Genomic DNA, 144,179 nt, shown 5'->3' on the forward strand with positions numbered 1-144,179 from the left:
CGGGGCCTAGGGTGGGGGGTCCAGGCCACTTAACTGTGGTCTACCCCTCCCCCGACTTTGCGCCGCCCACAATTTTAACTACACTTAGTCACGCAGGGTCTTGAGGGGATCAGCTGGCTTTCGGGGTTCTGCCGCTGGGCAGCGGTAGAACGCCCGGGCCCCCGCTACCCCTCAATTTTAAACCGCACCCTAGACACACACATTGCACCACCTCTTCAAAACACAAATACACACATCCACATGCACCCAACACCCCACAGGGTGGAGGGGGGGGTGGGGGCTCCCCCCAGCACCTCCCGCTGTGGTCCCGCCGTGTTCCGGGGCGGGTGCGGCTGGAGTGCGGGGGGCACGCTAGCTCGGGCGTGGCACCTCCGGGGGGGCTGGGTAGTGGTCCTCCCTCCCTATTCACAGTTGGACTGGTGGAGGACGAGATCCCGTAGTGGCCTGGTGGGGGCCTGGCTGGCGGCCTGGGGAGTGGGGGGCACCCCCCTCCCAACCATATAAATGTATGTACGTATGTCTGTATATATGTAGATATGTATGTCTGTGTGTGTATGTGTATGCTTGGTGTGTGTATCTGTGTGGGTGTGTATGTATGTCTGTGTGTGTGTATGCGTATGCTTGGGTGTGAGTGTGTGGGTGGGCTGGGATTAGGTGATGGGGTGGGGGGGGGGTGGCTGTCCTCCGGCCGGGCCTGGCTGGGCCTTCGCTCTTCCTGGTCTGGGGGGGGGGCTGGTCTGGGGCTCGGCGGCTGGGGCCTTCTCTGTCCCGCCGGGGGTTGGGGGGGTGGTGGGGGGATGGCCCCCGGGGGTGCGGCGGGCTCCGCTGTCGGGGCCGGGGGGGCTCCCTGCCCGCGTGGCCTGGGGGCGCTGCGCTGGCCGGTCCCGGCTTGGCGGCTCGGTCGGGGCCCGAGGCTCTGCGCCCTTTATCCTTCTCCTGTGGGCCCCTCTGGCCTGGGGGGGGTCCTCTCTCCGCGCTCCATCTGGTGCCTTCCGGGTTGGGGCGTGGCTCTCCGGGGGGGGTTGTCGGGGCCTCCCTGGATCCGGTGGGTCGCTGGGTGCCGGAGTGGCAGCGTCCGGCCCTGGTGGCCTTGGGCTCCGGGGTGGTGCTGCGGCCCCCCCACAACAGTTTCATTCACATCCAGAGGACAAACCACACACACACACACACACACACACACACACACACACACACTCCCACTCCTCATTGACGAGATTGTTCTGTTAATTATCAAAACCAAGTTGTTGTCTGCTTTTGTTGTTGTTGTGTTTGTTTGTTTGTTTTATTTATTTATTTATTTATTTTTGTTCTATGTCCTTTTGCTTTTTGCTTTTGTTATAATTGTTGTCATTATTTAAGTCTTTTGCTCTGTTGTTGCTCAGGCTGGTCTTAATCTCATGGCAGTTGGAAAATATTTAGATCACTGTGGTTAATGTATTATCAAAAAAAAACAAAAAAACAATTGTATGTAGCACTAACAAGGGTATTGTATGTATTTTGTATTTTGTATTTTTTGTATTTATTTTGTTTCACCAAGCCTTTCTCTGTCTCTCCTCTCCTCTCCTCTATCCTCTCACCCCAACCGGTCCGCAGAATGCCGCCACCTCTGAGTCTGGTTTCTGCAAAGGTTTCTCCTTGTTGAGGGAGTTTTTCCTTTCCACAGTCGCAAACACACCTGCTTGCTCATGTGGATATGTTGGGCTTTTCTAAAGAAAAAGAAAAAAGAAAAAAGAAAAAAAAAAAAAAAAAAAAAATTTAAAAAAAAAAAAAAAAAAAAAAAAAAGTAAAATATTGGTCAAATCAAAAACTACGAAAAATAAAACATTTTTTTGCTCAAAAAAAAAAAAATAAATAAATAAAAAAAAAATAAATAAAAATGTGCTTTTATTTTAGGAGCTCAGTTGTATCTTTTTGCCCTTGCATGAATGTACAAAACTATGCATGAAAAACAGTATTTGCTTTTATAACTAATGGCAAAAGTGATTCTGTCATATACAAAATATTCCCCAAAACAAACTGTGATTATGGCTTATACTAACTCTGTGATGCACCGCAATATATCTTCTGAAAAATGAAGCTACAACACAATGCTCTGGACAATATAAACAGTGGAATTAATTTGAAACCTCTCTGAATTTAAAACCTCTTTTTTTTTATTCCAAAAAAATGCACAAGAAGCAGATCAAGAGAAACAGAAGTTCTAAAGGAAGTGGAATATATAAATGGAGAGGAGTATAGTAAATGAGAGAAAACTGGGTGTAAAGAATGTTGGGAAAACGCTACAACTCCAGGTCTCGTATAGCCAAACCCAAATCTGAAGAAAGCCTTCCAGAGTTTAAAAAACACCTGCAGATGTTGATAGAACTACGAGGCTACCTAAATATATCCCTCCCTCCATCTTCTATATCTCTTCAGCTACTTCAGCTACTTCAGTACTATAGAGAAGGGCAGAATACACCCTGGGTAAGTCTCCAGTCTATCACAGGACAAACACAGAGACAAACAACCACACACACTCACATTCACACCTCGGGGCAATTTAGTGTCACCAGTTAACCTCACAAGCATGTTTTGGGACTGTGGGAGGAAACTGAGTAAATATATACCCCACTAAATGGTTGTTGAGACATTGTGATCTTCCGGACCTTTGCTTCGAGACAGTTTGTCAAATTGGATCTCTGAACATTTTATTTGAATACCTTTGATTTAAAGGTTCACCGATTTGTTTGGTTTGGGTCTTGAACAGCTGAGGAGATGTGAATTCCAAATGGCTCTGCAAGCAAGCGAACTCATAAGAAACAACAGAACTAGTAGATCTAGACATTTCACAGTGATATGTCTGGTTGTGGTACTACAAAAGCAATTCAAGTGTATAGACTTTCTCTTTTCTCCTTATAATTGGTAGTCATGTTATTAGAGAATAGAAGGGGGATATAAACTGGCACGTCGGCTAAAAAGAGGAAGAGAGTTTGCCTCTGGAGGAGAATGGGATGGATAGATGGGTTATATTAGTGCTACACAGCCCTTTACCTGGAGCCTTCCATTATTCCTTTCAAAAAGGCAGTAGACTGCCAGATTTACAACAACAGAATCATTTTCAATATATATATCACTGACTCTCTCAAATGTATAAAACCAAGAGTATTCAAAGTGAAAGCACTGAGGGCTTTCCCCAAGTGTACTGTAAATTCAATAAATTATTTTTCATCATTTTATTTGACATCTCGATGAGATCTTCTTCATCAAAGCTGAAAAGAACAACCTCCCAGACCCAATGGTCCCAGACCTAGTAGTCCCAGATCCAATGGTTAAAGACCCAATGGTGCTCGAGCCACTGGGCTTTGAACCAATGGTACAAAAACTGATGGTCACTTTCCCAATAGTTCAGAATCCAATCGTCCTTGACAGAATGTTGGGAGCCACTATTGTAAGTTACTGCTGTCCAACTTGTTATAAAGGTAATTTGTTTTCACTTTTGTCCAATCTTCTTTTCAGATGTGTTCGGGTCCTTCAATTGAAATGATTGACTCTCATTCATGACTCATGGGTTTGAGTCCAGTGAAGAAACAGAAACAGACTTGTGTTCAAGTAAGAATTGTGAGCCCACGTACAGTATAAAACCTCATTATTTATCTTTATGAATGGTGAATTGGCCCATAACATATCCATGGTCTGGTTTATTAAAAAAAAAAAGGTTTGATATACTCTACGAACATACTTATTTCAACTAATATATCATTAGGTCCTGGACAATGTGTGCACATGGAAATATATCATTGTCAGGTGTAAATAATCATACTTAGAATTTTATAAAGGACTGACTTATGACCTTATCATGACAGTAGTTCATATATTTTAAGGTCTTCAAAGAAAAACTAAATCCTTGAAGACAAAACAGGCCAATGGAAACTACAGCCGAGCAATACGGATTAAGATGCAGACATTTCAAGAGAAAGTGTAAAAAGTGACACTCCTGCTGAACTCGCACGTAGTTTCCAACACTATAAGGAATAAAATCCAACTCTAATTCAGAATGAACCTAAAACATGACCTGGACTCGCTGGAAAGTAAAAAACAAGCCGGTATTTGTAAGGATTTCTCAGAAGCAACAAAAATCTCAGTGGCCCACAAGAACACGAGTGTGAGTTGCCCTGAGCAGACTGCTGCTGCTAATCAGCAGAAGAGTCAAACGGTGAAGGAGGACAAATCAATACTGATTCCCTCCGACGAGCTGCCATCGCTGACCAAGACCAAAATAGAAACGCAGCTCGGGCATTATCATTTTTTCCCCCCGCTTGCGCCTACCCTCTTCTTACGGTTGTAAATGTATTCACAAATAGATGGATCAGAATATTTACGCGAGCTTGAGAGTGACTGAAGAGTGCAGCTGACGCTTGGAAAGTAAAGCTTTAAAAGTTGCCCACCAGAGCTTTGAGTTTCAGGTTCAATATCTGGTTCGGTAGTTCTTACATTGCATGCTGGGATAAGACGGGCGTTTTCACTTTAAAATTTAGGTGAGCCATTAAAAAAAGAAAAAAAAAAAGCTTTTGATAACCTGCTAAAAAAAACAAACTAAAAGGCTTTAGTAGTGGAAAAGACCTGATTTAATTCAGTTCAAATCTGGGATATTTTAATGATTTTTGTAATATGACTGTAATCAGAAAGAGTCTGACTACATGGAAACAAAGATGTAAATGGACCTAGAATGTGTTGAGGGATATGTGGGAACTGAATTCAGGTAGTGTTCAGGGGCAGATGGTGAATGAATTGAGAGTTTTTATTGGATACAAGATTTATAATGTCATGGTCTGCTCAACTCTTTCCTTGGAGAACACTTGAGAAGCAGCTAGTAAACCTAGAAATAAGACGATTGAGGCTTTCAGGGACAAAAGCAGAAATAAAAGAGGCTTTTAAATGGAAATCTGACAGGTTTTTTTTGGATATAGGCTTAAACTTCTGTCTAGGCCTGTCATGATAACAAATTTTGCTGGACGATAAATTGTCGATTGATGATAAATACAACATGCATGCCAAAGGTACATAGCTCTCACCCTTCATTCCACTGTGACACCCTATATGCTGGAGACGTTTGACTCTCTCCTTTATCGATTACTGGGTGGATCCAAGGGCACGCTTTGCTCTCTGCACTCAACTCTTGTTAGACACGACATTCCCCGTGTTTGCATTTTTCCACTCACTTTGAGTGCTACTGTAAGTAAGTGGATGGTTAATAACAGGCTCACAAGCTTGATCAATAAACATGTATAATAAATAAAGAAGTCTTTGTCTTTTACCCTCGAGAAGGTGTTTTACTTGCTCTGGAGGCAATGCGCTCTGGCATCTATTCCGGCTTGAAGGGGGTAGAATGAGGGATGCGGGAAGTGGCCAGTAAAAATTGTTGACGATTACATTTATTTATTTATTTTTAAAATTTGCATTTTAAAAGCTGTTCAGTTTTTCCCATTCCCGTTTTTATTCCTCAGTCCTTCATTATTACATGTGTGTGGCTGCTTTTGTATCAAAGATGACCCACGAACATGGGAAGTACCAACTTTGCCACGTGCGTCTCTTATCAGTCTAAAGTGCTGGATGTTTTGGTCTTCCTCTCCCAGCGTCCCTTTCATTCTGTTCCCTCAATATGAATATGACAAGGATGGAGGGAAGCGATAGGAGGTGAGTCGGGCAGCTTCAAATGTTAACTCCACTGTTTGGCTCCAACAATGACGAACCAACTGGGGGAGAACCAATCTTATCGCTGCCCCAAATGTTTACTCTCCATTGTGAATTGCCAGACTGTGGCTTGTGGCGATAAGTTCTGGAAAGAAAAACACCATTTGGCTGCGATTTTCTTAGTTGAATTGAAAATGAAGAAAAAGGAAAATAGTGGAAGTGGGGAGGAAGAGGGATGGCTTGAGGGCAGGGCACAAACCCGTCTCGACATTGTGAAACTGTTACTGTGCAGTCGTTGTGTTCAGAAGAGCTGCAGGGGTTTTGTGGGGATGCACTGCAATCGACAGGACTCCAACAATGACAGATAGCTGTCTCAGCAAAGGCCGTTTCCGACTGGAGGGTCAAAGTAGTTTGTGGATGTGGAAGATACAGGGGAAGCTCACTTACAGGTAGAGTTATGGTCAATTGAGATTTTAGAGGTGAGTAGGAAAATATAGCTTGTGTGCAATCTATAGATCACAACCCGGAGCCATTGATGCTACTTATTAATTGCCAGTCGTGATTGCTAAGTCATGAGTTCATAATACAAAGCCATATGTTAACTTGATTTGCACTGGGCATTCTGGGGTAATTTGGTGGTGATTGGTTCAATATGATGGATAATTGCAGGCATTTTGTCATTCTTCACACCAGTACTATCAATTTGAATATTGAGATTACACTTTCTCTTCCTCAAGTGGAGCATTTTCTTTTTCAGAATTTGTCAAAAATAAGGTGTTATCACACTTATGGGTGCGCATCAGGGTGTGCATTTGGTACAACTCAAAATGTCGATTTGATGGCACTTTTTACATGCAGATCTGCATGATAGCTGGTACAGGACATCATGTTTCTTGCCAAATAAGATTTGACAATGTGAGAAGCACCATGTTTACTTGGCTACTGACAAGAATAAGGACAAATTGGTTGAAGTTACAACAGAGAGAGTTATCCACCAGTTTGCAGCAGCAGTGGTCCCCATGTTCCTTGTGTATTTCAGTTTGAAAATGAAGTGTGGCTGTGGTTTGAGAAAAATACATTTGGACACTGCGGACACCGAATGCTGATTTTAACACAGATTTGTCATATTTGTACTGTCCTAGGATAGCACAGTAACAGCAAAAACATCCGAGGCCTGGTCTTTAGATAAAGTTTTATCATGATACTCTGGAGGCCGCCATTGTTATTGTCCATCTATTAACTATTTACCACGGCAATGCTGGGCACACTATCTTTTAATCCGAATAGTTTCCATTGGGACTTTTGTTTGGTTTAAGAGATACTACAGAACATGTCAGCGCAGTCGTGAATAAAGTAAGGTTGTTTGGAAGTTTTTTTTTTTTCACCGTCACTCAGAGCACATTTTACAATTAAAATTGAATTTACATGAAGAAATATGATGAAAATATTGGCGATTTGAAGTTTGGGAAGGATATGGTGGAGTGAAAACTTTAATGTCCGTACACACACACACACACACACACACACACACACACACACACACACACACACACACACACACACACACACACTTAACCTTTCCATCAGTTTTGCTTTTTTACAATTTATTTTCTTGCCTGAAACTTTGTAATCTTTCACCATGTTGCTATGGGTGCTGACTGAAAAATGGATGCAAATCAGAAACAAGTAATAATATGGAACAACCCGAGATGAAGGAAACTGGCCTAAAGAAACTTCTTTGAGCTCGTTTTTCTTAACTTAGTTCTGGACTGTTGAATGCAAATTGTTTGCTGAAATGATCCTTCATCTTATCCACATGGGTACTTCTTTTTAATATCAGCCGTTTATCATCCAGCACACGTATGTGTGGACCGACGACAATGTTGAACTGCTGTTAGGGTCACTCAACTATAAAACTACCAAGTCCCAGGACAATATGATAGTGGGGGGACATGAAACTCTGGAAGCAAACATTGTTGTTATTGTCCGTCTACTGAACATGTGCAGAAGAACTATTTACTACGACCCTGGTGTGCATGTGCAGGAGCAGCGTTTTAGAAAGGATGCATTTATTGTTTGATGAAAACAAAACATCAGTGCAGTTCTTGTCAGTTTATGCCTTTGTTCTGTAGCAGTCATGCGAGTTGAACCTATGTGAGTGTTGCACTCTGATTAAATTCCATTTAATCAAACCCAGAACCAGCGATGTATGAACTACCTACCCGAAGGTCATGACAGATGTTTTAAGTGCTCTCTCATCTCGGCTGGTATTGATATGCGCAATCTGCGAGTTTCTGTTGTTTGACTTCTTTATTGCTAAAAAGCTTTATTGTGCATTCGACAAACCGTCTAACTCCACAGAAGTGTGAACAAAGCCTGAGAATAAAATAGTGATATTGATTGGACGTTGCTGTTTTTCAGTTTATTCATGGGGAAACTAATTGTAGCTCAATCTTTAACATAACAATGCCTGCAAGTGTGAAGAAAACTTCCTCTAATATCAGAAAGCAAAATTGGATTTCCCCAACAAAGCGTGCAGCTTAAAGTCTGGCGCAGCAATCGTCTCAAAACCCAAAGAGGAGGAGTTCTTGTGAGGACTGTTTTGCTCGACGGGTTAAAGAAGTCTCTGTTGGAACGTCGTGTGCTAGAAAAACTCCAAAAGCACCACTGGAAAGCAGGATGAATCACTGTCTGCCACACATGGATCATCACATTACGTTTCGCTCTCATCTCGGTGCTCATCCATCCTTGCTCCTGCGTTGGGGTAAACTCAGCAGGGCAACAGCTTGGATGTTTAAATATGTAGAGGACAACTTTCAACGCGCCTCCAGAGCTACAGCTTGGAAGTGTGCTTTTCCACACCTGAGATCTTCAAATATTCAGGCTGAAGTGGTGCATTAGCGCACGTCGCAGACGAGGCCCAGTGTTTATCGAATGTTTGAGACTCTGGAGCGACAGTGCAGTCCAGAGTGGCTCTTGCTGTCACAGTGCAGCAAATGTGATGGTCTAACAGAGCCTCACCAGTGATACAAAATGTGTTGGAGTGCCTCGTGAGGAATACTCCAGCGCTGCTCTTTTGTTGCCAGTCTCACATCTCTCGCGTCTCTTTTCCTTTGAAGCATTAAACAAAGCTCTTGAGTCTGGTATGTGTTTGAGTAGACGGTAATGAGCTAATGTCATTACAAGATTTTTGACACATTTTTCAGATGCATTTACACAGTTTATTAACTTTCACAAAGTTCTGCTAGTTTGATTGTGTTTTACATATCCCAAAAGCCCTTGTATTTGCACCTTTTGTATCGTTTATGGATCACGAACAAATCATGAATTGGTGCATTGCCAGCGGCAGCTGTCTTCCAAAATGACTGAAATGTCGGTATTATAGGACTTGTAAGGTAATTTGACAAAATCCTTGAGAATGTGCTGTTATCCTTTCATCACATCGCTGCCACGGAAAACACTGAAACGCTGAAAACATTATAATTAGCAAGACGGGGCACAAGTTGGTGTGCTTTGTTTTTGTAATGGAATCACACACACGTGCATGCAGAGAACAATACGTTGTTGACATTAACAACGGCAGGCACGCAGACATTTCTATGAACAGGTGAAAAAAAAATGTTGGATTGCAGTGTTTCACAAAAGTTGTTTTTTCCTCCGTTTTCATGGCGATAAAGTCTGAGTGTTTTCAGGAAGTTAGGTTTTCAGTGGCTCAGGGCACCGCTGTTGTCTAAACGGAGACCCCAAAGGCTATGACAGTTTTCCGTTTTCACTTGAAAACATTGTATAAAAGGAGCCCTTGTGTTGGCTAGTCAGTCATCAAAGTCCAGCTGATAGATCAATGCCCAACGCTGATGATTTTGCTGTATGTTTCACCCATCTCCACAAGGAAGCTGTTTTTGTTTTTTGTTTTCTTCCGTTAGTATCTCTGCCATATCTCTGAGAAATTCCAAATTTCCCAACAGTGACTGAGGCGATGCTCACTTTTGTCTTTCTCCATAGTTTTGGGTTAACACAGCTATTCAAAAAACAGTGTTTTTCTCATCTTGACCAAACATTCAAAATGTTGTACGATGGTACAAAAAAAAAAGTGGGAATGTATTTACACAGTCTGGCAGCATGTGACATTTCAGCTCAAAGGTCAACAAAGTGGTAACACAAATAACCACAGGGACACACTGGGCAGTCAGATGGATTTTGGTAGATTCACATATGATAAACAAATAAACAAATAAAAAAATTAATAAATGCAGCACAGTGACACGTTGGCATTCAGAGTAACATTTAATTTCTGTTTTGGGGAGAAAAGTATTCAAATATTCTTGGTTGAAATGCTTTAAATTTTCATTCACTATTACTTGAACAAAACATCTTTTCATTGGCATGAGATTACGATGAAATTACTACTGTGGTTTGATTTCCATATCTTGCCACCACTAAATACTGGTTCTGCTTTAAGATGAGACTGTCTTTCTGGAAGCTTAATTAGTCTAATGTTTTCAAAACAATGGTCTTTTGTGAGCTGCTCAAGATATCATTAACTTAAAATATACCACAAATGATTTCCATGTCCTTGTCAAACGAATCAGAAAGGGTTTTCTTTCTGGACAAAGGGTGCACTTTGTGTCAAATAAAGGCTCTAATATTGGTGCTCAAACATTTTCATATTTAACATTAATAATTGGACTTTTGATTGTCTGTAAAAATAAGTTTAAAACTTTATGTTTACTGATGCAAATCTCTAATAAAAGCCGCGGAGGTCAGATCTTCTGTTCACCGGTGCAAACAATTATATTTCATTTGCTATTCATTCTTCCCCTTCAGACAGACACTCGCCTGCAGGCAGACCTGAACAGATAGAGCGCCGGGTAATTACATTTTGAATAGCTGAAGAACACGAGGCGTACTTTATTTATCTGATCTCAGACGGGCTCAGTGGATGTTTTACAGAGGGGGAAAAAAAAAGAAAAGGATTCCCACTTTCCACACTACAGCTGGCGACACGCCCAACACGATTGGCCTTTGTTCGAAATGTCTCATGGCAGTTTTCACAGGGAAATTGTCATGCACAGTTAGAATTCACGATGACGTGTAGAGAATCAATGTGCGTGAGTTTCCATCCACATTTCTCTTTGTCACACTGTGTGACGCTTGTGCTTTTGGACCAACCTCCTCAGTTGGTTATCCTGAGTTTAAAGGTGGCTTTGATTCTCATACAATTTTTTAAGAGTTTTCTCGCCTTTATATCGAGTCTTTTGGGCTTGATGATGTGAACCTTATCTGAGGCCCTATTTACACAACAGTGAAGTGAAAATGGAAAACTCCCATTTACATGACAACAACGGTGCTCAGGGCCACTGAAAACACAACTTTTTAGAAAAGTCCACCCAAGGTGGACATTTTTGGAAACATTCAGACCCTGTCTCTGTGTTAAGGGGCGGAAAACAAAACTTTTCTGCATGAGTCAAAGGACTCCCCCCGCCCACACACACACACACACACACACACACACACACACACACACACACTGGGACATTTGAGCTCCCCCACAGCCATGAACATGCCACAATTGCACAAATGAACTACTTTCTTATAGTACCTTGTGGCCATTGCCGCATTGGCTTTTAAATTTCTATTTTTACATTTGCATTTCTGTGTTTTCTGCTTTTTCTTTGTGGTTCCTCTCTTCGCAGGGACATTTCTGGACTTCTCGTACCCCGCCATGATAAAATTGTCAATTTTTCCTCAGGGTTGCCCTCTTTACTTCATTCTCAGTTCAGTCACTATTCCCTGCTCTACCTTTACACCGCTCAAAAGAAAACAGAAAGGTCCGGGTATAGGAGACCTTATCTTACAAATGAAGTGCCTACAACTGTTCAGTTCTGAGTGAAGATAAATCTGAGCCATTTCTTTGACTGCTCCTCACTCTAATTCAGACAGATACTGCTCAGCCTGCCTTGAGAACTGGGACAGATTGCAACTAATCACCTGTCGAACAGTTCAAAAATAAAAGGGAATGGCTTGTCGGTCAAGCATCAAACGAACAATATTTCCATATTTGATGCTATTTTTTGGTCTGGTGATAAATTGATCTTATATCTTATTCATTTATGGTACGATATGAAGCTGGTAAGAAACCTTGTCTAGACTGAAATACAAGATGGAAACCAATTTGCGTTGGATATCTAAATGAAAGTTGAAGAGAATAGAATGAAACTGTTGAGGACTGTGATCTTGAAATACTTTTTCCTTATCTGCCTTCGCTTTTCTTTTCTTTTTTAAGTTGGTACATTGGCCCAATTACCCAAGAGGGATCATTAATTTTTTATTTCATCTAATCTAAGAACCATGTAAACTGGATTTGAAATTTTTTTGGGAAGCTCACCCCAAATCTCGAACGGAATAAACTGAAAATTATTCTCGGTGTTCATGTCATGTATATTTTGACTGAACCAGTTGTATGAAGGGACACTTGTCCATTTTATTCCCCATTTTTAGTGTTTATATTGTAGTGTTGTCTGCATCCAGTTGTGAGTGAATTCAATACAAAGACAACACACAGCACCAACTACATCGTTTTCAGCATTTCTGTATAAATGGAGATCGTTTTGCAAACATGACCGTGTGTTCGCCAAACATCTCTGAAATGAAAATGCAAATTTGATGCATTTTCACTCTGGAACGTTGTGATGTGCACCAGGCCTTAGTCACTGTCCCTCATATTAAAGAATTGCTTCAGAGATGAGCTCACCAACACTCCTGTCCCACGATAATGGTCAATTATTGAAATGTAGTACCCAGTTTCTCCTCTCATTGACCTTGCAGAGACATCACTTGTCTGAAATGTGCAGTCTGAAGTGTCTATCATCATCAGAGAAGATTTATGTGTGGATCCAATCACTTTGAGGTATTGCGTCCAGAGGACATTGTTTCCCTGCACATAAGGTTTATACTAGATTCCAGTTTTGAGCCATATGGCATGGTGCTGTAGTGGTTCACACTAAGACCCCGTTTACACGACACGCAAGTGAAAATGCCTCGATTTAGAAAGAAATTGGGGTTTACACAACAACATTTTGAAAAAGATTTCCATTTACACATTTCCTTGTGGAATTTGCATGTTCTCCCCATATGTGTGTCTGTTTCCCTCGGGTATCATAAATGCACACAAACAGCAGCAATGAATGCTTTTTGTTGAGTTACTTATCTATATTAGACATGAAAAAAAAGATTAAAGATGTTAAGAATTCAAACTTACTCAAAGGAGTCTTGTTATTCTCTCAGCTCTGCATACAGAAGCTGCAGCAGAGGTGGCTTTAAATAGCAGGCAGTCACACTCTCCTCAAACAAAAGTGCTGTGACAGGCCTCAGTAAAGCAGCCAGAGAATTCAAAGGAAACCATCTTTTGGAGGAAAAATACGCTGGCTGGAAAGTGGTTAGCCATCGAGTTGAAGTGACCTTGACAGGTGATGCTGTGTAATGCACATCTCGGTGTCTCGCATCTCTCTGCTGGTTTAATTTCAATGGTTGGTGGCTTGAGGTGAAAGCGTCGAAGTAAAGAAAGCAACAGGCCGCTTTCATATCAGACATGCAGTGCGTGAGCATATACAGGGTTTGTGAATGAAATAAGCACTAATGTGATCTCTATAGCTTTGTTGTTACACATTAATCAGGTTGATAATGGGAATGGATGACTAAGCTCTGCTAACCAATTCCTCCCCAAAATTCTGCTGCATCTCAAGCTTTTGATCTCTCTCTCTTTCTCTGTGGTTGGAAACAGTCATGAATGCTTACCAAAGCCATTCATCTCTCTGATCTGGCCTCACCTCAAACCAGCAGGTGTCTGACCGTGCTCTTTGATGCATTTCAGCAGCAGAAGCCTCTCTGTGCAGTTGTTAATTCAGTAGACAAAGACCAGCTTAGCGATGAGATTGCCTTTTAAAGGCAGGGGGTTCCTTGGTGTTTATGTTGTCTGTGAGAACCACAATCACAACAGTTGGCTGACTCAGTCACATATAGGCAGGTGTCACAAACATGAAATCACATCCCAGCCCAATGTCACGCTCAATCTAACAGTAATACATAATTTCCGTGTTACTGCAAACTCTGGAGGGATTCTACTGCCGAGATGCTAAAAGTGCTGTTTTGAATAAAGCATGAGCACCATGATCCTCCTCGATTACAGTGGGCCCTGAATACAATGGAAAACTTCAGTCTTTATCAACAGGAAGACGCTTATTAATGTTTGAATACGAGATGTACCAATTCAGTACTGATACCAATACTGATACTGGTCAGTATTGGATCAGATTCTGCATAGCGTGCTTGTACTTGTAAAAGCTCCATGATACTTTGCATGTCGTTTGCAAATGGGAGTATAAATTAGGCTTCATGGTATTTAATATGCAATTGTATCGGTATTCTCTAACAGCGAGTAGCGAAAAGTTAGTACTCGTACTTGTCTTTAAAAAGAAAAAGTGGTGCGTCCCCAGTTTGAATGGGTAATGCAAAAGTGTATTCCTTCACTTGCATCGTGAGGAGAGAAAAAGACGAGTCCTCTTCATGTGCTCTCACACTGGGCAACCGAGGAAGTAGCAGTCTAAAGATGTCGCTAATCAAAAGCTTAGTCAGGCTTTGCTGGATCCGTGTTGCTTGGAATCAGACAGGATGGTGGGAGAAGTGAAATAGCCAATCTCACCGTGTTCTGGTCTCTCAGCAGCACTAACATTGTGCTTACGATATTTAGGACAGTGACAATGAAAAGCTCGGGCTTAAGTGCAAAATCCAGTCCGAATTTTATGTTGGTGAAGACGCTCACCCAGTACACAAGTTTTACATTTCAATGATACGCACGTTAAGCACAACTCATTGTATAAATTAGGCAGAAGGGCATTTTTAACATCCATTAGTGGAACGGACTAAACAAACAAAACCTCATGCAGTTTGAACACAGTATTTTCATTGCTCGGTGTTGTAGGACACTGTGGCACATACTTGAAATGTAGGATTCCCCAGTACTTGGGTGGACCTCAAAATTTAACAGTGGAAATTTTATTTTGAGAGTTGTCTCCTTTCTTAATTTCAATTCTGAAGGTGTTCAAACTGCTAAAACTGCGGTTCTCTGTGGCGACAAAAGCATTAAGTCTTTATAGACAAAGCTCGGTTGTTTCTTTTACATAGTAAGACATTAAGAATCTCTTGAGCAATCCTGTTTGATGACTGAGCAGGTTACGATAGCGTGGTGGTGCTTAAAAGTACTGGTATGTCAGATTGCCAGAAATTTATTCAGAACTTTCTGAACCAGTGTCTTCACATCAATAGATTCATTCATCTAACCCAGGGGTCAGCAACCTTTAATGCTCAAAGAGCCAGTAGGTCCCATTTCCCACTGAACACAACACCCAGAGAGCCACACACCTCCCATGCACACTACTGTGATATTATGGTGAGGAATGTCCAAGAAGCACGCTAGAGAAGCTTATACTTTACAACATATGTGCACATTAGTCTTTTACTTTTACACTTCCACAGGCAGACCATGCCAGGAGGACACTACACACAAAACCTTCTTCACTGCTGGTTGCCAACTTACAACTAATAAACTAAACTACATGAACTACGCAACAAAAACACAACACAATCATTACCAACACTACAAACCTAATATAACCCCCAATAATTACATTTAAAACACGACAAACAGAAACTCCCATAATGCATTGCAGCTATCAGCTCCTTTATTGCTACACATTATTAAAATGGAAGATATATGTGGGAGATCTGGGATTTTTAGAACCATGAGTGTGAGTGGTGTGGCTTTCAATGTCCTTTAGTTGTTGTTTAATTCACAATAATTTGCCGTCACTCTCAACAAGTCTGCAATGAACCCTCCCGGAACTGTCGGCACTCTACAGCACAGCGGTTTTCCTGTCAAAGATACAGGAACCAGTTGAGCCGTGGAGGCCGGAGCTGCAGCTCCGGCTGTCATGACTTGCAGCCACAATTCTACATTCTTCGTGCCATTATTGTTGCGTAATGACGTAACATCGCTGTGTCGTTCACGACCCGCCTACATTTTACCTCACTCTTTGTAGCGGGACTGCACAACGCAATTGGCTCTGGCTGCGCTCTGCGTTACCTCCCATACCAACCCCGCTCCGGAATGAACTGCAGTGGGACAGAGGCTCAAGGAGCCGCAGTGGAGGGACCCCTGGTCTAACCTCGATGCACATTTACTCGAAGATGTGCCGGTCACTTGAGATTCACATATATAGTGCAAACATCTAATGTTAATTTGAGCAGATTATATTTAGGTAAGGTGGGACAAGCACTTTTGTGTGTGTGTGTTTTTTTTTGTGTGCATACATTGATACATATAATGCAATACAAAATGTATAGGTACACGTGGCTGTATTTTTGCTGTGAAAAGTTAAATAATGTAGAAAAAAGTGTCATCATTCCATGCTCATATTGAATATTTAAATGATAACGTTTTGAAGTGAAATTAGAGAACTTTTTTTGTCTGTTTATATGACAACGGTGCTCTGAAATCTTTTCATAGCAGCTTCCAAGTGGGAATTTTTCGACAACGTTCCGACTCTCGGTAGATGTGGGGGAAGACGTACATTTCTCTGAAGCATTGTTACTGGATATGCACACTACAGCCTTGGTGAATAGTTCTTCTGCAGTTCTTCACACAGGGTTGCTCCAGTTGCTTTTAGTGGGACCTTTCAAATCTGACAAGGCGCTGCACTACAAAGAACATCGCCGTAAGGTTCGCCGGCTCACTTGCCCGGTTCACAAACCTATTGACCATCCTGGGAATGAGGTAGAAAGAGTTGATTGCAGCATAGCAATTTTCAGCAATCATTTCACATGAGATAACACTCGTGCACAATGCAACAAGCACCTCATAGAAACACGTTGGGACCGATTTCATGGAGCACAATGGCGGTGAAATGTGGCAAATAAACTGGTAATGTGGGATGAGTGAATTTGAAGCCACTCTCCAGTGCTCATCTTTGTCGCAGACCCTGTTTTAGCCCCATTCAGGCATTGGAGTGGTGAACGACAGGATCCAGTGAGAGAGGAGGAGGAGACCAGAGAGTGAGGGATGCTGTGTGTACCAAGCGGCTGACGGTGATGTGGGAAATGAGGCTGAGAGAATTTTAACAAAGGAAGTTGCGATAGTGGATGATTGACAGAAATGACAGATGGTGATGGATGGTTTGATGGAGGGAGAGGGGAAGAGACTCAAGTGAATATGTGCATAGTACATGTTCAAGTGCCTTTGTGGGGACCAGCGGTAATTTCAGTGCGTACATTTTTCAGAATAGAAACACTTTTGAAAAAGGTTAGGAATTATGACTAGTCTTTAGTTCATCGCACTCCTTTAAGGCTTTTGTTGAGCTGTTTCTGAAAATAATGTGTAGTATTTACAAATTAATTTTTGCGATTACACACTTTAAATTAACCTGATGGATGGTGGATGTCAAAACAAGGTGATTACATTTTAATTGGGTCTAATTGTTTTTATGTTATGGTATGGTACATATTGTCTAATTGAATTGGACGATACATCATGTCACCATTGAGCATTTTGTTTCTCACAACTGTCCGAAGGATTCTTTCAGCCTGAACATCTATGACTGGGACCATGATAATTTATTTGTCTTGAATGTGATGGTTAAGATTTTGTTAAGGGGCCAAACAATGTATTATTTCAAAGAGTGAACCCCATGAACCACGTAGTGCATATGTGCTATACTTGTTCTATTGCTGTTGTCGTGACCAATTTATCTCATCCATCTTCTATATGACTTTATCCGGTGCAGGTTCATTTTTGCCCTGAAGCCAATCCAAGCTCACTGTGGGCGAGGGTATCAAACTACCTGGACAGGTTACAGGGCATAACACAGAGAGACAGACAACCACACACACGCAGTCCCCTTGGGGCGGTTCAGTCACCAATCAACCTCGTGTGCATGTTTTTGGACTGTGGGAGGAAACTGGAGTGGTCATCCAGTATTGGAACCAACTACCTTCTCACTGTGAGGTGTTTAGATAAAAACATGACATTTTGACTTACTTACACCCCTTTATCTGCTTCATATTAGTCTTAATTCTGATTACAGTTGGGACAAAAGGCCAAGCTGGTGGCCCCCGAATTAGTGTTTTAGAAGGATCTGTGTTTGTCCAGTGTTTGTTCAAATGTCTTGGGTTTAATCAATCTGAACAAATTTAGGGCTCTCAATAACGTTAAGACAGCTTGACAACGGGAAAATTGTTACGACTGCTTCCATATTTATTACATATCTTTAAAGAGATTATGACACCATAATCCATGTTGATTTAATTATTTTCCCTGTAAAATAAATAACAGTCAAAGGTGTATTTGCCTTCATTGGATGCCCCCCCCCCCCCCCCTGGAATTTACACATATGCTCTACACATAGAGTGAAGGACCGAGTAGCATATGTCTACGCTGTAGGCGCGTTGTACCAGATATTGAATACACAGGACAGATTGACGGCAGAGTTAATTTATTATTAGTCCCTCATTTGTCCTCCGACGGGAAATTTCATTACCAAACGGACAGTCTTCAGCAGCCACACAGCATGGCGCCCGGGAGGAGGTGATGGAGACCGGGGGTGTGGCTCACGGAGTCACAGTGCAGTATGACAAAAACATTTTTATCATAAAAATACTTTTATTTTTTATTGCTTTTTTCAAAAATGTTTTGGTGTCATACGGTCTATTTGGGGCTATTACCAGCTTTGTGTTGGGTTTAGAGTTGAGGGCATTTCGGGATCTTTTTTGTGGCTCGGTCAAACTATTTCTTTGGAAAATGCATTATGAATAATGGATGATGACCTTTGGAGACCATTGGAAATTTAGACGAAAATTTAAGAAATTTAGACAAAGAGAGTACATACACTTGACTGGAAAGCCTGTACCAGATTTAGCTGTGGCAAGTTTCGATCTGCAGTCCCTGGAGGAAAATCCGGCACAATGGTCAGCTGAGGAGTGGGGCACGTGTGTGTGTGTGTGTGTGTGTGTGTGTGTGTGTGTGTGTGTGTGTGTGTGTGTGTGTGTGTGTGTGTGTGTGTGTGTGTGTGTGTGTGTGTGTGTGTGTGTGTGTGTGTGTGTGTGTGTGTGTGTGAGTCCATCAGTAGTTAAAGTGCTTCCATGACAGGAGGCAGTTTGAGGCTTAGTGGCAGTTTTACTGAGGCAGACGGCAATTAGGGTTATTAACCCTGCAAGTGAATGCATTTGAGTATGTGCAATTGTGTTTGAGTGAATGAGGCTGGAGCTCCGACTGGGCAGTTAAAATTATCTTATAAGATCTTGAGCATTGACTTTGTGCATGGGCAGGCTGGTGTTTTTGTGTGCATGTGAGAGAAAGAGAGACTATTTATCGCTGGACATATTGACAGTTATTGTATTTGTCAAGGTAACAAATGTTGAATGGCAGCTTTGCTCCTGTGCACTGCAGCCTGTCAGTTTATAGTGTTTGTGTGTGTTTGTGTGTGTGTGTGTGTGTGTGTGTGTGTGTGCGTGTGTGTGTGTACTTAAAATATGAATAACATATTGTCTCCAGGTTCCCCTGTGCTGCCATGCTATTTACAGTCCCCCACTGTGTGGTAAATACAGTGACTCAGCAATTCCAGTGACCTCAGATGATCAATGCCACTAATTTCTGTTACAAAACCGCAATGAATCTATTTTTTCTTTAAAGCCTCCCTTGAAGCTGTCTGGGTTTTGTCTTTCCCATTGTTTCGTCTTGGGTTTGAAACGTGTAGGAGCCATGCGTTTATTCCAGCTACTTGTCAAATGTGAGCGCCGAGTGTTTATCAGACCAAACCGCTCTCCTGTCATTTACTTAAAAGCCAAATCCATCATCCAAAAATAAGCTGAAGTCTGTCCTCCACTGGGAACTGACACACGAAAATGAAAACTGCTTTTTATAGTGAAATTATCCAACGGAGCTGTCGATCAAGACGGGCGATGATGTGCAAGAACTCCAAGCATTCGTTGGGCCTTCACTTGATAAAAGCAGAAACATGGGCGTTTAGAAATATTATGAGAGGTCTTTAAAGCGGGGTTGCACAGCTTTTCTTATGTATTTTGTAATCATTGTTCAATGAGACTCTAGAAACTCTCATTTATCGGTGTTCTTAGCCATGGCCCTCGATGCCTCTGCCCTGTAGATTTGAAATGCCACGCCACTATATTCACTAATATGTGTCTCAGTTGGAGAACTTCTGGAAGATAATACACAATCACAGCCTACTGAAACACTGTTATACTCTTCCAGGCTCAAGGATCCTTCCGAATCTGACAATAAATTAAAAGAGCATTTCTGAGAAACCCTCAGCCTCTTTCAAGTGCCCGCAATTCTATGCATGCATACAAGGCCAGGACCTTTTCAACTACTGCACACAGAGAACATAAGGATACTCTTTCCACCACAGCAGCAGCTGCTCCTCCTGGAAATATTTTGTTGTAATTTTAAAAATAAAGGCAATAAAAGAAAATATAGTTAGTTCTACATTGTTGCAAGATTTACACAGTGATAATGTTAGACCCGTTTACGTGGCGTTTTTGTTTCAGAAAGGATTCATTTTTACAAGGCAACGTGAAAACTGTCCGTTTCCACATAAATGACAGAAATGTCTTTTAAAAAATTGTTGAGTCCATTGGTGATTTTTTTTCTCCAGGTTTGATTTTTATAAACCTAAGAAAATGGAGGAAAGAGGTAGCTCGGTATGCTTAGCTTAAGCGTTGTTTAATTTAATTTAATTTAATTTAATTAAAAAAATGTTGATTCCCAAAAGACAAACAGGTAAAGTGTAAAGGCATCACTGTTCTTTGAGGTGGAGCTGGTGTTTGGGAGATGGTTTATTAAACGTATGATTTTTCTGTCATTTTCCAAGCTGTGACCCAAATCAGCTCAGCACTGAATAAACCACTGCTTTGATAAACCCAAAATAATGCCTCCTTTCTGCTGCTTTCCTCCAGTTTGTGAATCAAGCCAACTGCTTTAAAGGTTTGGACCACTGCTGCGGCAGCAATGCTCCACATGGCGTTTGCTCTTTCTGCTTTTTGCTCACATTTTTTGCTCCCATTACCGGAGCTGAGAATCGAGCAATGGTCCTTTTCACAATGGGGCTGCCACTGTGAAGCTTTGACACACACATGGTTCCCTGTCATGCAGCACATTCACACTTTCACAGTCTCCATGTTAAACCCCTGCAGAGACTGAGATAGATGCGGTTGCTACACAAGAGATGGAGGCCCAGGACAGTTTGGCGTCCCCCCAGAAAAGCTGGAGGAAGTTGCGGGGGACAGGGATACCTGGGTTTCTCTGGTCTCTATACTGCCACCGCGACACCAAACAGACTAAGCGGTAAAGAAGTTTGGTGGATGGATGAATGGATAGAAGAAGAAGTAGAGGATTGACTTAGAGCACCAATTGTCATATCACAAGAAAGAGAAAAACCCAACAGTCTTCTACTAGGAAGCACAGGCTATAGTGCTTATCATGATAATACTCTCCTTAAACAAGCAGACACCCTTCAGAATTGCATTGAGACATGGAGACAATGTGTGGACCGGTTGGGTTTCAGATGTAGTGGATAGGGAAAGTAATTGGATGGAGAAGAGCAAGCAATTCAGATGACGGCAACATAACCATCCTGTTATTTACTGATGGTGTTAGGAACCCCATATCTATGACTTTAGTCAGTCTTGGGTAGAGGCAAGGACAACCATGTCATCTTTGGGACCTTCCAAAAGGTTCTAGCACCTTGGTTCAAAACAACAGCCATGAGTTGTTTGTTCTCTTTAAATTCTAATGATCATTGTGAAGAAAGGTCCTTCCATTCTGAAACTCTGCAGTGTCACACCAAGACACTAAGAAAAACCAGTTCAAAACTGAGACTACGGCCCACTTATAGCTAAGTTCTTACCATTTTCCTTTGGTCTTTGTCTCAGCAACAAGCAGAGAAATTGCTCCACCCACTGAAGTTTAACTCAATGAGCTTATCTCTGTTTCCAGACGAGCCTCAAATGTGTGTTTTCAGACTCTGGTGCGAGGCATATGTGTGGGCACCCATATATACAGAACCGCTTTTTCGTGATTGCAGATTATTTGGCTGCCGAACCAGCCTTTGTTTTCGCTGAAACCCACAGTCGCCTATCTCCTGGAAGAGGTTTTATCATAGCTGCTGGCAGTGAGCACACTGGCACCATTTAGAAAGTGGAATTCCACAACATCTCATTCCGCCAGGAGCCAATGGGTGATTTTAGCATTGGGGAAAGGAGTCTAAGCAGAAATGCTGTGGTAATTATCCTTGACAAGAGGGATCTGTTTGGTAAGTTGGGCTTATATAAAATCTGTATAAAACGTCTAATCTGAAGCAAATTAGTGGCTGTACATTCTGTCTTTTCACACCATGGTTACACAGCGAGTCAGACTTCAAACACAACGTCACCGTCTTCACCTCCGTTTCCCATGAACTGCTAAAAAAATTAAAGGTGTTAATTTCTTACTGCAGATTTTACTCACCAGTTGACAGCAGCATTCTGTTCTGCCTGCTTCTTATAAAGAGCAAGCATTTTTTTTTAAACCGTACAATATCTTAACGCAATATTTGTGTCACCTTAAATGGCAGAACTAATGGTAAAAAGCTTGACTTGATCAAAATGACCATATCACAGATCTTTGTTGTTATCTCTGAATAGGATAGCAAAATGTACATTGTTGTTATTGATGATGATTGTTGTTGTTTTAACATTTTTGTTAAAAAAAAAACCCATTATTATTAGTACTAACATTGTTTTATCATTGTCTTTATTTGTCAAAACATTCCAAATAAAGATATACCAAAAACAATACTCAAAAATTTAACATGTCAGGCTTTCAAGAATCTACACCGGCTGCAACATATGGTATATGTACTATGTGCAGTCTTGTTCGACTGTCATTTTTGACATTTTGAGTCAACCTTTAAAATGTGTTTTTGCTATTTGAATGTGTCTTGAAACACCGTCACATAAACAGGTCCTTAGATTTTCAAGTGAAAACGATTTTTGTGTTTTCTTTTGAAGAAAGTTTTGCGTTTACATGAAAAACAATGTCTGCCTACATGGACGGTGCAGTTGGCATGCCAGGTCGGGAGTTGGTGCTGTTATGCTTGTAATGAACCCACACAGACATGCACACAGAGAACAATACGCTATAAACATTAACAGTGGGGGTACGTGGATATTCTTGTGGACAAACAACAAAGTTGGATTGCTATTACAGTGACTCAACTGTAAAACTACCAAGTCCCAGGAAAATATGACACTCTGGAGGCAAACATTATTGTTGTTGTCCATCTACTTGCACATGTGCTGAAGAACTATTTTCTACAGCCGTGGTGTATATGCACAGTGGTTGGAGCATTTTTCTAAAAGTTGTTTCCCTACACAGACATAGACACCACTTCAGTGGCTTCGAATACCATTGTCAAGTGAACGGACACTCAAAAGGCAACAAAGCTTTTTTGGTTTCACATCAAAATGAGCCCTTAGACCAATTATATCAATTGCTGCCACAATGTATCATCTTCTTGTGCCCTCTGTCTCTTGTGTCTTCCTTTGTCTCACTGATCTCATGCATGTCCTTGTCCATAAATGCCCTCACTGGCCTTCCTCACCTTCTCTTCTGTTGCAGCTCCATCTAAAGCATTCCATTCTTCTCTTTATAAACCATCATTTTTCCTGACCAGTCATGAAAAAAAAATCTTTGCAACCCTGTCTCTCTCTCCCTTTCCCTCCAAACTTCAAAGTGAGCCGTCCCTCCAAAGTACTCATTCTGAATTCTGTCCATTGTTCGTATTCTCATGACACATCACAATGTCTTTTGCAAACATCTTGATCTCTGGAGACTCCGGTGTTCTGAATGTTTGAACTTAAATCATTTTAGTCTTATCTTGTCCCTGCTGACAAGATTTAGCTATCTCTACATTTCATCACCATAACTCCCAAACCATTTATGATGTCCAGAAAGTTTAAAACCCATTGCAAAGTGGAGAAATAGAGCATTGTGCCCATAGATGACTCTTTACCATGGGACAATCACATATGTGTTTATCAGTACAGTCAGACAAAGAAAGTTTAATATATCTTGGAGGAAAGTGCAAAAGTATACTCATTGTGCAAATAAGAGGATGTCAAGTTGATTGTTTTATTTTCTTTTATTGTTTTATTGTTGCACTTTCACCGATGTGCCAGTCTTATACAGCCAAAATCCTCAAATACCAATCATAAAATCATTTTTTCCAGGCACTCGTTGTCCAATATCTCTCTGGTTGATTGATGTTTCATTGATGCCTAACCCTGCCATACACCAAAAAATAGTTTTTGCAGGTGTCCAGTCTGCAGCCATTTCGGTGACGAAGATCTTGCATTTCCTGTAACTGCATCTCAATTAAATTGACTCCATGTTTCGGCAAAAACTCAACAGAATTGCCATGGTCTTATCCTGAAATCACACAGACTATGTTAATGTATAGGTATCATTTTGAGGTAATTACATAATAATTTGTCGTCTCATAGAATTTTTGATGTTATTACTAGTGTTGTGGTCAAGATCTCCTCTCTTGAGACCAAGTCAATACCAAAACCAGAGCATCCAAAGACCAAGATTTAAACCAGGGGTCATTGGCAGTCTTTTTTTTGTTTGTTTTTTATTTACATTTTTGATTTTACATTTATATCTGACTTTAAAAACTGTTTGCCCTGCCTTGCTTGGCTTAGTCCCGGGGTCAGCAACTTTCAACACTCAGAGTAATTTAACAACCCCCACCCCCACCTCCCGGACCAGTTGAACTCTGTAAAAGACTTCTTCCTAGTGAAAAACTAAAATTTAGTTCTTGCACATTCTCAGAATTAGATGAATTTGTTTGGTCAAAGAGCTGGTGTGTTTTGCCCAAGGCCTGTTTTGACATCCGTTTTAAAGAGATTTGTGAGAATCTGGGGAATGTTTCAGGGTCGGGCAGATAAAACTGGCTACCCTCGGTTTTTCAGATCTGTCATTTTGCAATCTTCTTGGTATTACACAGGCAGAAACTGCTTCTCTCTCCTTTTTATCACGTTTTTAATACATGTCAATGTTAGTACTGCTTGTTTCGGGGGGTTCAGAGAAGGTTCACAGCAATAAAATTGTTTTCACGTGAACATGTTTTTTTTCTTCTTTTTTTTGAAAGTAAAAATATGGTAAAAAAAGCTGTATTTTGCCAATTTAGAATTGACACGGTGAGATGATGTGAAGCTACATATAATTTTCCATCCAGAACCCCATCAGTGGTTCAACAGGACTTTCCATTTCCAGTCCTCCCCTTATGTTCCGCTCATTAATGCCATGCTGTCCAGCTCAGGTGGACCCCAGACACTTTAACCACCAACAAGAATAATTGGAAATGTCTGCACGTCTGACAGACCGGTGGCCTGTCTAAAATTCCCTCTCCACCAAATAGCCTGTGAACCTTTAAGACAAGAAGAAAGCTGGAAGAGAAAGTGAATAAATGAAGGCAGATGTTCTGAGAGGTTTTCCCCGGTCAGAATCGAGCGACGGCAGCCGGTTGTTTGAGCGCGTCTCTGTCCGAGGTACTGAAAGCGGTCAGGGACAGATGAGCTCGGCATCTGTCTGTGGTGCTGAAATCCAGCAAAGTGCTCTCGGCGCCCAGAAATGCAGTGCAGATGTGGCCAGTTGGAGTGTGAATCGGATGGAAGGAGTGAAAATGTGAGAAGGCTGCTGTTTTCAGACTTTCAGCTTTTTCGCACGCATGTGGACTCAGTTTGCAGATTAGTGTGCTTTATAGAGGAGGGCTGGTTTTAGAGGCCAACATTTGTCAGTGTTTTGGTTTTTTTTTCTCCCTTTTTTGTTTCAAACAACTTCAGAAACGTAGTAATTTCAAGATTCTACTTACAGTATTAATTTTCCATTTGAATGACATGTTACATACATATCAAGGAGTTTCTTCATTTTCCAATACAAGTTTGCTCAAATAGCATGGTTTTAGGCAGCATTTTATCAATTGATACCATGTGATATATAACGTTTTGAAAGGTGGCTTCTGATTGGTTTGTAATTTTCTGACTCATACTGATGCGTTCAAATGCTGGGGCACAGGGAAGGAATTTGGACAAATTTTCTTTCCAAAATGATGAGGAATTATATCTGCAGAATCCACACTGGAGGGAGTAATTCTATGGACTTATGATTAATTAAAATTTTAATTTCCAAAAAGTTGACACATGTTTGGATAACTGCACATCATTCCTGCTTTTCATTGATAAATAAAATTTTCTTTACTGTAAAAATGCTGAACTTGATCTCACCAATGAAAAGAAGCTAATACTTAAAAAAAAAAAAAAAAAAACTTTTTTAACAAAGCCAGAAAGTATATTAGATAAATCAGCAGAAATGTCAAGGAGAAAAGGAAATATATTAAAGCAAAATGTACATGTCACAATGTAGTGTTTAGTAGTCCAGAATGCATTAGAATGCACCATTTATGGTCTGTCTTTATCTATTTTTTTTAAAATAGCAATCCTGACATTCTCAAAATGTGACAAATAGCATGTTAAAAAAACATTTTTGCCTGAACAAAAGAAAAGAAAATATTTCTATACAAACTAACGACATAATGAACCTAATTGAATGACACAAAGAACAAATTTAACGCAAAATATCTTGATACATTATACGTTTCTGACGCTCAGTGTCATGCGGAAGTAATTGTGCAATCTAATTATTGCAAATAAACTCTACAATCACTCCCTTTTTGGCCCATTTCTATTATATTAAGCATTCTTATCACAACCTTTTCAGAAGTTCGTAGTATAGTGGGTGGATGCAATTTTCCCTTGTATCCAGCGCTCATTAGCTTTATTCCTTGTGGAGCATGAAATGCAACTGCACCAACTAAACTATGTGACTGAAATGCTGGGTGTAATTTATTCCAGAGATCTAAACTAAGGTGAATTCAGTTTAAAAAAAAATAAAGTGTCTGGCAAGGTTGCCATTTCTTTAGTCATGAAGAGTGAAAACCTTGAGTTCATGATCTTCCATTCCAATACAGATAGAGGCAACACACTCAACATTATGGAAATTCCAGGTTAAAAGGAGAATAGGGCATCCACAAAAATATAACGGCGTCAACTCTTTTGCGTAAAATTGCTTTTAGATGAACTAACTCTCTAATGTCAGACCTGCGGACTTCAGTTTGGCCCTCTTAATTGTTTGTCTTTGTGCCTGCTCTTCGCAGCATCAGTATCAGAAGTGTTTTACACTGTTAAGTACATTCTTAAATAGTGTGAAGCTGTGGTGGAGCTTCAGTGGAAACCTTATTTTTTTTGAGTTTTTTTTTTTCTCTCATAGGATTACAAGGCCATGACGTCAATGATCTTGGATGATCCTCTTTTACAAATGTTACACTTTGAAAAAAATATTAAAAGCATGAACACACGAGTGATTTGTCTAACTGTTGTACAAGGTGAAGGTGTGTAGTCTTCCTCACAACACTCTTTTTCACAATTGAATTAGATTGTCTAACAGTACTGAGAACAGTTTTCAGTAATCATGTGGCTATTTTATAATAAGGTGTCCGTGGAGCTACCAATACAACTTCCTATGCTTTTCAACAGCTTGACATCTGATATGTTGAAATAGAATCTAAGCCATGAGAAGACAATCATAGAGTGGACAGACACTTGTTATTGGGGCTGCTTTCTAGATTTCAATTAAATGTAACTTCTGTAGCGTCAAATACAAAACAGTCATTTCAAGGGACCTTTGCAAAGAAAAGCCCAACAATTCCACATGAACAAGCAGAGGAGACAGTGGAAATGAAAAACTCTGTTTTAACAGGAAGACACCTGCAGAACCAGACTCGGAGGTAGAGATTTTGTGCTGTTTCACTTGGGATACGCTACAGACATTTCTCTCCACTTCCAGGTTAAAGGGTTCTTCCTTCTTCTCGCTCTCTCAGCTCCTGTCAGCCCATAATCCAGCTCCTCAAATATTCAATCTTTCTGTAGTCCACCTGAAAGCGCACCCTCTACATTTGTAGCTGCGGAATCAACAGGAGAGACAATGGCTGTGATGTCTGTGCAGATTACTTTCTTTTAGTTGTTTTAAGGTTCCAGTTGTGTGTGTATATGTAGTGTGCATCTGCATGTTGGAGTACAGTCTGTATGTAAACCTTTGCCAAGTCGCAGATATAAATAAACCATAGCCACAGTGGATACTGTGGCGGAGGCACGCCGCAGGCTCTGGTGGATGGAGCTGACAGCTGAAGTGTGACTCTCTTTGAATCTGTGTGTGTGTGTGTGTGTGTGTGTGTGTGTGTGTGTGTGTGTGTGTGTGTGTGTGTGCGTGTGCGTGTGCGCGCGCACGCGCTGTAGGAGAAGGGTAAAGCCACTATAGCTTCATGCATACAGCCATTTGCTGAAGTGTGTGTCTGCACGTGTGTGTGTCTTCACCCTTGTTAATGCATCAGTTCTGTCAGAATAGTTGGGTGATGTAACAGTCGTTGGTCTTCTCGCTCGTGTGTGTAGTTGTTTCAATGCATCTTTGCTGTAGGAGGAGTTGGGTGGCGCTGCTATGAGTGTTAAAGAGAGATGGACGAGGCCGCTTGAAGGCACTTTACTTTAAATTCAGCGTTTTAATGCAGCTGAGCTTCAACCTCAAGGAACACACACACATAAATAACATTCAAAGTACTGACATTCTTTCCCAAGACTGCAAGATGGCAACTTTGTTGCTACCAAATTCATATTCAGCAGGAGCGCGTGCTCAGCAGTGTGCAGCTTGCTGAATATTCAGTGTTAAACACTTTATTATTGGCCTGCTAACACATCTGTACCTGCTGAATACGTACACAGGCAAGTCTGCAGAGCGGAGTGAGGCTTTAGGCTTCGCTGAAGTAGCACTCTGCATTTTTAAAGGAAAAACATCTTTCCTTCAAAGCATCCCGATGACATGACTGCTGTTGAGGGTTCACGGTCTCGGTGGAGGATTGTTTCATATTTAATGTGTCCTTTTTTCAATCAGTGCGCTGCAGCCAAGAGCAGGATTTCCCTCTAGTGTCGTCTTCCAGGTAAGGCTGGGTGGAGTTTTAGGATCAGTGATTGCTTCAGTGGGGGTAAATCTCTCGGCTCTTGCACGGATTGACGATGTGACCTTTTACTTTCAGTCAAACTTTGATCCAGGTGAAGTGAACAAACTTTTCATTTCAACTCCAGGAGATCTCTGATGGGAAAATGTTTGGAAAATAATCCTACAGAGTGTGCACCTGGTGGATTATTTGTATTATGTCTGGAAGAATATCCAAAGTGTGACTTGAGTATTTGTTGCAGAGTGCTGTAAGGTAAAAGTCATTGTGATAAGGAGTGGAGGAGTTTTACCTTGACCTGTTTCTATTGGTGTGTTTGACCTATTTTATCTGCTGGATGCTCACTGCCCAAGTGATGCAGCTGCCCCATCACATTCTGTCTGTCATATAAGGATAAGGCCCCACTGGAGCCACGGGAAATGCACCTTTTTGAAAATGGCCCAAGAGGTGGAGGTTTTCAAAAGCACATCCGTGTAAATGGGTAAAAATGCTAATTTTTTAAATGCCCCAACTGAGCAAAATGGCCATAGTAAACAGTTTTTCTCGACTTGCACAAGATGGACAGTAACAACAGTGGTGGCTTCCATAGTGGAATGATTTCCAGTCCATATTCTTGGTAGTTTTTAGGAAGTAAGTAGCTTCATGGTTACTATATGAAAATAAAATGACATTCTGTTTGGCAGCATCTCTCGTAGCAGCAGCGCAGTCACAGAAGAATATATTATAAAGTTAAAATAGGTAAAAGGATACATAAATAAAAGTACTCTCATTAGAACCATGATTCCTGCATCGGTCTCTTCATTAATAGTTGAATCACTGTAATAGGAATCCAACTTGGTCGCCTGTCCACACGAACGTGAATGTGTACTTGCCATTGTTAATGTTTAGTGTTTTATTCTCTTTTTGAAGTTTCTTTCAAACAATTCTAAAATATTTTGAAAGATGAATTGATGTGTTGTTTGAAAATATACCTGATATACCTTTTGTTTTCCCTAAACTGACACTGTCATTTGAAGTTAACCATTTCCTAAATGGAAGTAATTAAATATCTACTTGTATTTGTTTACAAGTATGTTAATAAAATTATCTTAATAAATGCTCTCTATTCACTAGTTGTTTAAAAGAACTATAATGTTTCATTACTGGGGGCCTCTCTGTCTTAAACAGGCAAGATTGTTGTAATGTGGTTAATAAAGGGACTGTATTTAAATTAAGTTAACATTGGCTGAAATCTAATGAAGAGCCCCACCTAAGACATTTATCACCAGCCACCACTGACGAGTTTATTCAGATTAGTTAATGTACAATCCACATTGTGTTTCACTACATCTCAATACATTTGCCGTGTATGTTTTCGGCTGTTTTTACCCTGTTTAAACTGGTGGGGCAAACCAGCTTAGTATTCACGAGAAGTCAGCTCTTATTGTGGTGAGAGGCATCTCTTCACCTGGTCTTTTGTTTGCAGATTTCATTGACAGATACTGTATATGTGTGGGAGTGAGTGAATGGAACACACCACGTAAAAACACTATAGGACCATTTATCTTTAAATAGACCAAACACGGATGATGACCTGCTTCAGAAGCATTCAGTGGTTTCAGTAGTGCCAAAAAAACCTTTAATTTCAAGGCAACCCAACGATTCCACATAGAACTCCCCTTTAACAGGAAGAAATCGTTGCAGAACCAGACTCAGAGGTGAAGACTTCCTGCCATTCTGGTTTGGGTGAAGGGATAGAAGGAGAGGAAATGATAGGCCTGAGACAGAGAGCAAAAAGCAACAAATAGATTGTCATGAAGCCACTTGCTGCAGACTCGATGGGGGGAAGAGGATCAGATCACGAACTACCCATTCCACTCTCAGAGATCCTGAGGGAGCGGGAAAGAGCACACATTGCAGGAGATACAGAATGTTAGTGAATTATCTGCCTTGTTGGTGATTTTTTGCTGATAAAAATATCACCTGAAATAGCTCCACAGTGCACTGCTTTGCATTCAGTTCATCAGTATGTCTTTTATTTCTAGCACTATTCATCTGGACTCAGCTTCGCCATTGTTTCCATTACAATATAGTGCATCCTCGGCGTGGGTGGAGTCATCACAGCTTTTGCCGACTCTGCCTCGCTGTCCAGTGCGATCAGTGGGTGGCCACCAGCTCTGAGACCACCTACCATTTCTCATAGCGTGTCACTGCATCGAGCTCCTGCTCAATCCTCTCGTTGGCCACCAGACAAAGAAATGTCTGCAACTCGTTGTTGCTCCATGGGGTTGAATTCTGTGCATCCATCTCTTTTCTGTTTGTCTTATTGCGATTGGGTTTTAAAAATAGCAGGGTTAACTCTATGACCAAGCCGCTCTCCATACTCGGCGAGTGACGTCAGGCATGGGCCAATCAATGGCCTGCCATCTGCTGGCGTCACATTTTTGGCTCAACTTGGCTTGCTTGGAAAAGCATAATGCAAAAGCCAAAAAGCAGAGCTGAATTGATGTACCTGTACAATGACAATAAACTATTCTATTCTATTGTAGTGGAAAAGCCCCATTAGAAATGATAGACAAGGCGAGGTGGAATTGATCCATGAACCGTGGGATCACGAGGGCAAACCACAAATGCAAACACCGAAGGACCTCAGATTAATAGTGGAATACCTGGTTTGTTCACAGCCAGTTGCTTGTCTGTTTTACTCCTCGCTTGCCTGTTTGGCTCTACGGCATTGAAGCTTTGTGTGGTTAGAACAGCTGTTGGAAGTGAAATGGCTTGAAGCTGCACGATTAATTCCCAATGGAATTTGCTGGTATTTTCACTCCCAAGGAGTAATTTAATGAAATGATTATCACATACAACACAACGAAATGCAGCTTTAGATAACTGGAAATATAGATTTGGTCTTTTTGTAGGGCGAAAAAAAGAGTTGCTGTGTTCCGGTCTCGAGTCTCACACTGTATTTTTCCTTTTTCAGTGGTTTCCACTCCTTTGTCTTTCTTTTTCATCTTCCTTACCTCTTTCCTTCTTGGAAAGCAGTGCCAGCTGTTATCTGACATTTATCCACTTTTAACAGTGACGACACCTAAGCGCGCACACACGCACACTTAGGGAGGGACACAACAACGGCACCACCCAACACACAGAGCTGTCACAGTCTTATCTCAGCTGTATAATTGATAGAGACAAAATTCCCGAGCCTTAGATGGACACTGTTAGTGACACCAACACCAGTGAGCACACTGAATACAGAGTAGGTTTCACCTCGGTGTGAGTGTGCGTAGGCATTTTCTGACATTCTGCATTAAGCATGAGGCTAGGTCCTGGACACACAGGGAGGTGTGAGTCACACTGATTAGTGAGTCCTGTGAAAGCAACCCAGCCATCGCCTGATTCATACGCCTGATTTGTGTGTGTGTCTGTGTGTGTGTGTGTGTGTGTGTGTGTGCCAGGTAGGGTATTAGACTGCAAGGACCTAGGTCCTTGTTAGCAGACATCTGGCAGGTAGGTAGATCTAGAGTGACAGAAAGGTTCACGGCATTACACACAAAGCCACACACACACACAAAGCTAACAAACTGTCAGCTGGACAGGTGTGAGTTTATTCAGGGATATGGATAACAATTCCTGTCCTCGTATTTGCAGGTATTTCATTGTACATTTCTGAGTATGTTTCTCTGCCTTGGTTTGCATGTTGCCTGTGGCATTTTATGTCTTTAGAATTCTCCTCTGCATTTATGTTTGACATATTTCTTTAATTATACATTGAAAAAAATCTATCTTTTTAGCATGTTAAAAGCTAAAAGCAACCAGAGAATGAATGATTGACTCGATAAGGACATTAAATGTGATAAAGTTTTTATTTTTGGTAGATTATCTCCTTGTTTTAACAATGTTTCTTGGCAATAAATGTCATACTACATCAAATTCCCTTTTTAAATGGTGCTACATTTGTATGGAACATGCATTTGGCAGATGAATAGGAGAGCTGAGTATGTGGGTTGCATCCATAAACATATTGCCAAACCAGTGCAGATGACGATTTGATAGCTGATTCAAGTATGAAGAATCAAGGCATGTTGGTACTTGTGTCTTCACACTGTAGGAGGAGGCGGTTCCTCCTGTATTTGCCAACCAATGTGGTTGTGATGGTCACAGAAGCTGAAAATTAGCCAGGACAACAGTCAAGAAATTGTGATTGGCATTGGGAAAGTTTTTTTTTTTTTTTAGGACTTTATTCTAAGACATAGAAACATATAAATTACTGTAATTGTAACTTCATTCATTCATTCGACTTCTTTCATCAAGTACATTCTGACAAATTATATTTTTAATACTCATGCAGATTTGCTGCCTGAAGTCCGAAAGTTTTAACAATGTTTAATCAACATACAATAATAAATATGGAATTTCTACTATTTAACTTGCTTTTTCTCTGACTTGCGTGCATCATTGTATAGTTATTTTAGTAGACATATAGTTCAAAATCAATTATGCAACCTGCAGCATTTTGGAGCACCTCTGTGTTCCACTTACCAAATTAGTATTTAGGGTATTTGACACATACGTGAAGCTTCAAATAAGCTCGAGATGTTGATTTATTTAAGTGCATTTACTTGTCGAATCAAAGCTTCATTGCCAGCATAATATATTCATCTCAGTCACAGATGTTGGCTCTATAGTTAGTTATGTAATTAGCCTTTTCTTCTTGAAATATTGCATTGCATTGAGCTTCTACCTCTCTTGAGGTATTCATCATGTGCCATAGGTTTGCTTTGATACAAACAACTGTGCAACTCTGATTTCAAGGTCTAATTATGAAAGAGAGTCCCAGAATAGAGTCGGGTCGTTTCGTCTGCACAATATTAGCATTTGCGTTGTCATGCGATGGTGCACTGTTGACTTTTGCCTTTGAAGGCATGTAACTGTGGAACCGAGTATTCACACTTTACTTGGCTCATGACACCACGCCATCTGTGCCCATTAGAAGCTGTGACATTCCTCCCAGAGGCCTCGCAGGAATAGTGGTGGAGGGAAAGCGGCAGAGGGGAGGAGGGGGTGACCCAGCCAAGTTCTGTCCGAGTGTGAAGCCTTTCCCCTGGGGTTCAGTCTGACTGCCAGTCCCCTGTCTGGCTTCCAGGTCTCTGATGCCTCTGAAATGAGGAAGACAGTGAGGAATCCAGGCAGTCGTGAAGTGAGAATTTTTTACAGTTTGGTAAACTTATTTGACTTCTACATTCAAACCAATTGCCTTAGTAAAAAAGAGTGTAGTCAAGATCATTAAGTGGTTTCATCTTTAGAGTCTTTGTATATAATGTTTCACTGTATTGAGTTACAGCATATTCCATCATTCAGAATAAATATTTACAATGTAATTTCTCATAGAAATGGGTTACTTGCATCTCAGATGTACTTAATATTCATCACGGTATCGAGTAAGCTTGTGTAGTTAACAGGCAGAAGTCTTAATGCCTTTTTTACTCTAGAATGTTTCACTCTATGCACTAAGAAAAAAAAGTCCTTTTTTTCTCAGTTCTTTGTGATTTAACATATTTGTCTTTTAAAATTCTCGCCTTTTGAATTTGTGGCTTGCTAAGTGCATGGGTGCATAATTACTCTTGTGCATATGTTATTTTGTCCATATTGATATTGCAATAATGATAAATTTGCTTTTTTTTTCTCACACTCAACAATCACAATGCTTTTATGGGACTTTTATGTTTTGGAACCATTTTTAACCACAAAATCTCCATGAATAATGATGCCAAGTTGAAGATCAGGTTATAGTACTAGTCTAGCTAACTATTGAGGTGCTTGTTGGGGAAAAGCTAGCAGAAAATATGATCAAGCCCAGTTCAGATGACTTTGTTAGATATAAGAATTAACAGACAAATAGGTGGATAGAATGTCACTAATACAACAGTTCATTTGGTGATACAGACCTAAGCACTTTCATTGTGCCCCGTTTCATGCATACTGCTTTAGATACTGATGTCCTTAGTTTCTATTCAGCCTGCAGGTATTTCTTTTATTAATACTTTTCTTGAAGATTTTTTTTTTTTTTTCCGGTTTTGTTCAGTTGTACAGGCACTAATAGAATTTTAATGTGTGACCACAGAGGAAATGTGAACTCCTCACCCAGCCGGTGTTTGAGTCATGCTCCATCCATTAATCTACACCAAGAATAAAGACCCTGATCCCTGCTGCCTCGTGCGCTGCAGTGCAGGTCAACAGGTACACTTGGTGCTGCTTTTACTGGCACCCGGCTGATCAGGTTGGGCTTGCTGAAATGTAGCTTGGTCATTTATTCAGTGTCAGTCAACGGAGGCTGTGCAGGGTCAGCATTTTTAAAAGGTTGTTAAGGTAGGTTTAGTTTAATGTTTTTCCCTCTGTAACAGGTGAGAAGGAGAAAGTAATGGATTGCGACAAGCCTTAAAGGTGATGCACCTGCCCAAGCATCTTTTACACCTGCTTTATCCGGGAGAGGGTTGTGGGAGTCGGTGAAAGTCCCAGCTGGTCAGGGTACACACTGAACAGGTCCATCATGGTGTTGCAGCAGAACTACATCGTTTTCAGTGTTTCTGCCGTTTCCATGTGAACTGACATCATTTTCAAAATGTTGCTGTGTGAACATGAACATTTTCTGAAGCAAAATTGCAAAAAATAGGCATTTCCACTTGAAACGCTGTCATGTTAAATGGGGCCTCAGATGACAGAAGAAGACCATGCAAACTCCACAGGTTTAGATTTGAACTTTAGATATTCTTCCAGTGACATAAAATGGCTAGCCACCACAACATGTTTTTGCAAAACATGGATCTATATATGTGACCCGCCTCGGGACTACAGATGTAAATGAGCACTTTTGCTATAATCTGGCACATTTACAATTTGTGTATAAATTGTATATGATTGTTCGTTAATGTCCGTTGTCCTCGTCAAATAAATAATACAATAAATAAATTGAAAAAGCTATATACATAAACAAGAAGCAAAATGCCACAAATATCACCTTTGTGAGCTAATGCCAGTATGAGCAAAGTTCTTTTTAAATGTCACAAAGGTACATGGGCAGTGTGTTTTACTGTGTTTTATTCAACCATACAAGTATTCATAATGTTAGGACCCCCTTATACAGTTGTGTGCATGCAGATCTGTGTGCATGCTCACGCGGAGCAGCATGTGGTGGCATTTGGAATGGTAAACAAAGTGGTTGGTTGATTTCTCTCCTTGACTGAGCTGCTGAAAGAACACAACTTTGGCATATTGTGTTTCCCCCACCAGGGAAGCACTTTTTTTTTCTTTCTTTCTTTTTTTTTTACTGCTTCAGAGCCCATCAACACCTACGCCAGTTCTTTGGAGTTATTATCCAAATTGCTCAAGGCTACACTGGAGATGGGTTCAGGTCATTCAAGTCTGTGGAGTAAGAGGTCTAAGTTGATCTCACAGTTGTGATGAAAGAGCTTAGAAAGGCATGGAGATGTTGAAAATGCTCTCTACAAGATTGGGTGCTGTGCAGAACAGGTCTGATCCGTTGTTGATCCGTGGTTACAGGGAGCCTTTGTATGCTCAAATTCAATTAGTTACTAAACAAAGTGACAAGCTGGATTAAATTGCGTTTTCACTTAAAAATGGAGTTAAAGTCCTATTAAGAATATAAAATGAACTTTTTTTTTTGCTTTTTAAATACAGACAGAACCATAAAAAGGCATCTTATTCCTAAATTTCCTGAAAGCTCACTTAAGCTCTTGATATACATGAAAACAGTTCTAATGGCATAAACATCTTTATATTTACATCCATCCAACCCATTAAAATGAGTTTTTGATCCACCAGAGGGCATAGCTTTAAATCAATATAATGGCAAAATGTCACAATAACAATGGAGTTCTTTATTAATGAGAACAGGGAAGTCGATGTTTATTATGATGGCAGGAGGTAGCACAATTGTTAATATTAAGAAAGAGACAGAATTGTTGTCTTTCACAGTGCTGCTCTTCATACTTGACTGTCATTTGTTATTTGCTTCTAATCGCAACACTGCCCCCATGTACATTGGTGGTACTGCAACCTTTGCTACATATCTGTGAGCTTCCAGGCGATGGACAAAATATGGACCAAACGCATCATAAACATTGTATGTCATGACTTTAATAAACCTTAGGAGTCACTACAAAAATCTGACATCACTGAACACACAGACTGATGAGTATTATTTTCTAGAAACTATACTGAATGCAGTGAATACAGATGTCGGAATTTTCATTTATACAATGATGTGAGACACCTTCACCTTGCTTTTAAAACATCCTTGTACTCTATTATTGCTTTTTAAAATACAGTTTTAAAATGACGCTAGCAGAAAAATGTAATTGAATGTCAGCGTCCATCCATTCATCCATGATTCTAGCCACGTTGGAAAGAGGTCTCGGTTAAGCCTGTCATAAGAAAATCACATACAGGTCACATATAGACAAAAAACCCTGGATTTAAGTCACTTTTTTATGCAATGGGAAGATTGGATTGCTCATGTGTCTCTCTGGGTCTAGCTGTTTAATAATGGACTGGGATTATTGAGAATAATGGTGAACATTAATCACTACTAAGTGTTAACATGCTAAAAAAGGCTGCACTATTAAGTAATGCATGATGCACAATCTCCAGGACTTATGGGTATTTTAGCAGCATTAGCACAGCTTAATCATCGTTACTTTGAATACATGGTGCACAGGTCAGGCAGGATATCCACTAATTGCTCGATTGGCGGTTTGATCCCCAATTTTTCCCATTCCACGTATCTTCGAGCCAGACTTTCACTTCCAAATCCATCCCAATGGTAAGGGGATTGCTATGCAGGGGAACAACTGTGCACCATTTGGAAAAGATATAATTACAGATCAAGCAATAAATGGGGTGAAAGGTAATTGAAACAAACTCATTGAATTAAACAGAGGAAACAATATAATGGCCAGACTATCTGCTTCTTTACACGTGGCATTAACACGTGTTTCAAGTGATCAGATTACATGTAATAAGTCCCGTCGCGGACTGTTTACACTTGTCCGTATTGTGCGTTTTGCGATAACCACAAGAGTGTGGATTCTGTTACCTCTATTTCACTTCCATTAAATGGCCATGTTGCGATATAAGTGATCAAGTTTTCTGCTTTTTAAGGGGTTGCCACGTATGATCAGATTACACAAAATGCCTGTTAATCCCAGGTCTGAACAGGCCCTAAATCACCAAGAATGGAAGAAACTGCTTACCATCCACATCTGTTATGCTTCAGTCTCCAGAAGACTTTTCTTTTTTTTAACTATCTTTGAGAGACTTCAGCTCTTTGAAGTACAGTATGGTCGAGACATATAAATTATAGACTTTCTCCAAGAGAATCCTTGTAGATAATAAAAAAGCTATCTTAAAATGTCATAGTAGCCAATATTAATAGGCTCCAGAAATTAAGGTGAGAAAAGAATTGGAAAAATTTGCCGATTGAACCTCAAACAATCTGAGGGTGACTCACAAAAATGGAATTTAAACTACAACAAAATCACAAACAACTTATTGCATTTTATATTTGCCATCCAATACTTTTCTCCAGTATTAGGTTGGAAAGGTTCAAGGCCCTGGCGACTTCATCTTCTTGATGGAGGATGATGTCATAGGGGGTCACCTGTTGTTGGATGGAGTAATTGATCAACAACCCCATTGGGACTCGACAGACCATGGCTATTTGATGCAACAACTCGTATTTCTCTGTTTTTAAATATCTTTCCTAGAATGATAAATCCTCAATTCCACACACCATGTAGTTGACAAACTATTCTCTCTCACATGTTGGTATCACTGGCAGGCCTTGCCTTTGTTTCATATAGATGTGTTGCAACATGCAACTTCATTTTGTTTATTTAACCTCCTCACGGAGGCACAGACCTGTCTTTCCAACATTTGCAGTGTTGAAGTGATTCCCTTCTTATCACAGGAACTGAAAAATACCAGGTTTCATGGTTTGAGGAGAGCGTAGGTTTTGTTGGAGGACATATTGTAGTGTAATATATACAATCCCTGGGCTAAAAGAACAGGATGTAACACCTCCCCTACCTAATGTTCGACTATTTGAGCTTGCTTTAGCTTGACATGAGGGTAATGTATAATGTTGGCGAGACACCATGGTACACTGTCCCTGGTTCCAATTTGTGTGTGCTGTTCAATTATTGCTTCTCATTTTCCTGAGTGAGGGGAAAACACAAGTACTCTCATTTTGAATCTTTCATTTCTCAGACAAGTTTTGTTGACAAGGGAAGCTTAGCTTTGGGTGAGAAGTAGACAGATTGTAGTTATGTACAGGTCTTCAATTAAACTAAAGTTGTCTTTTTTTAAGATTTCAATTTTACTTTTACATGATGAAACCAATGTCATTTTCATGTTGGGTCACTTGTGGTCTTGGTTGTTCTTTTTCATGAAACCACACACACATGCACGTTCAAAATAATATGCCATAAACTTTAACAATAGCGAGTACACATATTCATATAGACAGACAATGCAATCAGATTGCTATTCTGGGTGACCGTCAACTATAAAACTATCAAGTCCCAGGAAAATATGGACTGGGGCTCATGACACTCTGGAGGAAAACATTGTTATTGTCCATCTACTGGTGCATGTACAGAGGAACAATATATTACTCTTGCCAGTTTGAAGAAAATACATTAGCTTATATATCATTTGGTCTATCAATATATTTGATTTTGAGTTGAAATGTGAATTTCAAGTTCAAGTATAGATCCAAGCATTAGCATAAGTAAGACTTATTATATTGGAGAATATACATGTAAAAAAAACAAAAAACTTAGGGCCCTTTCTTATAATAAAATGGGTGTAGGCAGGCTACACTATGACTGTGACACTATGACGCGCAGCAGCAGCGTTTCCGCTGTCTACACAGAGACAGATCCAAAATGTTCTGAAAAAGTTGCATTTTTGAAAAGTTCCACCTCAGGAAGAGTTGCGTGAATGGATGTGCGTGTGTTTATTGGGGGAAAAAAATTGAGGGTTCACCTTAGGTGGGATTCAGTATGAATGCAAAAGTGAAGCGAATGTGACATTTTATCATTGTGTGTGTGTTTATGACTGCAAGGGTAGAGAGCACAAACCCCATTAACAGTATACATTTCTGGACTAATTTATTTTTTAAAGCTCTGTATTGAATAGCACCGTACAATTACCAGCTTCCTACAAAACATTCCTCTCTATCTGCCCCCATCTCTCCTCCCTTGTCCAGCATACCACTCTCTTTACCTCCTTCTATGCTCCCCTGTGATTCAAAAGCAGACTTCCTCTCATCTTTGTCAAGTCATCAGTCTATCTTTTCCCTGTGTTGCTGTACTTCCCTCTCCTCCCTTCATTGCTCCTGCTCGCCACTTAAGACTTCTTTTTTTTTTTACATCTGGCATTGGCCTTAATTTCATTTTCTGCATCATTAATACTAAACTAAAGCCTTATCAGCCTGATTTAAAAAGCAGGCGAGGTTCATTGTGGGGAACCTAAATCAAAATGGTGGCCCACCCAGCTGACGGAGGAAGAAAGTGAGGGATGGTGCCAGAGACAAAAAAAAAAAGAAAAACATTTGATATATAAGCTTGGCCCGAAGGAGAAGACAGATGTATTTGCATGCAGACTCACACACATGAATTAATGCTTGCCAAGTGAGGTTCTGGCTGAAGAATGAGCCAATAATTGACAGTTTAGGGTGCACGCTTCATCCTTCCATGAACTCCCAGCTACAGTCTGTCTTGAACATCTCCCTGACTGCGATACTGCCTCAGCACTGCTGCTTTATAACAGGTTTTATATGAACACAACACAGAGCGGCTGCTAATAAAAGTCCACATGGTGAGTCTTTATAGACTTTGAAATTCTGAATCAGCACATTTTACAAAGTTGTGCCCACCTGCCTTTCTTGTGAAAGGCCTGGAACAAGTTTAGTCATTGATTTCTCAAAGAAAACATTGAAGATTAAGCATTTCATTGTATTTTAAATCAAACTGGGGCCCTGTTTACACAACAGTGTCTTCAAGTGAAAACTCAAACCTTCATTGCATTTTGGGCGAGTTGTTAACGCAACAATGGTGCTTTTTCAAAATGCACGGTCTCCATCCCGTGTGGACAGAGGAAATGCTGCTTTTGCACATGCACACCACGCCCATAGTAAACAATTCTTCTGCACATGTGCGAGTATGGACGACAACAACAATGCCTGGATACAGAGTGTCATGATTCTCAGTTCATATTCTACTGGGTAGTTTTATACTTGAGAGTCACCCACAATAGCAAACTAACTTGGTCATCTATCCATGCAAATGTCTGTAAACATGTGTGTATGTGGGCTCATTATGAAATCAATAAACAGTATGCACTAATTGCCTGGCAGGCTAACTATCACATTTTAAATGTTTCTGCCTATTTCTTGCGATTGGACATCGTTTTTAAAACATTACCACCTAAACGCGAGGCTATAAGCTCCTTGCAATGATTTTGCAAAAGAAAATTGTCATAATAAAAAAGATAACAAAAAAAAAATCAAATTTTTTCAGACTTTAAAGCTAGGTTGTACTTTCCGCCATTTTAAGCTGAAGTCGATAGCAGATTAAACAACGATACCAAACGGGAAACTAACAGCCACTTTAGTGTGAAACTGCCATCATTTGCTACTTAATTGATGCTCTTTTAGCAACAGGTTTGTGGTAAATGGCTGTAATGTTTGCAATACTTCTGAAAATGCTGTGTATGAAACTGACATATGGGGTTACATTTTGGCTCAAAAATCATCGTTTGCACTTGGGAAGACTTGGTCACAGTTTCTCAGAATTGTCCAGACAAACCTACAAATGTAGACAAACACTGTACAGCAAAGCTTATACAGATAAGCTCACTGGTAACATTATTAATTACAACTTGCCAGCACTGGGTTGGACCCCTTCTTGCCTTCAGAACTGCCCTTCATGCTTGAATTTATAGGTTAATTAAAGTGATGGCAAGATTCCTCCACTTTGAAATGAGAGCCTCAAGTGGCTGGTCTGTTGTCTGTACATCCGAATACCACGTTACACCACATCACCAAAGGTGCTCATTGGATTAAGATCTGGTGATGGTGGAGGCCTTTGGAGTCAAGTGAACCTGTTGCCATTTTCAAGAAATCAGTTTGAGATGATTTGGGCTTTGTTTCATATTACGACCAAAGTAACTCGTAATTGTGACTGTTACTAGTTTCAATTAAGTTATGAGTCGTTGTCACAACACTGTCAATAGTAGAGATTTTAGACAAAATAATTTAAAAAGCATTTTTGTCTTTGGTGATATACCCAAAATCAGCCCGACTCATAGAGTAGAAGCATCACAGTGCGCAGCGTTTTAATGTTGTATGTTTTCTTTAATTGAGACTAACACTCACTGGCAGAGTGACATGGGATCTTTGGGATTGGTTGCTTTTGTTAGCCGATGCTCTTTGATGCTGTGCTGTCGATGTGGTGCTGCTCGCGTCGCAGAGGCTCCGGCCCACAGCGGCGGTCGTGCCCTTTGTCGCATGTTTTGCCTGCGAGGCATTTGGAGGCTCTGACAGAAAAATCGAAATTGAGTCTACGCTTTAACATCATCAGCAATAAATTATGAGGTGAACCCCGTGACACAATCATACATAACTGTCCAGCGAGGGCTTAATAATGAATGAACACTGAAGTAACACATGTGAATGTACATTATGAACACAGTCACGCATTTTCAAACAGTAAACACCCACTGGGAGGATTTTTTTCCCCACTTTTTTTTGAAGGCGTGGGATGATGTGTAACACAGGGCTCAGCAGGCAACTCCAGACAAGAGGCACTACACTGATTTGATCACAGGCCAGCAGGCTACATGTTGCTTCACTTCACTACAGAGTTATTTCTCACCTACCAGATGCCACTATAAATACAGAATAAACTGAAAAAAAAAAGAAGATAATTCTTTCAGCTTTGTATCTGGATAGAGGACAGACAGAAAACCTGCTGGATGTAATGTTTCAACTGAGTTGTAATTTCTACCATTTGATTTCTCTTGTGTTTGTTATGGCTCCCCTTCTGGTATCCATTAGGGCTTCCGCAATCACCAATCTCAAAGACCCGCACACACACAAACACAATCGCTCTGAAGTACACACCCTGTTTCCTCTACAGGCATCTCCTCTTGTGCCTCATCTACTATTTACCCACAGCAAATCCTCACGCCTCCCCTCCCTCCATCCCTCCATCCCTCCATCCCTCCTCTGGCCCGGGAATAATTGATGTGCTCTTGCCGACCTGCTTATTAAATAAACAACACATTGCTGGAGATGGTCTGCCTCAGCCACTCCCGTTGAGTTTGAACACATGTGTTCTGACACCTTCAAGGTTCCATTAGCAGTCAGATGTAATTTGTTTAGCTTGTCTAAGTGGACAGCGAGTGAGCAGGAGATGCTGTGATGTGCTATCCCCAGGTAATGAAGTTCATTTGTCCTGTTTGTCGAGGTTTTATTTACACCACACTGAAGGTGCGTGATGTTGATATTGTTTTATTGACTGGATGGACCAGATGTTAATGAACTCTTCTCAATGCACCAGTTCATTTCGATGGATACAGTGTTTTGGAGGGGTTGAACTGAATTTAACATGCCATCTGTGAGGAGAGTTGTCGGACTGATCGCCCAGGAGAGGCACAGTCTTTTCTACCTGTCTGTTTTTCTTAATATCCAGTCTTGCCTTAACTACAAATTAGTGCTAAGCTGAGTTTGACAGCAGAGCATTGAGCCAGGTGTTGTTTTCCATTGTGGCTTCATCCAGGGAATGAGCATGTGATCCTGCTTAGATTTATCCTCATCTAACTTCACCCAAATCCATATGTGGATCTCGAACCAGCTGCAGTCTTTCACTTTTACCTCCCTAGCAATAAGTCCAGGATATATGCCTTCTTTAAAGCTATGATTTTAACTGCCTGAAGTAATTCTCTTTTTGAGAAGCAATGGAATCTCGAGCACTAATTAGTTTTTATATACAGTAATTTTTTCCTCCCAGTTGTGATGGTAGCTAATGCGGAAAGTGAATCCAGCTTTGAACTGAACCAAAGTGATTCGTACTTTACAAAGGGTCACAGCTGTTGGCTGATTGGACCCCTCTTTGTAAAGTTCTGATGTTCTCCCTGGGACTTCATGTGTTTTTCTCTGGCTTCTGACCAAAAAACATGCAGTCAGTGATGCCCACGAAAGCTTTCAGGTATGTAGGGCAGCAACAATGGAACACCAGTAGGGATTCTCCAAGATACCACTATGGGGTCTGATACTGCAAGGAGTTCGATTACTATCGGTCATCTTCCAGCATTCCGAGACAAGCAGCAGGATGGACAGCATGCAGCTCTGGTACAGTTTTAGTTTGATCTTGGCGCTGCACTTTGTGCAGTGATTATAGTTTGGAAGTCATCAAACATGTGTTAGATTAATTTGTTCATTTAAATTGGTTAATCTGAGGGCGAAGTAAAACACATGGTTCAAAATGTTGCATAACTGAGTTTTGGGAGTTAAAATTAACCACAAAAAACACAATCCTTTATTCCCTTTGAAAGCCAGCCACATTCACACTTTGGAACATAGTTTACAGAAGCTATAGCCTGAAAAAGAAGGCTTTTCTGTGGAAGAAATGGATCTACTATTCACAGAATGGCAGTGACAGCTGTGATGGACCTCAGGTCTCAGAAAGGCCGCATGGTGGTAAATAGGCTGACTTTGTGACAGCTCTACTCTCGACAAAAGAGAAAAATACACAATATCATCTATTGTTGACCTTCACCCATTCTTTTCGCATTTCTTGAATAGTTGCTGCTGTTGAATCTTTTGAGAAAATGTGCACAATCATTTCACTTTGAGGATACCAATATATATAAAGTAGCTCATGTTATGCTGCATTTCTCTAATTATAATGCCAGAAGGTCACTTACACATTAAACATCGGCACTGAACAGTAAGATGACAACTGGATGAGTGTGAAATTGCCTTAATTTGATACCTAAGTGTTTTGTTTAACAACACGTTTGTGAGACATGGCCCAAATAATTGCAATACATCTGAACATTTGCCTCTATTTGCATTGTCGTAGTGTTTGAAACAGGTAAATGGGTCACAGTTTGGCTTGATTTAAGAACAAGTAGGATGCTGTATCGGTAATTTAACAAATATGTGTGCACCTCAAGACACATTACATATCGAAGATATGTGATGGACATTGATTTTTCTTTCTTCATATGAAGACATTGGAGGATTCCTTTGAGCAGTTAGCCACTCTAAAACTGAGGCAAGTTTTTGTCAGACCACATTTTCCACTCTTTGACCCCGAATGGATGTGTAAGCAATGGAGAGTCAGGTGATATTAAAAATCACTTTTTAATAAACATGTGTCATTAGCTCCCACTATAGAAGAAATCACAAAATGGGTGAAGGTATCAGTTTGTAAAGTTCCTAAAGGGAGACTGTTTATTTCAGGAATATACTAAACCAAGAAGAAATCACTAAACAAGACACAGATTGAGTATATCTACATTTTGACTGCAAATGTTTTGCACTGCCACACCAGTTAAAACCCAAACCTAATGTTTCATGAACTCAGCCAGTCTGTTATCAGAGGTCATTAAATGACAGCACAGTGGTGCGTGGCTGCCATTTCAGCTAATTAGCTGAACATAATTGTACTCGGCGAGTCGTATAGTTGTCAGATGTCTGTCGGCGTCTCGTCTCGACGCCAAGGAGGAGCCGAGTGGATTGCAGCGAGGACAGGATGACGGAGTGAAGGGAACAAGGTCGAAAACAAAGGAGGAGACAAGAGATGGACAAGGTGAGGTGGGAGGAAGGGTGAGTAGGAGGAGGCCAGCAGTGACATAGACTGAATGGAAGACGATGACTGACGGAGCGGAGGAAGTGAAGGGACACTGATCCAGCCGTGAAACTACACACAAACACAGAATTCACGATTCAACATTTATAACATGCACTCACTCACTCACTCACTCACTCACTCACTCACACACACACACACACACACACACACACACACACACACACACACACACACACACACACACACACACACACACACACACACACACACACACAAAGACCTTCATAATTACTCCAACATCTCACTGTCCCGACTGGTGTATTAAATATGATTCCAAACTAAATAATGTAGCAGCACCATCTGGTTACCCTGTGTTTCTTGGTTTGGAAAAATGTCCGTTTAGCAACATGGTGTGTGGGTGTCTGTTTGGTGATGTGCCCGCAGACCTCAGGTTTGAGAGATATAGTAAATTGTTTTAAGCATGTTTTTACAAGAAAAAGCAGTCTTTTACTTTCTGTAATGCAGTGCGGCGCACTCCAGCCACGTCCATAAAACTTTTGAAACCCTTCTATTCAGAGTACACCCATACTGCTGCTTTCTGGCCATTATTAATTTTCTGGTTGCATTTTATGCTTGTTTTGTAATTTTCCCCCTGACTGGATTCTCGTTTGTTGACCACGTCCATTCCCAACCCGTCATATTTAATGTTTTGTTGTTTTCTTTCTAAAGGTCAAGTTTTATATATCTGAGGTGTTAATTGTTGCAGTGCTTTTTGTAAAGACGGGTATTTTAGAAGTAGATTGATGAGAGTTTTGTCTTTTCTCAAAGTCCCAGTGCAATAACGTATTTAATTAGCTTCTACACCACATTGTCAGAATTATGAATATGGAAGAAGATTGGAGATTACCCTCCCTGTGGTGCAATCTACAGTAATATGTACATAAGGGGTGTAATTAGACTTTAAGCGATAGTGTAGTTCCCCATTTATGCAAATATTGGAAAAAAAGGCACTGAAATGAGTAATCACAAGCAACTCTGATTTAAAAGTCCAAAAAACTATGCAGGGCACCTGGGGGGCCGTCCACACGAAAACACCGGTTCACGTAAGTTTTTTTTTTTTTTTTTATGAGAACCACGGGGAGAAAAATGATCGTTTTGGCTCGTGTGGATGTGGCCTGAAACGCAACAGAAGTTTTGCATTTTCACTTGAAGACATTGTATGTAATCTATTCAATGGAATAACTACAGCACGGACACTACCTCTCTCAACAAGGTGGTGTGCATTTAGATAAGTAGCAGCAGTAATTTATGAAGTAAATAATCCCTCACCATTGAACAGAAGACATTGTGTGCTTTTGCACAATTCAGCCATGTGAGCTGTCACACAGAAACATTTTATGTTATACAGTAATACTCACCTGGTTATTCGACTGTATGAGAGTTGGGTTTCTGTACTTTTCAATAAACATTACCGAACAGTTGAAAAGAAAATATGGACAAATATGGAGGGGATCCTCATTCACATATTGCCATTCATTTGGTCCACATACAACCGAGTGCCGGGGCCCTTCCTGTGGCTCTTAATTCTGTTTCCAGGCATGTCAAGATTAATAGTTCATTGTGGGTTTAATGCTGTCCTACGGGGTTCATTACCTTCCTGTGGTGGTATGGTGTGTGTGTCTAGGAATCCTAGATCTATGTTGCCTAGAGTATTTTATTCATGCCAAACAGGTTGAAAGATTGAGACCTGACAAAGAGTGATCCTCTGGACCCCCAGGTTGGGCAGTGGGTTAATGACCGTCTCCCGTAAATCCTGCATGTTACAGAAACCATTGTGCTGCATGTGCACCCTACTGTGGGGAAATGGGTACAAAATGTAAATGCCTGGTTTGATCAAGGTGCAAAGGCACAGAATGACACTCAAACCGCTGAAGGATTTGCTACTGCCTAAAGCAGATGTGAACATCAGACAGTGGAATGTGGGTTTTGTGACTAATATTGGCTCTACTTTGGCCCTCTGGTGTGAGAAGGCAAATGTACTGCATTTTTTGAATTAAGCTGGTAATAGATGCCAGACCTTGGATTGTGAAGGTCTTTCAGCCAGTACTTAAACTTCAGAAGTAACCTGCTGGAATAGCCACAACTGAGGCAGTGTATTCAACATTTAAACTACTGATAGTATTATAATAAACCATAAACGAATAGGAACCTGACTGTTTGTAGTTAGAAATCTTTCATTTGAATATGACCGTTTCCTTTTCAGTTAGTCAGATGGGCGGGATGGTTCATCCACCAATCACAAGGTCAGCATGTGGACAAGAGAAACCGGGGATTGAATCACTAAAGTGTCCTTGTGTGTGAGAATTAGGTGCAAGTGGTTCCTAATGGAGGGTGAGCACCTTGCATGGCAGCTCGGTTGAGAAAATAAAACTGGAAGTATAAAATGCTTTGAAGGTGAAAATGCACCTTTTTTTTGCTTTTTGTATTTTGTATATTTGTGTATTAAACTTACATGCATTAGAACTAGAAAACTACCTTAGTAGGTATTAACACATCATATAGGTGTTGTCTGAGATGTACAATGCTAAATGTCTTGCCTGGTGGTTGCATTTTATTTTTAGCTAATTAGTCTTCTTTGGACGTCCATTATGTCACCATCTGGTTACCCCCCAAGGGGATTTGCGATATTGCCTCTAAACCACTTAACAAATGTTATTTCTATTAAAGGCTCCGTGCCAATTATGCCATTAAAAGAAGATATTAGTGTGATTAAACAAAAAGACAAGTGGATCGGTTGACGGGGGTGGAGTCCAGAGAGAGATCAGACCGGGGGAGAGAGGAGAGGAGAGGAGGAGAATTGAGTAGTGAGATAAATCCTGTTGAGGTGGTATTAATGTTCTTAAGCACACTGTGTGTGTGTGTGTGTGTGTGTGTGTGTGTGTGTGTGTGTGTGTGTGTGTGTGTGTGTGTGTGTGTGTGTGGGTGTGTGGGTGTGTGTGTGTGTGTGTGTGTGTGTGTGTGTGTGTGTGTGTGCGCATGTGCGAATGAGAGGCAGTGCTATAGGCTCATTAGGCTACAGGGGAGAATAGCTAAAAGGATTAGACCGACATGGATTATTCACGCATGAAATACTGGAAACCAGTGAGGTAGAGAGAGAGACACAGAATGGAAAGTGGCTGAATATGTAAAAGAAGTTCAGAGTATAAATATGTATGTCTCGGAATATATGTGGTAGAGAGATGAGAAGAGAAAAATGTACGGACTGAAGATGAGGAAGGGCGGCTTGGAAAGAGGGAGCGAGAGAGAGAGAGAAAGGAAGGGGGCGGACGACGTGGAGAAGATGAGGTCGCAGATTTAAGATAGAGCTGGAGATTGAGAAATGTGCCCGGGTGTAACGGAATGAGGAAGTGGAGATGGAGAGAGATAGAAAAGTGTGAGAGGGTGTAGAGGATGACAGATTGGGATATAAATGCAAACAGAAGAGATGAGTTGAGTGATGGGAGTCGAGCAACCCAAGTGAAAACGGGAGCAAAGTGACGGGAGAAGTGTGAGTGGTTTAATGCCAGACTTCCTAATGTTTTTGACAAGGCACGTTATTATTGATAACAGGTGTTGGCATTCCAAAATAATGTAACATAATGTAGATTCTACTACGAGGGGCGGCTGTGGCTCGGTTGGTAGAGTCTCTCAATCGGAAAGGCTGCAGGTTTGATTCCCCATCCCTTTGTTTATACATGTCAAAGTGTCCTTGACCAAGAACCTCAACCCCAAATCGCTCCCAATAGATGTGTTGGCGCTTTGCATGGCAGCTGCATCCATTGGTGTGTGAGTGTATGTTTGAATCGGTGAAGATGATTAATTGAGCAAAGTCCTTTTGGAGCTGCGGATTCAGTGGAAATAGACTAAATAAGTAAAATCAATTTACCATTTCATATGATCTGCAACTGTCATAATTGTTACACCTATACTGCACGTACAATACATACAAAATATTCAGTTCTACAGTGTGCGTTTGAATAAAATAATCCGTTTTTCACCTTCGCAAAACTAAAGAAGCAGAAATATGCTCTGAAAAAGCAGTTTTGTGGTCTTTACTTTTTCTGATCGAGCCTTTAGCACAATCTCTCAAATTAGAGACTTCAAAGAGCTGCCCTTAAACCAAAACAATGACCTATTATTTTCCTTTCACCAAGCATTTGTGTAACCCTCAAATCGTAGAATAGAAGTGTGTATTCTCGTGTAGTTAAAGTAGTGAACATCTGGTCATGTGGGACACAACCCCAACAACTGTCTGGTTTCTGCCCTCCAGGAGGAAGGTCGAGTGGTGAGAATAACCGTGTCACATCACGATGCTTGTCAAAACAGGGAAAGGGGTGAATTGGAAGAGAGGTGGAGAAAAAGTAGAACAAAAGATGAAGAGAGCCGAGGAGAGGCAGCCAAAATCGGTAATTTCAATAAATAAAGTAAATGACGGCAAATAATAGTTTAGGAGGGTAAACTGTGAAACACACGTAAAGAATATGCGTGGTGACGCGGTGACATATTTGGGTAGAACTGCTGGCGTGACTTCAGTGTGTGAACACCACACAGGGACATACAATTGCAGGACTGAGGTGTATACGTGGACTCCTCTGTGTGTTTTTCTGTATGTGTGTGGACATTAGCATGTTTGCAGAGAGTGGCAGCTAATCTGTTTATGCAGTCAAAGCTCATCCGGCTCCAAAGCCCACAAATAAATATTTAAGTCCGCCTGGCTTCTGCTGCTTTTCATCACTCATAGTTTAAAAAAGCCGTTTTCTCTTTTGGTGCTTTCTCTTTGTGCTCTCTTTGTGTACAGACCTGTGTGCGTGTGCGTGTGCGTGTGTGTGTGTGTGTGTGTGTGTGTGCGTGTGTGTGAAACACAAGCAGGCATATAAAGACATGGGACACATTATGCCCCAAACAGTAAAAAAAAAAAAAAAAAAAACACAGGAAACAAAAACAAACAATCTCCCATTACACCAGGATAAAAGAAAGCCTGTCAATTTCAGTAATACAACATTTTCAAGTAAAAACTGAGAACTTTTGTAGTATTTTGGGTGTCACTTCACATGACAACGGTACTTCTCCCAAGCTGAAACTTTTTTAATATGTTTTGGAATATGTTTGAATATTGTTTGAATATGTTGGACCCTTGAGGCCCTCGAAGCCTGGAATTAAGGAACCCTGCTATAGGGTATTTTTCTCTACGAGCCTGTTTACCATTTCATTACGAAAACAAACAGCACCCACTTTAGCCGCACATGACAACTATATTGTTTTTGGTGTGTCTGCGATTTCTGTGTAATCGGGTGACTTTTTCAAAATGTGTAAATGTGAAACTTTTCTGAAATGAAAACGCATGAACATTTTCCCTTGAAACTTGTAAATGGGCCCTTCATGAGGAGTCTCATTTTGAAGTATGAGAAATCAGAGGAAGGAGTGTCCGAAGGTTTTAAGAATTAGGGATGAACCAGTGTGACATTACTAAATAAGGTCAAAGTACCATCTGCAGTGGTAATGTCATGGTTGATTATTTATGTCCAGCTCTTCAAACTTCACTCTGACTGTTGCCACCTCATGAGAGAACTAATCAAATAATCTTTGTCACTAGAACATGAGTTAAGTTTGCAAAATTGAGCTGCTTGATTGAGGGTAATATGTATGTACATCCACTTCCTACCTGGGTCCATCTCTTTGTATGAGCATGCATATACCTTGTTTACAATCATTTTTGAATTCATCGATTTACATTTTGCCCTCGTCCTGTTCAGCAGCTCCGGGAAACAATATTATGTTATTGAGAGCCTTCTGATGTCAGAACAGTTTTTGAGACTTGGAATCCCCTCCTGTTGCGGTTTTTATTGGAATGAACTGACATGGCTGCTGACATTTCTCAGACAGGGCAGTGTGCTCGCCATCGTTAATATTTAGAGCATATGGTTCCTTGTGCACATGTGTGGTTTCATTACAAAAACAAACAACAGCATCCACCTGTGGCATAACAAAAAATGACAATCTTTTAGCATATCTGCCACTTTTGTCTAAACAAACGGCATTTTCACTTGAAACATCATGTTAACAGTGTCTTCATAGCGTCAGACCAAGAAAAGATGACCAAGTAACCTTTTGACAACTAGTGACAACTGCCATTTTAAAAAATGTGAATATGACATGGCAGGATTTCTGCAGCCTCTGGCATACATTTTTTTAATAACACCTAGTGCTACACAGCATATTGAGCTTCAGATGAGGTGCAGATGCTCCTCCCCATAACAAGAGAAGAAGAAATTCAGCGGGAGCTGGACGGTGCAGTTCAGAATGGGAAAGATTGACTGAGAAATGCGAAGGTGTTCCAATCTGTGTCACAGAGAATGGAGGCTCGGGATTTGCCTGGACACCCGAGGAGTGCCACAACAAACGTATTCTATACTGGTCTCACATTTACTGTTGCATAATGACGTCACATACCTGCATCGTTATGCTGCTGTTCACAACCCCACCTACATTTTAACCGTACTCTGTGCTGGAACCACGCAACACATTTGGGTCTGGGTGCACTTTGCCTTACCGTACCACGCTGGACTGTGCAGTTCAAACAAGGCTATACATTTATCGTATGAGCCTCTACCCTGTAGTCATGTTGTTCCTGACCTCATTTTTCTCCCCCTGCTTCTGTGTGGTCTTCCTGAGGTTAATCATCCTCATCAAACAAAGAAACACAGAATCTTTACATTTACGTGCTGTTAGGGTCAGTGTTTCAATTTCCTCCCCAATTGGAGAGTTCAGGATAACATGGTGTGAAAGTGATTCCACATCAGACCTGGTGGCGGTGGTGGATGGTCAGTTTCACGAACATCAAAGTAACCTCACAACCCTCCTCAGGTGCATTTAGCTCTTCATCTCCCTGGATGATGTGTTGTCCGTCATGTGTACTTCTGATGTTTTGGACAAGCATGAAGATGAATCCCTAACAGGGAAAATGGGTTAACATGGTACATAACACAGTTTTGACTGTTCAGATGGTTCTATAACCACAAAGAAACAAGATGTAGTGAATTTCAGCCTGTTGTTGGAGTTGTATTTTTTTTCTCTGAATTAAAAGCAGCGGCTGGAAACATAATTTTGTAAAAGGAATTATTTGCAACTCATGTCCTTGTCAGTCTTTCAACCATTATTTACGCATTTATTTAAATGGGCAAAGACACATTTTTAGTTTTCATTCATTTGCACTTCCATTTTATTTAAATATTGCAAATGAATGAAATTATTGAAAACAAAATACTTTCTTTCATTGGGCTCTTTACTCAGCTGTTGTTGATGGTGAAATGTCTCAACGTTTCAAACAACGCTAAATGATCATTTCAGATAGCAATTTGATCTATTTGTTCCAGTGACATTGTAATTGATAGTCTAGATCAGAGCTGTCAAAAATAAAATAAACAAGCCAAAACTGGCCTGCCAACAGGTCTATTTTGATGATTATGTAACAGGTTTTGTTTTTCCTAACTGAAGATTGAAGTTTTTAACAAAACAAAAGATGGGAGACCCAAGCACAGTTCCTAGAGATGTGTTGATTAAATCATCTTAAACCCGAACGGTTTCGAGTGAAATAAAAAAAACAACAACTTTTGTTGCGTTTTGGGAGTCTGATTACACAGCAATGGTGCTCGCAGTCACTAAAAATGAAATGTTTTAAAAGCTTTCAAAGTGGAAATTTAGAAAACTCTCTGTCAGTGTGGGAGCAGGGAAAAGACAACTTTTCTGAAAGGCTCCTCTGATTTGATGGTTCATTTGATGTTGGAAATGTTATTACAATGATGGACAGCATGAAGTACACAAATGCTTCAGCTCTGCTAATAGCAGCTAAGGTAATGAAACAGAGTTCAGTGAAGAAAGAATGCAATACTTCAGTTAGCAAAAGGATGAAGGTTGGCGACTGGTAGTAATATTCGAGGACAAGTAGCATCTCCAAATGAGAACAAGGCCAAACACTTCAAATGGATTGAATCTTAAAAGCTTTCAGAGTGGTTGAGATTTTTTAATTTGCTGATAAAAACAAGCTATACACATTTGGCAGCGTGAGAATAGTTTATCAAAGGAGAAGGATGAAAGAGAGATTTGCGCCAGATTATTACATCTTAATTCAGCCCAAAAGATGACAAGTGCTGATTTTTCAGAGCCATCGATTGGCCATTCATGGGAATGGTTGAGAGGTTAGTGTTTGCTTTTGTTAAAGCAGAAAAGGGACATGAACAGTTTTCATACAATGGGACATTGGCCTTATTTTAACTCTATCACTGAGACTCAAGAAGAGTTGCCAACATGGAAATCACAGCCATGAAATCAGAAGTTGTTTTACCAACCGTCATGAAATAGGACCTAAATAACATGGTGACTCCAACAAATGCATTTTCATGTAAACATAAGTACAAGAGAAATTTCATTAACAATATTAAATATTTCTCAACAAAGAATCTCATAAAAAGGGGATATTGGATATTAGAAATAATATCTTAGTATCAATCTGCTTATCAATAAACCTCAAAATCTAAGCATCTCCATTGGTGGTTTGAGCATTCAACTTTATTTTAAGCACTAGTGGATCAGACTCTAAACAATACATGAGTTGCTCTTTGGGACACTTCACGCCACTTGGCGTAAATTAACATGTTATTTCAAGACGTTTTAAGTGGTCAGAATTGGCAGTTGAGCCGATTGTGGATTCCTCTGCCACCGAGAGGCAGAAAGTGACGCCACATTGCATCTGGGCAAACAGTCTGCTCAGGCTCCTTCTCGACGCCTGCAGTGGGTTATAAACTGTCTGTTCCCAAATCAAAACACTCTTAGCTTCTCACGGGATCCCATTTAGTTTGAAATGCCTCTAAATACTCTTCAGACAGCCACCCTCATCAATCTGATGCCATAATCCATCATTATGAATGCAGAGTGGGAGGCTTTGGTTCAGGGAAATAGCTTCTTTTGTTTTTCTGATGAAAAATAACTCAACGGCTGTGACTTACAGCGCATGAATGATGGTTTCTATCTGAGAACAAAGCGCCTCAAAAAATATTGCTCACTTTTCCGACTTGTAGGTTTGAGAGAAGGAATGTACTGTTTTAAATGTGGGCAGCCACTTTGCTTTGTCATGGCTTCACAGTTTGTAGCTGGTCTCGGCCACATCTCTTTGCCAGTACCTCTTTAACTATTTAATGGAACAGAGTAAGTCTATTCCCACCCCAGCTGACGCAAACATTTCTTTTTATAAATCAAAGTGGGGTAAAAACATTTTTAATTTAACTATTTATATATTTCACCAGTATTTTTTTCTGGCTATTGAGGAAGAAGGTGAAAAGCACTTTACTGTGTAAGTCATATAACCAAATGCATGTCTTTGTTTTAATATGCAATACACCACCCCAGGGTGCAACTTTAGAAAACCAGACTAAAAGCCTGTATCCAAAAGCTTTCGCTTATCCTCGGAGCATTTAACTGACTCGTGTTTACAAATTGTTATTTTATGTTTGACGGATAACAATCAAGACTTTTTGTACTATCTGTGTTCTGTGTATTAATATCACACTAACCTAAGTGGTCTTTAATGTGTAGGAACGGTATCATCCTCTCTGCTTAACACCAGAGTCTGTTATTTTGTAGTAGCCTCAGGTGATTTTTCATGCTTCCTGAGATTGGAAAGTTTCTTTTTTTATTCACAAAACTGGGCCATGAATATTGAAGAATAGATGTCTATTTGCTTAGCTGTACTTGGTTGATTTCCCAGTAAGAATGGAATAATATGGTCTGATCTCTTGCGTCCACCGTCATGCTGATGAAATCTACAAGATAAAGAATGTTAAACTCATAGATTTCAAAATCTAAATAAAGCAAGGCTGTCACTTCCCACACATGAAGAGTGAAAAGTGAAAAGTGATTAAGTCTAAACTTCACTCGCTGCAGATGGCTGTGTCACACTCGGAGGTTGTGCTAACACAACGTTTTCCATAAATTTTTCCTTACAGAGGATTGATCTTTTGTCTGTTCTTTCCATCAGTCAAAATGACAGACAACAAGAGAGTTCAACACACCGAGTAGTGAGTTTTGGTTGACAGCCAGACTTCCTTGCTGGAAGTCTTATCGAGATGAAGCGTTTGAGTGAGTGTGTGAACAGCTGATCCACTGGCAATTGGAGGTGCTTGTTAAAGGCTGTCTTTCTTTGAAATGACTGCTCTGGTCAGTACATACACACAGCTTGAACTGCATCATGACCTTGCTACACCAATTATACAACTCCCACCCTTTTACATTATAAACTCCCCTCCCAGTTCTTTCACCACAAACCCCACCATATGTTTATCTAGGGTTATGCTTAGTGTCATATCGTCTTTCTCCTTAATCTCAGTCTCCACCTTTTATTTGTTACATAAACTCACTATCAAGGACTCAGTTCCCTTGTGGTTTATCTGAAATCTACTCCTTCTCGAGAGTACTTATCTATCACAACCTTCAGCTTTAATCAGTCTGTCGTGACTGAAACTATCCCAGAGGAGAGTTAAATGCACCACCTCAGTCCAGAACACTGGTCACTGATAACTGATAGTAAAGAAACTTTTAAAAGCTCCCAGTCTCTGTATGACACATGGATAGTTTAATTTTATCCCTGTGCACGGTTAGATTTTGATTCCTCACTGCTGGCTATTTCATAAAGTCACAAAATATGAATTTAAGGTTTTTCATCAATCCTTCATAAAATGCTTCGAGACATTTTTGTCTCCAAAAATTATACAAAGCGTCTGTTCTCATGACTCAAATCTAGAATGACTGAAACTTGTATTTAGTGGACCAAAAATATTCTTGCTACAGTAGTGTGACATTAGTTTTTGTCGACATGGATGTTGAACCTTTGACAGTGATGGGGTCTGATGGTGATCAGTTATCATCAAGATCATAACTTGGTATGGTTGCTAATTGATTTCAGCATGAGGTTTCAATAACACAATGTTTTCAAGTGAAAAAGGCAAGCTTTCATTTCTTTTTGGATGTCCCTTTACACGTCAATGGTGCCGAGAGCCACTGAAAATGGAGCTTTTTGAAAATGGCTCCCAAGGTGGAACTTTTTCAATATGCCCTGCTCCCTGTGTAAACTGAGGAAAACTTTTCTGAGTCAATCCCAGCTAACTTTTGGTGAGGGGCAGTGTGCACACTGGACAGGTTTTAAAATTGAACATTTATATACAGTCTAGATTTACCCCGATCAGGTCATTATATCTAGAAGTTTTTACCTCAGCGAGGGATGTCATAGCTCCACACTCTTCAGATGCTGCATACTCAAAGGTACTTTATAAAACTTTCCACAAACTGAGACTCTTTTATTGCCATGGACGGGTTTGAGTTAATTGACAGCTGTTTGTTTTCTCACTGTTGTGGGGGAGGCACATTGGTACATTTTGTTGACTTCACTTCATTAACAGCAACAGCATAACCCACCGCAGCTTTGAGTCTGAGCTGAGGCCTCATCAGCCAGAGGAGATAAAAATACTTCCATGAGCATGCAGAACAGAGATAAGTGTGAAACATTTGATGTGCACATGTTCTGTTTGCATTGGCTTTCTAACAGTCTTTATATTAGTGGATTTCAGTCATTCTGTTCTGCACCATAGTTGATGAGAAAGAAATATCAAATGGCCTGACGACAGCAGCTATCCAGAAACACAGGTTAGAAACAGACGATATTAAGTTTGATAATGTTTTCCTTCTTTTGCCCTCCACAAGATGCCCTTTATTTATGTTTGAGTTTAAGGAATTCTAAAATATGTAGCTGTTGAAATAATTGCATTTAGTCTAAAATGCAGTTCAATAAGCCAACCTTGACCATTGATGTGCACATGAAAGTAAGTAAGTAAATGGTTTATAATGTAAGGATTTGTCCATTCGATAGAGAAGCACATCCATGAAAGGATTTGCAGCTTAATACCTCTCAGCAACAAATTTTGGTTTTCTTGATGTGTTTTAAAGAAGAAGCAGACGCTAAAAAAGAAGGCATTACTGCCTGAAAACTTTTAAAGAACCAACAGCTTTGAGCAAAACATCAAGCAAATTGACTTTCCCACACTAAATGTTTCACTGTTTGATGGAGTTCTCTGACATTTATGTAGCTTCTTGGAGATTAAGCTTGACTTTGCTGTGAAAAAAAGACAAATTGAAATTGAGACTGAACAAATTGAAGAAACTGAAAACTCACCATCTAAAGTACATAATATATTTGAAAAAAGAGACTGATTTCAGCTTCTATTTTGTATTTTAGAAAATCGCAGACTGAAATAACCAGTCAAACATACAAAACACAGATAGATCTTAGACTCGAGAGATATTTACATAAAAACCAGTTTGGTTTAACTCAAAATCACAGTCACAGATGCTAAGAGAGCAAGACATGGAGACAGGAAAATGTTCACCAGGTAAGGCACCTCTTGCTTTGTTAAAGCTGGCCTTGATGACTTCACAGGCACCATTGCCACAACTTGTACGTTTTCCAAGGTGTGTATGTGAAATGTTCAATATACTTCAGTTTCTCTCCATCGATTTTGATTGGAGGTACTGTTGGGTGATAAGAGACATACATCACCTGAGTCTTGTTCTGAATCTTTTTTCTTGAAGCTAACCCAGATTACTTCAAAGAAAGGCTGCAGACCACTTTTCACCTCTCAGACTTGCCAAAACATTAAGTAAAAAAAGGAGGCATGGGGATGAAATGGTTAGCACTATTGCAAGTCCAACAATTTCAACTTGGCGATAGTGTTTATTTCCCTGGTTTGATTTCAGTCTTATTGAGGCATATATAAAGGTGTCAATCCACTGGTGACGAGTGTGTTATTGCCTCTTTTTGGTTACCCTGTGGACTAGACTTTCACCCATTTTGCTGATAATAGAGGATACATTGATTACAGGGAACATACACAAGGAGGAGTCTTCAAAATGCAATGGGGACTTTCCCAAGTTGGCTCCACATTGTTGGAACATATTGATTTTTCTTGACAACATCAGAGCGGGCAACACCTTGGGCTCCGTCTGTGATCTCTCATGCCTGGTAAGAAGTGTCCTATCAACCCTGGTGTCTTGGGTTGCAATATATAAATAGATAATAACAGTGTAAGTTCACAATTCACAATGTGCACACCACATTAATCACGCAGACAGTCACTTGTCAAGTGGTAATCAACAGACCATTAACTGTTGAAGGAGATAAAAAGGAAACAAATACTGCACTTGAATGCCTGACTGGGAGTCCGGCAGATTATAGCAGGTTAACCTTGAGAGACTAAAGAGATTCTCGTGGTAGCATGATCACTTGTATCAGTATGCGAAGACACGCGGTTATAATTATCCAATCAAGTGTCCTCTCATCTGGCTAGCATCCTCAACAAGCTCTCTCCATTGCTAATCAGCTAATTAAGACACAATTATAATCAGACTGACTCTGGCTTATTGTAGATGAGAAGCAAGATTAACACAGTAAACAAAATAATGCAAATATGGAAGGAGGAGGACATCAGAGAGTTTAAGGGAGTGGAAGAGGAGAGTAACAGAAACTTGCTTTTGGAGGCAATTTTAATCAAATTAAGAACTAAAAAAGATGAGTCCCTGTATTCCTGGTGGGAAGGATGTCAAATAAAGATTGATTTACTCACCTTTTTAGTCTGTGGAAGTTTGCAAATTTAGCATGTGGTCATTTTTTGTAATTTCATGTAGTGTCCTTGGCAACGTTGAGTCTGCCGTCTCTCTCTATGGTGTTCTATCGATTTACGTATCTTCTACAGCCACTTCATGAAACTGAGAACCTGTTTACGCAATATTTTTAAATGTCTTGGACTGTTTACGTGACAACAGTGCTCAGAGTCACTAAAAATTTTAAAAATGTATCAGAAAGTGGAACCCACTTGTATTCTCTTTTAGTGAAGAAAGTTAGTATATTTTTCCAATCTTGCCAGAAGTTTTCTCCTACAAGTGTGGCCAAAATTCACACATGGCTGTATTCCAGTAGCAGTCAAAAACATCTCTGTTGCTGTTAAGATTTTTTTTTTTTTTTTTTTTTTTTTTTTTTTAACGGATTACAAAGCAAGCTAACATGTACAATTTAGACCTACAATTTTTCTTAAACTGACTCAGTTTTGTGGCATTAACATTTTTCTTTCCATCTCAGCTTTGAAACTCAAATATTTCTGTTCACTCCCCCAGTAGTTGTTGATTGCACTTGTTAGATACTGTTGTGCATTGGGTGCACTCTTGAATTTTGCCTTTGTCTATTTTGTGAAAATCCGTAGTATTTGCACATTGTCACACAACTTTAGTGTCATTTATCAGTTATCAATTGGTTCGTCAGCCCTCATGCTGTAGGATAATAAAAAAAAAGACGAACACAAATAAAATCAGTGACTGCAGCGAGTACTAACGAATGAGAGGAAGAGCAGGATGGGTAAAATGCTGTAGGCCAGGGGTCGTCAACCAACGGCTACTTAACCGCATGCAGCTCTTTTGTCCCTCTGCTGTGGCTCCTTGTGCCTTGGTCTTCCTGCAGTACGTGCTGGAGCGGGGCGGGCCGGGACGATACAGTAAGGCAAAGCGCACCCAGACCCAACGACGCATAACGTCATTACGCAACAGCAGTAACGAGACCAATACTGAAGTTGCGGCCGCAGCTCTCCGAGAGAAGCCGTGTAAAACGTTCTAATTCCGAACAGCAGTGTCCAGCTTCTGCTGACTCTCCTCCTCTATGGAGAGTAGCTTCTGCAGCGCTGTGGATGGGCACTGTGTAGTGCGTCCACATTTCAATAAACCAAGTCAACAAAACAACCGATGTGTGCAGAGCGGTATATATAAACAATAACAGGAGGGTTTACGACGGATGAGATATTGTAGAATTGCTATTTTGCTGTTTGTTGAGAGTGACAATCATTACTACCAAATCAGCAGATGTGTGGAGGAACATGCTGACGAAAGTCCTTTCCTTCTTCACCTCACTGCCATAGACGGTGGCAATTATTCAATTAACGTCAAATAATCAGGATTTAAACAACAACTGATTGTCATTGAAAGTCACACCACTCACACTCATAGTTCTAAAATCCATGAAATCACAAATCTATCTCTTTTGTTCAGTGGGAGCCACCTCCAAATGTCTCTTTGATTGTTGAGGGTTGCCGACCCCTAGTGTTGGCAATACTGACTGGAAAAGAGAGATGCCTCAGTTAAACCCACAAGAGGAATGAAAATGGGGGTAAGTTGATACAATTGGCAATTCTGAAGTGTCATTTGTGAATGACAAATTTAGAAATTGTCATTTCTGGGAAAGGTGGCCTGCAGCTTTTCTTTCACTGAGTTGTCATGCACCACAGACGTCCTACCTCAGTGGACTTTTGTTCTGTCATGATGTTAACATCAGGTCTCTGTGGGAGCACATTACACTCAGTGTAGGACTCCTTGTTCTTCCTGTTGATGAAGACGGTATATTATGACAGTTTATTGTGTTTGGGGTCATTGCCATGCTGCAGATTGAATTTGGGAGCAATCAGAAGCGCCCCCGCGGGCAAGGAACTTTCTCCCAGTGGACTTTTGACTTTGAAAATAATCTCTCAAGATCTTTGCTGATAGGTGGCAACGAGACAACAGTTCAAATATCAACAATTTGCACATTTAAATTGCATCAGGGCATTTATCCTCGCTTATCTTGCTATGTCACACCAAATGCTATGCTCTGAAAAGGAATATTGCATATGGACACATCTCAAAGATGCTAAAGTTGCTGAATACAAAACAGCCACAGTTTAAAAAAAAAAAAAAAATCTACTGTTGAGCACATTTTGAGACTGTTAAAGTTTCCATGTTCCATGTTCTTCAGTTACTGAACTGCATCCATACTATTCTTAATTTCCTGACCAATAGTTACCTAACTAATGATTTTGTCTGCATCACTGGGTAAAACAACATCCTCAAACACACATTTCTCCCTCGGACCTGCTGTCCTCTCTGTTAGTGATGACAGGTATATAGTGATACAGGACAGAGTTGAAAAAAGCCTCCGAATTACACATATTTTTCTTTTACGATATCTGGTCAACCTAGCTAAGTAAACTGGACACCTCTTCGTTGCCGAATGATGCACCTTTCACAAGAATAATCCCATCATTGATCCTCTTTGTTTGTCCCTTCAGCTTTGGCTGTCCCTCGCTTTGCTCTGCCCTCCTCCCCTTTCTATCACGCCACTTTTCGCTTATTGCTTTGTTTTCCACCCTCCTGTTCTCGCATTTTCCATCTCTGGCAGGCTCCATCAATTTTTAATATAGCTGCCAGCACCAAATGTGTCATCAGCCAGGCGGTTGCCTCAGTGTTTGGTCCTGTTGTGAAATCCTGTAGTGTTTGCAGTTTTTTTTTTTCTCCTATGAGGGGCTCAAAAGCCATATGTTGAGGAAAGTCGTGACACTGAGGAAAGTGTTTTTTTAAGGCTCTCGTGATTGTCTGAGATATTTCTCACTAATGCCTCTGAACAGAGCTTGTTGCTAAGCATTAGAAGTCCCTCTGTTTCCTGACTGGAGTTAATCCAATGGCTTGTGACATTAGATTAAAGAGCATTAAGCGCCCCCTTGCGCAGCAATGATTTCAAGTGAAAAGTCGAAGCTTTCATTGTATTTGCGGGCATTTTTGGAAATGCTCAGGCGCCATCCTGGTCAGTGCAAGAAATTCTGCTCCGACGCATGTGCACGGCAGTTGTTGTGAATAGTTTTTGCTGCACATGTGCAAATAGGTGGACAATAACAACAATGGCGGCTTCCAGAGTGTCATGGCCTCCAGTGCATATTCACCTGGGACTTGATAGTTTTACAGTTGAGAGTCACTGTAATACCAATCCATCTTGGTCCAAACAAATGTCTCTGTACTTTATTAAGGTTTTTAAGGTATTATTTAAAGGTTTTTAAGGTATTTATTATCTGCATTGTGTGTGAGGTTTGATTACAAAAACAACCAGAAGAGCCATGTTGTGGCCTAAGATGGAAACTATATCATTTTCAGTGTTCTTGCTGTTGCCATGGAGACGGAGGTTGCCAAATATATGTGAACATTTTCTGGAAAAAAACAAACAGATAAACAATGCATTTCTACTTGAAACGTCGTCGTGTAAATGGGAAAGAAGTTGAACCGTGTTGAGGAAATCTTTTGTGAAAAAGAGGTACCGTATTCTCCAGACTATAAGTCACACTATTTTCACGGTTTGGTCCTGCAACTTCAGTCTGGAGCGACTTGTATATCAAAACATATAACATCTATAACAGCATCTGTTCTGTTCTGTCCAGAGCACTTTAATGTCTTGTCCACCGACATGATCGAGTTTGAAGCCAACATCATCAGCTGTCACCAAATTCGCTCCTTGCCCTGCACCTTGCCGTGGGGAACACACACCCTCACCGGTAAGGACCGACCATGTTATCAATCAGCTGGTTGCTTTAGCAACCTCCCATTTTGACATTCCCACAGGCCAAAGTGTTGCAAAGAAAGGGCAGAAAAGTGTGAACTGGTCATGAGAAATCACACTTCAGAGTAGTGCTGGCATATTGTGGAGATGAATCAAACTTGTCACTGATGGTCATTTTCCCACTGAAAACCACCATAGCATAACACTGAATAACTTCCCAGATTAAATGTCTGTTCTTGGTGTAGGAGTTTGTGAAATTAATTTCCAAATAAATTCCCGATGTTTTTTTCTTTCAAACACATTATTTGACCTGTATGATGTATTCCCGGGGGGGACTTATATTCTGGAAAATACAGTGTCTGCTTTTACACACCACAAACACATTTTGAATGATAAAATATAAATGAAAACAACTTCAAGAATATTCTTGGATTCTAATATATAGTTTTAGCTTAGCTTCTGTTGGGCTATTTACCAAGACATCCCATTTCTGGTGCTTCGAAAATGTTTTTATCTTGGCGACCTAAGCTAATAAGGATTTTTTTTATCATTAGGTTTTAGCACCTATATCAGGACATTCGTTTATGCAGGAACATAAATTTCCCCCTCTAAACATAAATACTTTCATGGAGTTGATCGAGGCCTCACAAAAAATGACTGGTGCTTTGTGAAAGTGTTCTCTTTGGCATTGCTCTTTCTCCTCCTGCAGGGTGACTTCCTAGAGTCACTGTAAACTCAATGCAACATGGTCATCTGTCCATACGGATGTCCATGGACTCACTATTGCGTATTGTTGCATACTCACTAGTGGTTCAACATGGAAGCCAAATCGTTTCTTCCATTTCCATGTAAACAGGCATTATTTTCAAAATGTTGTAGTATAAATGATAAACTCTGCTAAAATGATTTGTTTTTATTTGAAATGTCATGTCAACAGAGTCTTAGATCAACTCTTCTAAATTTCCTTCTGTTCATTCAATTCAAGATGCAAACCTCAGGACCCATTTTTTTTAGTTTCACATGAGCAGTGTTGCCGGAGTTCTTGATGGTTGACTGCAGGATCCCATTAGCATCTGAATCACTTTATTGTGACGGAGAGTTCTCTCATCAGTGAGTCTTCAAGTTGAGTAAGCATGCTGATTTTACAAACAGAATAATTCCATCTGATTATCTGAGGTTAATAAGGTTTGCTGATTCTGATAACTCTAACAGATCTAACTGCTAATGACATGAACAAAATCACTCCATTTGATAATAATCCATTTACAATTAGTAGCTGATGCAAAACCTTTTCACTGAGCAAATATTTCACTTTTTTTTATCTACACAAATGTATTTTATTTGTTTTTATTATGTACCATACAAAGGTTGTCTGCTCATTTACACCTAAATTAACCTGCTCCTAGTAAACAATTACAAGCTGTATTTTGGAAAACATGACATAATGTAACTTTCCTGACCCCTCCAAGCTTGTTTTAAAGCTGTTGTGAGCTGGAGGCTGAAACGTGCCAATGTTGACCATATTGCCCATCAGTCTAGCCGGTCACAGTGTGTTGACTCATTGGCTGCGGCCTTCTGCCATGTTTGTCATGCCAGGACCGAGAAGACAAACAGTCTGTCGTTGGCGGATAGTTGCAGTTCCTGGCCAAGTCCTTTTAGTTTACCCAAGGGGCAGTGGACTGTTGGCAGTGAAGGAGAGTATGGATAGACTGTTGTCATTAAAGTACACCACTGTCTATATAATTTTTAAATATATAAAAACACAAAACCACTTGAAATGACAAAATAAAAGAAAAGGTTTGTGGGCTAACACAAAAAAACCCCTCAAAAGAGATGACTCCAGTTGGAGAAATTGCACTTTTAACCATGAATCTCCATTTTGTATGAATTACAATCAAAGTGGTGCACAATCCACTTGTCCACATTACTATTCCAAGGCTCGCTTATTCCATTGAAAGAGAAATGATACAAACACTGAAATAGATGCATATAATTTATTTTTTAGATTATTATGAGAATGAGGTGTGGTGGAGAGAAAACTTACTTTAAAGGAAAGCTGAGGGTAAGCAGCTCATTCTGCAGTGATCAGTTTACACCAGGTAATGTTACCATATTTGATTATGTTCCTTTTGTAATCAGCTGTTGTTGCATCATTATGGATGTAAATACAATTTACTGAAACTCAGTGTGATGATGTTACACATACTGAAGGTTGACTTTTTACTTTTTCAGCTCAGATTTGCATCTTTTGATGGTGGACACACCCACAATATGAGGCAAATATGAAAATACTACCTTAGGAATTTATGATGCAATGTTTTTAATTTGGAAAATGTTTTTAATCATTGAACATTCCTTGAGTGGTGAAAAAACACCTGGGTGTGAGAGCCTGAACACACACATTCATCACTGCCTACCACTGGGAGCAATACATTCAGCAAAGTACTTGAAAAATAATGATGTATCCCAGAAATATTTGCAGAAAAACACTGGCTGTTTTGAGGTTTTTATTACTTCCTACTTGCACTCATTGTACTGCAAATTATGTGGGTTCTTTCATGAAATTTCTCATAAAGGTTCATGGGAATAGCCCCATCTGATCTACGTATCCCTCTTCTGCTGTATTGATTTTGTGGCTGAGTTGTATTAAATTTACAACCCCACCATATTGATCAATGCTCCTTTACCAATACACTGTAAGAAACCTGAACTGAAAAAAGAAAATGCTTGTACCAACTTAACTATGCTTCAATTGGTAACGCCTAACTGAATCAAGTTCTTTGAACTTACAATAATTCATTAACTTAAGTTTGAAGAGCTAGATTAATTTAGGTTACAAATTGAAGCAATTAGTCAAGTTGGTCCAAGTATTTTATGTTTTCAGTGTGTGAGGATTACCTTTTAACATACTCATGGAGTGCACAATTAACCTATTTGGTAAGTAGTACATTTTACTCTAACACTAACATTCATGCACTGCTGCACTCATGATATTTGTGCCTTAACCATTATCCATTGCCACCTGATTACCTATATGTAACCTGACATACTGTATGTTGTGCTTCTGCATTCCCTTGAAAGTCCCACATATATACAAGTACATACAAAGGCAAGCGGGGCATTTGCTGACACTATTCCCTTGGGCCATGAATGAACTGTGCACATGTAAACAGACATAAATTCATATATCACATTTGCATTTAGCTGATGCTTTACTTTGGGTTGACTTACAATGACTACCCAGCAACAAAGACCTGCTCAGAAGACAAATGGCCCCAAGGTGGTCCTGCTTTTCCCCTGACGCCATCCCCTGTCCCCAAGTGGCTTCAGAGAGTATGAGTGTGTTTTTGTGATTTATGGAGAGATAAAACATGACGTCATTTAAGAATGTGTGTGACGAGGGCGAGAATACTGTGGTTTGGAGTGTTATACAAGAATAGAACTGTTGGTCTGCTGATCCTTTGTTATTTTGGGTGCTTTCATGGTACTATTTATGTGACAGTCAAAGGCGGTTCTCTCAGTTTCAGTGCACAATCTGGTGGCCCCCATTTTCTTGAAGCGCGATGCAGTGCGGCAGGAAAGTTTCAAACGTGGAAAAGTGATTCAGCGTTTACTGTCATTCCTTTGTCTCGGAGTAAGTTGTTTGCTCCGGAGTAAACGTTGGAGCCCGTGGCGCGTGGTGTGTCAGGCGGTGTTTACCCAGCACGTCATCAAGGACTCTGGAGAGCGACAGGAGCGCATTGTGATGTAATGTTGTCAGCTGCAATGCCACAGCTGCAGGAGAGACAGCTAGCAGGTGCTGCGGTGACGCGTCAGTAATAAATACATACAGTAGTTTTGAGGTACGGCATATGTGAACAATCTAAATTGACAAATAAATGTTGTGGATGAGTAAAGTACTTCTTTTTTTATTGGGAAGACAAGGCAACATTTTGAAAACGGTTTCCATCCACACAGCAATGACAGAAACACTGAAAACATGTTAGGCCACTAGTGGGTGCTGTTGTTTCTTTTTGTAATGGAATCAGACACACAAGCCCTGAGAAAACAATACAATATGAACATTAACGATGGCAAATACAGATATTCACATTGAAAAATGACAAAGTTGGATTGTTGTTCCAGGTGACTCTCAACTTTAAAACTACAAAGTCTCAATGGAATAGGGACTGGGAGTCATGACACTCAATTGTTGTTGTTGTCCATCTACTCACACATGTCCAGAACTATTTACCACAGTGGCACTCATGCCCAATAGCACTGTTTCTGCCATCTATAAGGAGACGGGCATAATCTTGTGGCGATGGAGCCCAAGTGTTTTCAACTAGTTTCACTTTGGAAGCCATTTCCAAAAAGTTGGTCTGAGCACGGTTGTCCTTTAAACAAACACCGACAATTTTTGTGTTTTCACTTGAAATTGTTGCCATGTAAACCTTCCCTGTGTTTTCCCTGTAAAATACTGGCTACCTGTTTTAGCTTGTATCCACTGATTTGTCCAAAGTCAACTTGCATTGTCTCTAAACCCCAGAGATAAAGCAAATAAAGTTGCATAAAGCAGTACAGAAGACGGATGGATGGTTGGGGAGGATAGTGGTAGTACAGAGTCCACAACTATCACACTCGTCTGAAGTTCATTATCAAGTTCACCTCATTTAAAAATCATCTCCCAATTTAATAGCTCTTGGAAGTTATTGGCCCTTTAATTAAGGATCAGGCTGAGCAAAGTGCACCCACTGGTACGCCAGAAAGTTGCACCAATTAAAAACCTTCACAGGTCACAGTAATTAAAGGTGCCATGTCAGAAGATAGATAAAGAGTTGATAGTCCACATGGGTACTTTCTCCCAGCAAGCTTGTGTTGGAGTCTCTTGTCAATAGAAAAACTCAAAACGTTGTGATTTTAATGCCTTTGCCTGCCAACATACACTGTATTGCCAAAAGTATTTGCTCGCCTGTCTTCACACGCATATGAACTTGAGTAACATCCCATTCCTAAACTATGTGCTTTAATATGAGGTCAGTGCACCCTTCACAGCTATAACAGCTTCAACATTTCTCAAAAGGCCTTCCACAAGGTTTAGGAGTGTGTTTATGGTCATTTTCGACCATTGTTCCAGAAGGGTATTTGTAAGCACTGACCCTGCTGTTATTTATTTCATGGCTTACCACGTCCTGCCTAGCTTGCTGTTGTTCCCAGTCATTTCCACTTTGGTATAGTAGTGCTATAGTTGATTAGAATATTTAGTAGAGAGGAAATTTCCCTGCCAGACTTACTGCACAGGTGGCATCCCAGTACTGTACGATGCTGGAATTCACTGAGCTTCTTAGAACGACCCAGTCTTTCACTGAGGTTTGTAGAAATAACCTGCATGCCTGATTCAGCTGTGGCCATGAGAGTGATTATAAGACCTGGACCAATCTTGTCACATAAACATAGAAAACTTGGCTAGAGTATATATGTAATTTATATAGAAGTTTATTTTTAGCTAATATTCAAAATCCTAAATATTTTTTTTCATGCTTTTAGTAAGTAAGTAAGTAAGTAAGTAAATTGTATTTATACAGCGCCTGTCACAGACCAAGGTCACAAAGCGCTTCACAGTTTCAGTAAAAACATAAACAGGAATAAAATGCAAATACAGATTTAAAAGGCCAAGACGCAGAGAGAGCGGGAGATTGTTCCAAAGCTTGGGAGCAACAGCCTGGAAGGACCTGTCTCCTCTGGTCTTGAACCGAGTACGTGGAACCATCAGGAGGTTCTGATCCACAAACCTCAGAGCCCTGGCTGGGGCGTAAGGCTGGATCAGGTCTCTGATATAAGATGGAGCCTGACCGTGCAAAGCTCTGAAGGTTAAAACCAGAATTTTGAAATTGATCCTGTAGGACACCGGCAGCCAATGGAGAGCTTTAAGGACAGGGGTGATGTGCGTCCTCCTGTTTGTGCGGGTCAGGATTCTCGCTGCAGGCGAGACAACTCCTTCTTGTTTAGACATGAAAACAAACTGTTACAATAGTCTAAACGCGAAGACACAAAAGCATGAATAATCACCTCCAAATCATTTTGCGAAACCATTTTCCTGACTTTGGAGATTCTCCTCAGCGGGAAAAAGCAGTTCCTGGTCAGCTGTTTACAGTGTTGCACCAGCGACATGTCTTTGTCAAGAATAACACCCAGTCACCTTTAGCTTTCTCTTTGCTCTTGTTCAACATGTATTGCCAAGCTGAAGTTTGTTGATGTAAAGCACTTTGAATACCCTTGTAGTTGAAATACGCTATACCAATAAAGATTCCCTGCCTTGCAAGCACTGGAAAACCCAATTAACAGTATACAACTCCTGACGACTGTAAGACGGCTCAGTGCAACAAAAGAACAAGCACATAAACAGGCAGAGCAACAAGAAATGACATAACCCAAAGCTCATCTATAATACATACAGTGCTGTTGCAAATGGGCTTCCTAATCCTGCTCTGTGATCCCTTGACACTAAAGGTATGCTGTATATAAATACTGTGTACAATAACTACATTACAACATTTCTTTGTTACTTCTAACTAAAAATAAAAGTGAAATAGGATCACCAAATGTTAATGCAATGGAGGTTTACATTGAAAATAACCAATATGATTCCGGATATACGTTATTATCTCCAAGCGTAATTAAAAGGAAATGTATTGCCATGGCTGTGATACAGTACAGTATCAAATCAATGACTTTGAAAGACAGAAGTAGGAGGGCAAGCTTACCTACTCTGAAAGATATAGTTGGTTTTTTTTTCAGATACATGCACTCCATATCTGTCCCAGAAGATACCTGCAGACTCTGCTCTCCCTGCCAAATACATGTTGGTGAATTCACCGTGAACTATAATCTGTCAGCTACGTGGTTGTCCTAAGAGGCCCAGTGGATTAAGGTCCTTTATGATAACGCGGCTTCAATTTCACCCCTCACAAAACTTTTCCACCAATCCCCCAAACTCGCTCAAATCCAGTTTACTGATGCATTTAAAACTGCAAAAGGAGGTTTTTGGGATACTTTTAAGGATACTATCTGGCCTCATGGACTCTATCATTATATCAATATATATACATATATTTGTTAAAACAGCTTGAGATGGGGAAAATTAAATCTTTCCTCAGTCTAATCCAAGAGAGTTTAATTTAAACTTTGCCAGGTGCAACTTAGGTTCTATTTAATTCACTGCTTGATGGGATACAGCTGGCAAAAGACGTTGGAGCTGTGAGTTTTGATTTAATTTCATTGTATGCAGAAGTGATTTGACTGTCCTTTGTAGGCTGCCAGAGTTCCTTCGATACACAGGGAGCTGTTTTGAGCTGACTTTGAAGACATGCTATTCGAAATAATGATTTACCCTCTCCATCGGGACCCCTGTGAGAAAGTTTACCTTCTGGACATGAAATCTTTTAGAACGTTTATACGTGGCATCTTCTACACCCTCTACACTTGGCATCTAGGAGAGACCTTCTAGATGTGGCATCTTATAGACTCTCATATCATCCACTGGACCAGGGGTCTGTAACCTGCGTCTCTGGAACCACATGGTTCTTTGGCGCATTGAAGTGGATCCCTGAAGCGTTCAATAAAGTATACCGGAACAGACATTTTATTTTATCGTATTTTTATTTTGTTTAAACACCAGAGCATTTTCGAAGGGACTTAAAAAAAAAACCAAGCAAAACTGCTTCAAAGTGCAATGATAAAAATGTTAAAATGGTTCAAACCTTCCTTTCTGTGGCCATGAGACTCTAAAACTCCTGTATATAGGGTTTGTTGTGTTTTGGTTAATATTACCATCTACATTAAGCATTGTACATAATATCTAAAATGAAAAAAAAAAAAAACCTGACATAAAGAGATAAATATTAAGAGATGCACAAACTACAATCTCACGAGGATACAAATGTGTCCGGCTGAAACCACATCACGCTCTCCACCTTGCCGATACCGAGCCTTCACATTGAGCGATGATGGCTCAAATGATTGCAACACACCTTCCATATGTCACCGGTTAGTGAAACTGACTCGCGATCACTCCGTGCTGATGGATAACTGGCATGGGCCGTTGTTGCGAGAAGCGAAGCGTATCATTGGGTGGGCCAATCCCATTAAGCACAGGTCATCCGAATGAATGATTAAACAGGCGGCCAATCGTTGAACAATCAGCCCCTTTTTAAATGAACATTATGCAAATGTGGCATCACGAATGCATCAAAACAACACCATGAAGAGGATGCCTGGGGTAATGGCAGGTAGATATAAGTGAGTGTAGTATATATCATCGCACATGGTGGAATAAAGGAAATGGAAATGATGGCTATTTAATTCCAATCCCAGGTGTTGTGGATTATTGTGTGCCACACAATAGGCTCTGAGAGCGGGTGAAACAGGCCAAATGTGTTCAACAAAGAGTATGGCAGATGATGTAAACGTCACAGGCACTGTTACATATGCATTTGCTTTGTGGCAAACCTGAGGGTCCTTTTTAATTGGACTGCCTGAAGGGGAATATGATTTTAATTTCAAATGAGTGAAAGGGTCTTCAGCCAATTCATGTCTTTTTGACTAAAGCAGCAAAATGTTAGCTTGCATTCATCAGCATTCCAGGCACAGCATAGTGGTAAACTAGTATACGCTCATTCATAAAATGAAAATTAAGTTAGCAGTCAGGTAGATAACTTATCCAGATAGCAATTTCGCCTCTACAGCAACTTACCGGTCCAAATGTTTTGCCTTTCAGCCCCTGTTCAATTTTGTTTGTTATTGTGCATGTTCAGAAGAACTATTTACTATGGCTGTGGTGTGCATACACAGTAGCAGCATTTCAGAAAAGTTGCGTTTCCCCCCGTTTGGATTACCTACCTTTTAACCGAACCTGATGGGTTATGTTTATGGTTTGTAGGTGGTTGAAAGCATTTAATTTAGTGTAAAAGGCTCATCCTCCCACGCTACTCTGGATGAACTGACAGAAGTTTTTCAATGACGAAAATCTGAAACATTCTGATTGGACCATTCTTTGGTAACATTATGAAGGATTGCTATGTAGACATAAAAGTTCAATATTTTTACTTCGATTGCCATTGTTTGAGAAGAAAACCCCAAAGTGGGTCTTTGGACTTAGTTTTCCTCCAGAGTCTTCTGCCATGTGCCCCCTCACTCTCACACCACAGGGCCTCCCATATGCCTTTTCAGAATCTATTTAGGTTTATGTTGTTGTTGTTGTTGCTTTACGCCCACCACATCCTGCCCCCCCACTGACACCTTGGCCTGTTGCGTGGGGTTTCCATGCCAACTCCCGCCCCATGCAGTCGCCCTAATTGGACAGCAAGCATATCGTTGTGATTTATGACAAGAAAAAAATAAATTAGAACTGCCCAAGTCTAAGAAAGAAAGGGGGAGTCATTTATCCATATTTTAGGTTAATTAATGAAGACAACCAACAAATGCTGTGTACACATAAAAAAATGACTTTTAATGGTCATTTGCTGGGGCCCATTTTACCCTATTGTTCTCCTGTTATATCAATGGATCCCATTTGGCTCATTCTTCATTAATCCCTGCTTTGTGTCTTAACCCTTTTATATGAAAGTTTGTGTGTTTTTGTGCAAATTGAGAGCAAGTGCAATGTCACATACAAAAGCTTAATTGGCATGTCACTTTGAAGCGAGTTCCTTGCTGTGGTATTTTTAACATAGTGAATGTGCACAAAAATAACCTTGATGATATCAGTGACAAAACAAAGTCGAATCCAGTCGCCTCAAGCAGTGTCTAATTTAGTGCATTTATGAGAGTTAATGAAACTAAGTAAATTTTGTGGAATACTTTTCAGCTTTCCTCTGCATCCGATCGTTCCCCGGCAGCCAGATGCAGAGTACATACTTATTATGCTTGCTTGGCACGCCTCTAGGGTATGAATATTGTTGAGTCCGTGCTTGTGTGTACAAGTATGCAGAGTTTCCTTGAAGACTCTGAAGGTTACTAGCATACACTCTGATGTCTGGGAGCCAAGAAGAGTAATAGATAGGAATAGTCATGCCTACATCCACTAAGATGTCAGGCGACCATGTTAAATGTGGCCAAAGTGTCAAATGATAGTGTTAAAATAACTCCAGACTTCAACATTTCGCAGGTTTTCATATATGCTTGTTTGTTCTCTGCAACTGTGTAGAGGCCGGTGTCCAATTACAAGTTCTTAATCCCATCAACCCCATAAGTCTTCCCTTTAAATGATTGGGGTTGTGGTTCACCCTAACCTCATCATTGATAGAAGTTTGTGCTGGGGGGCCAGGGCCTCATTTCACCTCTTCATGTCTCCATAGAACACAATAGCATTCTTAGTATTCGGCTGTTATCACGTAATTGTTAATGATCCCTCCCGATTTTATTCGGAGAAGAAAGCATCATTCAGAGGATCCTGTTTGTGTATCCTGAAAGAAGCCATGATTCTCTGTCTACATACAAAGAGAGACATTTTTCACTGATTAGAATAAGCCAATAAAGGCTATTGAACTCAGCCACAGGGAGTTATATTAACTTGTTCGGGGTGTACCCTGCTTCCGTCCATAATTAGCTGGAATTGGCTCCAGAGCCCTGCAACTACAGAAAAGATAGAGTCCATTTTAGCAAAGACGGCTCTTCCTGTCATTGTGAAGCAGTATTCAACAAGCGTTGTATTGTTCACCCACTAATAGGGAATGTGAGCTGGGTTTAGACTGTTGTGAGACAAGTACATTTTACCCAACTGATGATGTGGTGTTACAAATGTACATGCGTGCATTAATACCTATCGCTAAATTAGAGACACTGTGTACTATATGTGACTGTGTGTACTATATATATATATAACAAGTACATTACTACATCTATTTCAATATAACAGCAAATATATTCATCCATATACTGTATATTCTGAAGCGTATTTCATACATTACATCTATATATTGTAATATAAAAGTAAATATATTGTAATATTTTTCAATATATGAAAAGCAACAATTCCTTATGTATTTTTCAGTATATTACAATATTTTGATATATCAGTCCATATAAGCACTTTTTTTTTTAGAAGCAGGCTTTTTTAAAAATATGTATTTATCTTTATTGTTTTGGTGAGTTGTGATTCAGAATCAGGTTGTAATATCAAGACAGACATTAGCTTTATGAAATCTTTTCAATTAACCAATAAATCAGAATACTAAATATTTCAATATATTGAAATTCAATATATTTCACAAAATATTTTCTTTGTGTAAGGGCAGCCTCGGACCCACATCACTCTTAGTTTGATAAAGTGACATAAAAGATGGATATCTTCATGAATGGGTAGTTGGAAATTACCTTTTTAATTAAGACAAAGAAGAATGATACTCGTAATGCTATTACATTACAAATGATCCTTACTTTAAGAGTAATTTACCTAGGGGGATTTAGCTTGAAATTTAATTGAATCCTCTTCAAGCAAGTAAAAGAAAACAAATTTGAAACAAATTGGAAAGAAGACATTGGATTATTATTGGAGGTGCTCGAGAGACAAAAGCTAGATAACATGTTCGATCAGACATGAGACCCTTGAACCAAAACCAGCCCACAAGAGGCTTCAGTCCAGCCAGCCAAACCACCAAGCAAATGGTCAAAAGAAAAACTAAATAAGAGCAAAATAAGAATAGATTTTTTTAGCCTTTAGTAGGGGACATAAATCAACACTGGGACTGGAGCTGAGATATCAGTGAAGCTACCATGAAAGCAAGCAATATTGTTAATGATGAAATTGGAGATGTATCTGGCCCATGAACTACAATTAGTTTTATATATATATTAGTTGTATCTTGAACTGTAGAAAAAAGTTGGGGAACATGAACTATAGGGATTCTGTCAATAGGATGTTTTCACTGTGGGGTTCTGCATTAGGAGCAATAGATTGTACCATATTAGTACAGATCACAGGGGTCAGAAAACTTGGTCCCACCTGGGAGCAATCTTCCAGATACGATTGACATTACCTTCTATAGTTTGGACACATAGTTGAATGTCAAATGGTAACTCCAAAAACTATAGAAGGACCTTTTCTGTAATAAACACTTAATGTCCAGATCTGTAATAAATGCATCAACTGCCTTTCTTATTTCTTAATTGATCAATTACTCTACAGTTCACTTACTTAAAGATTAAAAAAAAACCTGAACATCCACATATTATATCTTTTTTACCCAAGCGACACACAGTATACTGGTGTAATTGGAGAATCCACACAAGAACAATTGTTATTTGTCACTATCATATTGATCCTATCCATAGATTAACTATACTGCAACGTCAAGACCAATGAAAGGAGAGTCACATTTTCCTTCTCATAATGATCAGTGGGCGCATTGATCACTATGATCTCTGTTTCTCAATATAGTTTATAATCAAGATAGATGTAAAAGTCTGTGTGGAAAACAAATTAAATGAATTGTTAAAACTTTTGAGTGAACAAAAACTTTCCAGAAAGGAATCCTCTTAAAAAAAGGATCAGAAAATGCTTATGCGTGACCAAACCAGCTCAGACTGAAATGCCTATTTGGTCCACTTGCTTTCCTCCCACTTTACATCTCTGCTCAATGTTAGGTGTGTGTCGGCTGCATTAAATCTTCCTTTTTATCCTGTTGACTCATCTGTTTTGATGCACTCCGAAACAACATGTGCTTTCTCTTCACTGCCACTCTTCTCTGCCTCTGTTTCTCCTCCGTCTTTTTACTCTTCCCCAAATCATCATTCTGCCCTCCCTCCATCACCATCAATCCATGCCTCGAGAGGCAGAGTCCAGGATTATGAGGCAGAGCTAAATAGTCAGACGTGGCGTGGTGGTAAATAGTATTGGAAACGAGATGGGTTGTAGCAGGAGGATAGGAGAAATTAGTATGTAAGAGATAGGTTTGTATTTGGGATCACCTAATTAAAAATTGGGTGTAGTCATTATCGTCGCGTCCATGTTTACTGTGCATGCATTCGTTTAAAACTCTCCAGTTTGGGCTACAGTGGAAGAAACTGGATATCATTTAGATTATTCAAAGCTTGTAAACGTTGCATTAAAGCACACGCTTCAATGCACGGCATGTAAACAAGTTAGATAAAGGATGGTTATCAAACACAGAAACATCTTCGGTTTTCAAGTCACGGCTGAATGAAATTAGATCAGTTGGAATAATTGGTAATAGTTAAGTGAATGCAGCTGAAGCTGAACATGCCATTCTATTTGTGTGCAAACTCAGATGAACACATTTTAGTTGAGGGACCATTGACCAGTAAAATTCTGCCATAAGAACCTTTAAATTTGAACTTTAAGGTTTCTCTTTGTTGTGGCGCAGATTATACGTGATGCTTTTGTCTATATTTTTGTAAAATCAAACAAATGCAAAGAAAAATGGCTCAAATTTAATTAGAAATCCAATTGTAGTGAGATCTTAAAGTGCAAAATACAGTGAAATGTTCAGAAAGCTTATCATATAACTGGCATGATAGATGTTATCACAGCATGGCTTTGAGACGGGTTTCATAGCAACAAGGTTGCCATCCTTGATGGTAGCATCACTGCTATCTCAGCTTGGGTCTCTGTTATGTTATATAGACAACTCTTAAGAAATATATTTACAAAAATCAGTATTTCCTTGGAAATTTGTATCATTTGGTTTGTGGTTTGTTGAGTGGGAATGGAGCCTCTTGCACGCCAGTTTTGGCCCACAGACCTTATTTGTCACTCCCATTCTAGGGTTTCTTCTGAAGTTTAAGGAAGCAGAATAATATCTGCTTAAAAAAAAAAGGAAAAAAAAAACTCATGATAAAGCTTAGGTTTCTAAGTTTGCCTGACAGAAAGTGCTCAATTATTGGTCCTTTTGCTGTACAAGCGCACCACAAAGAGTGTTCAGCGGTGTGCCTGCAATTCATATTTAAATTTACCATAACCTCCAGCTGGTCAAAAGTATTAACGGCGGGAGTAGGTGAAGGACAAAGGTGGTGCAGAGAGGAGATTGAGGTTGGATGGATCAAACACAGGACTCTCATCCAAGAGTGTTTGTGTTCAAGCCCATTTTATTTTTCGCCTGTCGACTTAAGTCATTATGGGGCAAGTGATTATACTCTCTTTTTCCCTCATTACCAAACATGATAAACTCATGACAATTATGAAATATGTGAGAAATATTGTGCTCAGTATTAAAGTTGGTGCTGTTTGTACCACATACCAGACAGATGGGTTTCCATGATGCATTCAACTAAAATACAAACACATGGTTGAAAACACAAGCGCTTATCTTTATTATAATTTAAGCGGTCCAAGACAATTTAGTTTAAATAACAGTTGACACCAAAAGTAAGGGCATTTATGCTTGATAGATTGTTGCTTTGTTGTAACAATGTTTCTTGGCATCAAGTGTTACAATTTAAGTGCCTGTTTGTTTCCCTTTTAAATGAGACATTTATGAGGAACATACATTTATGGGATGAGCATCAGAACTGAATATATTTGCCAAGTCTGCAAATGCTATACAGCTTTTCTTTGCTGCTGCCATTGACTGCTTTGTTTATTTCAATATATTGTGTTATTTTTGCCATAGAAAATATGAATAAAAGTTTTAAATTCAAATGGACTATTTCTTCACATTGTGTTCTCATTAAAATATCTGCGGCATCTCTATGAAAGTCTCATGTTGCAGCTTCCAGACCCCAAGTGATCAAATCTTAATCAGGGCTTACCACAACACACCTTTAAAGACATTGCAGAGATAATACATTGATCTCCTGTTTGGGCAGCAACATTTCGGACAGGTAGTAATAATCTAATGGCTAATGAGATTGCAAGATTTCAAAATTAATAGTAAATAGCAAATTATAGCGCAAATGGATAATGTTTTGTGATGTTCTCTTCTTGTAACAAAATGTACTGCTCATCTGGTGAACAGACTATTTTATTTTTTAGTCATTATCTTCAGTCATGTTCTTTTGTAATCTCCGGAGATGTGCTGCTGGAAGGATCGCTGTATTTTATTTGATATGTTTTGGCCAGAAGGACACTTCTGTAGCTGAGGTTTTGCTTCTGCTGTGAATTTGAGGTTGGGCCTTCATTGGTTCAGGGATGGCCTTTGATGCACGCTTACTCATTCACAAGTGGCAGATGAATATTTGCTCTGGGGCTGTTAGCCAGATTAAGTGCCATGTCAAAGAAGAACATTTGTAATAAACTCCTCCCAAGCCAACAGTCCAAGATTTGGGCATGAGGGAAATGAGGAGGTCGGCATTGCCATTGTGTATTATTTTGTTGTGTCTGTTAATTGGCATGTGGGTGTGATCCATCTTCCCACTGACAAACTTAGCTGTTCGCCAGCTGGGATTGAGTGGTTGTCTGTGGTTAGCGGCAGATGCAAGTGGTTGCTGTGTGTGCGCGACGGTCATCTGAACGTCACCCCACACTCCCACTCAGACAAAGACAGCAGGAGATTGAACGCTAGAAGTAGCAAGCGAGAGGGGAACAGCAAAGATAGGACGAAGAGGAGAAAATAACAAAAACATTGGGAGCTGTGAAGAAATGATCATTAGGAAGGATAAAGTCATGCAACTGCAAAGAAATGATAGGAATGGCGAGATTGTCTACTGCTGAGGCACAGATAAAAGAGAGATAAAAAAACAGTGAGCCTATTGAAGAGATATAATTTGGTTGTGTTGCAGTAAGAAAAAAGAGAAACAAGCCAGGAAGAAGTTAAAGAGTAAGTGTAATTTTGCCAAAGACAGAAGAATAACGGAAAACTCAACTTGCTTGACTGCCCTTAACTCTTTGTGGCTCTGTGGTTGATCCTCCCATCACCTTAACATCCTACCCCTTGTCTTCCACTTCAGAGCGTCTTCTGCAATGTTCTCTCTCACAAACTGCATTTAAATGGAAGCGCCTGCTGCACACGGGATCGTGACAGCCATTCTTCCTCTGCATTTCCTTTCCAAGACCACCCACCTCCTTCACTGACTGGCAAGCATTTAACCCATCAGATGTTTCTGACTTTCTATTTTCATCCTTGGTTTACAGGATAATTCATGTTCACTTTAGCCTATGTCTTATGGTATTTGTAGTTCTGGCCAACAGTTCTGCTTGGCAATATTTAACTCTGAGAGGCTGAGATCAGCAGGAAAGTGCTGGCAGGGAACTGCGGCTTGCTGGGATGAAGCAGTCATTTGTTGGGTGGGGGGGGGGGCATGCTGCACCTGCATTTTGCTCCTCTAACGACAACAAGGTAGTTAACTTCTTTGATTTGACAAACCGAGAATTAGGTAGGGGTGATAAAAGGTCAACCTTCTCTGCTCTCATAACTCAAGGCCTTGTTTTTTCATCTTGACTTGCCAAATGGAGTGTGGGTGTGTTTGCTTCTTTCAGACAGATGCAGTTGTCGTTTCCCCAAACCCATGCTGTTCAAATAGTAGATGCGCATCTGTGACCAACGTTTTACTGCAACTCTGGCTCTGAGCTGGCTCCAGTACGTGCAGAAATCAGCTGCCAGGATTCTTACCCTCTCCAAGCTCTGGCAGCATACAATCCCCACCCTCATTTAACATCAGTGCCTCCCAATTACATCTGGCATCCCGTAGAAGAGATTTCCCCCATTTATAAATCCTTTTCAGCCCCCGACCTTAGTTCAGAGCTTTTTTCTCACCCTACAACCCATCCTCAGGATCTCAGGTAGCATCGACACAACGTTTTCAAGTGAAAATGGTGCTTGGAGCCACTGAAAACGCAACCTTTTCAACACGCTCGGGTCCTGTTTGTGTGTACATAGTGGAAACGCATGCACACCATGGCCATGGTGAATATTTCTATTGCATGCACGAGTTGATCGACAATAGTAACAATGACGGCCTCCAGACCGTCATGACTCATAGTTGAAATTCTCCTGGGACTTGGTAGTTTTAGAGTTAAGAATCACATTTAATAGCAATCCAACTAAGAACATACGAATGTATGTGTACCGGCCATTGTTAATATTTATAGCGTATTATTCTCTGCCAAACACACCCAACAATGCCAACCCGTGGCTTGGCATGATAACTACATTGTTTTCATTGTTACTGCTATTTCTGTGTAATCGGACATATTTTTTGTTTCCTCAAACATTAATGCAGAAACATAACTTTTCACCGGAAATGTTGTGGTGTAAACAGGGCCTTAGTGCAAAGTCAGACCCAGTCCAGTTGTTCTGTGAACCGGCTGTTTGACACTGGTGCCATAAACTAACCCTCACGGTGACATAACCAAATTAATTGGAGAGCAATGAAGTCCACCAAAACCCGTTCTAAAGACGAACTCTATATAAACATACAGCTCACAAGTCTGTTCTGCATATTTACAGTTTCTGTTCTGCATTGTAAATGCAATTGCGAAACATTAATACTCTCCAAGCATTATTATGACACACAGAAGATGAAGTCAGGATAAGGTTTTCTTATTAGATTGTTTGTGAGCTCATATGCCTACTTTAAAGTCATGAAATAATCTGCCTTCATCTACATAATAATCCTACACACACACACACACACACACACCTACACAGTTTTGATTCTGAGTTCATAAAATGACCGAAAGCAAATGAGTTTTTACAGAAGAGGGTGTGGATGAGTTTATTGTTCATTGTGCTTACTTAATTAAAGAAAGAGGAAGAATTAAACAAATGAGAAACGGTAGATAGGCCAGCAATTCCATTATCGCCGTCACGTAGGGATACGGCTGAAAGATGGCCATGATGCACCGTCCGCTCCTCATACTGATGACCCTCAATAGTTCATTCAGCAAATTGTTGTTGTGGGTGTAATAGAGTGTGTCTGGAATAAAATGTAACACAGAGTGTTGCCAAGTTCAGAGTAATTACGGAGAAAATAGCAAAGTCTCGAAAAGTTATTATAGAGCCCTTTCTGTCGCACCTTATTGTGTAGCAGAGGCACTGCTTGGGTTTTATGATGGTCACATACAGGCTGTCTTTGGAAACATTGGCCCGAGCCTGTTTTTACCGCATCGCTGAAGGCCCATTGGTAGAATATAATGCCAGTGGGAAAAAAACAACATGCACGTGTCCTTCAAAATGATTCAAAGCACAGTTTTTATATGCACACTGTCATGGAAAATAGATGTTTTATTCTATCATTACCGTTTGGATCAAGGTTAACATTGATTGCCTCCAGATTATTTTCAACATCCAAAGGCACTTGCAATGAGGGAATTCAAGCGAGTTGTCATAGCAGCATATAACACCAACATCCAAATACATTCTTGTTGGGTTAATTGGTGATTCAAAACTTGCATGAGTAAGTGCAAAAAGTTATTGTTAATGCCTCGATAAAACTAAGATCCTGATTATGGATACAACTGGACTATCTACTGCCGTACTGCCTTTTTAATTTTCAGAGTGCTTCTTGCTGCTACTTTGAGTAGTTAATGCCATTATACAGGCCTCACTGCTGAGAAAATCTCAGAAAATAATTGCAAAGGTGGTTTACACATGGATCAGGTCGGCATATGGAGAAATTCTCATACCTAACAATTGTGATGTTGAAACTATATCAGGCAGCCTCGCGCCTATTCTTTTCACTGAAATCCAAAGCAACTCCAAGAATCCTCAAGTTGATTCTTGGTTCCTTAAAAGACCGCTGGAGAACAATATAGAGAGTAGCAGGGAATTTTAACACAACACATCTGAGCAACAGAGTAGCATAAATGTTAATATTATTGCACTGAGATTTTGATTGTCTGTGTCTTTGGGAATCCATCTTCATATCAATCCATTTTAGAATTCTCCAACTTCTCATTCATCCATTTATTCTAGTTACCGTTCCCTATTAATCATATTTTCCATGTTCTCTTTGTAACACTCTGTTTCCTCATGGATTCTGCTGAAAATCACTGCAACTGCAACAGATAAACATAATTTTCCCCCATTTATTTTCGGATCAACACCCTCTAGGCCTGGGTTTCCATCACATTCCCTTTACTACCTTCCTCCCCTCACTCATTACCATCGTGTTTTAATTTGCTTTCCGTGTATTGCACTTTCTCTGGAGCATGGGCCTTGATGAGACTTTGCTTGTATGATTTCATAAAGCTCCTTATTCATGATTTTCACTTGTACCTCACACCTCACACAATTTTCCCTCTTTGGTGCTTCTTCACTGGCTTGTTCTCACCTCCTCCTTCTCATGCCCTTTATCACCTTCAAATCTGTTTTCTGCCACCTCCGTATATTCCAAAGACCACCACCTTCTGTGGGTTATAGTCGGTAATTTATCCATTCTGACATTTAACTATTTGTTAAATAGGCCTAGATTTTCTCACTCATCCCCTCCTTTCTTTATTTTTGCTTTACTTAAAGCTGGAGGATTAACATGCAGATGTAAAATAACATATGCGGCTTTAGTCTCCACTGAAGTCACTTATGGCCGGTGCAATTCCACATCCTTTCTAAATATCCAGTCAGCACTGACTCACTCTGACATTAAACTAGGCCAGCTGTGTGCGCAACAAGAGGGGAATTAAACTGAAAATCAGGGGTTTCAATGGTTGCACTTGGTGTCAATGGATCTGATTCTATCTATTTTCTGGAGCGTCCATGTTCCATAATGTAGCCATCTAAATGTTATTGTCCTTAGTTCAGCAGCCTTCATGAAACACTGCCCCAATGTGAACAAGAAATGCACCAGCACAGCCTGTGGTATTACCATGGAGGTTTGTGTCTCTCCTGCTATGCAATGAGTCCAGTAGAAAGCTTGAATATTTAGTCATCAGCATCCATCAATAGCAGTAAGCCATTTCTCCACAATGTTTGTTCCATTTCCATGGTGAGACTGGATGATGTGGAATGAAGCCTTGGGCCTGACATTTTGTTGTATTTGCCACACCAGACAGGATATTTAATGGGGACAGCTGTGGCTCTGTCTGGTTGTTCAATCCCCATCCCCATCTGTTCATGACCCAAAGGGGCAAGGCGCCATGCCGTAAACCAGTGCAAATGCATGGAAGCTTTGTCAATAGTGTGTGTGTGTGTATGTGTGTGTGTATGTGTGTGTGTGTATGTGTGTTTGTTTGTTTGTTTGTTTGTTTGTTTGTTTGTTTGTTTGTTTGTTTGTTTGTTTGTTTGTTTGTGTGTGTGTGTGTGTGTGTGTGTGTGTGTGTGTGTGTGTGTGTGTGTGTGTGTGTGTGTGTGTGTGTGTGTGTGTGTGTGTGTGTGTGTGTGTGTGTGTGTGTGTGTGTGTGTGTGTGTGTGTGTGTGTGTGTGTGTGTGTGTGACTACTGAAAGAGTTTTAAGGGTTTCCGTTTTCCATTCAACCCTTATATCCCTGGTCTGTTCTGTTGCCATTGGCATGATTTGTCAAGTATATAACTCATGATCACAACACCCAGACTCTTTATGACATTTAGACTTTTCAGAAACTACCAGAAAGAAAAATAATTGAGATTAGACCATTGCGAGTCAGGTTAATTTTACCCTAATGATGAGGTGTTCCAACAATAATCCTGCTACACACTTTGGTTTGTCTGCTGTGTGGAAGTCCTTGGCATTGATATTCAACAATGAGTAACATATTCTTCTCAGGGCCATTGAAAACACAGTGAATTTGAAGAACTTGCGGCTATTTAAAGTTGAAATTAAATTGGGTTTGAAAATTTTCTGAAATGAAGACACAAAAATGATATCCTTTCACTTGAAACATCGTGTAAATGAGGTTTTGATACTTTCACAGTAATTATGTAACACCAAAACCAGCTTGATAACTTCATGTTGATAGTATTGCACCTTTCAAGTAGCAGTTACCAACTTGGGGCTTCATGACTCCTTCAGTGTGGATGCCAACTTCTTTGCCTGTTTTGACAACATCTCAAGTGAAAATTGATTGTTTTGGTGTTTTTGTTTCAGAAAGGTTTTGTGTTGAGATGGCAATGTTTTGAAAACGATGTCTGTTTCTGCCTAAGTGATAGAAATGCTGAAAACAATGTAGTTTCCTGTGGGGTTACTTGTGGGTGCTATTTTTATGTAGTAAAAACGCCCACAAATGTACGCAGCAAACAGTATTATTTAAACAAAAAAGTACCTTTAAACTGTATTTCCTCCATCTTTTGGTCTCACTTGTTTGTAAGAAATAAAAGGTGTCTCCACATGTGATCCAAATGATGCTTTAAATATACACTTTTTTGGAGAGATGGTGTTAATTTTGAGAGTGATGAGCAGTAGTAAATGTTGTCGCCTAAGAGGGGAGAAGAAAACATCTTTTGGATCCTCTGCCTTAAATTAGTTGTAAATGCCTTATTAATTCATTTGGATGTACAATTTCAAATTGAATACCAAAGATTAGATCTATCATAGAGGAAATTATAAGCTTTTTTGAGCAATAAAACAACTGCTTTGATTTGAGTTTTTTGATCCGTGTAATCTTGAGCACTTCAAACTTTGGTACCTATCTGGTTGTTTTTCTTCATACTAAAAATGTATACACAAGGTATTAGCAAATTTTAAACCTCCTCTAAAAACCCCAGCTCTGAAACAAAAGCCATATTTGGTGGATATCAGTTTTACATTTAACTATTATTTCTGGGAACTCACATGTGAGAATGATTGTCTTAATTGGAAAACCCGTTTGTTGACATAATTTGTCTTCTTTACAAATATCTAAAGCAACATCACATCTCAGAAGTCGAGTTGTTGCTCAAATTGTGGAGGCTATGAGCTTATCTCAGCAGTAATGCTGCTAGAAAGCAACTCCCTGCAACTATAATCAAACACAATCTCGTCCTAATCTTGTATGGAATTTGATAATGACTATTAGGGACTGTTTGACCAAACACAATTTTTCTATTAAAGGAAGATCCCTTAGTATGCATACCTAATCAAGACTGTCTTGTTAATTTTACCTTTGCATTGATTTGATTTTTTATCTCCCTCTCTCCTGTCTCTGACTTAAAAGTAATTAAGAGTTGTATTAACATTTCTCCTCCCTCTCTTCTCTTCTATTTCAGTTCTGAGACTTCTTGTTTTGGTCTGTGGAGAAAGAGTGACAACACCTTCCCGCTCCCCGCCTGTGCGGACGTGGGGATCAGATCCAGTTGAACTGTGAAACCGCGGAGTCTATCCACTGTGGTGAAGGCTACAATGTCAAAATCTTCAGGGAAAATATAGCTGAATGCTCATCGTTTAAAAGGACGTACCATAGAGAGACTGATCGAACACCTTCACCACTTGGAACCCCCCCACCACGACCACCACCTCCACCAAGTCACTGCTGAGGCTGCAGCAGCTGGCGTCCTCCGGTGGGCAGGACTCCTCTTCTGTTTGTTGAAGTTCACTTAATCCACTGAAAGTGAGTGACTCACCATCATGAAAACACCCTCACATTCTCATAACGATCAGCTGTCATTCTGACTCCTATTGAGTTCTAGTGAGACATGGAGTTTCTAATAAGTCCGGTGCTCTGGGCTGAGGTTTGACAGGGCAGGCAGTGTTAGCTGAGGGCTCACCCACTGAAGCTCTTTTCAGCCAGAACACTTGACAGTATCCAGTGGCATTTCACCGTGAAAAGCAACAGTATGTGGATATTTTTTTCTCCCTTAAACGATACAACCAATTCTGGCCAAACTTGCCTGGCCGGTGAAAGCAGGACGTCTGTTGCCATAGCAGCAGGTGGTAATGCATATGCATGACCGGAATGAGCTTTTTGGGGAGGTGTGTTGAGCCCTTCTGAAGAGAGAGAGGGCTGTATAAGCCTCTCAGGGTTTAATATATTCTCCAAATATGTCATCTCAGTAGAAAAGGATCTGGGAGGCTTTGGTTCAGTGTCAAGGTTAAGTTGAAGGTGTTGTGATGCACGCTGATGACATCTGCTGTCATTCAACTGAAAACTGAAACGAAGTCTGAATCATGTATGGCGCTAAAGCCCATGGATTGTGGGAGATTTAGCCCACTTTTGCTACCGTGCACAGTTCAACTGAAGAAAACCCCATTGCCAATCTAGGTGTTGTATTCAGTGTTGAATGTGGAGCCAGGGATGGCTTTTCCCTCATAATTTTTCAAGGGTATATCAATCAAAAGTCTGCACAGTGTTTTCTTGGTTTACCATCTTACCAAATTGCGAATAGACCATCATAAGATTCTAAGCCAGGGTTTTATTTGGTGGACTTGAGGAACATTGTCATTTGGCCTTGGTGTTTAACAGGGTGTCCCAAAAACGAAACTGATTGCTTATAATTATATTTTAGCTAACCCTAACTTGCTTTAAAGGTCTCCAGTAGATTTCCCGCACCAGAACTAGGCAAATCTACTATTTACTTTCATAAAACTTCCCTCAGCTTCAGAAACATCCACACTCATATTCATTTCAAACACTTCCAAAAATGTATGAATGCGTCAACTTCTTTTCACGTATATAAAGTTTACGCTCATGTTGTTTTGATTCATGTTGAAGCATTGTCTCGTACACAGTTGAGGGTTTTGGATAATTACACCCAACAGTTGTTCTGGTGTGCTGTGTGGAGTTTGAGTGTGAAAGTAAAACGGGCTATTGGCATTTGAAATTGCTCACCTTTAGATGAATAAATGGCAGTAAAAGTTATGCTCATGTAATCTATCTACACATATTAAGGGTTAATACGGCCACAATTTGGAGATATATTTGAACTTTAAAGTCCAATGGTCCAAAACAGTCAACTCTGGGAACAAAAATAGACGAGCAGAGTAATGTAAGTGCACAGTCATTTTCACTTTGATCTTCTGATGTTACCGGAAATTGGAGGGTCGCAGCCCAATATTGTCATTTGTGACTTCATTAATAGTTTAAAGCCATTGGGCCAAATCAAATTGTATAAGTATTATGTGCAATTTTCAAAAACCTCAGGCTAAGGGCTTAGCAGCTTGAGTTTATTAACAGTTCTGAGAATTGCTCTCCTCCTTTGCAGACATTGGAGACTTGAAGTCGCTTCCTAAAACCTGGTGGAGCCACTTTCTCAGCAGTATGGGGTGTCTCAGGAGCAATTATTTAAATTCCCACAGGGGCTACTGTTGTTTTCACTTTCCACATCTTTTCTAGCTTATAATTTAAACTTCTGTTCTACTTCCTTGTGTATCTGTGCAGCTTTGTATTGCTATATTTAGCCCCCAACCCCAATGTATAACACTGATTATACCACCATATTAGGAAACCCTTGCGTGTCATGACTTTTACTCTACTTTTCTTTTGTGAACTGTCTTCCCTTAAGGTATTTTTGGTTGACTTCGGGATTTATGAAGTCAGAAATCTAACACAGCTGCTTTGCTTCAAATTCAGGTGTGGTGATTGTGGAGCCTCAGGTCCACTTTACATTTCAGAATCAGAATTCCAGTGAAAACATTGTTTCAGAAAAGATTTATGTTTACATTGCAATATTTTGAAAATGATGTTCGTTCTAACAGAAACTGTAGTTGTTTTTGTTTTTGTGATGAAACCACACATACATTCATACATATACAGAACAATACCAATGGTGTGGACAGATAATCAAATTAAATTTCAGGTGACACTCAATTCTAAATCTACAAAGCCCCAGGAAAATATGGACTGGGAATCATGACCCTGCAGATGCCGTCACTGTTTTCATTGTCTATCAACCCTAATCTGTTTCTTGTATAATTTGTAAAGCACATGTGAAACGGCAACTTCCATACAGCATTAACTCCATGATCTTTGAGTAGACTCACAGACTTTCATCTTCTTAAATGTTGTGTCTTTACTTCTCTGAAAAAGTTATTTTGCTAAGCCTTTTCAGTTACTCAGCTAATTTATGAACTCCATAAATCAAGTTTAATACCTAAGTAAGCCAATAACACTGGAATAAAGCCTCCTCTCAAAAACACTCTTAGTTGTAGCATTTTGAACACAATATCAAGATACCATTGCTCTTCATTGTGGGGGAAAAAAGGTTTTTGATTTTTAATCAAAATAACGCCAAGACCCAACGAGGCCTTCCCTGCCATGTTCAACAGTTCACTGGCAGCATATTTCTCTTAGATCCAACTGATGGTGGGATTGGTGGTAATGGGCTGCAATGGCTTGGGACCATTCGGCTTTGAACTGCTTTTCAAATCTCCTCAAAGCGGACACTGGAGAGGTACGCATAGTAGTAGTGTAATGAGGGGTCTATACCTGATCAAATGTATCTCTAAGCTCATCTGGCATTCACGTTGGAAGCAGCCTAACTACCCGCTGTGATTAAATGTTCCTTCACACCAATAAAACCAGCAGGCTCACTTTCTTAATCTCTTTATGCCAATCACCTGTTTGTGCTTCAAAAAGAAACATGGCAATGTTTTTCACGTTGATACAGTTCCCAACAGCAATATGGTTGATTTAATTCCATGGTCATAAATAATAGATGTGATGTCGAGTGATGGCCGCATGTTTAAAAAAAGGACAAAGCTATGTTTAAAACATTTTTTATCCTAATGAACGTGCACACATGCACGAAGATTTGTGTCGATAGACGATACAGTTGGATTGTTACTATGGTGACTCTGAGGCAAACGTTATTGTCCATCTGCTCCCACATGTGTACAAGAATTGTGTGCACCTGCAGTAGCAGTGTTTCCAAAAATATGCACTTCCCCTTGTTTCCATGGAGGAAGAGTTGGAGTGTTTTCCACAAGTTCCACCTTTGGGGATGTTTTCAAAAGGTTGCACGTCGTGTAAAAACACAACAAAGTTTTTTTCTGTTTTTACTTGAAAACTTTGTCTCGTTAATGAGGCACAAGTGTGCACTAAGCACTAAACATGGTCATAATAGTTACTATTAATTATTTATATGTTCCCTTTATCCATAACTTGGTCATTTGACACTTATTTTTGCTAGTAGCCACTAATCCCAAATGTGTACTTTACCAGATGTGTACAAGAGGAATTGGGCCACTTTCACTCATTTGGTGGCAGTTTCATGCCAATTCATTTGATTCTTTGAGCCTGGCAACCTCTGTCGTATGATAATGTTATTTCTGGCTGTTGGTTGAACAGGTCTTCTTCCATTCCCAAGGCTGGCTGTACAATCGTAGATCTCTCCCGAGTTATGCGAAAATTTTACCACAGATGTCTAAGCTACCTGCATGTCATCCTTTGACATTGGTGTGTGAGTGTGTGCATGATCGTGCTAATGGGGGAATGTGACTGATTATGTAAAGTGCTGGAAAACTGCAGCCATTTTACTTATTAGGGAATGACTAAATATTGAGCAGAGTACACAAACATTATGTACCCTCCGGTTTTGTGCAGTGTTGGGTTTTCAGGAGGTGGACGCTACTTGGAATCTTTCAAATACTAGTGTTCACAGTCGAAATTTCTCCTGATGTTTCTTTTTCTTTTTACAACCAGAGCCCAGTCCCACCCTCATTATTGCGTCCTCTGAGGGTAGATTGTGTTTTTCTCCAGAAGTGAAGTCACAGCACATCTCTCAGGTAGCGAGTGTAATGAAGCCAGTGGTGAAGCCCCGTACAAGCTGACTTGGAAGCATATGAATCTATTTTATGTGTTTAAACTGCTGCATAATTTGGTTCATGCAGCTTACATACCATTTCTATTGCAACTGCAATTTACCTTTACTGCTCCCTGCATTTTCCTAAATGTAATGGGAAATGTAAAAAAAAGATGAGCTATATTTCCAAAATGGTTTGTTTTGACTCGTTTGACTTGCTTTATGATGCATTTTTTCAAATAATAAACAAATGTCATATGGCTTCACATACTCTAATTGATTTTCCGGGATTCTTGGCTTCTGGGTATCATTATTGAAGGTAGATTGATGTGAGTGTTGTTTTGGATACAAGATAAGAATTATTTTGGTATTTTATCATAGAAATATAACTACAGTGTGCACGTTATGTTGGTCATTGTTATGATTTAGAGACTCATTAAAATGAATGGGAGGACTTTATGTTCATAACATCTGGTTTCAGAAATAAATTCATTCAGACTGAAGAGATTCACACATCAATCCTTCAATGTTTTTACAGCAGTGGAGAATAGACATGGACTGTACATCTTTCTCTTTTGTCGAGATTTTTTTTTTTTTTTAGCAAGGCTTTGACAGTAAAAACTCTTCCAGATGTAAAAGAGGGTCCTGGATTTATACAAAACAGTCACATTTGTGTTGTCATTGACTTATTGAAAAACCAATGGTGCATTATTTATTATTTCAGAAGGAAGTGAGACATCGACTTTTTCTCTGGGTGGTCTATAGCATTCTACCAACAGTCCATTCCCATATGTTACTGGTCACTGGTTTCTAAATACCCCATGTCTTCAAGGTCCCGTTTACATTTTAAGCGAAAATGCATTGTTTTTGTGTTTTCGTTTCAGAAACACTTTGCATTTAAATGGTAACATTTTGAAAACGACGTCCATTTACACTGACACAGTTGAAACACTGAAAACAACATAGTTTTCATGTTGGTCCACTAGTGGATGCTGTTGGTTGTTTGTAGAATGAAACCACACACATGCAACAGAGACCAGACTTAAAACAGGATAGTGAGTTTGCCTGTCTGAGCTCCTCCAGTGGTGAGTTCGAGAGCTGAGGGGCCTGTATAGCAAAGGCTCTGCCGCTCTTGTTTCCCTTGGTAATTAACAATGGGTAGTCAACAGACATTCGAATGGACCGATTGTGACGTTGGATTACTATTACAGGTGACGCTTAACTACAAAACTATGAGTCCCAGGAGAATATTGACACCGGAGCATTGTTAACGTTATTGTCCATTCACTTGTGGATGTATCGAAGAAATATTGACTACAGTAGTGGTGCACATGAGCAGTAGCAGTGTTTCAGAAAAGTCGTGTTTTCCTCAGTTTACTGCCCATTTCAATGGAGACGTAGTCCGACCATCTTCGAATGTGTTCCAGCTTTTAAAAAAGTTGTGTTTTCAGTGGCTCCGAACATGCAAAATGTAGCAAAACTTTTGTATTTGCACAATGCTTTTATATTTTCTGAGTTTGCACTGTGATGAACTGATGAACTGCTCAGATCAGCTACAGGCAATTCAACTGTAAGAGGGAACTGGCTTACTTTGAGAAACTCATGCACACTCCACACAGAAATGCTTTCAACCAGATGATATTCTTGTTGTGAAGCGGGAAAAATTGTAGAATATGGTTTTCTTCTTTTCTTTCTTTCTTCTTCATGAAGTTCACAACCCCAAACATTCAGGTGAGAGGAAGCTTGAACACTTTGAAAAAAAGCATTATGGCCAAAGCTGATGTTGTGGAAACGTATCTTTTAACAAAAATAGCGAAATCGAATACTGGTTTTCTTTTGAGGGTTTTATTATCTTGGCGGTCAAAGGAGCAAACTCACACAGTCAGAGAGAGAGTTGTATTTATAATGGAAAAAATGGGCAAGCAACGAAGCTCACCAGATAGAACTCATTTTGTAAGGATTCAGTGGTTGACATCAGAAATGAGCGACACAGGTATGGACAAATAGTAGAGATATACCAATACCAGTATAGAGTATCGGGTCCAATATTACACAGGGTACTCATACTCTAAATATAAAATATTCCCAATACCGCCTGGTGACTACTACATGACGTCATCCGTCAGTAGTGTTGAGGAAATGCACTGTTGCCCATCTATCCAGCCTATTTACATTGTTTCACAGCAATACCTTTTCAATACACCGACCCACAAGACACAACACATGAGCTTCTTGCTGTAATCTTAAATGACACATTTCTCAGACAGATATGTTAAATATAAAAAATAGTCGGGAGTTTCTTGTCAAATCAGTTTTCTCTGTGTGCGTTGCAGGGTCTGATCTTCTCATCTCTTTAGTATGCACTGTGCCAACATGATCTTGACGTGACTTGATTAAATATTTTTTTTCCTCCAAAAGCAAGCGGTTAGTTGACTCTGTGTTCACCTTGAGCAGCACACAACACATCACCACTTATCAATAGGAGTGAGCGTGCATAGCTGGTAGATTCTGGAGATGAAGTACGTCAGCATGAATGCATGGCGGACCACTGAGCGTGTGCAGAAATATCAATACAGTTTTTTGGGGGGAGAAATATTGCCCTTGAAGTGTTCAGTGTATGTGGGTATTCATGTAAATCTGTGTTTACAGTTGTCTTTATGTGTCCTGTGTTTGACTATCTCTGGGTGAGGAATCTTTGGGATCACATTGAGGGAAAGCATTTTGATTATAGCACTACTGTGTGAATGAAACAAAAAGTGTGGCTGGGTATATTTTGTGCTTGTGAAGTCAAGATCACCTCTCAAAGCCTCGCTGTTCACTTCACATCTCCCTGATCACCATGGTGATAGCTCTGACAGCACAGCAGCATTTGGGGAGGAATAACTGGAGTTGTTGATAAGGATTTCGATGTGTGCGTTCCAGTCAAGGAGAAGACAAATGGAAAATATGTTCCCCACTTCTTTGTTCTCTTAATCCGCTCCGTTCTCTTCAGTCTTGACTTTTGTTTCTATCCTCCACTCTTTTTGAGACTTCCAGTTCCCAAATGGTAGCTTTTGGATGTTTTGAGTGATGTAACATCCATGAACGATGGCTGCAAACAGATGAGTCATATATCTTTAGGTTGAATAAGCGTCTCTGAGTTGGTTGGGTAATGCATCTTCAGTGCGCTGATAGATTAACAAATCAGTTAATTTGACTGAGAAAGCCATCAGAGCAGTGGAAGGCTGTATCCATTTCACTGGAAGACACTTTAGACCTTGACACAATTTAAGGCCACAGACAATAGAGGTAATGATGCTGTTCAGAAATGTCTTTGTTAGTCTTTTTCTGCTTGTGTGTGTGTTTGTATGTGAGTCTGTCTCACAAAAAGTTTGACTCCTGTATTAATCATCAGCAGCATCTAATGTATAATTTTTAGGCATATTTACTGCTGCTCGATTTTCTGGACGCTAAATTTGAGCAACCACTGACGGTATAACCACTAATTTCATGCCCTGTTGGAGCTTTAAAAGCCGACATTTGTGGAAATTCATTTAAAGCTTTAACTGGTCTGGCTCAACAATAAATCCCTGGGAGGTTGCACTAATCTGTTTCACCACTTCTTCATCCCTCCATCTCTTGGTCGCGCCAATTCCTCTTCCCTACCTGTCCGATGGTCCAGGCTGCCAGGTTCTACCACTTGCTTTCCCAATGCAGGAAGAATCAGTGAAGGGTTGCCAAATACTTCCCCCTCACAGTTTTTCCCTGCACATAGAAATCCTCATTACATTCCAAATTTCATCAGGACGCTTCGTTCACTTGGCAAGCACCCTGTTTCACCTGACACCTTCCCATCTCCTCTGGGTTCCCTTGTAGAGAGTCGAGGTAGAACCAACAGGGCTTTTCTAGTTCAGCCAATCTGCAATCAAGCCACAGTTCCTGCGTACTCTCCCACCTGTTGAGAGAGAGAGAGAGAGAGAGAGAGAGAGAGAGAGAGAGAGAGAGAGAGAGAGAGAGAGAGAGAGAGAGAGAGATGCATTAGCCATGCTAATCTCATTAGTGCAGCCATGATTGAATCCTGTAGGAATCTGCCACCACTGCCAGGAGAGATGGAGGAGCTTGTGTATTATTAAAAGCTTTGCTCTGTTGTATGGGGAGTGAAAAGATTGTGAGATCGAAAGGAATAGATAGAAAGCAGACTGTGATGGAAGGAAGGGCAGGTGCAAAAGAGATGGAAAATGAGCAGGAGTGCAGAGAAGAAAATATTTATAATCAGAGATGTGAGAAACAGAGATATGTAACACTACTTCATGGAAACTAACTATTGTGAAAGACATGCACTGGAGAGTGAGGCTGCAGTGAGAAATGTACCTGTAAAATTGGATAAAAGACATTATCTGTAATTGCTCAATTACAGCAGGAACAAATAACACTGCTACCTTCGCAAGAGTAACAAACATGCCAGAGCCAAATTAAACTGAGTAAAACTGCAAATTAAAACACTATCAGGACAGAAAGGAGGAATTTCTTGATTAGGCTCCAAGCTAACTGCAGATTTTTAAATGAATTGCAGGAAATTGTGAATGTGAAAAAAAGCCCAATGCTCTGCACTGAGGTGAAACTGCAACCGTGGCACAAACACTTGATGCTTAGTCATTTTGCTAGCACAAGGATGCAGAACACAAGAGAGCAATGGCCTTCAAACAAAAGGACAGTGACGAATAATTGACACGAAAATGTGACATACACAGCTGTGAATGTTTGTCAGTGATTCAGTTTGATATAAGGTACAAATAGATTGGCTGGCTGCTCATTCCTGTGAAGAAAACAACAGATCCAGGTTCATCTAGTTCAGATTATTAAGGAGATTTAAGACAGTCATTTTGAGTCACTTTTACAAAGAAAAGCCCAACCACTCCACAAGCGTAGGAGTATGGTTGAGGATTTCATGTCTTGGTATGCGTCTCTGTGTGTTAAACATTGTCCTGTGAATGGCTTGTTTGTAAATTGTCTTTTACTTGCCACGGGACTGCAGCCAACCTCAGCATCAAATGGCAACATTTATGTTAAATAGTACACGGTCCCTTTTAAATAAGTAACTGAAATGAAAAAAAGGGGAGGGGGGTTAGGGCGGAAGGTTCCAATTTTGTCTGCGTGTTTATTTATCTATTGGTATGTATGTTTGTATGAATGAATGAATGAATGAATGCATGCATGCACTCTGCCCATTCTAGTTTTAGAGGTTATAGTTTGCATTGGTGTTGATCATAGTGAATTTAGTGTATTTGTCTTTTGATATACCACGATCCAACAAGAAAGCCTTTATGGGTTTACCCCACAGACTTGGCTGCCATGATGCTTAGATGAAGCAGAGGGTGCTGGATTGAGAATTACATTTTATTGACAATTTAGAAGTAGAATGTGCTTTGTGTAATATCATTTTAACCTATTCCTGACTCTCGACATGGAATGTTCATAAAAGATATAGAGAAAAAAATCCCTCGGGGGATCAAACGCTTGAATGGATCAGCCACCATTTAAGAGGTTAACTGTGGGCAGGCCAGCAAAGTTAAATTGTTCACATTATTTTCCTTGTTTTCTATGTTTTATCTTCTTCCTTGCCTTCCCTGTCACTTAAAGGCCACTCTGCCTTTTTGCATTGTCCCATGTGGCATCCCGGTACAAGATATTTGTTGAAGCTTCATTTGACAGCACACTTGTAAACTTGTGGCTGTCCAAACAAAAAGTTAACCTCCCTTTCACTTAAAACAGCACACCCTTCCTTCTTCATTCCTATCCTTATTTCCTCTCTCTCTCTCAATGTTTCTCTCATTTCTCTAGTGTCTGCCCGTTGCTTTCCTTTCTGGTTTTCTTTTCACTCTTATGTGTTTCCATTCTATCTCCTCCTCCCTCTGTATTTGCTGCTTCTCCCTGAAGGGTTTCAGCTTTTGTTGCTGCTGCTCCGGTGGCTTCTAACCCTCCAGTTTTAACAATCATTCTCTGAGCAGTCTGTTGTTTTATTGTCTTTGGCTTGTCGGTGTTCAGGACCCTGACAGCTTTGCTTACTGTTGCAGTTCATTTGAGAAGTTTGGTGTTTGTGTCTGTTTTTCTCAGTGTTATCTCAACAACCAACTGCCTCCGAGTCATTTGTAATGGTTTGTTTATTTAAATAATCATATGGAGCAGTGGTTGTCAACTTTTTCTTCTCTACAGTGCCCCAGATTGCTGACAAGATGGATAATATTGGATGTCTGATTACCCAGAACATTATAGGGAGGCGAAATACTTGTAGCACTTTGACAACCTAATGATGGGCAATGCCTTAGGCCCTCCAGGACCCCAATGCACCTACTTTCAGCTCTGCAGATACATAGAATGGAGTGAAGTTGCATTATTGTTGTCTATGTGTCATTGGCACACATATCATTCTCTGAAACATTCAGAATTTGGTTATTTGGTGTTTGTTGCAATGTGTTGCAAACAGTTTATATAGGCAAAACTACACTGAAAATGTTACACTTGTCTGAGAGCCCATGGATATCGTATTCCTTGTGCAGCTATTTTTCAAACTGTCTTTCTTTCAGTGTTCACGCTGTCAACAGTCAAATTAGGCAATTTTAGTATGCAAAACAACAACAATGATAGCAGACCTGTTGAACTGTTCCTGCCTCTTCATATGTGGCACTGGCAATTACAAAATATTTTTTAATATATTTCGATTCACTAAAGTGTGTACAGTACATAGGAAATACAGAGGAATAACTCATTGTTTTTCAATGAGCCACTCAAGCAGTGATGCCAAACAAAAGGCCCATGGGCCAAAACTGATGGGCAAGATGCTTCAATCTGGCCAAACCACCAAGCAAATTATAAAAACAATTAGAAGAAAAACATTTATTTTCCCTTAAACTGAGACCTGGGCTGAGGTAATCGAGATGCTGCCATACAAGCTCGCTATCTCATTGTGGAAATGCAAATACATTAGCCTCAAAGCCATGTTGTCAGGTGAGTTTGTAGGAACATGCATAATGCAGCAGCTATAGGAGAAGTTTGTTGGACACTGCAATTTTAACCAGAAGGTTCCATATTTTGATTATAGTAATTTTCATACAAATTGTGTAGTTTTGTAAGAATCTGGACTTTTTTTTTTTTTATCTCCGCGCCACAACAAACGGAAACTTCAAAATGTATATTTATAGGTTATGATGGCTCTATTTTACCAGTCCACCCACTCAAGATGAAATTGGGCTCTGTGGCCTCTAACTAAATTAGTTTGATGCCTCTGTGCTGGAGGATGGAAGATGCTCAACCATTGCTTTTGGAGTTTGTTTGTTTGTTTTTTTATCATGTGTAGCAAATCTTACTAAACTTTCATGCCAGGGCACCTGAAGCATAAAGAAAGACAGAGAAAAGTGCATATGAATCAACATAACTGATGGAGAAGAAACATTTCAAGCCGAATCAGAGTCCCAGCAAATTCAGCAGTTCAGTTCAACTAAAGTAGGAAAGGGGCTCAAGGTAACCTTAGTGAGACCAAATCTCTTTTAAGCCAGAGTAGAGACAATGTAAGGCTTCAACAACTGAGAGTCCCTTAAGATTGCCTGGCCTCTCATTCAATGTTTGGATACTCCCAGGACCTCCATTGAGCCTGTAGTCTTAAAACAAATTGTTCCACTGGGACAATACAGTGCTCGCTGCTGTATAAGATGAGACTCGGACCGTTTCAACACAAGACAAATGTGTCTTCTGTAGGTTTCTTCAACACTCTTGCTGTAGCATTTTTGATCAACACCAGCAAGAGTAAGTTGTTGATTCACCCCAGTTTACAGTTGTATTAAACTGGAGCCAACCTCAGCTGGCATTGATTAAAACAGGCGGCTGGACAAACCACCAGTCCATGATACGATATACTGGAGCTATACAATTAATACAAAAGTTTAACCTGTCTTGTGGATTGAGAGGAAACATGAATTATCTGGATAAAACCCCAGGAATACATTGTCCACAGTAGATCTCTTGTCTGGGCTGTGCTAATATTCAGTTATTTGCTGATTGTGGGGAGGAGGAGAAAGATTTCTCTGACATGTAGTCCAGCAGGGCGGCTTTACATGATTCACCTCAACGCTTGGCTGTCAGCTGCTAGAGTTACGGACCACAGAAAGCAGCACAAGATGAGGTCACAAGGAGCAGAAATATGACTTTTAGGGCGCGTTTTTGAGAAGCAGAAGCCTTTAAAGCGATATGTATCTACATGCGGAGGTAGAATCTGGCATGGAGCCCGTTAACCCATATAATCCTTAAATTACATGCGTCATTTTAGAAGCTGCATGGTTCTAAGCGTGTGAAAAAGTACCGGCTTATAGTCCGGAAATTACGGTAACAGTTTTTTGACTTTCACTCAAACCTCTTTCTGATTACTGAATGGTGTCTTGTAAAAATGTATGTTATGATACCTAATGTATAATAGTTTGCTCCATTCCTCACTGTTTGTTTGTCTCTACGGTCTCTTCTTTTCTCCTTTTTTGTATTCCATAGTTTTGTGTTTTGTTGCTCATTGTCCTCCCCTCCCTTCCCTTCCTTGCCTGTTTTGTGCCTTCAGCTCGTATAGCGCTTGGTTTGTTTGCTTATTTATGTTATCTTGTCAGAGTCGCCATCCAAATCGCTTTAATGTTAAAAACATGTGACACAAGCCAGGGATTTGCCCCGGTGGACTGGTGCCACTCTGTTCAACTGATCCCGTGCAAATTTTTTTGATTCCTGCTCTCATAACACCGCTCGTCCTTCCCTTCCTCTTTTATTGCCCTTCATTTCTGTGGTCCTCGATCTCCTGACTTCTTCCCCCTTTGCCACTTTACCTTGTCTCTTTCTATTTGCATCGGCTTGTCACACAAAATGACCTTTTGTTGTGTCTAGGACTCTCCTTCTCCCTTTTAGACAGCCCCGTTTCCTCCACCCATCCTCTTTGTGTTTGTTTTTTTCTTTCAGTTTCTCTGTTTTAGGTGTATTGTTTGATATCTTTTCACTCTTTTTGTATAATTATCTTATATGAGTGGACACATTCAGTCACAGGACAACGTTAGTCAAGGGAACACACTAGTGAAGCAATTCAATCCCTAGCATTGTAAAACGTGGTGTCAAACCTTTGGTATACCAGAAAGTGAAAGATAAAATAGGATTTCCTTTCACATTTTTCTTTCCTGTAGTTTAGATTAATAATGTCTGATGACATTTGGAAGATTGCTCAAGCCAGATCAAGCAGTCCTGTCCTTCGTCTGCTCATATCGTGATGGCTTTTTCTCATAGCACTTTTCAGAAATGTTCCCAAAAAGATATTAAGGAACATTAGAATATATGACACATAATGATACTTTCTTCTGCAGTCATTTCAATTATTCTGAACAGTTGGGATTTGAAAAGAAGTTGAGGCCCTGTGACATGTTAAATCTTGAACCTACAGATTTTCCAGTTTTTCTCCACTGAACATAAACATTTCACTACTGTTTATATGCATTGTACATTTATCATTATATTTATTGCAGTCTAATCTCTTATCACAAGCCAACAGAAATTAAGCGAGACAGTGATTTGAATAGGGTTCATGCAAATGCAACTTCATGTCAAGTAGCACAGTTTGAAATGATAAAGTCCTGCCGAACAAAATTACGTAATTTTCTTCTTCCTCTGGCCGAAGAAATTTGGTTCGGCCACCGTCTGGGTTGTAATATGTATGTGCTGCACTGTTGTGTAAATCTATAGCAGTTTAATTTAATAAATGGTCAATCAATCGAGAGCCCGCCCTAACAAACCTCCTTAAATAGTTATCTTAACCTTAATGTTAGACATAGAGTTGGCCTCTCAAGCTCAAACGTGAGCTGTTTCCATAAAATAAAACCCTTGTAGCCTACAGTTGTGAATAATGGAATAAGATAATTCTCTTATTCCATTATTCACAACTGTAGGAGCATTCAGTAAGTGGGCGGTATAAAGAATGATTTGTTTTCCTGGAATGGAATTGTTGTACCAGATATTTATGATATGATGGATCTTGATCATCCTATAAACTTTTTTCTTGTAAAAAATAAGCAGTGTTATTTTAGATTTGGGGCAATAAAGAAGACCAAATCAGAGAGTTCTTATCTCTCTTGCTGGTCCTTGCAAGTACTTTGGATGCAACATTTTGGATAAACTTGTTCACCATGTACAAACTTGTTAATACCATATCCATGGAGAGGTATTGATTGACTTTAATATGACTGCACACCTTGAAATCCAATGTTACCTGGCACGCAAGAGTAATTCACTTTATATTTGCGGTTAAATCTATTTCAGTCAGACCTTCCTTATCTAAGAACTTACGAAATTAAATCTGATATTTATTTTGTTGAGGTTCATGCCTTTGGGAGTTTGTGTCAAGAAGCATAACATTAAATGAGGAAGTGAATGTCACAGCAACAGATGCCATATTTTACATTTCTCATGTAAGGATCATCTCCAAGTCTTGCAAAAGCTGCATTTTCCCTATGAAAATAAATGGTCCTAGTTTGTTCGAGCAGAACTATTAATTTTCAAAATGTGTTCCTTACTTTTTGCTGATTTGCTTAAATTTGTTTTTAAAACAGAACTTTCCAAATGAATGAATGCAGGCTATATTAGAAATCAAGAAAAACTGCTTACTTATATCAGATCTACCAGCTCAATTAAGGAAATGGCCGAGGGTTACTTGCACCAGTCCAACTGGTTACAGAAACAAGGAGCCTGATTAACTCCAGCTTAAAACATTGTCTCTCAATCTAATTAGTAAAAGTCTGGGAATCCCAATAAGTCGTCTGAAAATGAAATTACACCTTTAAATTGTATTTTGGATATTACAGGAAGCCAATGAGTAGAGGCCAGTATGGGAGAAAGCTAATCTCTCCTACTCATCCCTGTAAGCATTCTTACTGCAGCCTTTTGGATCAACTGGAGACTTTCCAAAAAGTTAATTGAACATACTGGTAATTTCAGGGGTTTACTTGAGAGGGAACATCCCTCATGGAAAAACAAGCTGAGGTCTAAATATGTGGAGAAGATCATGTAAATACATTCTCAACAGTAAGGGTTCTACTGGTTTCAATGTAACCTACCACAGGGTGAACTGTGGTATGGTGGTTTGCACTGCTGACTCTTATGGTTTCTGATCTTTCAGCTCTGTGGAGAGGCAAACACATATAAATCCACTCCCTGCAATCAGATGCGTGCAGGAGGCTCAGACCTTTCCAAGACTATTTCTATGACTCACAAAACTGAAATACTATTTTCATCAGGTAAAGGTCATACCAATGTTTGTTGTTGTTGTTGTTGTTGTTGTTGTTGTTGTTGTCGTCATTGTTGTTGTCGTTGTTGTTGTTGTCAAGAAGCAGAAAATACAGCATTTTCAAACCTATAACATGCCAGCAAATTCCTCTCATGTTGACACTAATGGAGTTTGTTAGTTTTTAAAATGTATCACTTCTGCCCAGAGAATAAACCAATGCACCAAAATAGGACTATTACCACTAATTTCCACGACAAGTTTCAATCCGCAGTTGGCTAAATCAATCACACCCAAGTGTATAGATTTACAAACAAACCAGAATTTGTAGCCTCCAAATTGTGTTTTTATTTCGCTAACTAACTTCATCTTCGAAAATCTGCATGTAGGAGTTTCTGGGATATAGAAAAAGGCGTTGCAGCAGCTTAAGGGAAAATATTAACAACATTTGACCGATTTAGCCTGAAAAAAGCCAGACTTTGAATCAAAGGAAGAATATTCAAGCTGTGAGAATAGTCTTAAATGTTGTGAAACTGATTATTGATCGTTTTTCCATTCGCAAATCGAGCTCTTGCTAGATCAAGTGTACAAACGGGATCCTAAACGGGATCTTGTGACACATTGCCTCAGTAATCTTTGGGAGTTTCTGTGATGCTAAGATGTCGACAAGTCCGGGGATGTTCTGCAAAATTTTAATTCTAGAAATACGTGTTTGTCTGAGTGTCATGATGAATTTCCTTCAGAAAGGTATTGACAACGTATTAGAGATGTACATCAACAACTGGGTCTCTGTCCTAATTTTTTCATTTTTCCCATGTGGATTATTTTAGAGGGTTTAATAAAGTGACATTCATCTATAGTTAGAAGTCCAACCAATAACAAGAACAAATTGGAAGATTAGATGGATTAGATAAAGGAAACAGTCTTTTTTCAGTAGTGCATGATTGAGTCCATGTTGATAACACCAAATTTACTCCAACCAATTTATTCATCTCTGTGAAAAAAAAAAAAAATGTCAACATCTAATTCCTGTCGTATTTAGAGAGCATTTACACATGCACACCCATTGAAGGCACAATGATAGTTAGAATATCATGTAATTTACAGACATTGTGGGTTAACCTAATCTTAACCCTATCTCTGGCTGTGTTTATCATATTGCTTCCATTCAATATAATACAAGAATATTCTTCGTGCGGGATAGCACACCACAGAAAGAGAAAATACTTCTTAAAGTTTCCATGAACACAGTGACATTTCCGTCAAATCTCTTAATAGTGAATCATTGTGCACATGTGTGTGGTTTCATAACAAATAACAAACAAACGCAAATGCAAAAACAATGTGTTTCCATGTGAAACCATTGTCATGTAAACAGCGTCCTAGAAATAGGTGAGGGATGGGTTTGGTGGTAAATGTTTCAAGAGATCAAGCACTCCTGACTAGAAGAAAGTCAGTATTAAAGGAATGTTTTGCTTTCAATTAGATCTGATAATGCTTTTGTACTGTGAAGAACAAAAGCATGTATTTGTTGACAGATGCAGCTACGGCATTGAGAACTATATTCATTAATGCAGCAACATTTTGTCTATAAATGAAATTAATGAGCAAATTAATTGTCAGCTTTATAATATAGGATCTACTTATTAGTCTTGGTAAAATGTAATTGACAGCTCAGTTGGAATGTATTATTTCCTTTCTTTTTCTTTTTCCCGACAATGAAGGATGTTTTTACCTGATTGCCATAATTCAGCTGTTGGTTGGCATTTCATTCACTTAAGTTAAGATTTTGGACACATGGATATATTGGTAAACAATAGACTCTTCAGTGTATTGGAGTGATTTTGTCCCCTCGTTTGCTCTTTTATTGGGATATGGTAATGTTGGGAATGTTTGATAGCAGTGACATAAACACCATTTGTCATTAAGTTATAGTTTTACAGTCATCTCCTACAAAATATGTTTATCATAAGAGTCACAGTTAGTGTAATGGCTATTACAAATCAGGGGATGCCACATTTAAATTAGAAATACTTTAAATAGTCAGTGTCTTTCATACTTGCGTAGAAAAAACATATTGTGGGTTCTTTTCAAGTTCTTGAAGCCTTTTTGCTCCATATTAAATGATCAAAGTGGCCTATTTTTTGGTAAACTGCAGGTTCAGTGTAATAACTGTAGGAGATGTCAATTCCCTCACTGCAACAGAATGTGCTACTTCTCATACTTGAAAGTAAAGTGAAGTCGCAAGGTCGGAGCGCTCTGTCTTTACTGGATGACAGTTGTAAAAACAACACTGTAACAGAGTGAAAATATGTTCATGAGGAGAGAAAAAGTCGAATGATTGCAAGAGAAAAAGCAGTCAGCACTTGGTAAATTAAGTTCCTGGGTTTTCGTGTTGGTTAGCTCAGTGGAATTGTGACTGAAAGAAATTATTAACAAATTACATATTTAGGAACTCTCATGAAAACTACAAAAGATGTTGGATATCAAGATGCAAGTTCTGTGTAATTATGAGTCAAATGTGTCAAAATCTTTTGGTATAGACAGAGAATTAAGAAAATTAAGACAATGAATTGGTCACTTTAAAATACACTGTGTTCATCAATTCCCTAAGTTTAGCTTAATAGAGCAGGTAGAGTCCAACAAGCTGAAATGACTCTGTGCACTACCAGCTGTTATCTGTAAGCCTTCATGTAGAATAAATGCAGTGATCAGAGTCTGCAAAAGCAGGCTTGAAAAGGTGTGCGATCAAGAGGAGAAAGCGAAATGATGATCTTGTGCATTTGTATCTTGTTCCTACCGTGCGTGGGGGTGAAGTACAAAAATGGCTCCTGTAGTTTTCTGGAGTCTGTCCAAGAACATAAAAATAACAACCTGCTGATCTCATCACTTTTCCAACTTTCAACTTTCCAACTGAATCCACAAAGTTACAGGATAAAATATGCCACCACTTACAGGAATCCTGGCACACATGATCAATTTGAGATATATTTTTTGTTGTAGTATCTACTAAAACATTTGAAAAATTACACCGTGGTGCACAACTTGTATTATTTGATAACAATTTCATGGGACTGTTTTAAGATGAATATTTCTTGAAGAGCGTAAAGTCAATGACTGATGATTACTCAAAGGGTATTTTCAGAAAGAACAGGACTACTGTACTATACTGTACATACTGTACTTTCCATAATACTTTCCGGAATATAAGTGATATCTGCCAAATATTCACCACAAAGAAGTCAAAAATGTACATAAGTGGCTTTGGTGTAAATGTCACTTTTTCGTGCACATACACCACTGCACCTTCGATAATCCTGGTCTAGCACATACTGTTCCAGAACCTGTGAATTTCTTCCATTGTGCTTTTAGCCGACGATTAGCTTTCTTTGTTGACAGTCACCGGAAAAACAATCCAACTTCGTTTCTTGACCATACGAATGTCCGTGTATTCGCATTGTTAACATTTATACCATATGTTCTCTGCTCATGTGTGGTTTTATTACAAAAATAACTAATAGTGCCAACTCCTGGCCCAACATGCTAAGTGCATGTTTTTCTCGCACTTAACTAAACATGATTAGAACCAAACATTCATAAAATTGACAAATAATCATTAATTTAGCCTCTTTTAAGGAATCTTTCGAATTCGATAATGTATTTTTACAAATGCTGATTCAATTCCCTTGCTGTGATTTTCCAATCACGTTTCATATCACAATCTTCCTGCTTGGCTGATAGTTTGTTCTTCTTTCATATCTGTACTTTATCTTCACATTCCTCTCTTAAAAGCTTTCTTACTGGTGTTTTCACCATTTTCTATTTTTTTGTCCACACGTTGCCTCCCCATCCGCCTCCCCCTTCAGGGTCACTGCCATCCATCTAGCAAGCAGCAGACTTCTCTTGTCATGGCCACCCCGCAGAGAGTGAGACACAGAGAGAGATAAGAAAAAAAAAAAATAGGGAGAGAAAACACTTGTTTCAGAGGCGACAAGACAGACAAGCAGACTCCCCGTCGGCATGATGCACGGAGGCAGGGGACGATGGGGAATGGGTGTCCTACGTGGGTTTGTTTGGTGCATGTGTGTGAAGTTGTGTGGGCGCTCGCACAGCCCTTGAGGCGAGAGCGTTGCATCTGTAATATGACAAATCACACTTATCACCTTAGCGGAATCATTAAAAAGTGCTGGAGGCTTTGGCAAGTCTGAGACGGAGAGAGACAGAGAGAGGAGGTGAGAGAGTGGTTAATGGAGACTCAACATCCACAAGGATGCATGTATGTGTGCATATATTTGCATGTTTTAATGTGTTCTGCCAAAAGGCCAGGCTTTAAAAGAAATGACATTTAACCAGTGCATCACACAGTGTGTGAGAAATGCATTTCAATCTTAACAGGGCAGCGTGTCTACAGCTTTTAACATTTCATTCTCTGAACACAATTAACCGAACAGTTTAACATCTGCTGAACAAATATGCAACCACTCAGTTTTTCAGGGAACTTGTGTACAAAACAGGTGGCACAGGGACGAGACAAAGCTGTACGAGTAAAGACAATATTTGGGGATGTGTCTGTGTTTGATGAATTGCTCGTCATACCGTTGTGTGGCTCGGCGCGCGCCCGGCCGATACTGCCAGGAGTTTGACAGGCTGTCACAGTCGGGCTGCGGTTGAGTTATCTGGCTTCTCCAAACCCAACAGTGATGATCCAAATTGACTGATGGTGAACAGATGGACGTCGCACAAGTATCGAAACACAAGAAAGATTTTCTTTATTTACTCACTAATCAGGAAATTCATGTAAACTCCTGATTGTAATACAGTCTGTGGTATGGGGGGAGGCGTGGTGGAGCACCTCAAGGGAGGTGCAGAGGAAAGAAGTAACACACAGCAACATGCTGGGCGATATAAGGAGGACGTCCAAGGAGGCAAGGGATGACAATGGCCAGAAAAAGGCACAATGAACATGTGGTTTCTGAAAATAAATTGTCATACAAGAGCAGTGTCTGTCTCTCTGTCTCTTGCAGATTCCACCAAACAAGAGTCTCATGTCACACAGACGCCCAACTATAATAAGACGTTTGTCAGTGCAATTTGGCACTTTTCACACCATTTATCTACTTTTCCTTCTAGGGTGTCTACTTATAACACCTTGCACTCTATTGTGACAGAGGAGAGAGGTAATTAGTGTTTGATGGGACTGAGGTGTATTACGTTACCTGGTCTTTGGTGCCTCCATTGAGCTGCTTCCTCCAGCTCTCCGCTGCAGCTCCCCTCCAACAAGACTTAAGATCACTTGACTTTTGCTCGATAAAAAAATGTATCTCTTGGTAAAAATCCATTTTTAACATTATATTTGCATTATTCTGCATCACCTTTTCGTTCCCTGTGCTTATCTGGAAATAATGATTAATATTCTATTTTTAAAGTTCGAGTTCAGTAACCAAAACTATATACGCTTCATTAACTTAGTTTTTACCCCACTGTGAAACCATAAATGTTGTGAGGTAAAAATTGCTAGCTCTGGTGCTCAACCTAACCAATAATGTAATAATAGGCAATAATGTGAAAAATGTAACTGTTTCAGATGTAATGAAGCTAATAATAATAATAGTGATTTTTGTATGATTGAGGATATCTCAGTGAGGGATGGTCAAGCAGAGCTAAAGGGTCACATACGGCCCTCAGGTCTGCATTAATGTTTCTTTTTAAATTTATTATAATGTAACAAAACCAAACCACAGAGTAAGGTAAGCATAATCTTACCACTGTCAAAAATTTAATAACTACTTTTGGTGGCATAGATCCTTGCTGGAATCCCTCTGATGAAAGTGACACCATCACAAAGCTTACCTGTGAATTCTGAGACAAATTTAGTGGAACTGTCACGAATCACAATGGACCTAAAAGCAGACTCATAGACAAGTTCCGCTATAAACAGAGTTTATTCTCGGGTCAAAAAGGCAGACATGTCCAGAGGGTAATCCACAGTGTCATCCATGAAACAGAACAGAGTCTAAAACCATGAAACGAGTAACTCGAGAGACCAAAGATAACACAGGGGGCCGGGTATAAAATGAGATGAACTGACACAGACCACAAAGAGAGAATGGTTTAAATATACTGGCAATGAGGGGAGACACAGGTGAAACTTATAATGACACATCCAACACCAGAGAGGCAATCGGAAGGACAAGTGACCCATGACGCAGACAAGACGGGAACCAAAATAGAATTAGAAATGACAGAACAGGTGAATGACACAGACTTGACATTACACAGACACAGAAGGGGACTTGACAGGAACATTTCTTTTGCATTCAATGATTTTCCACTGCATCAAGAAACATGACTTTTCTTAGGGCTACTGTGTGACTTCAACGCGCCGATAACTGAACTGATAATTATCAAAGTTCACTGCCATGGAAATTATTTGACCTGCAATTTGAATGCGGTGACAGCAAAAACAGGTTCACTGTGAATCTGTTTGATAAACATTTTCACTTCCATACAAAGATTAGTTATGTGCCTCTGCCTCAAATCCCAATAATATTCATCTCATCTTGTCTTGTTACCTCAAGCTTAAGAAAGCTAATTTTGTTGACTTTGTGGAACAACACAGTGAGCTTACTCATCATTACTATTTAATTAATTTTCTGACAGAGAGACTTCAATAAAATGTCTTCCAGGACATTATTTAGTTTAGTTTTCATGAGTATATATTTATATTTGAAATATAATGAACCGGGTTTTGTGATTAGTAAGTTTGCCACAAAAGCAAGCCAATGTCAGTTTGATGGATTATTGCTGTCTTGCTAAACATTTTTATTTATTTTTTTTTAACATCTGGAGACATATATTTTGACATATAGAAGAGGCATAAACACAACTATTTCTGTATCAGGGAATGATGCTTTACCAAGACCATATACAAAGTGCAGACACAAATGGATTGTACTTTTTTGGGGGGTGAACAACTAACAATAACACCACGGTTGACATGCCTTGCGAGTGGGAGTATTCAAATGAGAGGTTTGTACGCGCTATTGCCTGAGAGATGGCCTGAGATAATTAGATTGTATGGAGCACCAGAAGCAGAAAAAAAATAGTGATAATGTGGAGTTGAAGGTTGTTGGTGGAATAAATAATCAAATATAACTGGATTTGGCCCAAACTGCAAAACCTTGGAAGGGATAAAATACAGGATATAATGCAATCATGAATGCCTCCCATTAGTAGATCAGCATTCACGTGTGTTTTTATGCATGCCATTTCAAGTTAAATGTTGCGTTTATGTGTATAAACCATTTGTAGATGACGCCAGCAGTGTTGTCCGGGGGATATGGCAAAATATTTTTCAGTCAGCATTGTGTACACTGACTTCCAAATCCTTGCAATATTTACAAGCTAGATTGGCTATTTTGTTTTCCTAGGATGATGAAGCCATAACCCATCCTAGCCTTCCTCTTGGAGGGTACTCGCTGCATTCAGCTTGATTATAGTCTGTTGACTGCGCTGCATCAGGGCTGACTAGCCAATCAGAGGCAGAGTGGGTGAGTCATTACAAGTCAAATATTGCTAACCAATAAGATAAATAGAAATGATGTGACAATGACCAAAAACTATGGATGGATTTCCATAAAAAATACTAGGCTTACATGGCACTGTTTCTAAGAAATTAGGTTTATGGGTTTCTAAAAAAAGAAGGCAAAAATCAAGCTCATACCCACTTCCCCAGTGATCAATGCACCACTGGATGAGGTCCCAATTTGTTTAGTATTGTCAGCAACCTAATTTTTTATAATCAGCCCATTTGCTCATCCGACAAATGCATATTCTTTACACGTGTGGTACCAAAGGCAGCATTAACAGTATCAAGGAGCATGGTGAGAATGAAGATGCTTTGTCATAAACACAACTTACTTTACTGTTGACTTTCTCTGCTGTTGTTTTACTCTATGTACACTATTTAAAAGGCTATCTGGGTTGATACAGGTGTGGCCTAACTTTGTGATCTAGCAAGTTGTCTTGATCTTTCTGGCTCTAATCCAGACCGAAATGGGCAAATTTGATATATGACTTCAGTTTTTCTTCGTGTATTCCTCAATAGACCTTCATGGCTTTAACAGTGAACCAGCCATACAAAGGGGTGAATAGGCCATAACAACGCTGAGTGTGTGGGCTACATTATAGTTTAATGTCCGCCATAAAATGCCCGGAAGAAATCCGCCAAATAACCCATGTACGCGAATGTCGGAAAGAATTAGGAAAAAGAGACCACATCGTAAAAGCTCTCAGAATGATTGGTGCTCCGGCACAGTATTATTACCCATCATCTAAGAGGTTACATGGTCACCACAAAAGCACACAGAGGGTACTTATATACAATATGCATGCAGTCACTGTATGATATTTTAATAAAGGTGAGTGTGTGCAAGAATACTTGGGAAACAGCAGTAAGTAAAAACAATTCCCTGCATCTTTCCAGATATGCATAAGCACACAATGTAGAAAAGGAGATTCAGGAAACACTTGTGTTGCATTGCATGTAAACCCATTGATGTTGATTTTCAGGGTAACTGTGCTGGATCACAAATGTGGGACTATGCGGGTAAAGTAGTAGCGGAAATAGTTAACTGTGACAGATAACTTGCAAAGACTTTTCTTCACTACACTACACTATAATCATCCTCCAGAATGTATCAGTGGTGGTGGTTGAGCAGTCGACTTTCCCACCAATTGGCAAATATTTTCCCCTGATGAACAATTTGACTCAGCAGCTATCTCAGCGAGAGCTAATAGATCCATGGGTGAGGCAGCTTGCTGATGAAGCTGTGTTAAAAGACTGTGTGATCACACCATGAGCAATCTGTGAAAGCAGTCATGCGGCAGAAGTGTTTTAATTTTCCCAGTCAGAAAAATGGTGTTTGGGAAGGTGGCGTGAGGGTGAAGAGACTATAGCGGTGACTGGCTGCATTCTCTTCCCTTTTATCCAAATTGAGACCTTGCGTTCGTGTCATTAGCCTCAAAGTTTCTGAATTGGAAGTGACACACATACATCAAAAGGGTAACTGGTAACTGTAACCTTGATGACCAGAAGAGTCATTTTGGGGATTTTGGGATTGTTATGTGAGCTATCACGGAGCTGATAGTTCATGTGAGTTTCTGTTAGTCGTGTTTAAGATGTCATTATTGGGGGTTATATTAGGTTTGTAGTGTTAGTAATGACTGTGTTGTGTTGTGTTTTTGTTCCTTAGTTCATGTAGTTAGTTTAGTTTGGTTTATTAGTTGTGGGTGGGCAGCCAAGAGTGAAGAGGGTTTCGTGTGTAGTGTCCTCTTGCCATGGTGTTCCTTTAGTTCAGTGTCAAAATAAAAGCTTCTGCTGTGTATAGCAGGCATTAAGCTGAACTGATTGCGTGCTCATACATGGTTCTCTGAAAGAGCCACTGAAAACTGTAGATCTCACTGTAAACTGGTAGGTGTCTGCAGAGCTGAGTCATTACCTGCTGATATAGTTTATTTCACTTTCAGTGAAGTGCAAATGAGCAAAGGGTTAGGGCATGTTGTTCTTCAAATCTTCCATACTTGGCTGAAAAAGTGACAGCATCAACTACCAACTGGTTAGACACTAGAAATGTGTCCTTTTTTTGACATTTTAAACTAATACATGTATTACATGAATATATATCCCAGGGATCAGCATGCTGTAGTGGTTAACATTTGCAGCGAGAACACTGATATTACCTCCTTGATGTGAATGCGTAGGGTTTTCAAATTTACCATGGTAGTTTCCCTTTTTGTCTACTCGACTAGAATTTGAATCCTTCTCCAGAATCCCTCACCAAACCAGTGTTTGAATCCCTGCTTCGACATGAGCGAGGGTTTGAACCCCTATATCATATGCAACCCAGGGTTTTAAGACATCATTTCAAGTTGTCTTTCTGTCCTATCCTCTTTTCTCTTTCTATCCCTGAACCCAAGCCGGAACAGCAAAACGTCTCCACCTCTGACCCTGGTTCAATATAGGGCTCTTTCTGTTAAAAGGTAGTTTTTCTATCCAAGGTCTCCTCTGCTTGCACTCAAGGAATTGTTGAGTTTTTCTCTGTCAAGGTGCCTTGAAATGGCTGTGTTGTTGTTACGAATAAAATTTAAGTGAATTAAATAGATGGGCAAGTAAGGTTACCTTGTGACACTACATTGCCTCTATGTGTCCTGTGGCAAACCAAGTAGTAATCCGCCCTTGCCCAGGATATTCAGCGATGTATGACCTTCAAGCAGGTATTTAAGATGGATGAAGGGATTTCAAAGTAAAATCCTCATACATTATTTTTGTTGCGATATAGAGCTTCACATAATAAAATAAGGTATCAAAGATACTGAGTAACTGACAAGAACTTTAACTTAAGTACTAATTTACAATATCATGAAGGTCACATTAAAGTAGAAAAAAGAGAGAGGTGTACTATATCAATACACAACATCAAAGTGTAGCAAGGCCCATGCCTATGGTATACCTCAATAATCATTAGCATGGATAAAAACTTCAGCTTTTTAGAGATGCTCACATGGATGCTGGCTGTTTGATTGGTGCTGCAATGGCCTTGTAGGAACTGAGCAAGATGGTCTGGCTCTGCCTTTGGGGAGTCATCATGGCGTTCATACAGCCCATTGAATCAACTTTATGTTCATCAAGCTGTTAAGGTTAGTGAGTTTAGCAAGCTGATCGACTTATAGCTCTCCAAAATGACATATTCTCTTGATTTGATTCTGATCTCTGATGAATTACCTTCTCCACTCTAAGTAAGGATGTATTCCGTTTTATTATTTTTATATATATTGTAACATGACATTGCAACAATTCACAGTTTGCCGTGAGAACTGAGCTCCAACTGAAAATATAGTTGTTTTTCTTTGCCAAAGCCAAGCATGAAACATTATAATACTAACACGGTGAAAGCAGAGATGTGAAAACAAAAAGTTCACATTGTAGCACATTTTTGGTGTTACGATACAATTAAGACTCCTCTGTGAATGCCAACTTCCATCCATCCATCCATCCATCATCCATCCATCCATCCATCCATCCATCCATCCATCAATTCTTTTCACCACTTTATCTAGAATAGCAGGTTTCTCAAGCTAATTATAACTAACTAAGCAAACAGCAATTAAATTAATTGTGCCCATAGCTGATAATTTTCCTTAAGGAAAGCTAGCCCCACTTACTCAATGTCATTGTATGCAATGCATCAAGAAAATCACAGGTTTCATTCCTTAATGAGGGTGCACAGCTTCTGCTTCATTGATATATGACTAATGCATGACTCATCATTAACTAATGCATGAATAAGTATATACCACAAACCCGTGTCTGCAAACTTAGAAATGGTCAATCTGCTCTTACTTTACGGCATTACAGGACATTTAACCTAATCAGTCCCCATCATCTTATAAACCTAGAGACACAGTTCACTCGTAAATGTAATAACCTGTCATAATATCAAATTAGCTTGAAATTATTTAAGTGGACTCTGAGAAAAAAAAAGAAAAAAAAGTTGGTTTCCCCCTTCATGCACAGAGTAGGAGGAAGGCAATGGATCATGCAGTTAATGCGGTTGTAATATCTGATTTAATATACAGTAAATTGCGTCATGTCACAGACAGCACATTTTCTCAAAAGGCTTGCGGGGTTGTCGAGACTGTCCACCATCTGCATGTTGCTGTCAGCTTGCCAGGAGAAGATGAGAGGTTCCAACAGCCGTGGCGAGAAGCTATGTGGGCGGGGGGTGCTGGTCAAGGCTTGTAAAGAAGAGGATGAGGGTGTGCAAGAAAGAAAGACAGACAGACATGTAACTTGGTGAAGATCAGCCATCCAGATCTAATATGGACCAAGAGTCGACCAGCTCAGCAGGCACAGCCTCTCAGCATATGACAGAACAAACACTGGATTATTGGCATGTGTGTGTGTGTGTGTGTGTGTGTGTGTGTGTGTGTGTGTGTGTGTGTGTGTGTGTGTGTGTGTGTGTGTGTGTGTGTGTGTGTGTGTGTGTGTGTGTGTGTGTGTGTGTGTGTGTGTGTGTGTCTTGGTGGACAGGCTCGCTGTCTGCCGGGCTGATGTTCTGACTTGCAGACCATGCAGTGGAGGGAGAATTTGGAGCAACTTAGACTATTAAACTTGCTAACCCTAACCCATTTAGAATGTTAAACATTGAAGGTGTTAAGGGGCAGACAATCTTCATTTCTGCTCCTTTTGTTCAAAATGAGAACTGAAAGTTTTGCAATGAAGACTGTTTAATTTTATTTCATTTTTGAATGAAATAAATAAATACATTTGAAATAAAAAACAACACTGAAAAAAAGCTTTGTTAAAAAATGCTTTTGCCAATAAAATCTCACAGTGCTATGATAGATAAATAAATGATAGAGCAAATAATTAACAGCGCCAACTGTACTATGGTGACTACATAGCACTAAAACATCACAATTTGAGATACTTTTTACATTTTGTCACTTTTTGTTTGCTTATCTGTTCTTCCAATGATGTGAAATTGAGAAATTTGAATTCATTGTTGTAATATCTTCTCTATGACTCTTTTTCAAATGTCAGATCTTCAAATTTCAACATGTTCTCTCCCATCATCACAATGACCTTAATTTCTTTCAAGCCTGAACAATTCTCACCAGTTTTCTATTTTGTCAGGAATGTTCTTGTCATTTATATTTATCTTCAGACTTGCAGACATAGAGACACCTAACTTTCACCAACATTTCTCCGTTGAGTGAAAATGAAAATAAACAGAAAGGATAACAAAGGAACAAGAGAGAGGAGAACATTGTTGCAAGCACGGTGAGTATATGCAGGCTAATGCTTTATTCTGAGAACACACAAATATACACCATAGACAGGAAAAGAACACCAAACATGACTATTTAATCATTTATCGCCAACTCGATATGGTCTTACTCTGTTTCTCTCTTTTTTTTTCCTCCAACTTCTTTCTGTCAGATTTCATCAGCTGGCCTTTCCTAGGGCCAGTCTCTTGCTTTGATATTACGCTGCTCCCCAAAGACCGAGCCTTCCTCTATCATCCTCCTCTGGTTATCCCCACTCATGTCTATCTTGTTCTGCCCTCATGGGGGACCCGAGTCTTCTGTCCATCCTGTCACATCAGCCTCGTCTTTGTTTCCTTTTTCCTGCCTCCAAAGGCCGGACCGATGTCTTTGCCCTCTGTAGCACCCCTGAAAACAATACAGGAAAGTTTCAATGGAACTTTCTTCTTTTGAATCTGGGTCAGTGCAGCAGGAAAAAATAAGGGTCGAGCGACTCATGGAGAATTAAAGTTAATGCAACACAGAATAACCAAATGGAGATGGTTTTATTTTGGTTTTACTGTGTATTCATAACAGATTTTTAATAAGAATCCATCACACAGTGATTTGTGTGGAATTTGCATCCATTGTCGAGGGCAGCTCATTGGCTTTCCACTTGTCAAAGTGTCCTTGAGCAAGACATGAACCATGAAACTGCTCCCATCCATGGATAGTGTGCCTTACATAGCAGCCCTAGCCATTAGTTGGGGCAGTGGTGGCCTCGAGGTTAGAGAAGCAGACTCCTCTAATCACAACCAATAATCTCTGAACTCTTTGGCTGTATAAATAGTTTGGGATGTCACTTATGATCACATTCAAACTTTGATCTGTTTGAATTTCTTCAATCTTGCGTACCTTTATTTTTTTAGTCTACTGCAACCGTTTACATGTACTGTTCTGTAATCAGTCTGTGTCTCTTCTCACTCCGTTTTTCTTTTGTGCTTTTCACTCATCTGTTCTTGAGTGTCACTGCTGTCCCTTACTCTCGTGCTCTTGGTCTTGTCCTTTGCTTGCCTTGTTCCTTTGCCTCTGCCCTCCAATTTCCCCACACACTCCCTCCTTCCATCTCATTTGACTCAGTCCATCTTGAATAAAGAAGAAAAAACCCAGTTTGAGAGAGGTGGAAGAAGTGTAATGCGAAGGGCAAAGATAAATAGACGAGAGAAAGGGTGTGATACGTTAGATCGGCGGGGGGGGGGGGGGGTGGCAGTCTATAGCTTCTGTTTGGTGTCTCAATTACTCCAGTGCTCTGTACTTGCTGGCTCAGCCCTCAGGACCCGTTAATGTCGAGTATCAATGGAGCACCCGGTCTTCATCTCGCACATCTGTACACACATCAAAATGGTGCCTGGGCCACAATTCTCCAAGACACATTCGATGAGAGCGGGGCACCGGAGGCTCTTATTGGTCTCAAACATGATGGCTGTGAGCAGGTCAAGACCAAAAGCTTTTAACACAGTCGGAAAATATTTTAGTCATTTTCTCTCTGCCATTAGCTCTGGATATGGCCCTTTTAGTTAAATATTGATGAATGGAAATAGGCAGCCATGTCATTTTGATTTGGAGGGGGAAAAAAAATCATTTTATTATTTTTTTTTATGCCAGGCAGCAAAATCCCTGAATGCTTTTACTCTATTCTTCTTTTTGGATACCATAATCGTCTAAGCTCTGGCTCAAGTTCATATGCTCTGTAGTGACACTTCTGGTAACCCCTCCACTAAAGAAGAGCACTGTTGCCTTTATTGACCGTTTCACGATTTAGATGAAGTGCTGTCGTTAAACCTGCAGGTTACTTATTGCTCCTGACACCACCATTAAAGATGTCAACAGTAAATCACCCTGATGTTCCATCAGCAGCAGGTGTGTTGCATTGGATTTGTTGTTTGGTTGCCAGTAGGGTGGTCTAAACCGCATTGTTCTTTCTACATCACTGGTTGAGTTCATACATAAGCTGCTGGCATTACACTCGACCACACAGTGGTCAACTGTTCAGGTATTAATCCACCATAATACAACAAACCACCTGCTTACCAATCTTATCCATCAAGGCAATAATTCCAGGGAAAATGTGTCCAGTGGAGTTTAGCACATGATTGTCCAGCACATCCACCATGGACCATTGATCCGATTGAGATCGGGAATATTTGATGACCAAACTGCATTTATATGCAGTTTTTCATAATATGGCATGGCACTATTATTCATTCCTGGGAATGATACACAGTGAGTGAGCTGTTCGCTGGCATGTCTTTGAAAAACAAATCCACATAAATCAAAGAGCCGACAGGATAAAATTGAAAGAGTTGAATACGTGCATCTATGGCTCTTTTAAAGGACATTAATTCAAGTGAAAACACATCGTTTTTGCATTTTCATTTCAGGAAAGTTTTGTCTTTACATGGCAATGTTTTGAAAATGATTAAAGAAACCCATAAAATGGAAAAAAAAGGTAGCTTTTTAAAAATTGGTTGGCAGGTGATTTGAGAAATGTATTCCATTATATTCCAGCATTTTCCCAATTTAGGTTGATGTATGAAACTCATATATTAGACCTCTGACCAAGATTAAGTGTAAATTTTGAAGTGAAATGATGGAAAACCAAAGATTTGAGACATGTAGTAATGACAACTATGAAGGTTTTAAGACTCATTGCCTTGACTTGTGCAACACATTGAAACCTTAACAACTCCAGCCAACTTCTATGTATTCACATGCATCCTCTAGAAAGATTGTCCGTACATATTTTGTGCGTGTGTGCACGTAAACCCTTGTTCTTGGCACCAAGGTTTAACAACTCATGATCACTATTGCCCCAAGGTATAGCAACATCTTGTGTTCTCCTCTGTAATGGGGACTGCAGGGATTGGACAGGCAAAGGGAAACAGAAGGGGAGGACGGAGCTACCGGGATTGTGGGACCATGAATTAATAGAAGACAGTGATAGAGCGGGAGAGCAAGAGGATGATGGATGGAGGAGGCAGAGATGAGGGGAAAAAAGATGAGACAAAAAAGAGGAAGGAGAGCTGAATTATAGGTGCGGGTGAGAAACAGATTTCTCTGGACTGGAAAAGCAGGTTAGTGTTGGTTACATGTTTGTCTGAGCCTGTCGCCTACAAATTATTCAACTACTCGTCATTAATGATTTATCTTTGGCAGCCACAGTCAGTGCGGGATTTAGAGTGACATTTATGCAGTGGAGAGGAAACTATGTTGAGGACCAGCTGGTGAATCGCAGTGTTGACATTTTGCTTTGATACCATGGGAGAAGACACCAGTTTGTTGTCCGGCGTTTCCAGCGACTTCTGCTCCATCATTGATGTTGTGTAACTACAACAATAATCCCAAGAGGTTAAAGATTTTTTCTAATTTAATACCATAGCTGTCACACATACTGATGTACACAGTTCTGAAAGGTAATGGTTGGCTTAGCACTTTCCATTCCATACTTTCTGGACTAAAAGGTTGGGTTAAAAAAAATGCTGATGTGATACCTAATGACAAGCATCTCTTGCAATATTCCATTTTAATTTTGTCCACATCATACGTCACAGGCTTTTTGAAGCCTTTGAGTCTCAGAAAAGACCCTCTAAGATGTCATTTAATGTCATAACAGAGGATGTTGCCCAATCTCCAGATTTACGTGTTTCAGTCTTTTTTTTTCTTTCATTAATATCAATATAGAAAAATATGTCACACCTAAAACAGAAATTTAACATTTCAAATAATGGAAATTAAACAGATAAAAGGTCATCACAAAAATAAATATGTAAATAAATAAAGAGAGCCTTACTTAGCTTTTTACCCCTTATAACACATTGTAGAAAGGTGAACAAACCTACATAAAGAAAAATATTCCTCAATAAAATAAGATAAAAGCAATGACAATTTATAATTTGTTTGAATTGTATCTGTGGTAACCTAGTCTACCAAATATGGCAACATGCAGGGAAGCATTTACATCAACTGAAGGTAAGTTTAGAAATAATGTCAAAGTACTTCTGTCAAAATGAATAGATCATTGGACATGAGTAGAACATATGGGTCATGACATATATCACAACTATCAGTAATGGTGGGATGGAGTTGTGACAGGCATGTCTCAGAAACGTGAATTCTATACCCCACCTTGAACTGAATAAATGTAAGACGAGCTCGGGTTGAGCAACTATATATGCTGTTGAGGTTTTCCATTCTCTCTAAAAGATCAAACTTGGAAAAGATGAAGTATGTTTATTGGAAGTGCATATTCAAAATCCTTGGGCTGGTGATGTTGAACTCATACATTACCATTGGTGGTTGTTTGTTTGTTTTGTTTTTTTGTAATTCTGGATGGCTCTAGGATTTAAATTGAAAGGAATAAACACACATTTGATCATGGCCCGATTATGTTGCAGAATCTGTAGGTACTAAAAATCTGCAATTTTTGCACAGCATCAGCAATAAAAGTAAAAATGTAAAACAATGTCAGTTGAACTAAAAAGAATGATGAAATGTAAAATAAATTATTCGATTTTCTTTAACAATTTGAATGTTTCCTTTTTTATAGTTTCTGCCACCCAATCTAAATTCCAGTTCCTCAGTTTGGATTATAAAAAAGAGCATATTTGAAATTTGAAGCACATTTCAGAATCAATACCGAGCGGTGACAAGATTGGGAAAATCCTGTATTTTGTGTCTCAACCGTCTCATTTACTCACATCATGGTCTAACCTCTAGAAGTCACAGTATTCCTTATATATTATATTTTCAACGTGCACATTTGACCTGTATGGACATTTTTATAAAGAGGCTGGACTGTAAATGTCAGCAGAAGCTGTTTTTCCAATATAACATTTTGGTTTTGGATCATGAAAATCCCAAAAAATCTAAATAGTAGTGGCCTTGATAATGCAATCATGATTAAACCTTTGCAACGAAGACAGGATGTTCTACTTGCGGTCCATTTAATAATGAGGGCATTTCAGAAACGGTTCAACTTGGACTGAAATTAAATTCTTCCATTGCTTTGGAGGCATAAAAGGCAAAACCAACTTGCAGGGAAAAAAGGTAAAGAGGCACTTGATCATTGGATGAGACAGGAGAAAAGAATCAGAGTGTAAGTAGAGCTGGAAATAAAGGGAGGATAATAATACAGTGGAGGCAGGCTAACGGAAAAAGACATAGCTAATGAAGGAATATAGCCGGGAGCAGTAAATGGAAGCATGGACTCAGAAAGGTGGACTGAAAGAAAAAGGAAAGGTTTAGACTCACGAGTCCAAGATAATTAGCCTGGGAGGCACTAGAGTCTTCTCTCAAATCACCATACTGTGCTTTATTAGCTCAGTAAGGCTCCCTTTCCCAGCCTAACTGCACATACACACACTTATATCCCACCGCTCACATACAAAGTGCAATTTTAAAGTGTAGTTTACCACCTTCGCTTTTAAATTTGGAGCCGTTGGACCGAAAAATCCCGAGGTTCCTGTACAAACCCAGAGCAGCAACCTTGTTTGACATGTCTGAATCAGCACACGCTAAGTTAAAATCTGTCAAGCGTTCGGGGCAGCAGTAACCATGAGCCGTGCAAAATATACTCAGGCCATCTGTTCACTATGATCCAGTTTTGATTCTTTGAAAAAATGGAAAAGTAATGTTTCCCAGTGATGTTATTGATTCTGTAAAGTGTGTTTCAGCATGCTCAAGTCGACTTTTCTCATTTTAATGGTGGATAATTTATGTGAATATTACTAAACATGATTCAATATAAATCTAATCGTAACAGTCTTTTTGGCTTTCAGCCAATAAACTAACCACTATTTTGGGGATGTTTTTTTTTTGGGGGGGGGGGGCCTCAAGTACAAGAAAAGTGCACTATTTTGGAAAGCAAATGGATAAATCTGAATTAAAGCCAAGCACAGAGCATCATCTACTGTAATCTTCTGATCCGACATGTCTGCTTGGATCAATTTTGGGGCGACATCATGAACAGATGATGCACACGATATTCCTACTCTGCAGAAGGTGAATATATAGAGCCTGTTGTTGTTCAATGCTTTGTTTAGGTGATCAAAAAGAAATGCAAGTTAAAACAATTGGTAAATAATCCCTGGATAATTTTTTGAGAATAAAATAATGTGTCTAGTAAGCGTTTTTGTGAAAGTATCACATTATAGCAATACATTTGGCGGTAACAAATAAGTTCTTTAAACTCTTGGCTAATGTCTATTTATACTTCTCTAAATTTCGGTTTACTGGAGGAAGAAAGACACATTTTCCTGAGCTCGTTCGTCTTGACAGAAACATTAAAGGTGTCCAACAATGAGTGAGGTCAGGGAAAGCACACCTATTTTGAAGTGCTGCTTCTGTAAATAGTTATTTTGCACATGCACATCTCGATGGACAATAACAACAATGTTTGCCTCCACAGTGACATGACTGCCAATTCATCTTCTCCTGGGACCGAGTAGTTTTATAGCTGAGTCACCGTAACAGCTATCCCAATTCCTCATCTGTCCATATGAATGTCTGTGTACTCGCGATTGTTAATGTTGATAGCGTATTGTTCTCTGCAGGCATGTGAGTTTGATTTCATTACACAAACAACAAACAGTGCCAACTCGTAGCCCTACATGTTAGCTACATTTTTTCAACGTTTCAGCCCTTTCTGTGTAAACAGACATTGTTTTCAAAACGTTACTGTGTATACATAAAACTTTTTGAAATGAAAACACGAAGTCGATGCGTTTTCATTTGAATCGTTGCCGTATAAACGGAGCCTAAGGTTATTGCTAGTTTCTAAAATCAGTTTGCATGAACCATGAGCATAAATCTTCATATTTATTCATATTTATGACACCTCTGTGCATGTTCATAGTTCATATCAGCTGTTTTTTGTTTTTACTTTTCTGGTTGCTACTGTCGTTCTCCAGTCTCTTCAACTGTTTGATATATCCTCACCTAAACTTAATGAGTGATTGAGCATTGATTGAGAACAATTTTTGCACCATACAATGATGAAGGCGTCACAATAACAATGTCACATTATTGGGCTTTTCAGACCAGCATGGTTGCACAAATTGACTGAAACTGCTCGAATGAGCCCAGTCTTCAACCGTGCTCGGAGCTCCTTTATGTACAGTGTATTATCATGCTCAATAGAGTAACAAGATGCAAAAGACCGGTTTTATAGGCTCACCTGTCTAAGTAGCATGTTAGTGTAAACCTCAACATGAAGATCGATTCGTAGTCACTTCGACTTGCATCAAATTATACATGAATGACTGCTTATATTGTCCACACACGTATGACAGAAGTTTAGAGTGGATTTCACACTGAACTCCGGTCGTGTTTCTGCTTTGTCACGGAGACCTCACTGAGCACTGTGGTGTGTCACGGCGAGTTAACTGCAGTTTAGGTCCAGGAGCCAGAGTAAAGTGGGCATAAGGTGGTGGCGCTGAGCTTGCTGAATGTGTCACATTAGGTTTGTCACGGAGAGCGTTGTGTTGGGCCAAACAGTAGCTGCTGTGTTCTGCTGATGAACATTATTTTAGAGGACCGACGTTATTGAAGCAGACATGATTTAAGTAATTAAACTGAATACAGAGAAGCATTCCATTTTATCTGTATTGTGAGTATGTTCAAGAGTGTAAAAGATAAAAATCATACCAAATGACTGTTGAAAAAATTCACCCGTAAAAAAAAATTAATTATGATTCAGAAGAAAGCCTCACAGATCTTGTGACTGAGGCCCTTATCCATTTAGAAAAATGGATTTCCCCCTCTACACTTTCAAAAATACCACACCAGTTCACACCAGATCAGATTCAAAAAATGTAAACTGTATGAAAACCTTTTTGTTGTATGAGTCAAATGGCAGAATCTTGGACAAAACACAACAATGAATGAACCGTAGCAATGACCATGATGTTCTAAAGTTCCCTTGCCATCCGTCCGGAAGAACTAGTTAATTTTCAAAGTTTTCCCACCAGCAAGCAGTTCAACCAGATCGGTTCCAAAACCGGTCGCAACCATATGACACTGACTCAGTGACTTTAATCTCTGTCTCCCCCTCTCTACATGCAAATGGAGACAGTTTTTCAAATCTTCCAAATCGCCTGAGTCTTCAGATATAATTGTTTTTGCTAACATGTGGCTCAGTTTACTTCTAAAGGCACAAACACAAAGAAATATCACTCTCTGCTATGTGTAAATGGGCCATTAATGTTTATAGCGTATTGTCCTCTGCATGCATGTGTCAACTCATGGCCTGGCGTGCTAACTTTATCGTCTTTAGCGTTTCTGTGGTTTCCGTGTGTTTCCATCTCAAAGATTGTTGTGTAAACGCAGCATTAAATGGTGCATTTCACAGCTCGGATAACAATGAAATTCACTAATGTATGACAAAAAGCCAGCGCTCCCTGAAAAGTATGTTTCCAAATTACATTTATGGATCGGGCTAAAAGTACCTATTTTAAGGGAATCCATTTAATGGTAGCAGGCTTGCCTGGTGTTCTGGGGACACCACACAGGAACGCTGGCATTTCAAATCCCAAACAAGGCAGGAGCCAATTATAAAGTGAAAGTTAATGAGACATATTCTCTCCTTCTTCAGCCACTAATTGTCCCAGCAGAGCTTCATGGTGTCCGAAGAAGGAGTCGTACTTTAAGACTCCCAACTGGGACTAAGGGTAATGTTGTGAATTTAAAGTGGAGTGCTTTTGCTGAGCATTAGCCTCCTCTTGATAAGCAGCGTAAAAATAGATTTCCCCCACCCCCATTCCCTTTCAAACCAGCTCATCTCTGCGCTGAGTTGCACTTTAATTCAATGGAACCTGTCAAAAAGCCATCTTGTAATTCCAGATACATTAACCCTGTGTAAACCTTCAGTTCAAAAGCCTTGTATTTAATTTATTTAATAGGATGCATATTTCCATCATCCTGTACAGTGACACATATTTCTTTTAATGCAGGTTGCTTGTACATCTTCACGTTAAAAGGCAGCAGACAGCCACCGTCACATGACTCAAACAAGCACCTCAAAGGCCTGCTCGCAGTGAAACACAATGGCAAGGAGCAGAGAGAATATAAATACATTTTGATGTTGCACAAGGCATCGTGAGCATCTTGAGTACAGAACAATAAGTTGTCTGTGAGGGTTAAAGACAAGGCATAGAATTGAAAAGTGGAAATAAATAATTGTGGTTGCTTATTGTTATTACAGCAGGCAAAACAACATTTTTGTCTTTGAAATCAGAACAATGAATGTACACAGATTGACAATTGTAATGCATATACTCATTGACCCCATATAAAGCACATTAGTCTCCAAAGTCTGAAAACCAGATTCACAAAGGTATACAGTGTCTCACTCTTTCAACTGTGGATTTTTCAATGATTGTACTATCATGTTATACCCATTGAATAACACATTAACCTAATTGCACAGGTGACATTAGGTATTTTTCTCTTTTCTCCTCACCAGGCAAGTAGTTTTTTGTTTTGCTACATAGTATTGACACGTTTTGAATGGATTCTCCCTTCTTTGTTTGAAATGTCATTGGTATTCAAACCATCTCATCATGCTGTTGACATTTTGACAACTTGGCACTATTACCACACTTAACAATTGATCAATTTTGTCATTGGATGACTTTTCTGATAAAGACGGAATAATCCAGTCAAAACATGTTAAAGGTATGTTGTAAAAGTCTACTTTCTTGGAAAGAATAAAAGAGACAATACTTAAGAACGTTTTCTCGACACACTTTAGTTTCCTCCACAGTCGATAAACATGGAATTCAGGCTCATTGGAGGATCATTGATGGCCTGTTAATGTGACGGTAACTGTTTGTGGCTGCCGCTCTCTCTTTCTGTGTCTGTCCTGTGATGGACTAGGGTCCTGTCCAGGGTGTACCCAGATACACCCATTGATCATCAGAAAAAAAATCCCCAAGTTTATATTCACATGGGCTTGCTAACATGGTGCAAGTCATTCATGACAGTAAATGCAGCACATACAACTTAAACAGCCCCCAAAAAGCTTGCAATCCTGAATCCTCGGCTCAGCAGTAACCGGGTCCCACATGGACAAAGACATTTAAAGACTCTTATTATCCATTTGTGGCACAATGCGTCGACTCAGCAGATTTTGAATGGCCCCAAACACGCTTGATGATCAAGACCATAACCTTATCTTTTTACGCTATAGAGTAAATGAGGGGCTGTTGTTATGTGTGTCTGTATTTGTGCCTCTTTGGTATCAAAGTTATTGTGTTTCATCATGTTGCAGTACAATGTGTGTGTAGGTTTAGTTTGTGTGTCTCAGCCCATTATTATTCCCCTCCCAGTATAGCTGCCATATGCCTGATTACCTTCCAGTCTCCTTTGTATGTCAGCATCACTCACACGTTTTTCACACTTCCATCTACTGCCTGGCTTTCTCTTTCCTTCTTTTCTCACCTCAATTAACATCAGGCCAGCCCTTTATCTTTTTTCTCTCTGTGTTTTATTTATGTTCCATCTTGCTTCTTGGAGATAAATGTGTATAAATGCATGCAATGAAAAACTTTAAGTCTCGTATAAAAAGTATCGTGACATAGTGTTTACAAAGCTAATCTCCGAGTGAGAAAGTGTGTTTGCATAGTGTTTCCAGAGTAGACACATTTTCATTTCATTGCAAAGGAGCACAGGCTATCATTTCTAATCTATTTCATTGTAGCCAAGTTTGTCCTCTGTCTGTTACATTCACATTTTTTACAACTTTTGTTTTTAGTGATTCTACTGGAAATAAAGGAAATTATGCAATATTCATTTGTATTCTTGCAAGGTTTATTTATGATCGACTTAAACTGAACCACATTCAATATATCACATATCAATTTATTTTAGATTTTACTGCATCATTAACACTTTGCCTAAAGCTGTCCATTTTCAAGTGACTCAATTCAACAAATCTATTGCATGCGAGAAAGATCATCCTCAACATCCAGCCCTACATACACGTACAACATCCTGCACACATCAATAAATCAAGAATATAAAGATGTACAAAGCCCCGAGAACCTGAATAAAGCAGTAAGTCAAACCAGAGTCAACACATGTGAAGATCTGTGGCATTTTCTGATGCATTTCTTTCAAAAAGTTTTATCTTGGGGGGCCATTTTCAAAAAGTTGTGTTTTCAGTGACTCCTCGCATTTGAAAATATTGTTGCGTAAAAGAGGCCAAATTTGGAAATGTTTTAATAATTTAAGACATATCTTTGTCCTTGTGATTGTTTGCACTTTGATAAATGGTGGACTTGACTTGAAATGTTTCCAGGAATTAGCAGCTTTCGAGCAGTCAATAATGTGTCTGTTATTTGTTTTCTTTTCAAGTTCAATTAAGTACAACACTTTTGACATTTGTACTGCAGCCATACCAGTCAGATACCCACAACACCTCACTTTATTGAACGCTCTTAATAAGACGCAAATGGCAGCTCCATAAAGGTAAACCAATATCTTAGCCTGCCACCTTATAAAACAGCTAAAAATGAAAAAGGCTACATGTATAATGTTGTTAGGAGCTGTAGCAACCTCGCTCACTGTTCATGTACTGATCTGGTGAGTATATAATTTTTATTTGTGGCTTTCCCTCTGGTGAGAGCAATCAGCATTGAGCTGCATTAATTTCTTTACAAGGAATACTAGATAGATTCAATTTCTATGGATCAAAAAAGGAAATACAAAAATAAAAATATATTATGTTACAGGGGAACCCTGCTATCAATTTCCTTTATTTTACACACACACACACACACACACACACACACACACACACACACACACACACACACACACACACACACACACACACACACACACACACACGCATATATATACAGTATGTACACACTTCTCACAAAGCTTGTGATGTTGACAGTGAAATAATTCAAGCTGTGTCTGTACTTGCCCTCATTGTACACTGCTCAACTTCAGATCCTTGCTCCCGTTTAATGATTACAATGTAAATGTAATCTGAGTTGGAGGCTGCTGCTCTCATTGATTTTATAGAGGTAATTTACTTGTCGCAGTTTGTGTCTTGTCCTACCCACCCCCTTTCAATGTTCTCCTTTGTGTCGAGATTGTTTCAAATTTGTTTTGGCCTGTATTTTCACGATAGTTGAGCAACGAATGACATGAGTGCAGGAGACATTGAGAATATAAATAATAATCTCTACCTTGTAGCAACAAAACAATTCTGAGCTTTTAATCCTGGTAAGCTCAGTTAGCGTTGTCTGGATTTGTGGGAATTGCTAATTGCTTTAATTTATTTTGTCTTGGTATGTTTATACCATTTCACATTTTGCATCCACGAGGAGGGGAAGCCAAGGAGTCTGAAACCACATTTATACATATTCAAGTATTTACAGAAACTGTAATATTTCTATGCATTTGAACCTTGCATTTAAACATAAATGCAGCTATGAGTCACTACAAACAATGATTTCTAAAAACTCCGGTCACAGTGAAGATTGAGAAAGTCAGTGTATCTATTCACATCTAAAGATGGGTAGATTGATATTTGTGTCACAATATTCAACAGTATCGGCATCGTCTCTGAGCAACCTGCAACCTGCAACCACGTGATAAAAATGGATATAGTGAAAGCAGTGTTTGTTTTTACATTTTATGTTATATTCTACCACCACATTTAGAAGAAGCTCTGCTTTTTTAATGCTCCCACTCGATGAATTGTGAGCCACAATCGCTGAACAGGAAATACGTCGTGCATCATGGCTTCATGCTTCTCATTACACTGCTGCCTACAGGTTTGGCATGGTCATAGTAGCTCTGAACCAGGTTTATTTATATGCAGGTCCATGTTAATATTATCATTTGTATTTTTTTTGTAAACAATCTGGTGTAAATGAAGATTATTTTTGTAAACATAGAGGGGGAAATATCCATTTTTGTAAAAACCTGGGCACATGTGACTGACGTCACGGATAAGTGCTGGAGGAAGCGGCTCCGCCAAAATGTCAAAAGCTGTGGTCTTTCTTTTCTTTTTTTTTTCTCATAATCCTTCTTTTGCCCGTCATCTTGTCTATGGTTTTCGGCTTGTCTTTCACAAGCACTAGAAAACAAATCTACAAGCGCTGACCAGTGTTGCCAGATATGGCGGGTCTCCCCCATGAGTGTTGACAATCGTTGTCTAGTGGTACCAGAAAACTGTGACAACCACCAAGCCATTAGCCAGAGACCTCTTAATGCCAGTTTGTTCTGAGGTCATCTCTGAAGTAGGTTACTTTTTCCTGTACATGAAGACGGACCACTGCCATCTGGGAACTTCTAATTCTATTTTATGAATTGAATCAATCAAAAATCATGTTTTGGTAAATGTATCATCCATTCTCTTTTGCCCGATGAAGAAGTTCCATGTATGTTATTACACAATTTAAGAGAAAGGGTGATTCATCAACTTGACCATTGCTTCATTGCAATTTTAATTATTAGATACCAAAAGGTTCTTCCATCATAGTTGGATTTACATTGGAATTTAAATAGTTATCTTGTCCATTAAATATTGTTAAAACATATATTTTCAAAGAATGGAGAGAACATTGTATATTCAGATCATACTCCAGACACCCATATTATGAAAAAATAATGAAAGTGCCTGTGAAGACAAATCTGTAATTTGAACAGATGAAAAACTAAAGAAAATCCAATTTGACTCAAACAAAAGTGATTGTCCTTCTGAGGAAGGACAATGTCTCCCAAATCCATCTCACAAAAGATAAATTAGATGTATTATTCTTTTGCAATGATTAAAAAGTTGAGCTGAGGGATTTTTTTTTTTTCCAACAGTGAATTTTATTAAAAAAAACAGATCCACCATTACAATATACATCCATGGGGCCATTCAAGATGTGTTATCTTCTTTAATTCTGAGTTTCAGAAATACGTTTGCTCCAATACTCCTTCCTCCTCCTTACAAAACATGGTCAGTATATAATGTAATGTCTGCTATAAAATATGGATCTGTTTCTCTTAGAATTGTTCCTCCATTGTTCCACAAAGCTTAGATGTAGACATATTGGAAAATGTTATCAACGTCTTCAAAGACCCGACACCATATTGAACTTCTGTTCCTTATTTAAATATTAACATATAGATACTGGAGAATGATATAGTCTATAATTGCACAACTTTTATCAGAAGTTGAGTTCATGTTTGCTGTGCCGAACCCAGAGGGGATTAAATATTTCACTTACTGGCGCTACCTACAATTAAAACTGAGAAATGACTGGTCTCTTTGTTCCTCCATACACTTCTCAGAGCAGGTCAGTGGAATCAAACTGTTGCCATTTCGTGTAACACCACCCTTGTAATTATTATTCTCCCCTCATTGTTCTCCCTCCCTTCTACGGTATTCCTTGTTGAGTTTGTGAGCTATTGCTTCCCAAAGACTTCCAATTACCAGCCGTCTGAATAAATTAAAAATCATCTGTCGTACCAAATAGCCAATTAGTGAGACTGGAAGCTCTGACCCAATCAAAGAGGTCCGGCCCCTGAGACCAACAAGGTCATGAGGGGAAATGACTTGTGGGCCTTTCTCCCGGCTCCAGGGTGTGTGCTGGAGAATAACTCTTCAACACTGAGCAAAATTAGACCCTTACACTTTAGTCGTTGTGTGAAAAATTTTGTGTGGAAAGTTCAAGGTAAAGTACATATCTTTTAAGATACACTATAAGGGGGTCATGCAGAGAGCCCTTAAATGGATTTGTGTTGATTGGGTATTATATTTATAAATCTAACCAGTGTTTGGGAGCATGTTTGTATAATACAATGCAATATAATCATATTGTATTATATATAACACCATGTCAAACATTCAAAGACAAGTCTTTTAGGCCCCCTTTACATGACGTTTAAGTGAAAACGGAAACCTTTTATTGCGTTTTTGGGGATCTGTTTATAAAACAGTGCTCACAGTCACTGAAAACCTTCTGAAAACGGCTCCAAAAGTGGAACTTTGGGAGTAGTTTTCGGTGTAAATGGTTTTATGTTTGAGAGTCACCTGTAATATCAATCCAACTTTGTTGACTGCCCATACGGATGCCTGTGTGCTCATTAATGTTCATAGCACATTGTGCTCTGTGCGTATATGTGTGTGTGGTTTCATTACAGAAACGACTCACAGTGCTACTCATGGCCTGGCATGCTAACTACATTGTCTTTCTACAGTTTCTTTGTAAAAGGGTATTATTTTCAAAACGTTGCCATGTAAATACAAAACCTTTCTGAAATGAAAGCCCCAATATGACAGCATGTCATTTGAAATGTTGTCTAAACATGGACAAAAATGGCATTTTGCCGCATATCAAGCAAGCTTCAAAAAGTATTTAATAAGAACATTATCAAATTTGAGGACCTTCTTTGAAATTGCCAGACGGTATTTATGCAGTAATTAAATCTGTAATAAATCTAAGCCAAACACTAAATAAATCTCAGCTCCTTCAGCTTTGAATATCAGCAACTTGTCTGCCTGGTTTTCAATTAGTCAGAGTTTACATACCTCGGCATTATTTGGAACAATCTAAAAGCAATTTGCTTCTGTGTGTACAATGTGTACGTGATGAGATTAGATCACAAGCTGAAAAATGAAAAAAAATAAATAAAAAAAACCTCTCCACATCAGCCACCATCATCCACTTTCCTCTCCTCAGTCTGCTTTCTTCTGTCACCTGAACAAGTTAATCATATAAAAAATTTTTTCCTCCATTCAGCTGGTGCTGTTTCATTGTCAAATATTTTTCTTTCATCTCCTTATCAGTCCCTCTCTCGGCCTGTCCTTTATTCACCATCTCTGTAACTTCACACCGCTTTATTCACTGTAAAGATTATTATTTTTGGTTAAAAATAAAATGATGCTTTGTTGCCAGGCAACAAGGCCACTGTGTATAGTTCTACTCAGATCAAATGTGTGCACATGTTTTAATGAGTCGAAGTTCAAGCATTTTCTCTATTAGATTTCGTATACATACGTGATCACTGGAAGTGTGTCTAAATGCTGACGTTGTTATGACAGGTGCTGCCCCATTCGCATCCACTAAGAGCTGAGGACCGAAGCAGATGAAAGAGTGATTGTGCGTCACTTTGTGGCGCGAGGAAAGCGGTAGATGTGTTCAACAGGGGTAGATAACAGATAAGTGAGAGCTCGAGGCTGAAGTGTTGTCGTTTTATCTATTAAAAAAACAATTGAGTTTAAATTTCAAATGGTTGTTGGTTTTTTATTTTTTGTATTTTATTCCTGGATTCCACTTGGACTAGTCTGTCGGAGAGACAAGGGAGATGTTCTGAATGCGGGACATAACTGAGGCAAGGAGTTCAAGTAGAACAAAATCTGGCAGTGAGAAAAAAAAACTGGACCAACTAGGCTGAGTTTTGGGAAAAAAGAGAAATAATAAACTTTTAGGGAATTGGAAGCACATCAGACAGAAGACAAAATGAAAGAGGCAATACATGTTAAGGTAATGAGGCACTGGTGAAGGGTGAAAAGGGTTTGAAGCAAGAAACCACCTCAAGATTAAGCAACACATGTCTTGAAAAAAATATGATGAAGTGAAGCGATTCTGATTTAGAATTGCTTCATATGAGTTTTCAATCAGGAGAACTGATGGGTGTGAAGGCAGCTTACATTTCGTTCGGAAGCATCAGTCAAACATTGCTCAGACTGGAGACATCATCTTGATCTCTGTCGCTTCTAGCAAATCCTCTTACAAGAGCTGATTGACCAAAGGGATGAAGCCAATGAGAGGAAGAGAGTGAAATATGCTGAGCAGGTGAAGGAAAGGAGTGCTACAGTGAGGGTTGGGAAGCAAGTCCAAACCCACTGTGGTGGGGCGCAGGGGCTTTATCGAGTAGTCTTTCTGCAGGGCCCATAACACCATAGGCATCACTGGGATGAGTAAGCAGGAGGCAATTAAACTCGTCCAAGGCGGTGAAGGCTGCACCAAGGTGGCTGTGGATCAGGCAGGGAGGGCTGTGGGTTGGGATCTCAACACAAGCTTAGGCCGCTAAGTCACCGGGCGGAAGGTCTATCTGTTGAAAGACCCAGAACACCCAATGACCCTGGGGTACATGAGTGATGGCGTGTCAGTGGGAAGATTTTTTTTTTTTGTGTGTCATCACATTTCCTACCTTTCACCACGGTCTCGAAAGCAGCAAAGATAAACTTGTAAATGTAATACACACATTAAACTTCTCCTATAAGCTTCTGTTATTTATCTTATGTATGGTTACTATGGTGGTGGTGGTATTGTTCCGTCATATATAGCCCTTCATTTATTTACCTCCTCAGGCAGCTTTACTGTTTCTTGTTTTCCATCTCATCGCTGTTTTGCAAAGACTGAGCGTCTTTACTTACCTCTTCCATTATTCCCTCCATCACTTTTTCCAGCATTGCCTCCCTCTATTCCCTCCATCCCTTCTTTGAGTAGCATATGGCCCGAGGTCTCGGTGAGCTGCCTCCCCTCGGACGCAGAGTCGTGCCTGTCGTGTTCTGGATGGAAGGTGAAAAAGTGGAGGAAAAACAGAGGGAGATGGGTGGGGCCATTAACGGAGGTGGGGGTTGTGGGGGTTAGTCACGACTGTAGAGAAGGTGGGAGGGAGGGATGGATGGATGGAGGGAGGGAGCAGAGGTGGAGAGTTATCGAAGAAGCAGGGAGGTTAAAAACAACGCAGAGAGGTGTAGTTTACAGATCAAGGAAGAGAGGGCAGTGAGAACATGTAAATAGTAAAAGACGAGAGAAAGATTACATTAAAAGGGAGACGAGGCAAAAGAAAAATGTAAAGTGGAGCGAGGATGAAAGGAGAGAAGCGACACGGTGAGAGGATAGCATGAATGGATTGTGTATAGATTGTCGGGGGATAGGTTAAACTGGACAGGCATTAGATATCACGGACGCGTGGCTTTAAATTGTCTCACTGGGTATTGATCTGCCCCGTCAGTGATGGCCTGAATGGGTCACTGGCTCCCATTAAATCAAACACACCTGATCAACATCTGTACAAACTTGTCGGCTCTCGCAGTCCCCATCTCTGCCCTCACTGGACTTCAGGCACGGTTTACGGTTTTGAAGACAGATTACCCATCCACAGTTGCCACATGAGGCTCTTATTAACCTGGGGCTTCTTCAATCTTAAGGCTTGGGCCAATCTGTGTCATCATTTTACACACAGCCCGGCGTAAGCAGCCGGTGGGACTGTTGGATTTTCATTTGACACAGTCTGAATCCTACCAGACCAAATCTGTCAAGCACTTACTGCCAACTGCTTTTCCTACTTCTTGTGATACGATAGAGGCTCCAATGTGTTTACCCACGTCAGTTACACGGTTCCAACTTTTTGTGTATGTATGTGAAGAAAATAGAACATACTTTGAACCATTTCAAATTATTTGTGGTTTTCAATGTTGTTTTGTTCAAAAAGTGTCTCATGATACAAATGCACCTGACTTTATCAAATGTAGATCGCATCATGTCAAAGCAAAACAAAGCGCAGGATAAACATTTTAAGGATCATTCCATTAACATGAGTCAATCATCTATAATTCTTATAGATCAGGATGAAAAAAACTATGGAAAGCCGGACATTAATGGTTAATATAGACAAAAATATCAAATGAATTGGAATTATTTGACATCATTTCTCTGTAAACAAGATCCATATCAGTTCAGGTTCTAAAAATGTCCATACAAAGTGTATTAATGCAACCCAAATTGGTCAAGTGATCAACTGCTGTCAGCTCATGGTTTTTCGTTTTCTCTAAAATGACTCGCCTTTAAAGCTCTAAAAGTTCCGGTTGAATTACTCAGTATATCTGTTAAGTGTGTGATGGTGCTCCAGACATTCATAACTCTGAGACCCAGGAATCGATTCAGATCATTCCCAACTGTGATTTGTTTTGACAGTTCATTTAAGAGGTTCAGACATTTTCTTCCAGTACCTGTTTGGATTTTCTCTTCATTTTCTGTTTTCTCACTCACCACATCTAAACCTCATTACTAATCACCTCTCGGTCTACTCATACACTCGTTCACCCATTGCTTGCCAGATTGTCTTTCCATATGTGTGAAGTCGTCACTGCATTTTCTCTTGTGGGCTCTTGGTTTTATGAGATTTGAATTCAGCCAAATTATGTTCATTTTGTTGCTTTCACTTTGTTTGTTTCATTTTAACTGACAAACTAGTAAGGGATGTTTTTACCTTGGTTCCATGTTTCGACTGCTTGCGCAGTCTTCCTCAGAGCATCGTCTCAGGAAGACTTACTACATTGTTGGTAAAAAAAGAAGCTAGAACATATGTGGATTTTGTCTTGTGGATTTCTGTGCCTTTGCCTCACGGAACGATTCCAGCGTGTGACCTGTGATTCAAATAAAAAAAATGTTTTGAACTTTTTATTTATTCAGTATAAACAAAGCATATGAAGATGTAACATGAAATCACACCTGTTTCAATTTATAGTCAACAATATAAGTTATATTACCTATACTTCTACATACAACAATGCATACATTGCGAGATAAATCTACCATCAGAATCACATATAAATTAAGCTGATATAGACATTTACTCAGTTCTGACTTCTCTCAAGTATTCTGATAGGACAAACAGCTGTACTTAAAGAACTAAAACACATGTTGACAACAAAATACATTAAAATAATGAGTAGAAAAGAGAAAAGGGAAATAGCCAGTCAGGTTTATGTCATATTAAGTGTAGGGGAAATTATATTTTGTTTTTCTTCTAAATTCAGCTCTAATTTTAATACCTGAATAGCCAAAGAACTGTGAAGCATTGTCACACAATAGGACATTTATTGTGATATCTTGTCAAGCTTTAACGTCAGGATGTGATTCGCCTTGGGGATTGGGACGATAAACTGTCCATCGAGACTATGTATCCATCCTAATAAAATGTAATCACCTTTTCACACAGTCAACAGTGCAATTGGCTGAATATATACTTGTATGAATGTGAGTGGTTTTATGTCTTTTAGATTCTATTCTTTAATTTGGAACCTCTTGAAATCTAACTAGACATCACTAAACCCTTGGTTTGACAACCTGGTTTTAATTGGTAATTAGTACCAGGTTTTTGCCGTCTTGAGATCGCCCACCATAGAGCCTGACCACCCGCACTTTAAGGAGCAGCAGGGACAGATGTGTCTGCTGAATGTGAAAATTGCACTTTGTGCAAGGCATACTGACCACTGCCAGTGAATTGTCAGCAGAGCAGTATTGTGCTGGGACAAAAATTAAGCAGGGAAAGTCAAACATGAAGTGAAGCACACAATTATGAGCAGAGATCAAGTGGACATGTCATGAAAGGAGGTTTTTTGGTGATAAAATGTTACAATGTTAGCTTTAACGGAGCATTACAATGAATGATGACTTGTGTCGCCTCTCTTCAACCTGCACTCACTTTCATGCTGTCTTGTTGCTTCCTGGGCTCGCTTGTGACTTGAATAACTTGCTGCCAACGGCCATTTTTTTGGCCATCAGCGAAGCTTAGCTGCCATTAATTACAGATAACATAATGCAAGTGTTTACGGGGCCAAGGTGTCGCTCGTTCTGCTGATTCAGCGAGTGACAGATGGCGGCAGGTTAAGAAGTCGGCTCGCATCTCACAGCAAGCCAGCTTGCCTCTTTTACGGTCTTTCCTGAAAATGGCTGCCATTACACAGTGTGTCGTGGACCAATTCACCCAAAGCACCAAAGACATCTGTTCGTACAGAGTAATACATATTGCTACTGTCCTGAGAAAAACCACCTCGCTGTTCAGGCTTTGGTTGGTGAAGTTGAGATGTGAGTTTGTAACTAGTGGCAGGGGAAATCTGGCTTCACATCTAGGAATTGCTGAGATGCCCTGAAGCAAGGCAGTGATCCTTCACAACCCCAAAACTAACACAAGATATCTGTGTTTATATACAATTAATGTAAGTTTAATTAAACACAAATTACTGATGGCACACTTGCGTATTACTCATTTCAAGTGTGTTTCATTTGTAACTTTTCAATGTTGCAGGTTGTTTGTTTTTTTCTTTTTTGAAGCAGTTCGGAGTCTGTGCCATATGTGGTCGTTTCCTCAGTGTGTGACATTTTTGAATATACCTATAAAGCATGTCAAGTTTATTTTGGTGTAATTTACTAAACACCTAAGTCCAGAGAAAGAGCTATTGAGCCACAACACTGAGTTTTCTGTTATGGGTCTTGGGCCAAGATCTTATTAGCTGAGGATTGAGCATGAGATTTACACAATGCTTTCATGTGAAAATAGAAAACTTTCATTGTGTTTTGGGTGTCCGTTAACACAACAATGGTGCTTGGAGCCCCAGATAAAACAACTTTTTAAAAATGGTTCCCATGCTCGAACTTTTTGAAAATGCTCCCAATCAGTCTCTGGGCAGATAGAAAATAATGATGATTGCAGCCTTTGGGGTGTCATTACTCCCAGTCCATCATCTCCTGGGACTTGATAGTTTTATACTTGAAAGTCACTGTAACAATCCAACTTCATCTTATGAAGCCTTAAAATACCAAATTGTAATTGAACGAGGACATTTATTTAGTGTTTGTGACGAATCAAAAGTCTAACCAGTCTCAATATATAAGGATTGTTTGTATGAAAAGGCCACGTATAATACTTAAAGATAAATTAAAATGATTCCCCAATGGAAAAATCTATTCAGATGTTTTCTCCTCATTCAGCAATGTCCTCGTTTCGATGGTATAAATTGCTAATGTGAAAACGTCTGAAAAACACAAGAGAGAAGTTGACAGAAGATTCAGGCACTGATCTGCAGAGAAAGAACAAAGATGTTTGCTTGTGCAGTTGGTACTGCATGTTTTGCTCTATTTATTCTTCAAATAGAAATCCTCCTAATGATACTCAAATGGGATCAAGCGAGATCAAAAACGGTGCTGAGACAGATGACGGCAGCATAAAGTGCGTGTGTGTGTGTGTGTGGGGGGGGGGGGGGGGGGTAAATATCAGATATAAGAAACAGAAGGAAAAGACTGAGGTGATCTGACAAGATGCTAAAACAACAAATTCTTTGGTTTTAGCAATCTGTTAATGTCTCTCCCAGAAGAAGAGCATAATCTTGTGCAATGTTTGGTTAACATAGGTTTGTTACGCAACTACAGCAGTGCTGAATTAAAGCAAACACTGTGTGGGTAAAAAGCAATCAGGAGGATCAAGGATTGCATGAGAATAATCTATAGCAGCAAAGCAATGCAGATTAAAAGGATACCACAAATGAAAAGTTCATTATGTCCTTATTTTATTCAATTGTGTGCCTTTGCCTTACCTTTCATCAAACATTAAACTCAGCAAAACCAATTTAGCAGAGTAAACTGGATTGAGTCTAATTGATGAGGCAGAAAGTGATAGATAGAGGATACAGAGATGGAACGCCAAGGAAAGGAAAACAAGATGGTGGACGCAAGAGAAGTAAATTATGGAGAGAAAGAATTGTGATGAGAGCAAAGCGGGAAATACATTTTATGAAAGTGGGCTGAGTGAAGACATTAGGAGGCAGATGGTGGCAGAGGTATGCATAGAAAGGAAGTTACACACTCAGATAGGATCAAAGAAATGTGAAGCATTCGAGGGGGGATTCATTAAACCAAGAGATCATTGCATCAACTGGAAGAGACAAGAAACATCTGGAGGACACTGCTCCTTTTTCAGCCTGCCTTCAATGCACCTCGTCTCTAATCTCCCAGCCACCCCATTGCAGTCCTTTTTGTTCTCCCGGGATCTCCCTCCCTGTCACCTTCTCCTCCCATCTCAGTCTCATATGATTTTCCTTTTCTTCCCTCCCTCATTCAAAGCCAACCAACCTGCACTGCTTCCCTCTGCCTCCTGCTTCAGGAGGATAGAAATTCATTCCAACTCCCATTAGAAAAACAAGCTTTTGGATGGTAATCAAGATAAATCCAGGCTGGGTTGATGTTATCTGTTGAGAATCTTGATTGTTCGCCGAGCCAGGCGAGTGTTTGAAAATAGAGATGAGTCGCTCCCAAACTTCTTATCTTGTTTTTGTGTGAAAAGTGGAAGTGGAAGCATCTACCTGTGATGAGACTTTTGGGATTACGGGGACAGAATCCTAATGGGACAAATTACACAGACGAGTGATAAGCAGGCATGGCGATACTAGAGCGTTCTGACTCATGTTGAACTCATAGAAAAGGAGCTCAACAGCTTCTGATGGTGTTTGATCCAAACTGAAAAAGAGGCTTGAATATGCAGAGTTCCTCAAGCTTGTCTGAATTTAGTGGATGAGATGCTCATAGGGATTCCCAACAAGCATGTCACCTTGAAAACCATAAAGGGTTTCAACTCCTTTTTGTAGTACAGAAGCCAGAAAGAGTGTTGGATAACACTATTGTTTCAGTGTCACAAGAACCTTGATACGTTCCAGACCAAGTGTATAAGAAGCATTTTTAGCATCACATGGCAGCAGTATGTGGAAAAACAAGGACATGGCGGCCATCTAAAACAGCAAGAGTGAAGCAACGATATCAAGGTCTTGTGCACCTCTTGCAGATTTATGTTAACGTGTTTGTATCACACTGCTAAGATAAAGGTTTTCAATGGTTTCAGAGGATTTGGGGATACATAATTTTGAAATCACGGTTTAAAAAGAAACATGTTTCAATGATCTGAGTCCAAGAATGTCTTCTGATCCAGAGTCTTTCAGGTTTTGGGTCATATGTTATCAGTGCATTCAAATCATTTCGACTCCAGGTAGGGGGATAACCAAGGGTCTGTTAACCATGACACCAAACATGTTATCTTAATATGTGTAGTTTTCTGATTTAAAAAACCCCAAAACAAAACAAATACATATACAACAAAAAGTTACCTCCCATTCAGCAACATCAATTCAAGCATCACAGTAACACCAATGGGCCTTCAAGCACAAATTTACAGTAATCTATCCGCCTATGACAACATGGCACTTTATGGAACCATTGTGAGTTTCAGAGAGATTTGTAATTAAATAAAGTATTTCTTGATTTAATGATGATTGGGAATAACCTCAATAAACAATGTACATAGTTTTTTTATGAATACAATTTCCTGTGTTTTGGCAAATGCAATACATTCTTATTTTACATGCTTCCAATATGAGTCTTGAGAGGTTCAATGGTGTGAACTTGCTCAAACTCACCAGCTTCTTTGGCTTATGTTTTCTTTGTGTCAAATTTAGATTCAAACAGAAAAGAAAGGTCCAGTGCTTCTGCCTGGATTTTGTTTAAGAGATCCATTTAAACAAAGCCTGTAAGCAAAGGTCACATGGACTTGCAAGTCACTCATTTATTGAGGGAGAGGTTTGTTAGCCTGTCATTCTGTCTGCTTTGACATTTTGATGACGAGGAGGAGTCGGGCTCAATCTGATTCCATTCCTTGTAACCGGAGCTTAAGCATGATTGACTTACAAACACGGTTCTCGAGGATGTTGGAACACAGGGGGAAACCCATGAAAATCCGCAGCAGTTCACAGTTTAGTTCACCCTCAGCTGACACTGCTTTTTAGGGCTTTGCAAGCATGACAAATCGCTTGCAATCTGATAGCAGCGCACATTTCCTTTCATCGCCCAAAATTGTATCTTCTGTGTGTTTGCAGCATTAGCAAAGAAACTTGAAAAGCCTACTTGTGCTGTGTGAAGATTTGATCTCCTTGACCGAGACAGAAGATGGCAGAGGATTTAGACCAAACTACCATCATTCTATAGTTTTGCACAGATGATGGTGTCCAGAAAGCTGTTGAAGTAAAAAACAAATGCAACACTGCTTCCTCAACAAAGTGTAGATATACTATATGTAAAAATACTTCAGTGCAACCATAAGCATGTTGTGACCGTTTGGTAGGGGCACGTGTGGGAAGGTTTTTGTTAAGGCCAGCCAGGTATCTCTCCTGACATGAAAGATGTTTTAAGTCAGTTAGGTCGTTTAGTTGTGTTTACACTACCCATCACATTTTGTCTCTTAGTAAGATAGTAATGTGTGAATTATATTTTAAAAGTGTGTTAAAGAAATGATTGACCTCATTGTGCTTTAGTTTTAAAAATCCATCACATAGCTAATCTCAGTCCTGCTGTTAAACATTCCTTTCAGTTCCAGTTCATAGTCCACTTCATTAAGCAACTGGATGGTTTATTTTTTAAGGGAGTTTGAGTGAGGCCAGAGCCAGTGGTGTAATCCAGGCTATACACATGTATACAGTGTATACAACTTCATATTTTTCAGTGGATTATATTATTGTCAATGCAATCTCAGCAGGAGTCCACAGCTTCCTAATAAGTGTGCTTAGGGCTTGAACAGACGAGATTCTGCCTGTTTGCAAAATGAAATAATCAAATAAAATCTAACAGTGCACCTTACTTTGGAGAGAGAAACTATCCATGTCAACATTGAGCTGTCAATCACTTAGAAAGCAACTTATAGTTGGATGCTGAACTTTACAAGCATGAATCCAACTTGTGTAATTTTGTTGTGTCAAGAAAATGTTTTGTAACTCATTGTACATAAAGTTGTTTCTCTAGCCAGCCTTTTCTTGTCCTCAGATAACCCCAATAGACGTAATCTGACAGTCGGTCATCCATCTTCCCTCCGAGCCTCTGCATATCCCTTCCTCTTCCATCTGTCATGAAATTTGACAACATGCCTCACGTGGAGCATGTCAACCTAAAGTTGACCTAAAGGCCCCGTTGACACGACAATGTTTCAATTGAAAATGCATAATTTTTGCATTTCTGTTTCAGAAATTGCTTGTGTTTACCGGGCAAGGTTTTGAACTTTAGAAATGCTGAAAATTATGTAGTTAAACAGTACACAGACATTCGTATTGACAGACTCTGAAGATGGATTGCTTTTACAGGTCAACTGTAAAACTACCAAGTCCCAGGAGAATATAGGAGGTCATGACACTGTGGAGGCCACCACAGGGCATTAGCAGCTTTCAGAAAAAATGTGTTTCCTTCCATTTACATGGAATACAGAATCGAAGCATTTTCAAAAAGTTGCGTTTTCTGACATATCCATGGTGGGAAAGTTGTAGTGTTTTCCAAAAAAAATTGTTTTCTGTCATTTATACAGAGTCGGGCTGTTTTCAGAAGTTGTGTTTACTCCCGTTTACATGGGAATGGAAACAGGATTTTCAAACAGTTCCATCTTGGGAACCATTTTCAAAAAGTTGTGCTTGCAGTGGCTCCAAGCACCGTTGTCATGTACACATACCTGCAAAGCACAAGAAAAGGTTTCCGTTTTCACATGCAGCCTAAAATTGCATGTCACTCACATATATTTTATTTGTATAGCGCATTTAAAAACACTCAAAGATGCTTTACATCATCATAAAGTCAGCAAACATAAAAGGGAGGAATATAATTAAAACAGTCATAAAAACACAGAAAAGAAGTAGATTTGTGCAACTCGAGCTTAAGATACTTGGGACTCAATTAATGATTTCTCCCTACTATCTGTTTCAATTTGTGTCTCACTATTTATTGCTTCTTCCACAGGTGTTAATTAGCCGGTTTACCAGCAGTCAGCGGAGGTGTTGCCACATGCTCTCAGAGCCAGGTGCATCATCGCTAACAGGTAAGCTTGCACACGATATGTCTTCGATTGGTTGTGACTCTCCCACAGAGGAAGACTTTTAAAAGATTCTAGTTATCAGCCGATTTTTGCGCGGAATTATGGATAGCCCTAGTGAATTTCCTTAATGTAACCCTGGCTGGTTGCCTGGGTCTGTAATTAGAGCACTAATTGTGAGGGCTGCTGCTGAATTCAATGTAGCTAAAGAGGACACCGTTTTAAAAGAAGCATGAAAGGACCTTGACATTTTTTGGCAGACGGTATTGCAACTACAGCAACTTCTTCTCTTCAGTGATCATTTTGACGGATGGTGGGCCTTAACCGACATAAACAAGTGTCACATTATTACAGCAGAGACATTTAAGCTGGCTCGTTTGTCCGGAGTTGAGTCCATGGGGTTTGATCCATGTCCAGAAGGAGTCTCGCTCATGTATTTAAGCGGTTTTGAAGGTAAACAATGAGTTGCTGTTGATAAAAACAGAGCTCTTTCACGAAACAAGCTCAACAGTGTGTGAAAGTCAAATATCCTACCAGATGGCAAGCAAATCAGTGATTGTTTTAATTAATCAACTGTACAAAAAGCCCCACAGTCATGCTATGTGCTGCTGGAGAAGAATACCCGGGCTAATATCCGGGGTGGGGGGTTGGTGGGGGTGGTTTCGAGCATCGATGTGTGTAATTATTCGAAGCAAATTTTTTGTGGTACTACAGAGCATCATCAACCTTTAGTTTAGAATGATGAATGCCACCTCACAACAGCCTGCCATGATCATTACACCACGCTGTTAACAGCACATTTCCACCGCCTGCTCAGCTGTGCCGTGTCCGCACAGTAATTTTAATGACATTTAAGGTGATACAGATGATGAATCATGATGACATAATAAATCACGATGATCTCTGTTTGTAATACAGGCAAAGCCAGATGAGGTCATCCATCTAATGGTGCAATGCTACATTTCAAAAAAGATAAAGGATGTTGAAATTGTTTGACAAAACAGTTTCAAGTTCTATGTTATTCAGGAGTAGATGCATCATCATGTTCTTTAATATATCTACAGGATGTTACTCTTTTGAGTGTTCATATTATGTAAAAGTCAAAGTGTTGTATATTTAAAAGTGTTACATGACTCTTGCTTGTAGAAACGCTGGGTGTGGGCTGGTCTGACAGACTTCCTAGTGTTATGTGGTTCAGAGGATGTGCCAGGCTAGCACAGATAAAGAGGTCAATGTCAAATTACAACCTCAGGTTCAGCACTGTTGATAGACAGGGTTTGTGGAAGCTGTTCACTTTGAGAAAAACTGGCTTTTAGAAAGAAATCGCTTCAAGAATGAAACATTAAGGCTCTCTTTGCATGACGTTTCAAGTGAGAATTCATCGTTTTTGTTTCAGAAAAGTGTTGTGTTTACATGACGTTGTTGATTTGATATCCGTTAACACAGATATGGCAGAACTGCTGAAAATGTGTTTTTTAGCATGTGGGGCCACTAGTTGGTGCTGTTGTTTGTTTTTGAATTGAAGCACAAACATGTGCAGAAAGCAATACATTAATGTTATTCCTGGTGGCTCACACCATTTTTATAAAGTTGCATTTTCCCCTACTTTCTATGGAGATGGAGTTGTAGCATTTTGAAAAAGGTCCACCATGGAAGTCGTTTTCAAAAAGTTGCATTTTCAGTGGCTCCGAGCACAGTTCTCACATAAACAGACACCAAGAACACATCAGAGGTTTTCCGTTTTCACTTAAAAAATATGGTGATAATGCTGTGAGAAAGATTGCATATAACATTTAGTGGGAATGGTTTAACGGCACAGTTAAATAGTTACAACTATGGTTGTAACACGTTTCTTTTTTTTAAATCTATTTTTCTCACTCATTTATAGTATGTGCAAGATTTTGTTTGCGGCAGCAGACTATAATGATCAGTTTTTCTTCCTGTTTCTGTGCTGGAATTATCTTAAAGTTGACCTTCTGTTGTCACTTTAGCAGTGTTTACCAGTGTGTCTGTATGTCCATGTTTATAGTTCATAGTTTCTTTATTGTCATTGTACAGGTACAACGGAATTCTATTTGACAGTTGGTGTGAAGAGCGCACCAACACACCGAGGCACTTTCTTCATGTCTTATTGAAACTAAAACTGAGGAAAGAGGAATATTGTCGATATCCTGGCATTAAAAAAAGGAAGGTGATCAAATAATTTTACATCAGTAAATATGATTTCATGATGTTTTCATTTTCACTTGTGTACGAAGAGCAATTATCAGAGCTTTATTTATTTTATAATAGTACTTGTTACACAAGTAAAGGCCAATACTGTAAAATCTGCCACTAATGTAATAATTTTGACTTATTTCAATGCAATATAATTATATGAAGGTAATGTATAAATGAATAAATGAAGTAACTATAGAAACAGCAGGCAGCATTAGCAGTGTTAGCCCAACCTGCTAAATGTTTACACATACAGCAAAGAGTTAACATAGCTATTAGTGCACTTGGCTGTCACTTGTTTGACATTTCCTCATTTTAAAAAGTAATTATTTCATACAAGCTTAAAATGTGATTTTCTCATCAATCAACTCAAAGCTCTGAGCGTGTTCTCCCAACTCTGCAGTTTTATCCAGCTGCCAGCAGTTGTATCCACTCTGTTTGCTTCTCTGCGTGAAACCTTGGTATAAAATACATCCTGGCCAAGTTTTTCGTATTCCTGATTAATGAGCAGCCAGAAAGAAATAGAATTGCCACTCTGACCAAGAGAAAGTTACTTGATTTACAGTTTCAATGTAAATCCACAGAACTGTAGTCAATATATTCAAAACTTTACTGTACAAAGCAACATCTTGATTCAATGTACAGAGCAACCTGCTGTCTCAAAATTATGGCAAAGCAACATAACCTGTTTTTAAGTTTTTAATTTACATGGCAAACGTTTCACATGGAAATGGATGAAATGCTGACAACAATGTCGTTTTCACATAGGGCCACTACTTGGTGTTGCTGGTTATTTTTTTTTAATGTAACCACACACACATTGGTGCAGAGAGCAATGTGTTCTAGACATTAATGGTGGCGAGCACACAAACATTTGTAAGGACAGAAGATGACCTTGGATTGCTATTGCAGGTGACTCAACTATAAAAATACCACTCATAAGTCCCAGGAGAATATGGACTGTTTGTCATGACATTTCCCACATTTCCACAGAGACGGAGTTTATCCGTTTAATCATGTGAACACAACACCTACTAATGGACCCACATGAAAAGTACATCGCTTTCATTGTTTCATATCTGTCTGTGTGGTGATCATGTTCAAAATGTTGCTTTCCAAATACAAACATTTTATGAAACAAAGCAATGCCATTTTCAATGGTGAATCCTTGTCTTGTAAAACTGAACCTTACAGTTGTCTTAGGTATTTTTTTGCATTATTATACCATCATTTTACTGGTTTCAACCATTTGTGATCAAAATGTCCAGTATATGGCCCTCGAATTAAGACAGGTTCAGCATCCCAAGTCAACAGATCCCATGCACAGACTCCATGCACAGATCACCAGCCCATCATAGGGCAAACTTCGGACGACACACAAGCATCCATAATCACACTTGCATGGATATTTCATGCTGTGAACAACAGTGCTAACCACTGCAGCACTGTGCCAACCCTTGAAACAAGGGGTAGGTTCATGGGAGGAAGTTTTACTGTC

The sequence above is a fragment of the Blennius ocellaris genome, assembly GCF_963422515.1.
Source record: "Blennius ocellaris genome assembly, chromosome: 3".
Taxonomy (NCBI): domain Eukaryota; kingdom Metazoa; phylum Chordata; class Actinopteri; order Blenniiformes; family Blenniidae; genus Blennius; species Blennius ocellaris.